General features: G+C 41.0%; 1 long non-coding RNA gene across 1 annotated transcript; it reads left to right on the forward strand.

Annotated features, from left to right (window-relative positions):
- The first annotated feature begins 41793 nt into the window (after positions 1–41793).
- On the forward strand, positions 41794–111480 carry LOC138752678 (uncharacterized). The gene is made up of 3 exons (XR_011350834.1): positions 41794–41887; positions 109209–109350; positions 111108–111480. It is a non-coding gene; the product is annotated as an uncharacterized lncRNA (long non-coding RNA).
- The last annotated feature ends 32699 nt before the right edge of the window (positions 111481–144179 follow it).

Raw genomic sequence — 144179 nt, forward strand, 5'->3', positions numbered from 1 at the left:
AAGGAGCAGAATGTTGAATCCATCTAAGTTTTTTGATGACATTAAATTGAGGGGAAAACAAAATCGAACAGGGACATGGAGAGTTTGCAGAGAGATATAGATAGGTTAAATGAGTAGGTGAATGGAGTACAAAGTTGGTTTTTGCAAGGGAATATACTTTGGAAGGAAAAATAGTAGGTCAGATTATTATTTAAATAGAGACAGATTTCAATGTGCTGCTATGCAGAAAGATTTGGGAGTACTTGTGCATGAATCACAAAAGATTGGTTTGCAGATTCAACAGATACTGTAATATACTTGTGTAATAGTGGATCCCATGTATTAGTCGATCCCTCTATTATTCGCCCAATCACGTGTTTTCAGTATGATCCGTGTAAATGTTGATCCCTATTTTTGACCCAGACCACAAACCCATCCAAGCTTTCAAGGCTCCGACCACAAACCCTCTCACAGCCACCTGCACCTCCAAGCTACCAACATCCAGACCACTGCCCATTTGATCTCCTAATGGCCTGACTGCCATCCATATGAACTCCTGACGTGATGACTGTGGATCCTTGCCCCAGCCTCCTGCCCATCCGAGCTCCTAAAGCCTCGACCACAGACACTCACCCTGGCCCTCCTGGTGAACCTCCTGTGCAGCACCCTGAAAGTTAGTACATCCTTTCTCAAGTAAGATGACCAGAACTGCACCCATACGCCATGTGCAGTTTTGACATCTCGACTGCAGACACTCACTCCAGCTGCCCTCCCACCAGAGCTCCCAATGCCCTGCTCCACAGACTCCTAGGCCCTGGCTTCCCACTAATCCAAGCTCCTGATGCCTGGAACAAGGACTTACCACCCAGTCCCAGCCATGTGAGCTCCCAACATCTTGAACTACGCAGGTACTTAACACAATGACGCATGTAAAAGATGATTCCTCCCAAATATGGCCCGAAAATTGGTCCAGAAACCTGATTATTATTTGAGTACACAGGAAAATAAAGAAAGCAGATAAAATGCTATTTGAATTTAAGGGCAGGAAGCTCCTGCTGCCACTGTACAGAGTACTGATGAAACTGCACATGAACTATGGTGCAGTTCTGCTCATCTTACTTGAGAAAGGATGGACTGACTTTGGGGGTGTTGCAGAGGAGGGCCTCCAAGTTGAGGGGTGGGCTTATGGGGAGAGATCAAATTGCCTGGGTCAATACTCACTGGAATTGAAAAGAATGAGAGAGGATCTGATAGAAACATATAAAATTATGAAAGGAATAGATAAGGTAGAGGAAAGAAAGTTGATACCACCAATAGGTGAGACCAGAACAAGGGAACATAGCTCCATATTCAGAGGAATAACTGTTTTCCCCCCCAGAGAATAAGGAATCTGTGTAATTCTCGACCCAAGGAAGCAGATGATGTTGCTTCATTAAATATATTTAATTAATAGTTCGATTAATTTTTGCAAAGTGGTGGAATTAAAGGTTATAGATAAAAGGAGCTGAGTCAACACCTAGATCAGCCAATAGTGAAGCAGGTTCAACAAGCCAGACAGTCTACTCCTATCTCTTATGTTCCTATAGTACCTGATAAGTTTTATCATGGTAATGGTGTTGCCTGTTATTATTGCTTTTATCCATTGATAAATTTCCACCTGTACAATGAGAACTGGACTTACTTTGAATCATAGATTTTCATTCTGATTTCCCAGGACTATTTAAAGAAATTCAGTAATGAACTCCTATACACACTGGAAATGGAAATAAAAACAGAAAATTCTGGCATTTCCTGTAGGGTAGGTGCCTTGGGTAAACTTATACCTCTCATTTTGTTCGTTTTAGATTGGTTACAGTGTTTGAGCTACCGAAAGAAAATTGACACACACGCCGAGAGCAGTTCAGTTTATACAAATGTTTATTACAAATTCAAAAGCTGATTTCAAACTACAATATCCAAGCCCTTCCCAACTATACTTATCAATGCTTGGACTGGTCCCAACTGCCGAAGCGAGGCAACGACTGCGCACTTGTAGTAGGTTGTCAGGGCGCCGGTAGCAGCTTCTCCACCTCCCCCGACCGGGACATTGGCTGGACTCTAGAAGTTCTTCTTCTTGCTGAGAGATGTTGCCACCTCTCGGAGAGTCTCAAATTTCAGCAGTGGGACCATGGCTTATATTACCCAAAAACTTCTTACCCAAGCACCTATTTCCAGCACAGCAAGAAAGATAAGTGATAGCATGCTAGGCTTCTATCGAATAACATAATTTTCAGCTTATCACTTTGAATACAATGGTTTATTTTGCATCAAGGCTAGGCCTCTGACAGTCTGTGACCAAAACAAGCAGGAAAATTAAATGTTCTTGGTACACAGATGTCCTTTCATCAGATAACAGCATCACTGGCCCCTCGGTGGAATTTAGCTTATATCTGCTGATTCTAAAAAAAACAAGCAGGTTCTCAGCCTTGGAGAAGCAAAGGCTGCAAAACTAAAAAACACGGTTAGAATCTTCCATTACAGTGGGCAACATCAATGGAGAGTGAAATGGAGCCAATATTTTAGTTCAATTACCTTCCTTTAGAATTAAAGGAAGTTATAAATAAAGGAAATCTTAAATTGTAGAGAAAGGTGAGAGGGAAGGAACAAATGGGAAGGTCTGTGATAGGATGGAGATCAGGAGAGATAGAATGACACAAGTGACGCTTGTAGTGGAAAGAAGGTGATTAAAATTCAAAAATAACAAAAAGAAGCATAAAATGTTTCTAGTAGTGAGAGAGTCCAGGACCAAAAGGCTAAGCCACAGAATAAAATGGAGTCATGATAAAATGGAGATGAGGAGAGATCTCTTCACCCAGTGGGTGGTGAATCTGTGGAATTTGTTACCACTGATGGATGTGGAGGCCAAGTCATTGGATATATTTAAAGCAGAGGATAATAGATTCTTGATTCATAAGGGTATTAAAGGTGATGGGGACAATTCAGGAAATGGGATGGGAGGAAAAATACATCAGCCAAGACCTGACAGGCAACACAAACTCAATGGGCTGAATGGCCAAATTCTGCTCTTATTTCTTATGGCCTTGACTCTTGGATGTCTGAGGGAGAGTGTAGGAGCAATGTAAATTGGAGGAGGTTAATGTAATCTGAAATTATCAGGAGAGAGCAAATAAACCATAGAACATTACAGCACAGAAATTCGTCCTTTGACACTTCTAGTCCATGCTGAATTACTATTCTACTAATCCAACTAACCTGCATCCCAACCATAGCCCTCCATACCCCTCCCATCCATACACAAATTCATCTTAAAAGTTAAAATTGATCCCACATTCACCACTTCAGCTGGCAGCTCGTTCCATACTTCCACCATTCTCTGTGCGAAGAAGTTCACGCCAAACCTTTCCTCTTTTTCTGTTAACTCATGTCCTCTGGTTTGTATTTCATCTACCCTCAGTGTAATAAGCCTACCTGCATTTACTCTGCCTATATCCCTCATAATTTTAAATACCTCCATCAAATCTCCCCTCATTGTCAAATCCAGTTGACTACCTTCCATGAATACCTTGCATCTGAACCTCTCTGACTAAACTCTCATATAGGACCTTGTCTAAGGTTATAGATAAAAGGAGCTGAGTCAACACCTAGATCAGCCAATAGTGAAGCAGGTTCAACAAGCCAGACAGTCTACTCCTATCTCTTATAGAGATACAAGTCCTATAGTACCTGATAAGTTGATGTTGAAAACTTCCTCAGCCTTTTCTTCATCGACTTTCCTAATAACCTCCTTGAAAAACACTATAATATTGGTTAAAAACACTGTACCTCGCACAAAGCCATTTTGACGATTCTTGATCAGTCCCTGGCTATACAAAAACTTGTATTCCCAATCCCTAAGAATACCTTCCAGTAACATACCTACTACTGACAATATGGTTTCTGGTCTATAATTTTCAGTGTTACTTTTGGAGCTATTTTTAAACAACAGAAAATAAGTTACACTCCAGTCCTCCAGCACCTTACCCGTAACTAAGAACACTATCCTACCTCAAGGTCCGATGAAATATCTTGTCAGGTCCTGGGGATTTAGCCCCATTATTTGCTTTAAGACAGCAAACACCTCCTCCCCATCTCTTTTGGCTCTATATATAGCCGACAACACCAAAATTCAAGGGGATAAATTTTGCCCAAGGCTATCCTTTTGTTCTTAATATACCTGTAGAATCCATGAAGATTTTTCACATTGCCAAAACAACCTGTTTTGTTAAGATTTTTCTCGCATTATCATACTCAAGTACCTCATTTTCTCTGTATTGCCTATAGCTGCTATATACCTTTCTCTTTTTCAAAACCAGATCTCCAATATTCCTTGAAAACCAAGTTTCCCTATGTCTGTTAACTTTGCCTTTAATCCTGACAGGAATATGCAAACTCTGTACTCTCAAAATTTCACCTTTGAAGGTCTTCCGCTTACCTCGCTCATCCTTTCCATAAAACAACTTATCCCAATCCACGCATTCATGATCCTTTCTCAGTTCCTCAAAATTAGCCTTTCTCCAATTTAGAATTCCAACCTAAGGACCAGACCTCTCCTTCTCCATAATTAACTTGAAACTAATGGCATTATGATTACTGGATCCAAAATGTTTCCCTTCATATATTTCTGACAATTGTCCTGTCTCCTTCCCCAATAGGAGACCAATATGTCCTGTCAAGTTTCCCTCCTGTGTGATTACCTACTCTGCCCTAATGTGTTTCACCTGTGTCTGATTACCCACCTGTATCTTGTTATCCTTCACTTCCCCCACATATAAGCTATGTGCGCACTTCCCTCTTTACATTTGTCTTAGCCCTTTGTTGCAAATGGTCCAATCTTCTTCCCTAGTGTTAGCCTACTTGTGAGTATATTTTGACTGTTGTTTGACTCTACCTTGTCCTACTGATTTGTTTGCCATTGCTGATTGACCACCTGTGTACTGAACCTATGATTCCGAGTAAAGATTCTGATAATTACCTGACTGAACTGTCTCTGAGTTGTGCATTTGGGTCTATTCTCTTTGAGCCTAATTATTTGACAAAGATTGCATTCTCTTTAGTTGTTTCCATTATACACTGATTTAGAAAATAAGTGATATATGACAAACTCCAAGCCATCCAACTTTTTTTGCAGAATGGCAGTCCCAGTCAATATATGGAAAGTTTAAAATCTCCCACTACTGCAACTATGTGTTCCTGCAGCTGTCTGTTATTTCTCTACAGTTTTGCTCCTCCAATTCTTGCTGACTATTGGATGGTCCATTGTGGTTATTCCTTTCCTGTTCAACCCATCTTGGCCTCAGTAGATGAGCCCTCTGTTCTGTCCTGCCTGAGCAAAGCTGTGATATTTTTTCCTGACTAACAATGCCACTCCTCCCTATTACATCCCTCCTGCTCTAATGTGCCTGAAGCAACAGAAGCCAGGAAAGTTGAGTTGCCAGTCCTGTCCATCCTGCAACAAGCTTCATTAATGGCCACAATGTCAATTCCATGTGACAATAGGACATAAAACACTATAGCACCGAAAAGGCCATTCAGCCCTTGATGTTGTGCTGACCCATATATTTTTTGAAAGAAAAAGTACTAACATCCCCCATAACCCTCTATTTTTCTTTCATACATGTACTTGTCTTTAAAATTCCCTTAATGTTTCAGCCCCAACTACCATCCCTGGCAAGGCATTCCAGGCACCTACAACTCTGTGCATATATTTTTTTTAAACTTAACCCTGATGTCTCCCCTTCACTTTGTACATATGTCTGCTGGTATGTGCTATTCCTGCCCTGGGAAACAAGTGCTACTGTCCATCCTATCTCTGCCTCATAATCAAGTGGACCTCTGCTAACATTGCCTCAGAAAGCTTATTTTCCAATTTGGGTAACATCCTGGTAAATCACCTCTGCACCCGCCCCATAGCTTCCACATCCATCCTATAATGGGGTGACCAGAAATGAATATATTACTCTAATTGTGGTTTCACTATAGAGTTGCAACATGATCTCCCTGCTCTTGAACTCAACCTCACTATTAATGAAGCCCACATCTCATAGACCTTAACTATCCTATTAACTTTGGAAACAGACTGAGGTTACCAGAAGGAAGTAACTTTGAATATGTGATTACAGAAACCGTGATAATAAAAAGATTTATAACAAACATGTACATCAAGCTGCAAGAGAAAGAAAATGATGAAATAAGCTATAAACCCAAACAAAAGTGGGAAAAAGATTTAAACATAAAGATAAAAAATGAAACATGGGAAAAGTTATGTTCTGAAACTATGAAGAATATAATAAACACAAGGTTACACATGATACTGTATAATTGGTTACACAGGTTATATATCACACCCCAAAAGTTAAAGAAAAATGGGATCCAATAGTATCAGATAGATGTTTTCGCTGTAAGAAGGAAATGGGAACAACAGTACATCCAATTTGGGCATGTGAGAAAGTTTTGGGAAGACCTAAATCAGCGATTTAAATAAAATACAAAAAACAACATACCAAAAAAGTTCAGAGATCATTCTTCTAAGTAATATAAGAAATAAAGAATTAGGCCTCAAACTGGATAAAGCACAAAAAAGATTTATTATGATAGCCTTAGCTGTAGCAAAAAAATATATAATGTCAACTTGGAAATCAGAAGAGAGCCTGAGAGTACAGCAATGGTACATAGAAATGAATAAATGTATTCCATTGGAAAAAATAACATATAATTTAAAAAATAAAGTCACATTATTTGAACAAATTTGGGAGCCGTACATGGAATATAACAGAAAGTGCTTGCCTCAGACCTCCACCCCCTAAAATGATAAGAAGACAAAATGACTTGACCCAGTGTGCAAAAGTAGATGACATTTTTTCTTGTTTATTTTCATTGTGTGATGACATTGTTTAGTGGTTTTATTGTATATGTTGAATGTTTAATGGGTTTGGAGTGGGGAGGGAAAAAGGGGAAAAAATGTCACTGTGTATTTTTAAGAGGGAAATGTTTGTATGTATTTTGATTGATATGGTTCACAGTGTGAAAAATAAATAAATAAATAGAAACTTTCCTATCAACTTGTACTGTGACCTTGAGGGTTGTAAAGATTTGGACCCAGAGGTCCCTCTGTTCATCCACACCCTTAACTGACCATTAACCCTGCGCTTAGACTTCTGGTTTGTCCTTCTAAAATGCTTCAACTCACACTTATCAGGATTGAACTCCATCTGGCCCTTTTCTGTCAAACTCTGCATCGTATCTATAGCCTCTTGTCACCTTCAACAACTTGCAGCACAATCGTCAACTCATCTAACTTTTGTATTGTCCACAAACTTACTGACCCATCCTTCTTCATCCAGGTCATTTATAAAAATCGCAGAGAAGGGGTCCTAGAACAGATCCTTCCAACTCTCCGTTAGTCACTGACTTCCACGTAGAATACTTTCTTTCCATTACTACTATCTTCTTTCTACCTGCAAGTCAATTTTTTAAATTCACGCAGCCAAGGTTCCACCGATCCCATGCCTCATGAGTTTCTGAACATGTCTCCATTGGCGAAACTTGTCAAATGCCTTACTAAAATCTATAGAGATCACATCTACCACCCTACTCATCAATTTATTATGTTACCTTCTCAAAAAATTCAATCAGGCTCGTGAGACATGACATTCCCTGAACAGTCATGCTGATTATCTTTAAATAGACCCTATTTCTCCAAAAGCTCATAGATCCTATCCCTGAGAATCCTCTCCAATAGTTTACACACCCCTGACATAAGACTCACTGGTCTATAATTCCCTGGATCATCTCTATTACCTTTTTTAAACAAGGGGACTACATTTGCCATTCTCCAATCCTCTGGCATCTCCCCTGTGGCCAAAGAGGGCTCAAAGATCATATCCACTGCCCCAGCTATCTCTTCCCTTCCCACAACAACCTGGGGTATATCTCATCTGGCCTGGGAACTTATCAATCTTGATATTTTTAAGAATATCCAGTACTTCCTCTTCCTTAAGCTCCACATTGTCCAGCACCCAAGCCTCTTCTATTCTGACCTCACCCTAATCTATGTCTTTTTCTCTTGTGAATGCTAAAACAAAGTATTCATTTTGGACCTGCTCCTCTGCCTCTCGGCACATGTTGCCTCCTTAATCTTTTAGTGGTCTCACCTTCATTCTCGTCATCCTTCTGTTCTTCACTTATGCATAGAACACCTTGGGGTTCTGCTTAATTCTACATGTTAATTACTTCTTATGCCCCCTTGAGCTCTTCCAAGTCCTTTCTTGGGCTCCTTCCTGGCTAACATACATTTCTCATGATCCCTTCCTGTTTCCTGCTTCTTATAATCTAATATATGTTTATTTCTTCACCTGTTTTGTCAACTGTGGTTCCCATTTAATGCCCTCTTTTTTCTGTCTCAATGAACCTAGCACAAGTGGTCCCTAAACTTCCTGCACATTAGTTGTGTGCTTTCACCCTTGAATAATTGTTTCCAATTTACTCTCACAAGTTCCTGCCTCATCCCATTTTAATTTGCCCTTCCTCAATTAAGCACTTTCCCATTTTGTCTACTTTTATCCCTTTCCTTAGCTGTGCTCTAAGCACATCTGCTTTTCCTACAATACTACTTGCATTAGAGAAAATTTCCATCATGTACAGCCCTTTGACTTCTGGCATTACATGCAATCTTCACTTTATCTTTTTCCCATCCACTCCCCTATCTACTCTGGCATTCTGGTTCCCATCCCCCTGCAAATCTGTGGACATGAGACAGCACCAAAGTAGTTGTCAATGTAGTGGAGGAAGAAATGAGAAGCTTTGCCTGTGGTTTTTAGCATGGATTACTCAGTATAGCCAACAAAAGATGGGCATCACTGAAGCCTATGCAAGTATTCACAGTTACCCCTTTATCTTGGAAAAACTGGAATGAATCAAAGGAGTTGTTGAGGGTGAAAACAAGGCCAGAGAAGAATGGTGATGGAGGAGGACTTGTTGGGTCGATTGTTGAGGAAAAAACAAAGGGTTTTGAGGCCTTCAGAATGGGGGATATAGGTATGTAGAAATTTTATGTCTTTGGTGAAGATGAGTCAAGTGAGTTCGTGGAACTGAAAGTTGTTGAAGCAATGAAGGGTGTGTAAGGAATCGAGGAAGTAGGTGAGGAGATACAGGACTGGAGAGACAAAACAGTTGAAGAAATCAGATGCCAGTTCAGTGAGGCAATTAGATTTGTGAATCTTGGGTAGGAAGAAGAATTGGGCAGTGGGGCTTGAATGTTGTGGAAAGGAGATGATTGAAAGTTATGAGATCAGAGATAATGCATGAGACAGTGTTTTGATGGGGTCCTGTTCAAGGGGTAAGTAAAAAGTGTATGAGGGCTGTTATCTGGCTTTGGAATGGTAGAGATCAGTGTGCCATCTCACTAAATATTACTGTTCAGTAAATAGTTTCATCATGGAGGGTTTGTATGAGCAAGCTACCTTTGTCAGAAGAATTGATAGGCTTCACTTCCACCAAGCAAAGCATGCAACCCCCACCCATACAGTGTTGCTGCAGTATGTCCCACCTGGAAATGCAGCTACATGAGCTTTCTCTCTCAAAGGTAGAGAGACCAGGTGAGAGACATGGGTGCATGGTATCTCTGCAATTGGCTAGTTCACTTCTAATTTGCCTACTGTTCTGACCTGGAGATCGATTGCCATTCCTTCAATGACTTTGGATCTAAAGTCTGAACACCTTCCCCAGCAGCACTGAATGGATACCTTCACCAGGCTGAGATGTATTAGCACTCCATTCTCAAGGACAATTAGGGATAGCTAATCAATTCTAGCCTTGTCAGTGATGTCTAGATCCAGTAAATGAATTAAGTAAACATTTCCATCATGTTTTCCTTGCTTGTTCATCAGATTGATTTCCAAAGGGATATGTCATGAACTTGTGCCTTGAAGCATATCTTCACAAAGAGTATACATAAAACTCCCGAGTCAGTAAATTTCACAAGGACTTTCAAAAACTGCTGGAGAACCTTTTATTTGTGTACATATTCCAGGCCTGCACTTTGAACTGTGTGCCAGCAGTGAATATTCAGTAAATAGTCATGATTCTCTTTGTGTCCATAAATTTATCTTTTCTGTTTTAGCTATTCTTAATTCTTCGTAGCTACAGCTCTGAGGTGCAGAAGTTCATTACATTGTAATCCTTTGCTAAAACAAATTTCTCCTCATTAAAAATCTTGGTGCTGACCCCTTATCCTAAAAATATGGCCCAAAATTTTCAATTCAGCCACCAGAGTAAACAGCTTTGTGCTGCATGATTGCTTGACACCTCTTGCTTTCAGCTTCTTGTACCTTGGCAATGAATGCAAAAAGGCTCTTTCTCTCTCTCTTCTATTACCTTTTTTTCAGAAGATGCAGGAGATCCTAAGTTGTACGATTTAAAGTGGATGAAATTATAATTCCTGTACCTGCTGAAATGTTATTTCCATTGCCTGAGCAAAATCAAATGTGAAAGGAAACTGAAATAACTGACCATCGGGCTTTGTGCAGATCTAGTGGACAGTGCCTCAAGATTCAAGGGAGTGGATTTAAGACTGATTCGAGGAGAAATTGCTTCTCCCAGAGAGTGGAATTCTCTGCTCAGTGAAGCATTTGCAGCTGCATCATTAAATGACACAATTAGATTTTTTTTTGTATAATAGGGGAATTGTGAGTGATGTGGAACAGGCAGGTAAGGACAGCTGAGTCTAGAGCCAGATCAGCCATGATCTTATTGAAAGGCAGAGCTTATTCTTGCTTCTATTTTGTATGATGGTCTTGTGTGTAATGATCTCTTTGCAAGGCAGAACAATGTTACTGACACTGGATAAAGAAGCTCTAGCTTGGGTCTATAGTGAAGTTCTACAAGTTGTTCTATGGTTGGAACTTTCTTATTTTCCTTCAAAATTCAAAGTTCCATATTCCATTCAAGATTCTTGAGCCAGGGTTCAGAGATGGGCTTTCATGTCATTTGCATGTGATTATGTTCTGAGGTACAAAGGTACTGCCAGTTGGTACATCCCCACTGAGACAATGTTACTGGGTGAGATATTGTCACTGTTGGAAGAGATGGATGGTTCTCCAGTACAATTCAGCTGCATATCTCAATGACAGAATGTGATATCATCTGCTCACAGGTATATAAATGTACAAGATTGTAGGTTAATTGGTGAATTTTGTCGGCACAGGCTTGTGGGCTGAAAGGGCCTGTATCGTGCTATATATCCAAAATTTTAGAAAATTTGAATGACATACTATTACTAGACTGCAGATGACACAAGGTAAGCATCCAGAGCAAATACAATAAAAATATCAGTGAGCCAATCAGCCTCTACAGAGGAAAGTGAATCAATGCATCAGGACAATGCAGAATCTCAATCTGAAAGATCAACTACCTCATTTACTCGAGAAATGTTGCTTCAGCAGCTGAGTTCTTCTAGTAGTTTTTTTTTTTCTCCTGATTCTAGCATTTGCAGTTGTGATAGTACAGATCTATTACCAATGTATATAGTGTATATAGTTACTGTATCTAGACTGTACTTACAGCGATTGGCTGAGAGCTAAGCCACGCCTACTGTCTGGGCCTTAAAGGGTTGTGTCCCTAGCCAGGTCGGATCATTCCGGACTGGTCAGCCACCTGTGAAGAGCTCCTGTCTTTTGCTAATAAAAGCCTTGGTTTGGATCAACAAGTCTTTGGTTCTTTCGACGAGCTCTACAGCAGTATCTTATGTTTCCAAGTTAAGCGTGCATAATGGTGGTGTCCTTTGACGATCAAAAATTCACTACAGGGAGCAGCAACAATCCTGAAGCCATTGTATGAATGGCATTTTGCTATCTTTTCAGCTGAACAGGACATTGCAGTTTTGTGTGCAGGTCTGGTTGGCTGGCCATAGGAAGGATAAGAGTTGGAGTTTTACAGAATGTTGCTGAGACTGGAGGGATTGAGTTCTCAAGAGCATAGAAGGCTAAGGGGTGGCCTTATAGAAGTTTACAAAATCATGAGGGGCAAAGATAAAGTGAATATACGGATTCTTTTCTTAGGTGTAGATGATTTCAGAACTAGAGGGCATAGGTTTAAGGTGAGGAAGGGAGGGTGGAGGAGAAGATTTAAGTGAGAGCTAAGGGACAATATTTTTGCGCAGTGGGTGGTCTGCCTCTGGAATGACCTGCCAAAGGAAACTATAGAGAGGAGCACTATTTTAATGTTTAAAAAACCTAGGGAGAGATGTATGGATAGTATGGGTTTGGAAGGATATTGACCTAGTGCAGGGAAATTCTTAGAATGCCAACTTGGTTGGCATGGACAAGTTAGGCCAGAGGTCCTGTTCTGTGCTGTGTGACTGAATTAGACCCAAATCCTCATGGTTTGATGGAAAGAGCAGTTCGGAGTCTGAAGGATGGACTGAATAACATGACAGAAGGTTATACTGACCCAAGTGTATTCCTATACCAGTGTATTCCTATTCCTATACCAGAAGGCAACACATTCAACTAAAGGACAGACGTTTGACATTTGCTTTCACTATTCAGCAAATATTTCAGAATGCAGTTGCATTTGTTGAAGCCAGCATTTCATGCCACTGTGATTAAATTTAGTTAATCAGAAGGAACATGTAATCAATGCTCCTTCAAACCACACTGAAGCCGATAGTCCTTCATGTGGACATCTCACAGAATATATAGATATTGCAGCACAAATTTCATCAGTTGCTTGGATTGTTTGTGGCTTATCTGGATGATAGCCATCTTTTGGAATGTCAAGGCAAAATGAGACATTGGATATTCCAGTCAACATCTTAACTGACTGAGGATGCGTGGCTCCCAGGTTTCTCTTCTTCTGTTGAATCCATCATAGCTTATGATGTCACAGCTCATAATCAGAGAGCAGTAACTATTACCTATAATCCAGTGTAAACTGCGTTGCATTATTCTCAATGAGTGGGAACTGGCAAAGCAGAATAAATTTATGGATAAGCAATTTAAGCATTTATGCTCATATAGCACAAACTAATCCGAATTTAGTGAAAATGATTAACAGGTAAGGATAGCCCACATGGGTTTTTTATAGGTGTCTTGAAAGTTTTACCTTTCATATGTTCTTTGACCTTTAACTATAATTTGTATAATATTTGTATAAGGGAAGGAAAGCTGTGATAACCTTTGAACCTTGGGACCTTTGAATGCTGTTTTATTGAGATTGAATAATTTATTTTTTGAAAATTCATCATCCAGTGCATGGAAATTCACGCACTAATAACAACTTTGACTATTATATAGCTTACACAACTTCATGATGATCAAGGACTGCGCAGTTTGGATCAATTGCATGGTGTTAATGATGATCCTATTTCCTAGAAATTGATTCATGATCAGTGGTGGTAAATGAAATGTATTGCAGTCACATTTTTTATAATGCTATTTCTATTGAATGCAATTGCAAAAACATTATGAACTGGAGTTAGACCCCATAGGTACTGCACATTTAGTGCAATTAACAACAAATTCATTTCTAATCCATTGCATGTTATCACACATATTCAGTCTACCATGGGAATGCTCAAAGCAAACTACATGTTACATTTCATCCTGGAATCTAGCTGCCCTGTGAAACTGGATAGGCCAATCTCCAGGCTCTTGCTATGATACAGAATTTGATGAATTCCTCGCTTTTAGACAGTAATTTAACAAATGCATATTTGCAGTGCAGCCTTGCTGATGCTAAAGGAGTTCAGTTCACTGCGAAAATAATAGTCCTGTAAAAGTTAAGTCATGCAGCAGTGCTTATAAATGGTCATGAGTGCAGGTCTTTGTGAAGTTGTACAATTCTGATACTCTTCACAAAGCTTTAGATGGAATCTGCAATGCTTGCATATTCTGTGAAGCTGAAGGTTCAGACAGCTGTATCCTTTCTCGCTTTGCTCATCTCTTCTTTCTCCTCCTCCTCCTCCTTCTTCAATGTAGCAACATATGAACTAAAAGTTCACAAAAAATGCTGAAACAGCAACGCCTAGAACTGAGAAGCTCTCAGGCTATGATTTTTAGATTGTAATTACAGTGAAACAAATGGTAAAATCACAACGTGAAATTAATAGCAGCTTTAGAATTTCCATGCATGCTTTGTTTATGATGTCTATCCCAAATTTGCTGTTGTGATTCAGTACACCTTTACAATCCATGCTGTTTTCAAATGAACTCATAGGATTCCAGTTGAACTGATACAAGTTTCAACTAATTACAAGCTACCCTAAAAATCATGTTATTTGTACTGAGGTCTGCTTGTTTTTGATGGCATACCAAGTTGTAATTAATACTTAGCATACAGCTCCAGGTTCTAAGAAAAAAATAATTGGATACATGATTTGTAATTATTGTAGATGAATATTTCAAAATAAAGAGAATTTTGTATGATTTATTTTTGATAATTTTGCTTCTACATGTGCTAATGTTTATTCCAGCATTCTGTTCAAGAGCTAAAGGCTATCTCTGTAAACCTTTGCATGTGCATAATCTTTGAAAAGTTTAAGAATTATGCTTTTAAACCAACTTTTCTGTCCATGAGAATTCTTTCATGTATTTGACTGCTTGACCAATTTGATCACATGATTGTGGGACACCAGAGAACCACATTCATTTAACATCTGACAGCAGAAGGAATCACAAAGAATAAACATCCCTTCACAGAGACTACTAGATGTTTATAGGGACTTTCCAAGTTCAGTGACATGTGAATTTGCTTCACTGTTGACTTTAAAGTCTGCCTTGCCACTGGATAAAGAGGGCAGAAAGCCCTCACAAGCAGTAACTATAAGAGATTACAATCAATATGATCCTTCCATTGTCCAAAAGGATTTTTTCTGGTTTAGTGATTTTTAATTTAGAAATTTCCACTCTCACACAATCGTATCTGCCAATACACATTGATCCCCAGTTCAGGACTGAGGCATTGCTGATTATCATATATTAAAACAAATAGACCAGAAGCTCAACCTGAGATGTCCAAATACATCACTTGGTGATCATTTATATGGCTAAGAAGCTTTTGTCTGGGCTTGTTACCCAAAATAAAGAAATATGCAGATTGTTCCCACAAATATAATTGAAAGCTACATTGAAATTTGGAACCATCGCCTGAAACTGAAAACCAGGAAATATACTACTTGGTTAAGTCAGTGGACAGGGAGAAAGTAGCAGGTTAAAACAAATCATTAGTTTTGCTCATTTTAAATCATTTTGTGCATTTGTTTTCTTGATCTGTCTAATACTTTATATTGTTATGATATAGGATTGAGTAGCCATTAAAAACATTTATTTTATCTGATTGCTTTGCTGCCTCAATCCATTTTGGGATCAGTCTGCTGCACAGTAATTGGTCATGTTATATGCATTGTTCTAATCAGGTTACCCCATCTCTTCTACTTGATGCCTTTCTTTGTCTTCTATAGTAATTTCATTGATTCCACACCACATATACAGTTCCTCTATCACTGCATGGAAAGTTTTAATTTATTCTGGAGATTGGATCAAGATGCCCTGCCAATAACATTTTTTCCCCTGTTATGATTTAATACCACTTTATGTTGGGAAACATTTATCCAAATTTTCAAGCTCATGTGTTACGAGCCCAAAGGACCCCAAACCCAGCAGCAATAGACATTCACCATGACAAGTAGTTACTTAAACATAAGTTATTTTTATTTATCTTTAACAATGAAAACAGAATCAAAATTTAACTTATCACTATTAACTTAACCTCCTTTCTAATTCTAAGCGCACGAGTAAGTAATGTATGTGTAAATTTAAGAAAAGTTCTTTGGTTCACAGTTTAAACTCACTTCTCATTCTTCCAAGTTCACTGGTTGCAGGCAATTTTTAAACTGTGCACAGAATTTAACATTTGTTAGTTCACCAGGCTTTGGTTCTCGAAAGGTAGATGTTTACCACTCAGGAAGGTTCTTGTAGATTTGCTGAGAGAGATGTGTTGTTCCAGGATTTCCACAACTGAGGTACCACCATTAGTCAACTCAATGTCTAGCTGATGAAACTTGCCCCATCAGGTTCTCCAAATGATAACCTCTTTCTTTCAGGCAATCACAGAGGTCTTTTCTGTTCCCCTTATTTCAAGAGAAACATCAGACAGATAGCCCTTCCAGCCATCTGCCAATCTGGAGCTTCTGTTTCCATTCCAACAAACTTCTCTTGCTTTTTTTCAGCTGTGTGTGTCTCTCTCTCCATCTGAGATTCCAATTCCTAGCCACATGTCCTTCTCTCTCTCTCTCTCTCTCTCTCTCTCTCTCTCTCACACACACACTTGTAAAACCCCTTCCTTCTCCTGCAAACAACAGGAGTCAGTCTTAGAGTCCAACTGTTGTTTTAGGTAAACAAACCTCTCAATGACTTCTGAGTGAGCACTTTGCAGAGATGTCAAAAGCCTTGCAAAAAAAATCCAACACTGACAACCTGACTCTTCCAAAATAGTCTATTCATTTCATGACATCATTTCAATTAGCACCTACTTGTGAAATGTGAATAGCATTCTCCATAGTTTCTGTAAAGTCACAGAATATGAATTCTTCAGTATTTCAAATAAGATCTGTTTGAAAGTTTGTGTATGTATGTAACCTACTCTAATTTATCTCCCAAAAACATCTCCAAATATTCCATCACACATGAACTATCCCATTGTGATATGTCACACAATACAAATTATAATCCAAGCAATTGCACGTCTTTTGTTGCATGTACCTGGAATAAGGGTTTTGTAGTGATATGACCACCAGCCTACTGCAGGGGCGACCTTTGTACCTGCAGAAAGACCACCTCAGAGGCTGACTCCATCTGACCAGTTGTAATTCAACCGACTGGATATAAGCCAGAGCCGGCCCCTCCTGAGCCAGTCACTCATGGAACCACCAGCACTGAAACTGGGGTACAAGATTTTAAATAGACTAAAGCCTGTAGTACAGACTTTTCTGTGTTTTGTGTCTACTTGCTGCACCACAGCACACCACAGCTTTAAACATGCATGATCTACCCTTTCTCTTTTAATTTTATTTTGTTTTAAAGTATTTTGTTTTATATCTGTATTTTAAACTTGGTTTTCAGCTAAGTCCTCTCTTCCTTAATTCTTGAGACTGTTTCTGCCTGAAATAAGAACAGAAGTGCTGAGAACATTCAAAAGATTGGGACCATTTATGGATAGAAAAACAGTGTTAACCTTTCTGATCAATGCCCTTGCATTAAGTCATTAACCTAGACCATTCTCTCTCCACAGATGCTGCCTGAACAGTTGAACTCTTCCAGTATTTTCCTTTTGTATTAGTTTTCCAGTATCAGCAATCACTTGGTCTCTGATAAATGTTTCAACTTGTCAGTGGTTTTCACTTTGAGCTGTTCTTTCGTTCGCCCGCCTTGCCATTAAAAGTGAACATAACACACCACTTCACAGCAGTGTTACATTAGTGGAAAAGTTAAATACTATCAGTTCATTCTCTAATTTATGTTCAGATTTGTCAGTCCCTTGTAGAATAGAATTCACACATTTTGCAACAATGATAAGTTGCAAAATTTCATTTACTTTTCAGTCAACAGAGGGAGTTAACAACCTCAGTCCTATTATGACTAAACTGTGCTATATTTTAAAATATTCTGGATCACTTCCTTGATATAAGCAATGCAGGGTTAAAAATAGGAAGCAGAACTTCAAAACTTGAACTTGCTCTTTATTAAATTCAAATAGTTGCTAATCAGGCACAAATCTGTCAGTATTGAATTAAATGGCTTCATGCTTAATGGCCATCTAAAATATCATTTTTTAATCAGCTCCATTATGCAGGAACATGATTCTGTGGATAAATCTGGACCTAACCCTTAACTAAAATATCAAGATACAATACCAGGTTTGCTCTAGTTCAGAAATACTTTACTGTTCCAGATGGCACAGATTCCATATCTCATGGTTGCCATTTGAAATAGGCAAAGCAAGTTTGTGCAGCTGTGCAACAAAATGGCCACAGTCAACAAAAGGTATTGCCTTGCCACAAACCATGCTCCAGACCGACTGAGAGCTTCTGCCAAATCCAGCAGAGTCCAAGGGTGAAGCAGGAAATCAGATGTACGCACCTATGATCAAGCTGTCTTTTCCCTATGGATCTGTCAGCTGGTTATTGCTATCAGAATGTACCTTGTACTGTCTGGATAATAAATAATGATCTTGGTTGATGTCCCAGTCATGATGCTGGGAATTGACATTCACACAGTCATCAGTTTCCATTTTAAACTCTTCCAAAACTTAGAAAAATTTTACTACCCATGTATTTTTTATGATCATGGCCTTAGCCATTTCAGTAACATTAACAGCAATTTGCTTTTCTCACCACACATATTTGATATCCAGAGAATCTCCTACATCTCTCCAACAGATTTTTGCTCCTGTAAGATTTACACTCCTCTGCTTCATTCCAGTTCCAGTTCTGTTGTGCTTCTAGCACTTTGTCAATTGCCCAATATTTTCTCCCTCCAGATCAGATACACTGTAAAACTACTTGTTGATTTACTTTGCTTTGCTTTGTCTCATTTGAGTTGTATTATCTGAATTGTTGGGATCTGAACCTAATCTTTCAGTTTTGCTTTACTTTTAACCTTCACTGCAATATGATGGCAAATCAATTTACCCTGCAAAGGATCACAGAGATAGAGTTTACTATTGAACAGAGCGCTGTAATAAAACCACCCACTGATCTGGTAGCTATTTGTTCCTTTGTTTCTGCAAACATCAGAGCCCAGCTGGGAGTGGTGAAGGTAGAGAGAGCATAGGGAAGATGTGAAAGTTAACATGGTATATCTGTCAGAGACTATTTAATTCAGCCACCTTTTATTATTTCCCTATCAGGTTTAGCATCCAATCGGATATGTGAAGTGGTCCCACATGCCAATATCCCTTTTCTGGAAAGGTGAAAGGCTTTCATCCTGGTTCTTGGAGAATTGCATATGGGATCCATATGGGCAAAGTCTTTGTTCATTTTCAGTGCTAACTCTATGGTTGACCCCACCAACTCGCCTCCAGAAACAGAAGAAAGGAGCCTGGAACTTGCGTGAGGAAATACGGATGGAGGATGCAGAATATTCTGTGGGAGCTTTGCTCCTAATTCTGTGCTGAAAACATGAATACAACAGTATCTTCAATGATCAATAGATAGTGGTAAGTATTATGCTGCCCTCTATAGTCTGTTGCATTTTCATGGGTCCTCTCACCTATATACCTGGCAAGTTCACTCTTCTCTCTGCTTTTTCACACATCTGTCTGCAACACTCATGATATATTTTCACGGCTGCCTCTGTTAAACAACCTCATCAAGTGGATTCCATCCATTGGAAGAACATTGCTGTATTGGTCTGATCTTTTCCTTGTGTGAACTGCATGACTCCATAGGGAGGGAATGATCTAGAAGCAGCTGCTTGCAATTTTGCAGAGCTGACAGTTGCAGTGGAGGAGATGCTGGCCTTCAAATTTGGGGAAATGGAGAGGTTCCTATTAGCCTACATGTTAAGTGTGTAGGTAAAATCTACAGGCTAAAATTGGAAGCTTTATTGAGACAATCAAGAAAGGGTGCAGATGCAATGATGTAGTGTTATACATAAAGGTGGTAGAGAAACTCCACAGGTCACGTAGTATTCTTTATGGTATAATTACAAAAATGCATAGTCAAAATTTCAGGCCTGAGTCTTTCAACATGAGCAAAAAACAGGGATATGGGTGGGAGGGAGGGCATGAAGAAAAAAGTTTTTGGTTATTTATTTTTAATATTATTTCTAACTAATTATGGTATAACATTTTAAAATGATGATCTTTTGTTACCCACCCACTTTCCAAAGAAATATTTTCTCTGTATTTGCTCGCTTAGCTTATTTGTTTTAATTCATCTCATCTTCCTGTAACGGTGCCCAGTGTCTCTATAATGGGAATATTTACAATGACTGGATGGCCACTACACTAAAGGAAGGTTGTGGAAGCTTTGGAGAGTGCAAAGCTGATTAACCAGGATGATACCTTGAATGGAGTTATTCACTAAAAGATGTGGTTGGACAAACTTGGGTTGTTTTCTCTGAAGCAACTGAAATTAAGGAGTAACCAGATAGAAGTAGATAAAAACTATGAGCGGCACAGACAGTGTAGGTAGTCCGGATATAAATTTCAAAATACGAGAGGGCATAGAAGGGGGGGTCGTAAAAAAGAAAAATCGTGACGCATAATTTTTGTTCTAGAGTGGTAGGTGCTTGGAATGAACTGCAAGAGGAGGTGATTGAAAGCGGAATGATTGCAACAGATAAGAGGCATTTAGATGGACACATGAACAGTCAAGGAATAGAGGGATATGGGCCTTGTGCAGGCAAATGGGATTAATTCCTGTTCTGTTCTCCATTCTATATTATCTACTTAAGAGTATATATTGACAAAAGTGAAAGTCTTGAAGTCAGTAAATATGGAGATTTGAATTTGATCAAGAGAAAGGGACAAATGTGGAGATGGGATGGTTAATAAATGAATCTGCATCTTATTAATCAGAGTTCAGCATAAACTTTACAAATTCTGGGGAATGGACCATTCTAGAGGGCACATGAATGTCCACACCTTTCTAGAAGTAAAAGGATACAATGAATGTGTCCAATGAATATATTAGGATTGAATATGTAAATTCTACCCTTCAGATAATTGTCTGGAATGCATAGCTGTCATTTGCCAAGTTCCAATGGTAAATGAAGTGTCATCCTTTGATCTAACAGTGCACAAAGACTCATAAGTATGGTGTCTCCTCAGTTCGTCCAGTCTGACTCACCATTGAATGCTCACACCTTTACCTTTACCAATCATAATCTGAAATGTTATTATCCTTGCTGTTATCTTTTGATACATTGTATTACTAAATGTGGGATTATTGGGGAGAAAATTTCATGCCAGGAGATTACTGCAGATATCTCAGAAACTGAAGTGAATGAGTTGATTTCTACATTTATGATGCATCTGTAGCTATTGAAAGAAGGAAATTGGGCATTTTGAATTTGATTTTTGCAGAGAGATATCCCTGTTACTTCTGTCATCCTGGCATCTGCTGATGTGGATTACTCCATTGTCAGGGGCAGAGATCAGGGTGACAGCTGCTGCTCAGGCATAATGTTATTACATCTCCCAAAATCTCACACTGACTGAAATCAGGAAAGGAGGACACCTGTGGAGGCGAGCTCAGGGTCACATTTGGAAAGGAGGGTACAATTGAATAGAGTGGGCCAGACTTTCCAGGCTGGTGATGATCTGCAGCTCTGCCATTTTGTAATGCAGTGCCTCCTCATCTTGGCAGTTGGAGGGACAACAAGTCAAGCTTTCCAGATACCAACTTCATTGCTCCACTAATTGAATTTCATTTGATACTTCCTTATGAATTCATTCCCACCCAGTCCTTGCCAAACCATCACCATTGAATGTATTTGTGCTGATCATTGCAGAAGTGTGAGAAATAATATTGTTGAATGATCAACTCAGGGTTAGTGTTTGTCGTCTGAAAACTGTACAAACAGAGAATGGCAGTACTGGATGCCATTTTGAAAAATCCAGCAAGGTTATCTGGTTAATTCAATGAGCATCTTGGATTTTAACCCAGAGTCAGTTTCTGAACAGGGAGGCTGTTCTGGAGACTGGATTTTTAAGCCTTTTTCAGTGATTTCCTCCACAAAAGAATTCTGACTGAGAAACCAAAGGCCTGAAGTCCAGTGGCAAGAATCAAGGCCTTCAATCCAGTTCTGTCTCAGCAGGGGAGTTAACGTGGCAGGAGGTTCTGATCTGGTTGAGTTGTGGTGATGAGTGTCTGATCTTAAGGGATACTAAATCCATTGGAACTGATGATTGAACCAGGAGAGAAGGCAAGGCTATAGTAAAGGAGCAAACATGATTAATGAAGGAGCAAAATACTCAATGGATGGAGTAGGGTGGCTGAGCATATCTGATAGCATTCAGAAAGATGTGTCAGTGATGGGGAGGGTACACTGTGGATGATAGTAGATGGATTACAGAATAGTTCACTGCATTGGATGGAAATTTGCCTGCTTCCTCTGCGCACAAGCTGTGGATTCATGCATTCTCAGCTTTACTTTGAGTTACCATTAAAATGATTGAAAATGAAAGCTGCACTCCCAAATGACAAAGCTATAATTTGAAGATCATACCTTTTGTTCAGGATTGTCTCACCTGTTTAAATAGTTTCTGCCCCATATATTTCAATCTGATGCAATATGCTCTTTATTTATGCTTTACCATTGTTTTGAGATGAACAAGGGGGTGATGATAAGATAGCAAATGAGTTTAGGGAAACCTTCGACAGGCACTTTGAAGGATTGTGATTATGGCCTGGAGGTTCCATAGAAGTGACTTTTTCAGTCTTTTTATAAAGATGTCCATTGGAATTATTGTCATTGATTTCTGGCGGGAGGGAAATTACCACGATAGATGATTTCCCATCTTAAGTTAATGGTTAAATCTATTTTTGGTGATCAATTCAGAAAGGGACCCCAGCATATCATGAAGCAAAGGATATCTGAGTAGATTCTGTCAACTATTGTGTATCAGCCAACCAGATTTATCCTCATTTAGTTCTGATGGGATGTCACAATAATTGCATTTCACACACCTCTGCTCTCTGAGAAATTACAGTTCACATGCTGCACTCAGGATAGTTTATAACATTATATTTCTTCTAGTGTTGTATTAAAGGGCAGAACACCAATAAAGAATAAAAGTGAGTTTTTGTTAAAATTAAAATTAAAGGTGCAATACAAGCAACACTGTTAGGTTTATAAGGAAATTTCAAAATCTACACTGACCTTTATTTGAATTGCTTTCATTATTTCCAGAGTATGTGGCCTTGGATGATCTCATTGGTCTTTATTCCCAATCCTAATTGTCTCTTTTCCTTACAGTGTTCCAGTATTTGCATGAAATCATTATCTTTGCATAAGCATTGGTTATTGTAAATAGCTGCAACTGAAATTCAGACTCTGTCTGCATTAGAAATTAAATGAAGTTGCATGTTGAAAAAGGATTGTGTTTGCATAAGGTGTGAGACACCCAGCTGCATGATACTATCATTTAACCTTTAGAAGCTGAATTTGAATCCAGATATCAGGAATTTACCCAGAGATGCATCCTGGGCAATTTCAGTCTTGCGCAACAAGGAGAGGATTCCCCTTGTACTCATTTACCACCCCACCAGCCTCTGCACTGAACATATCCTCTGCCATTTCTGCCACCCACTACGTGATCCCACCACCAGAAAACTTCCTTCTCCACCTTCTGCAGAGACCACTCCCTTATCCGCTCCTCCTTCCTCACCAATCACCTCCTTGGCACCTCCCCCTGTGACCACAGGAAGTGCCACATTGCACCTATACTTCCTCCCTTACCATCATCCAGGACCCCAAGCAGCAGTCCTTCCAAGTGAAACAAAACTTCACTACAACGCTCATACATTGTTCCAGTTGTGGTGGTCTCTACAGCAGAGAGACTGATCGCAGACTGGCGATTACTTTGTTCAGGTCCTTGGCTCTGTCTGCTGCAATAGCAGAGATGTCCCAGTGGCAATCTATTTCAATTCCCCCCCCCCCCCCCACCTCATTGCCATACCAACATGCCAGTCCATGGTTGCATCCTTTGTAAGATTGAGACCATCCACAAATGGACAAACAACACCACATCTAATATCTGGGCACCACCCAAATGAATGACATTAACATCTGCTTCTCTGGTTTCCATTAGCCCCCCCCCCACCCCGCACTTTTGTTTCAATCTCTCCAATCCTCAAGGAAAAAAGCCTATCCACATCAACACTATCTATCCTCCTCATAATCTTAAAATCTTCTATCAAATCCCCCCTCAACCTTCTACGCTCCAAGAAATAAAGACCTAATCTGCTCAGTGTTGCTTTGTAATCTAGATCCTGAAACCCAGGTAACATTTTCATAAATCTTCTTTGCACTCTCTACTTTGTTGATATCCTTTCTATGATTCAGTGACCCAGAACTGCACACAGTACTCCAAATTTGGCCACACCAATGCCTTGATCAGTCTCAACATCACTTCCCAACTTCTGTTTTTTATGTTTTGATTTTTAAAGGCCAGCATACTAAAAGCCTTCTTCACCACCCTATCCACATGAGATTCTACCGTCAGTAAACGGTGAACCATTATTCCTAGATCTTTCTGTTCCTCTGCATTCTTCAATGCCCTCCTGTTTACTACATATGTTCTGTATTGATTATTTCTTCCAAAATGAAGCATTTCATACTTCTCAGTATTAAACTCCATCTGCCATCTTTCAGCCCAATCTTCTAAGCAATCCAAATTGTTCTGCAATCTTTGAAAACCTTCTTCATTATCCACAATTCCACCTATTTTGGTATCATCCACATATTTACTAATCCAATTTACCACTTTATCATCTAGATCATTAAAGTAAATGACAAACAACAAGGAATCCAATACAGATCCCTCAGGCTCACCGGCCTTCAGCCTGACAGTTATCCACTACGACTCTCTGGGATATCCCTTCCAGCCAATTTGATTATCTCAAAGTTAATACTTAGCACCTGAACCTTCCTCGCTAACCTTCTATGAAGAACCTTATCGAAGGCCTTGCTGAACTCCATATAGACAACATCACTGCTTTCCCCTCATCAACATTCCTGGTCAACTCTTCAAAAAATTCAGCAAGATTGGTCAAACATGACCTTCCACAGACAAATCCGTGTTGAGTGTTCCTGATCAGGCCCTGTCTCTCCAGAAACTTTATATATTATCTCAAAGAATGCTTTCCATTAACTTACCTTCCACAGACATCATACTTGCAGGCCTATAATTGCTAGGCTTGCTCCTCGAACCCTTTGTTTAAAACGGAACCACATTAGCGATATGTCAATCCTCTGGCACTATACCCATCCCTAAATAACATTTGAAAAATCACTGTCAGAGCCACTGCTATTTCCTCACTAACTTCTCTCAAGGTCTCGGGATAATCCTATTGGGACCTGGAGACTTGTCCACCTTTACATGCTTTAAAATCTCCAGTAATTCCTCTTTCTTAATCACTAGATTTTCCATAATTACCCTCTTTGCTTCCTTTACCCCGCACAATTCAATAACCTTCTTCTTAGTGAATACCGAAAGAAAGAGCTTGTTCAAAATCTCCTCCATCTCATTTGGCTCCATGCACAGTTGTCCGCTCTGATTCTGTAGTGGAAGAATTTTATCCCTCACTCTCCTTTTGCTATTAACATATTTATAGAAACTTGGATTTATTTTCAACCTGTTTGATAAAGCCACCTCGTACCTTCCTTAACTTTGTCTACCATAAGGAAAACAGGGAGTCACCACTTTGTCGAGCACCCTCAGAAATGAGGCCCTAGTGAGGAAACAAACTCACGACCCTTGGTTTACAAGACCAGTGCAGCCTAACCAATGTTTTATGTAGCTACAACATCCTTATTCTTGTATTGAATTCCCAGCTATTGAAGGCAAGCAAGCCGTATAGCTTTTTCACCACCACGTATATCTACTTGTGTGGCCACTTTTGAGGATCTATGGATCTGAACCCCCCAGATCCCTCTGCACCTCAATGCATTTAAGAGTCCTGTCATTTACAGTACTGTCCCATTTTACATTTGACCTGCCAAAGTGCAGCCCCTCACACTTGTTCAGATTAACCACCATCTGCAATTTCTCTGCACAAATCTGTAAATGATCTATATCCTTTTGTCTACTTAATTATCTCTCTGCTCTGTCCAAATTTGCACCAATCTTAGTGTCATCCACAAATTTATCGACCTATCCACTAATATTTTCATCAAGGTCATTTATATAAATCTCAAGAAACAGAGGACCCAACATCAAACCATGTGGATCACAACTGGTCGCAGGTGTCCAGCCAGAATAAAATCCTTCCACATTATTCTGTCTTTCTTGGGCCAACCAGTTCTGAATCCAAACTACCAATTCACCGTGGATTCCATGCATCTTTATCTTTTGGATCAGCCTACGATGTCAAATACCTTACTAATGTCTATATAGTCAAATTCACTGCCCTACTTCAACCATCTGAGCCATTCCTCAAAAAATTCAATCAAATTGACAATGAATATTGATTTTTGCAATGACACAAACTATGATTTTGTTTAACTCCTTATGTTCTTTGTATTTATTTCTCTACTGTATAAAGCAATGCAGTGCAAATATTATGTCAGTTTTTCTGAACATCTTGCCAAATTTTGGCCCAATAGAAAACACACAGAACCAGATCTTCAAATCAAACCCTGCAAGACACTAAAGTTTGTAGGCATTTACTTCAGGTTGATCAACAGATATTCTAAATGGTTAACAGATAGGAACATTAGAAGATGAGAGAAATTAAGAGTTCCCATTAAATAAAACATTAGAAACTGATGGCCAGAAGCAAAAGGGTTTTAAAAAATACTAATGGAAATTTAATCAAGGGGATTCAAAAGGAAAAAAAAAATGGAAAGTTTTGCCTTGTGCTCTAAACCTATGCCAAGGCCTCATTTAGAGTACAGTCTTCACTTTTAGGCACAGTGGCCCATGAACAATATATTTGCCATGGAGAAATGGGATGCAAACTCACTAGGGTAATAAGGTTCATTGGTTGTCTATGATTTCCCTTTTGTGTGGTGATTTAAGCACAAAGAATTCCTCCATTTCTTTGTCCATTGTGTCCTCTCTCTTGATAGCCCTGATTTGCAGCATTTTGCTAAATGGTTCTTCTCACAATAAATGCAGAACTTTCCATAGGCAGGACACATCTTTGAACTATGTCTACCTCTGCACCTGCTGCATTTGCTGTTTGAGCTACCCCTTTGCTTGGCTGTAGCTTTGGGATACTCCTGGTGCTCTGCTTCTGTCTTCACTGCTTGAACTGTTGTCTATCCTGTGCAGCTCTTGAGCTTGTGCTTGTGTGGTATCTGCTGCTCTACGCATATTCGCAGCCATTTTCCAGAGTCAAATCTTTTTCAAGCAACAGCCTTTCTCTAAGCCAATCATCTGGGATTCTGCAAACTATTCTATATCTAATGAGTGAGTTTTTCAAATCTCCAAATTCACAGAACTTACTAAGTGTGTGAAGCTCAGCTTAGTATAGGTTGAAGCTCCTACCTTGTTTCTGGTCACAGGAGAAAAACTTGAATCTCTCAAATGTGACAATTTTACTTGGAACAAAATACTCCTCAAATTCTATCAGAGTCCAATGTGAAAGGTGTCTTATCAATTTGAAAACTGTCATAGATGTTCAAGCCATCTTCAGCCATCATGTGTTTAAAAAATATATAGAAACCTTCAATTTTTCATCGGTCTCTCCAGCTCCTGCAGCCTCTAAATAAATGTTGAATTGCTGTTTGAAGTGTTTTCAATTATCAGTTAGATTGCTGGTAAACTGCATTGGTGTGGGAGGACTTAACTTATCCATGATTGGAACTATTGTCTTTTCTTACTTACTCACACACTTCTGACACCATGTTAAGTTTGTTCCTTGAAGAAGAACAACCCTGTGTGGTTTTAACACTTAAACAATTTTATTTTTTGGGCTGCTTAAACCAACAATGCATTAGACTTCTGTTGTGGTCTCCATTTTGTTCCTGTGCACACTATGCGCATTGCCTACTGAGAAATGTAATTATTTATTATACATGCATAATTACATAGATATGATTGCAAACATTGGAGCGCAGCCTCTCCTAAACTATCCAAGTCTCTCTGCAGTATCTTTGTTTCCTTGTGGAGCTTGTGGAAACACCTCATTTTAAAGACAGGTTGTGAGTTCTTAATTCAGCCTGGTCAAAACCCTTGTGGTCCATACAAGAGGAGATGGCTGGCTGCATAATGCTTCACTTGAAATAAGGGAAACAAAAAGGAACTCTGTGGTGACCTGAAAGAAAGAGCTTATCATCTGGAGAACCCTGAGGGGGCAAGTTTCTTCAGTAAGACACTGAGGTGGCTCATTAAAAGGAATCAGTTTTGTGGGTGTCCAATGAACAAAAAATCTCTCTGAAAACCGACAAGAACCTTCATGAGTGGTAACCATTTATTTTTCAAGCACCAAAGCCTGGTGAATGTCATAAATGTTAAATTCTGTGCAAAGTATAAGAACTGCCTGCAAACAGTGAACTTGGAGGAGTGGAGAAGTGAGATTGGACTGTGAATTAAATAAACTGAATTTACACACACATACACTTATTATTAAAAAGGGGTTAAGTAAGTTAATAGTAATAAGTTAAAGTTTGATCCTGTTTCATAATTAAAGTTAACTTTTGTTTAAGTAACCATTTGTCTTGGTGAATATCTATTTCTGCTGGGTTTTGCAGTCCTCTGGGCTTGTAACTGTATCATCTGCGAACTTTGCCACAAAGCCCTTTATTCTGTAATCCAAATAATTAACAGAAAACATAAAAAAAGAAGTGGCCCCAACACTGACCTATGCAGAACACCACTGATAACCAGTAGCCAATCAGATTAGGATCCCTTTTGAAACACTGTTTTTTTGCCTATCAGCCAATGCTCTAACCATGCTAGTGTCTTTCCTCTAATTCCATAGGCTCTCTTCTAAAGCAGCCTCATTTGCAGCACCTTGTCAAAAACCTTTTGAAAATCCAAATATACAACATCCACTGCATCTCCTTTGTCCAGCCTGCATGTAGTTTTCTCAAAAAAAATTGCAGTGGATTTGTTAGGCAAGATCTTCCCTAGGGAAGTCTTTGGCCTGTCTTGGCAAGCATCCTTGACAATTGACTACTTCCCAAGCACTGATGTTAGACTAATAGGGCTATAATTTCTGCTGCCACTCTCCATTTTTAAATTGTGAATTGACCTGAAAACAAAATGGTTGTACTGGAGCTGCAGTATCTGCTGCGTTTCCACTGGTGTGGACATGGGGAAAGCAAGGTGGGGAGGTGTAGCGCTGCTCTGAAGGGTTCAACCATTTAGTCCTAATGCCAGTGTCTCTGTAGAGTCTTTAAATGTTCTGTTAAGGAACAACATTTTTAAAGAAAAATCCTGTGAGGGGTTACAGACCAAAATGGTGGCATCTGATCGCAGCCTCAAGGGGTTGCAGATTCCAGGGGAGCAGTGGACCAGAAACAGGAAGAACTTAACTATTCAGAAGGTGAAGCAAAGGGATGGTAACCACTGCAGTAGACCAGAGAGGAGCTCCATGGCTGCTGGAGACAGTCAAAAGACCTACACATGCTGGCTCATGGGAGCCAGAATTCAGGACAGTGCTGAGGGCAAGAAGAGCTCCTGTAGGGCCTCTGGTGCTGAAGGCTTCCTGATTGTGTTAGAGGTTTGGATCTGGAGCAAGGATTGTTGATGGATTGAACAGGAGTCTGTGCAGCTGCAGAGGCTGAGGGAGTGTTGGAGGTGAATCGTGGAATTACAATGTTGTGGCTATTACTGATATGCCATAGGCAAGGACAAGACAAGTGTTGTATACTACTAGGCTTTTATTAACAGACAATAACCACTACTAAACTGGCCAGTGGGAAAACATCTCCATCTGTTATACCAGTAGGATGGTATATTTCTATAGCCATAGCCAATAGCAAACAATCAGTATAATACGTTTCCCCCCCTCCCCAATTACATCATCATTCACCCACCACAAAAATTGACCAATTTTTATAAAATACAATAATGGCAAAAGCAAAAAAAGTTATGGATGATTAAGGGAATTAATGAGAACACGGAGCAGAGAGGGGAGAAAAAAGGCTGCAAGCATGAGATAATACAGGGTCACTGTAATTATGGTTAAGATTAGAAATGGTCATAACAGAGCCTCTGAGGAAGCTTTGAGATTCGTTTTGATCTTCATGAGGGCACAGATGGAGGAGTCTTACCTCTAACCAAAGGACGTCCGTCGCCAGCTGTGGAAGGGAGTGGAGAGTGCGAGGAAACATTCCCATGAAGGGGGTATTGTTCCTCGATTACTTCTCAAGATGGGGAAGGTAGAGAAGGAGTCCAGTCAGTGGAAGGGCTAGCAGGCTGTAGACCAGGTGAGGCTAGATCCCTAAGGGAAACACAGTGTTCTTTTTTCCATCATGAAAAATAACATGAGCATATTGTGGATTAGCATGAAGCAGTTGAACATGCTTTACAAGCGGGTGAGCTTTGCTGGGTCTAACATACTTTCTTAATAAAACTTCTCTGGGCATAGATAGCCAAGTCGGCAAAGTCGATCCAGTTTTTGATTTTCTAGTGAAAACAATAAGACACTGGTGAGGGGTCTTATTGGTGGCAGTACAAGTAGTGTAGAGATAGTTTAAAGCTTCTGGCAGCACATCTTGCCAGCGGCTGGTGTGGAGACCTTTTGATTTTAGCACAAGAGTGATAGCTTTCCAGATTGTACCATTACTGCACTCCACTTGACCATTACATAGGAACATAGGAAGTAGAAACAGGAGTAGACCAAAGATGGCCCATCGAGCCTGCTCCGCCATTCAATACGATCATGGCTGATCTAATTTATGACCTAACTCCACCTACCTGCCTTCTCCCCATATCCCCTAATTCCTCTATCATGTATTATAACTTGGTCATGGGTTATAACTTGTAGTATGACTGGTAGCTATTCCCCTATCAAGAAGGTATTGCCTAAGTTCAGAACTCATGAAAGCTGACCCTCTGTCACTATGAATGAAGTTAGGATAACCTAAAATACTAAAAATCATATCAACACATTTAATAACAGAACTGGAAGAGACGTCAGCACATGGTATAGCAAAAGGAAAATGAGAGAATTCATCTGTGAAGTTTAGGAAGTAGGAATTCTTATTATTTGAGGGTAATGATCCTTTAAAAATTCACATTGAGGCATTCAAAAGGTCTAGACGCCATAATCAATGTGAAAGCGGAAGGGCCTCTTACATATACTTGTTGGTCAGATTCTTTTTTTTAACTTTTAATAATTTTTTCACATTATGAACCATATCAATCAAAATACATACATACATTTCCCTCTTATATATACACTGGCATTTTCTCCCCTTTTCCCCATCCCCCCACCCTCCCTCCCTCCTTCCCACCCCCTGAAATGTTGAACGTTTAATGGAACATAAATTTCTTTGGCTTGGCTTCGCGGACGAAGATTTATGGAGGGGGTAAATGTCCACGTCAGCTGCAGGCTCGTTTGTGGCTGACAAGTCCGATGTGGGACAGGCAGACATGGTTGCAGGGGAAAATTGGTTGGTTGGGGTTGGGTGTTGGGTTTTTCCTCCTTTGTCTTTTGTCAGTGAGGTGGGCTCTGCGGTCTTCTTCAGAGGAGGTTGCGGCCCGCCGAAATTATGAGGCGCCAAGATGCACGGTTTGAGGTGATATCAGCCCACTGGCGGTGGTCAATGTGGCAGGCACCAAGAGATTTCTTTAGGCAGTCCTTGTACCTTTTCTTTGGTGCACCTCTGTCACGGTGGCCAGTGGAGAGCTCGCCATATAACACGATCTTGGGAAGGCGATGGTCCTCCATTCTGGAGACGTGACCCACTCAGCGCAGCTGGATCTTCAGCAGCGTGGACTCGATGCTGTCGACCTCTGCCATCTCGAGTACTTCGACGTTAGGGATGAAAGTGCTCCAATGAATGTTGAGGATGGAGCGGAGACAACGCTGGTGGAAGCGTTCTAGGAGCCGTAGGTGGTGCCGGTAGAGGACCCATGATTCGGAGCCGAACAGGAGTGTGGGTATGACAACAGCTCTGTATACGCTTATCTTTGTGAGGTTTTTCAGTTGGTTGTTTTTCCAGACTCTTTTGTGTAGTCTTCCAATGGTGCTATTTGCCTTGGCGAGTCTGTTGTCTATCTCATTGTCGATCCTTGCATCTGATGAAATGGTGCAGCCGAGATAGGTAAACTGGTTGACCGTTTTGAGTTTTGTGTGCCGGACGGAGATGTGGGGGAGCTGGTAGTCATGGTGGGGAGCTGGCTGATGGAGGACATATACAATACAATAAAACCATTAAACAATGTCATCACACAATGAAAATAAACAAGAAAAAATGTCATCTACTTTTACACACTGGGTGAAGTCATTTTGTCTTCTTATCATTTTAGGGGGTGGAGGTCCGAGGCAAGCCCTCTCTGTTATGTTCCATGTATGGTTCCCAAATTTGTTCAAATAATGTGACTTTATTTTTTTAATTATATGTTATTTTTTCCAATGGAATACATTTATTAATTTCTATGTACTATTGCTGTACTCTCAGGCTCTCTTTTGATTTCCAAGTTGACATTATACATTTTTTTGCTACAGCTAAGACTATCATAATAAATCTTTTTTTGCGCTTCATCCAGTTTGAGGCCTCGTTCTTTACTTCTTATATTACTTAGAAGAAAGATCTCTGGATTTTTTGATATGTTGCTTTTTGTGATTTTATTTAATACCTGATTTCGATCTTCCCAAAACTTTTTCACTTTCTCATATGCCCAAATTGCATGTTCCCATTTCCTTCTTACAGCAAAAACATCTGTCTGATAATGTTGGATCCCATTTTTTTTAACTTTTGGGGCGTGACATATAGCCTGTGTAACCAATTATATTGTATCATGCATAACCTCGTGTTTATTATATTTTTCATAGTTCAAGAGCATAACTTTTCCCATATTTCATTTTTTATCTTTATGTTTAAATTTTTTTCCCACTTTTGTTTGGGTTTATAACTTATTTCATCAATTTCCTTCTCTTGCAGTTTGATGTACATGTTTGTTATATATCTTTTTATTATCGTTGTTTCTGTAATCACATATTCAAAGCTGCTTCCTTCTGGTAATCTCAGTCTGCTTCCCAATTTGTCCTTTAAGTAGGTTTTCAGTTGGTGGTATGCAAACATTGTACCATGAGTTATTCCATATTTGTACTTAATTTGTTCAAATGTTAATAAATTATTTCCCAAAATTATTTCCCAATTGTGGTAGGAGACTCCATAGTTAAGAGGACGGATAGGGGATTCTGCGGACGCAGCAAGGAGAACCGGATGGTGGTTTGCCTCCCTGGTGCCAGGGTCCGAGATGTTGCTGCTCGTGTAGGGAGAGGAGAGGAGAGGAGAGGAGAGGAGAGGAGAGGAGAGGAGAGGAGAGGAGAAGGACAGAAAAGAAAAGAGTCCGGGGCAGGTAAGAAAACTTTTTTAAAAGTCTCTTACCAGGGTCTGCGGGGAGGAGTCGGCGTCGGAGGCGGCCATTGGTCGAGCCAGCGTACAGGAGAGTGTGACGGGAAGGTAAGGTCTTTTTAAAGACTCTTACTGGGGACAGAGCTTAGCAGTAGGGAGAGGAGAGGAGAGGAGAGGAGAAGGACAGAAAAGAAAAGAGTCCGGGGCAGGTAAGAAAACTTTTTTAAAAGTCTCTTACCAGGGTCTGCGGGGAGGAGTCGGCGTCGGAGGCGGCCATTGGTCGAGCCAGCGTACAGGAGAGTGTGAAGGGGTTAATTGGTAAAAGGCCAATGAATAAGAGGGACAGCGAGCGGCCCAGCGAGTGAGTGGCCCAGTGAAGGAGTGGGACTTCCAGGCTTTGGCTCATCAGGCTTCGGCGAAAGCAGGCGGAGAGAAAGCTAAGATAGTCTTCATTACTTCTTCATTGGGGTAAGGGATGAGTGTTAAGGCTGTGTGTTGTCGGGAGTGCCGGATGTGGGAGGTCCTGGAGTCTTCCAGACTCCCGGGTGTCCATATCTGCACTAGGTGTGTCGAGCTGCAGATTGTCAGGGACCGTGTTAGGGAACTAGAACTGCAGCTTGATGACCTCAGGTGGTTAGGGAAACAGAGGTAGTCATAGACAGGAGTTACAGCCAGGTGGTCACGCCAGGGCCACGGGAGGATGAAAGGTGGGTAACTGTTAGGAGAGGGACAAAAGAACGTAAGGTGCCAGAGACGAGCCCTGTGAATGTAACCCTCAGCAATAAGTACGCCTCTTTGAGCACTGTTGAGGGGGACATCAAGGTTGGGGGGAGTGACAGTGGCTGTGCCTCCGGCACGAGGTCGGCCCCTGTAGCTCAGAAAGGGAGGGAAAGGAAGAGGAGGGCAATTGTGGTAGGAGACTCCATAGTTAAGAGGACGGATAGGGGATTCTGCGGACGCAGCAAGGAGAACCGGATGGTGGTTTACCTCCCTGGTGCCAGGGTCCGAGATGTTGCTGCTCGTGTCCCAGATATCCTAAAGTGGGAGGGACAGGAGCCAGAGGTCGTGGTGCATGTAGGTACCAATGACATAGGGAGAATTAGAGAAGAGGTCCTAAAAAGTGAGTACAGGCAGTTAGGTAGGGAGTTAAAAAGAAGGACCGCAAAGGGGGTAATCTCTGGATTACTCCCTGTGCCACGTGACAGTGTGAATAGAAATAGAATGAGGTGGAGGATTAACACGTGGCTGAAGGGGTGGAGTAAGGGGCAGGGTTTTAAGTTTCTGGATAACTGGGACCTTTTTTGGGGGAGATGTGACCTGTACAGTAAGGACGGGTTACACTTAAATCCCAGGGGGACCAGAATCCTGGCAGAGGTATTTGCTAGGGCTACTCAGGATCCTTTAAACTAGAATGGTTGGGGGGAGGGAACAAAATAGTACAGAGCAGTAAGGAGAAGGTTAGAATGCAAACAATGAAAGTTTGTAGTAAGTATTTGAATATGGATGGGCAGGTGATAGAGAAGGGAAATGCTCTGGAAGAAGATGAAGGGCAATTGTCAGGAAAAGTAAATAATGTTGTTCTTAAAGATGAGGGAAAACAGGGATTAAAAAATGGGAAATCCCTGAAATTCATATATTTTAATGCCAAGAGTATTGTAAAAAAGGTGGATGAGCTGAAGGTGTGGATTGATACTTGGAAGTATGATGTGGTAGCGATTAGTGAGACATGGTTGCAGGAGGGATGTGATTGGCAACTGAATATCCCAGGGTTTCGTTGTTTTAGGTGTGATAGAGTCGGAGGGGCAAGAGGAGGTGGGGTTGCATTGCTTGTCAGGGAAAATATTACAGCGGTGCCTAGGAAGGATAGATTAGAGGGCACATCCACGGAGGCTATTTGGGTGGAACTGAGGAGTAGGAAAGGAGAGGTTACACTTGTAGGGGTGTATTATAGACCACCCGGAGGGGACCGAGACCTAGAGGAGCAAATCTGTAGGGAGATAGTAGATATTTGTGATAAGCACAGGGTTGTAATTATGGGAGATTTTAATTTTCCACATATTGATTGGGAAACACATTCTGTGAAAGGAATGGATGGGTTAGAGTTTGTGAAATGTGTGCAAGATAGTTTTTTACAACAATATGTAGAGGTGCCGACCAGAGAAGGAGCAGTGTTAGATCTACTGTTGGCAAATGGGATGGGTCAAGTGACGGAGGTTAGTGTTGGCGAGCACTTCGGGTCCAGTGATCATAATGCCATCAGCTTCAATGTCATTATGGAAAGAGAGAAATCAGGGCCAAGGATTGAGGTTTTTGATTGGGGAAAAGCTAGATTTGAGGAGATGCGAAAGGACTTGCAGGGTGTGCATTGGGACAATTTGTTTTATGGGCAGGATGTAGTAGAGAGATGGAAGTCTTTTAAAGATCAGATTTTGAGAGTGCAAAAGCTTTATGTTCCTGTTAGGTTAAAAGGTTTGAGAGAGCCGTGGTTTTCAAGGAATATTGGAAACTTGGTTCGAAGAAAAAGGGAGGCGTACATTAGATATAAGAAGCATGGAGTTAAGGAGATGTTTGAAAGATACATTGAATGTAAGAGGAATCAAGAGAGGAATTAGGAAAGCTAAAAGAAGGTACGAGAAAACTATGGCAAGCAGGGTGAAAACTAATCCAAAAGAGTTCTACAAATATGTTAATGGTAAGAGGAAAGCTAGAGACAAAATTGGTCCCTTAGAAAATCAGAGTGGAAAACTGTGTGTGGAACCTAGAGAAATGGGGGAGATATTGAACAGTTTCTTTTCTTCAGTATTCACTAAGGAGAAGGATATTGGGAGATGTGGGATAAAAAAAGCAAATTGGGTAAATATGGGGAATATAGAGATTACAAAAGGTGTAGTTTTAAGGCTTTTGAAGAATATTAAGTTGGATAAGTCTCCGGGACCAGACGGGATCTTCCCCAGGACATTGAGAGAAGTGAAGGAGGAAATAGCAGAGGTTCTGGCGGTAATTTTTCGAATGTCATTAGATATGGGGATAGTGCCGGAGGATTGGCGCATTGCGCATGTGGTTCCGTTATTTAAAAAGGGTTCAAGGAGGAAGCCTGGCAACTATCGGCCTGTAAGTTTGACGTCTGTGGTAGGTAAATTAATGGAGAAAATTCTTAGAGATAGTACTTATAAACATCTGGATAGACAGGGTCTGATCAGGAGCACTCAACATGGATTTGTGGGAGGAAGGTCATGTTTGACCAATCTGATTGAATTTTTTGAAGAGGTGACTAGGAATGTGGATGAGGGTAGTGCAGTGGATGTTGTCTATATGGACTTCAGTAAGGCCTTCGATAAGGTACCACATGGAAGGTTGGTTAGGAAGGTGCAGTCTTTGGGTATAAATTTTGAGATAGTCAAATGGATTGAACATTGGCTGAAGGGGAGAGGCCAGAGAGTGGTAGTGGATAATTGTCTGTCAGGTTGGAGGCCGGTGACCAGTGGTGTGCCTCAAGGATCTGTATTGGGCCCATTGTTGTTCGTTATATACATTAATGATCTAGATGATGGGGTGGTGAATTGGATTAGTAAATATGCAGACGATACTAAGATAGGTGGAATAGTGGATAATGAAGAAGGTTTTCAAGGAGTGCAGAGGGATTTGGGCTGCTTAGAAAAGTGGGCTGAAAAATGGCAGATGGAATTTAATGCTGATAAGTGTGAGGTGCTTCATTTTGGTAAGAAGAATCAGAATAGGACATATGTGGTAAATGGGAGAGCATTGAGGAATACAGAAGAGCAGAAAGATTTAGGAGTGACGGTACATCGTTCCCTGAAGGTAGAAACTCACGTGAATAGGGTGGTGAAGAAGGCTTTTAGTATGCTGGCCTTTATCAATCATTGCATGGAATATAGGAGTTGGGAGGTGATGTTGAGATTGTATAAGATGTTGGTGCGGCCTAATTTGGAGTTCTGTGTGCAGTTCTGGTCGCCTAATTATAGGAAGGATATAAACAGAGTGGACAGAGTGCAGAGAAGGTTTACCAGAATGTTGCCTGGGTTTAAGCATCTGGAGTATGGGGAGAGATTGGACAGATTGGGTCTTTATTCTTTGGAGCGTAGAAGGTTGAGAGGGGATTTGATAGAAGTATTTAAGATTATGAAAGGGATAGACAGAATGGATGTGGATAGACTATTTCCGTTAAGAGGAGGAAAGTTTAAAACAAGAGGACATGAGTTAAGAATTAAGGGGCAGAGGTTTAGAGGTAACATGAGGGGGAACTTCTTTACTCAGAGAGTGGTAGCTGTGTGGAATGATCTTCCGGGAGAAATAGTGGCAGCGGAGTCAATTGTATTATTTAAGAAAAGGTTGGACAGGTATATGGATGAGAGGAAGATGGAGGGTTATGGGCATTGTGCAGGGAGGTGGGATTAGAAAGGGGTGTTTGGTTCGGTGCGGACTAGAAGGGCCTAATGGCCTGTTTCCGTGCTGTAATTGTTATGTTATGTTATGTTAAAAAACAATTTTCTATTCTTTTAATTCATTTTCTCCCCCATTCTCTAAAGGAAAGGTTATCTATTGTGAGAGGGATTAGATGCTTTTGTGTCAATATTAATTTTGCTAGTTGGTAAATTGTTTTTTTTTTCCTTTCTACGTGAATCTTCTTCCATATGTTGAGTAAATGGTGTAATACTGGTTAGCTTTTATATCGTACCAGCTTTTCATCCCACTTATGAAGTATATGTTCTGGTACCTTCTCCCCTTCTTTACCTAGCTCTATCTTGGTCCAATCTGGTTTTTCCATTGTTTGATAAAAATCTGATAGATATCTTAATTGTGCTGCTTTATAATAATTTTTAAAGTTTGGTAACTGCAAACCACCTTGATTGTACCATTCTGTTAATTTATCTAGTGCTATCCTCGGTTTCCCCCCTTTCCATAAGAATTTCCTTATTATTCGCTTTAGTTCAATGAAGAATTTCTCCGTTAAGGTAATTGGTAACAATCGAAATAGGTATTGTATCATTGGGAAGACATTCATTTTAATGCAATTTACCCTCCCTATCAATGTTAGTGGCAATTCTTTCCAATGTTCTAAGTCATCCTGTAATTTCTTCATTAATGGCTGATAATTTAATTTGTATAGGTGGCCTAAATTATTATCTAATCTAATACCGAGGTATCAAATTGCTTGTGTTTGCCATTTAAATGGTGATTCTTTTTTAAACTCTGTGTAATCCACATTATTCATTGGCATTGCTTCACTTTTATTTGCATTGATCTTGTACCCCAATATTTCTCCATATTCCTTCAATTTCTTATGTAGTTCTTTTATTGATATTTCTGGTTCTGTTAAGTATACTTTGATGTCATCTGCAAATAAACTGATTTTATACTCCTTCCCCTTTATTTTTATCCCTTTTCTTTTCTTTTCTTTTCTTATCAGTTCTGCCAATGGTTCTATTGCTAAAGTGAACAGTGAGGGAGATAGTAGACATCCTTGCCTAGTTGACCTACTTAATTTAAATTGGTTCGATACATATCCATTTACTGTCACCCTCGCCAATGGTCCCTTATATAATGCTTTAATCCAATTAATATATTTCTCTGGTAGGTTGAACTTCTGTAGTACTTTGAATAAATAATTCCATTCTACCCTGTCAAAGACTTTTTCTGCATCTAAAGCAACAGCCACTGTTGGTATCTTATTTCTTTGTACTGCATGGATTAAGTTAATGAACTTACAGATATTGTCCGTTGTTCATCTTTTCTTAATAAATCCAGCTTGATCTTGTTTTAATATTTTTGGTACACAGTCAGCCAATCTGTTTGCTAATAATTTTGCTATTCTCTTAAAATCTGAATTAAGTAGAGATATTGGTCTATATGATGCTGGTGTTAGTGGATCTTTCCCCATCTTTGGTATTACTATAATTATTGCTGTTTTACATGAATCTGGCAAGTTTTGTGTTTCTTCTATCTGGTTCATTACTTCCAGGAGAGGAGGAATTAATAACTCTTTAAATGTTTTATAGAATTCTATTGGGAGTCCATCCTCTCCAGGTGTTTTATTGTTTGGCAGCTTTTTTTAATATATCCTGTATTTCCTCTATTTCAAATGGTTTTATCAATTTGTTTTGCTCCTCTTCTTGCAATTTCGGTAGTTCAATTTCAGATTTAAAAAAACTCATCTATTTTGTCTTCTTTCCCTTTATTTTCCATTCGGTATAATTGTTCATAGAATTCCTTAAAGTTTTCATTAATCTCTGTTGGGTTATATGTAATTTGTTTGTCCTTTTTCCTTGATGCCAATACAGTTCTTTTAGCTTGTTCTGTTTTAAGTTGCCAGGCTAATATTTTGTGTGTTTTTTCTCCTAGCTTGTAATACTTCTGCTTTATTTTCATTATGTTCTTCTCCACCTTATATGTTTGTAATATTTTATATTTTATTCTTTTATCTGCCAATTCTCTTATTTTTGTTGTATCTTCCCTTCTTCCTAGTTCTTTTTCTGTACTTACTATTTCCCTTTCCAACTGTTCTATTTCCTGATTGTAGTCATTTTTCATCTTAGTTACATAAATTATTATCTGCCCTCTAATTAAGGCTTTAATTGCATCCTATAATATAAATTTGTCTTTCACTGATTCCATATTTATTTCAAAATACATTTTAATTTGGCATTCAATAAATTCTCTAAATTCCTGTCTTTTAAGTAGCATGGAGTTTAATCTCCATCTATATGTTCTTAGTGGGATGTCCTCCAGTTCTATTGCTAATAACAGGGGTGAATGATCAGATAGCAATCTAGCTTTATATTCAGTTTTTCTAACTCTCCCTTGGATATGGGCTGATAACAGGAACATGTCAATCCTTGAGTATGTTTTATTCCTACTCGAATGATATGAGTATTCCTTCTCCCTTGGGTGCCCTTAACCCCAAGTGTTCCCCCCCCCTCTCTGAGTTGCTCCTTGTTCCTTGCCAGGCAACCACAACTCCCCTCTCCATTCGGATTGCGAACCTGCTCGCAAGCATCAATTGATTTCGCAGTGAATGTTATTCTCTCCCACCCAACCCCGTCCAGAAAATACTTTTATCTTCACATTTAACAAAGTTCACCCTCTTTTCTTTTCTTTTTTCCCTCCTTTTTTCCCCTCTCCCTTACTTCCCTTTTCTTTCCCTTCTTTAGTTCTTACTTATACATTATTTTTACATCTTTATACGTAATTTGTTGTTGTACTTCGTTCTTGTTACATCTCTTCATCTCTCCTTCTGTCCTGCAGGTGTTCTGCAAATTCTCGTGCTTTCTCCGGATCCGAGAACAGTCTGTTTTGCTCCCCCAGGATAAATATTTTAGGCACAGATGGATATCTTAACATAAATTTATAGCTTTTTTTTCATAGGATCGATTTTGCTGTGTTAAACTCCTTCCTCTTTTTTTTTAATTTTTAAAATTTTTCACACTATGAACCATACTGATCAAAATACACACAAACATTTCCCTCTTGAATATACACAGTGTAATTTTCTCCCATTTTCCACCCCCTCCCTTCCCTCTTCTTTAGGAGTTCAAAACTTATGCATGGGTGAAAAATATTTTTTGACCCTTGTATTCCAATGGTTTTTTGTCTTCTCTAATTTTATTCCTTGCCCTATCCAATATATTTTCTTTTGTCGTGTATCTCAGAAATTCTACTAAAACGGATCTTGGTTTTTGTTGTGACTGTGGTTTCGGGGTTAGTGTTCTGTGTGCCCTTTCTATTTCTATTCCTTCCTGTATTTCTGGCATTCCCAGGACTTTTGGGATCCATTCTTTTATAAATTCTTTCATAATTTTGCCTTCTTCATCTTCCTTTTGGCCAACTATCTTTATATTGTTTTGCCTACTATAGTTTTCCATTATATCCATCTTCTGAGCTAACAACTCTTGTGACTCTTTAACCTTTTTGTCACTTTCTTCCAATTTTCATCTTAAGTCATTCACTTAAATTTCTACAGCCATTTCTCGTTCTTCCACATTTTCTAATCTTTTCCCTATTTCTGTCATGACCAGCTCTATTCTACTCACTTTTTCTTCTGTACTTTTCATTTTTCTTTTCATTTCACTAAATTCTAATGTCAACCATTTTTTTTAATCCTTTCATTTGTTCTTGATTTTTTTAAAAAATCTATACACCGTCCATCTATTTTACCTTCTATTCCTATGTGCAGAGCTTGGTCTTCTTCTTCTTCTTCTTCTGTGTCTGCACCTGTGTTTGTGTCTTCTACTTCTCTTCCTTTTATCTGTGTCTCTTCTGACTTTGTTGAGCTACTTGCCTCAGTTTGTTGAGTGTTTTTTGGCACAGCTTCTTGTTGTTGGTCCTCTTCTTCTGGGCTAGTTATCTGTTGGGCTTCCTGTTGCTGCTTTTCTTTCTTATCACTCCCTTTCCTGTTGATTTCCGCTTCTTACAGCTGAGAGCCCTGCTGTCGGGCATCTCTCAGCTGGTTGCACTGTGTAAGTTCACTCCACAGCTGGGCCCCCCTCCCGTCAGTGTTTTCCTTTTCCTTGGTGTTGGCATTGCGCATTACGCACTTCTGTTTGGCTCAGAGAGCCATTTTTGCAGTCAGGAGGTCACGGCTCTGCGGGGTCGCCACTAACCTTGGGGAGCAGGCTCCTCTCTCCATGGTGGCTCCCTGCCTCTTCATGTAGGTAAGGCCTTCTCCTTTCTCTTCTGGCGTCTTTTCTTCTTTTTTCCCATTGTTTTTTGTCTTTTCCTTCTTGAGTGCCATTTTCTTTCTTTTCTCCACACCTTTATCTTTTATTTGTTGTGTTTTGTGTTTCTTGAACTTTGTGTTTTCTTCACTTTATTTCTTCTTTTCTGGAGAGGGCTGGTATTCTCCTACCGGCCACTACATATTATGATCACTGTTCATCAGGGTTCCCTTACCTTCTGCTCCCTTATCCACTCTAATACATTACACAATCCCCAATCCAGAACTGCCATTTCCCTGGTCAGCTCAGCAACAAGGTGTTCTGAGAAGCCATCCTGAAAGCATTTGATAAATTCTTTCTCTTGGGATCCAGCACCAACCTGGTTTTCCAAATTAACCTGCATATTGAAATCTCCAGGACCATTGTAACATTGCCATTTTTGCACGCCTTCTCTATCTCCCTTTGTAGTTTGTTTGTAGTTTGCACACCACATCCTGGCTACTGTTTGGAGGCATCTTTACAACTCCCATCAGGGTCTTTTTACCCTTACTGTTTTTTTTCATCTACCCAAGGGAAGTTGCAGTTTACCTTTTTATATCTCTCCCTCCAGTTCTCCCTGGAAAATAGACTCGAAACATTCATATTTTTCATGCTCTCATGATTTTATAAATCTCTCTAAGGTCATGCTTCAGGCTCCCATGTTCTCAGAAATGAAGACCCAGCCAATCCAAATCCTCTGACCCAGCCAATCGAAGTCCTCTGATCCAGCCAATCCAAGTCTTCTGAATAACTTAAGCCTTATATTACTAGCAACATCCTGGTGAATTCCCTTTTCCTGCCTTCTTATAGCTGGGCAACAAGAACTGCTTTCAGTACTGAAGTCCAATTTCATGTTTATTGTCATCTGATGGTACATTTACAAACTGACAAAATAAGTTATCTCCAAGCTATCGTGCATACACACACACACGCATGTACACACACACACACACACACACACACAAACAATACACTCTACACACAAACAACATAGTTACATCGCAATTGTGTCATCTGCAAACTTGATGATTCTTTTGAAGATGAACCTGGCAATACAGTCATGAGTTAGCACTGTGAATGGCAGTGGACTGAGAATGCAGCCCTAAGGTGTACCAGTGCTCAGTGTGATGAGGCTTGAGGGTTTGCTGCCAGCCCAGACTGTGATCTTTCAGTTAAGAAGTCCAGGCCTCCAGCTGCAGAGAGGAGTACTGAGTCCCAGTGAGGACCATTTATCTACCAGTCTCTTGAGTATCATTGTGTTAAATGCTGATCTGAAGTTGATGAACAACAGGCTGACATATCAGATATGATTCTCTAGTGGGTCAGGGAAGAGTGAAGGGTTAGGACTATTGCATCATCTGTCAATCAGTTTGGCCAATAAGCAAACTGGAATTAGTCCATTGTCACTGGAAGATGTGTTTTGATGTGCTCCATTACCAGTCTCTATCAGCATTTCATGATTGTGGAGGTCAGTATCACTTAGACAGTCATTTAGTCCAGCTACCATTTCTCTCAGGGCACTGGTATGATGGTGACTGCCTTGAATCCTGCAGGAATAATATTCTGCTGGAGTGAGATGTTGAAGATGACTGTTAGGACCTCCATCAGCTGATCCACACAATCCCTCAGCACCTTGCCAGGTAAGTTATCAGGTCCTGCTGCTTTGTGTGAGTTCACCCTAGATAGGATGTGCCTCAAATCACCTCCGGCTATGCAGAGTGCCTGCTCCAAGTGTGGACTCACTGATCCCATGTACTGCTATATCATGAGGTCCCAACTTTTGTACTCAGTACCACAAGCAATGAAGGTCAGCCTGCTCTACCACTTCTTCTCTGATCTGTCAACTAAAGCAGCCCCTTTCATGGAGTTATGTAGTTGTACACCTAGGACCCTCTGTTCTACAGACCTCTCCAGGGTCCTGCTATTTACAGACCTCTCCAGGGTCCTGCTATTTACTGTGCAATTCCTACTCTGGAACCCTTAAGTTCCATTTGCTACTCCTTGGCCCATCTCCATATCAAATGTGCTTGCAGTTGCAGGGGCACTCCAAGATTGCATATTTTATCCTTCCCCCTACACCAATGTTCATAAACAAATTAAGCTCCAGTTCAATCTGCAAGTTCACCATTGTTGTTGACTGAATAACTAGAAATGATAAATCAGTGCACAGGATAGAAATGAGGAATCTGAATGAGTGGTGCAAGGACAACAATAAAGAGCAAGTAGCTTATTGTTGACTTAAGGAAGGGAAGGTCAAGTGACCACAAACCTATCTGCATGATGGGATGGAGGTGGGGAAGATGTTCATGTTCCTCAGAGACCATATTTCAGAAAATGTACTGGAAACAGCACATTGAGGAAACCATGAAGAAGGCACATCAGCACTTATATTTTGTAAGTCGAATGAGCTTTATCATGTCATTGAATGCTCTATCAAACTTCTCCAGGAGCACTGTGGGAAGTATACTGACAGGTTGCATCATAGACTGGTTTGGTAGTTCAAGTGCCCAGGAACGCAGAAGGCTGCAGAAAGTATCAAACATAGCAAGGTCCATCACAGGCTCCAACCTCCCATCCACTGAATACATTATGTGAGGCGCTACCTCATAAAGGCAGGCAACATCTTAAAAGACCCCATCACTGTGATATCAACCTCTTTTCAATGATACCTTCAGGCAGAAAGCACAGAAGCTCCTGGTTCAAGAAATAGTTTGTTTCCAATGTTAATCAGACTCTTGAACCTTCCCTTGTTACACTAATCAAGGACTCCTCCAACACCATAAAAATACTGACTGCATTATTGTTAAGTGACCTTTTTTTTTGCACTAGGATAACTGTGAATATATATGTCCTATCTCTTTAATTTAATGTATTCTATTGTAGCTGTATTTTTTTTAAATGGTATCTGTCCAGTTGCAGCAAGTAAGAATTTGTTCATTACCATAAACTCATGACCATCATTCTCCTTCCTTGGCTCAATACTTTTCTCCTTTCCATCCACAAAGTGGTGCTTTAGTACATGCTTGCTCAGTTAATTTATGATAAGACAAGGATTTTGAGGAGAAACTGAACATTATTTTTATATCCTATGATTTTGTTATATTGTGGAATGTTTCAGTATAAATACTCTTATCGATCCAATGTTTCTAAACAGATTTACGGAATGCAAAGTTACAATGTCAATCAATGGAAATGTATGCTGTGGAGTTGCTTTATTTTCATGTTTATAAAGCTTTAACCATTCTTGCCGGAACACTAATAATTTGAGTCTATTGAACTAAATTAAAATGTTGTATGAATCAGACTCAAGGTTTGAAAATATAACTTTTTGTAAGGTCCATTAGTGTCCAAGTGCAAAAGGCTTTACTTTAGACCTGTCTTATAGAAATCTGTTAAAATCATTTGAGAGAAAAAGCTGCAGTGTTCTGTTCTGCCTGAACAGCAGCTATCTGAGCAAGTGACAAAATCAACCACCTGGCTGGCTCATCTCATCATTAATTTTAACTACTTGACAGAGAGGGGAAGCCAATTTGATTTAACGAGTGAAGGCAACAAGAGGAATCTGGTTTCAGTCGCTAAGTCATTTGTTTTAACCTTCAAGTGGGAATGACAGGAGTAGGAATGCTCCTGCATCACACCAGTGCCTCCCCCCTCCCTAGCCCTATAACCAAAAACCCTCTTCTCACAGAATCTTAGTCAGAATCAACTGCTCGCATTCACTTATGCACTGAAATCCAGAATTTAAATCGACCTGGCTGAATTCAGGTAAACTAGTTATTCAAAACCTTCCATCACCACTTCAAATTAAAATACTGTCTAACTCTGACAACTTGTCCACGTTTTTCTCACAAATGGTTTCTGATCGATTCTCTCTGAGACAGGGTGATATAGACAAGTCCAAATCAGGTTAAAAATTTCTTAAGTTGTGCCAATCCTGTCAGAATTTTAACACATAAGAATGTTCTAACTGTGTCTTTGGCTAACCACAGTTCTGAAGGGAAAAGGCAAGGCAGTGCAGGACTGAAATCCTGTGGGTATTCACAGACTTTGCGGGGTCTTGAGAGTGAAACATGAACACACCTTGTGCTAATGTCATGTGCCATTTTACTGCTGTATCCTTACCCTGGGTTATTGATGGAAGATTTTCTGACGTTGCCTGTGGAATACGATACTGTCAGTAATTCCAGGTCAGACAGGTTACTACAGGAGTGGCAATAATTTAGTTCCCCTTCAAAGCCTATATTTGGTGGAATGCTACTTGACTATACAGCAAGCAACAGAATGCTCCACTTCCCTACAACATACAAGGAGCTAAAGGCAGCAAAGAAGCTGAAGAAATTCAATCAGATTGTGCAACATTTAAATTTGAAAAGAAGCTACATTGATAAAGTATGTTTCCTGGCTGTTGTATGCCCATCTTTGTGGATGATGCAGCATTTTTGAAGTATACTCATTTTGTTATAATGTATCAAGTGAAATAGAATTATGACTTAATTAGCATAATTTGTGGTATTTAGTTTGTATGTGTCTAATGTAAATCCCATCAGCACTAAAACCTCTTCCTTACTTTTTTTTTATTGACTATATTCCCAGTACACATTTACTGAGCATCAGAATTTAAAAAATGTCCACACTAGAGGCAATAAATGATACATTGTCAACCTTGCTGTATTCTCCTTGGGTTTCGGTGTGACGGAAAGGAATGTTTTCGCCATCACTGGGGCTTTTCAAAATGCAGGTTCCCAGGGCCAATCCAAAGTCATCACCCAACATCATTGGATGAGCATTAATCAGCAAGCCAAACACAGGAGATGCACTAGATTCCGTACCATTTTTGACCATCTAATTGAGACTTAGTGTTTTGTGCAGCTCAAGTTATAGTTTACAAGTTCTGGAAATGAGATTTATCCCACAGATATTATGTTTAGCAATCCTGCATTTAGCCATTGGTGGATGGTCTCAGTGGGTCAAACAGTATTGGTGGGAGGAACAGGAATTGTTGGCATTTTGGGTCAAGGCCTTGCATCAGGTCTTAGAGTGGAGAAGGAAAACAGCCAGTGAAAAGAGAAGAGGTTGAGGAGTGAGACAGGGACTAGTAGGTGAACTAAGGATGATGGGCAGAGGAAGAGGTAGACTTGGGAGAAGACAAGGGCAAGTGGGTGGAAACAGGCAAGGGGAAAAGAAATCCGTTGGAGCCAGATTTCTATCTATTTAATTCTTTCTCTCTCTCTTTCGCTCTCTCTCTCTCTCTCTCTCTCTTCCCCCCCCCCACCAAATTCACAGCACAAAAAGGTAAATTAGCCTTTTTAAAATCTTAAGCAGTGCCTTTTGTGCATAAAACCCCTTTTATTGTCTCCAGTATCAGCTTCCCATCCTCCCAAAAGGTACCATCTTTTTTTGTTTCCACCTATCACCCACCTGCCTCTGTTGCTCTCCACCACTCCTTCCCATCCCCTACCTGGCTCCATCTGCCTATGATCTGACACCCCTGCTCAATACACCCATTACCTGCTGACCCTTTTCTCACCTCTCCTCTCAACTATATACCATCATCACTCTTTTCTAAAGAAACATCAACAATTCCTATTATTCCCTCCATGAATATTTTTAAATGGAGTTCCTCCAGCAGTTTGTTTTTTGCTCTAGATTCTAACATCTGATATCCCTTTCATCTCCCTTGTTATAAACCTCATCATTTTTTGTTCAAACCAAAATTCTGAGTAGTCTGAATTTCAAAATTATTCCCTTTGACAGCCATCAAGTTTTATTACAGTATATTCTTATTTTTGTGTGATTACTTTAATTCAAGATTTGATTCCTTTTTATTGTCATCTAATAGTACAAAACAGTTAATATTACACAAAATTACCCTCTGCCTGCTGTAAGAAAGACTGAGTTACCATTAGTGTTGCCTTGTGACACTTAAAATAAGAGAGAAAGAGAAGCAAAAGAGAGTCCCTACAGAGACAAAGTGCCTATGCATTCACCTCCAGTGTTCCTTCAGCCTCTCCAGCCTCACAGACTCCTTTATGATCCATCGGCAACCCAGACTGCAGTTCCAAACCTCCAATATGATCAGGAAGCCTTTAGCAACCAAGGCCATTCGGGAGCTCTCAGCACTTTCTCAAATCCCAGTTCCGATACCTGGTTCCCATGAGCTAGTCTCCAACACCCCACAGACTGTGCGGTTCCCTCTACTGTAAAATGTTCACAGCTGTTGAGGGTTCCACAGCTGTTGAGGGTTCCACAGCTGTTGAGGGTTCCACAGCTGTTGAGCCCCTTGCTGGTCTGCAGCTGCGAGCACCTTAACTGAAGGGTCATCTTCTCTGCTTCTCCTTTTCAACTGGGTGGGTGGGGGGGAAGGATGCTCTCCCCATTTCTGGTGCCCTGTGCCAGTCTACTGCTCCCCAAGAGTCAACAACTCCTTGTGGTGCAGCCACATCTTGGGCCCAGTGCTCTGGTGTTGCATGATTTTACTTACAAACATTATTGACTCCTTTAACAGGCCATTTAAAGCCTGTGTGGAGCCAGGGGCATTAGGACCTGCAGTTGAATCCTTCAGAGCACTCCTGTATCTCTACTCTTCCTGGTCAACATCAGTGGCAGCTCTTCCATAACAGCAGTTCTGGTTGCGCCACCACTTTTTTTTTAGTTTTTAATTATCCTGGAATTCATTTGGATTTAACCATATAACCATATAACAATTATAGCACGGAAACAGGTCAATTTGGCCCTTCTAGTCCACACTGATCCAAGTAACCTCCTCTAATCCCACTTACCAGTACTCTGCCCGTATCCCTCCACCCCCTCCCATCCATATACATATCCAACTCTTTCTTAAATGACAAAATTGACCTTGCCTCCACCATCTTTCCCGGAAGCCCATTCCACACAATAACCACTCTCTGAGTAAAGAAGTTCCCCCTCATGTTACTCCTAAACCTTTGCCTGTAAACTCTCAACCCATGACCTCTTGTATCCATCTCTTCTACTCTCAATGTGAAAAGCCTTTCCACAGCAACTCTATCTATCCCTCTCATTATCTTAAACACCTCTATCAAATCCCCTCTCAGTCATCTAAGTTCTAAGGAATAAAGACCTAATTTGCTCAATCTTTCCTTGTATTCCAGTGCTGAAACCCAGGCAACATTTTTGTAAATCTTCTCTGCACTCTATCTTGTTAATATCCTTCCTATAAATCGACTGTACACAGTAGTCTAAATTTGGCCTCACCAATGCCTTGTACAGTTTCATCATTACTTCCCAACTTCTATATTCTATGCACTGATTTATATGGGCAAGCATACTAAAGGCCTTCTTCACCACCCTACCAACATGTGCTCCTTCCTTCAGGGAACAATGCACCATTATTCCTAGATCTTTCTGCTCCACTGCATTCTTCAATGCCCTTCCATTTACCACATATGTCTTGCTTTGATTATTCTTTCCAAAATGTAGCACCTCACACTTATCAGTATTAAGCACTATCTGCCATTTTTCTGCCCACTCCTCTAAGTAGTTTAAATCCCAATGCAATCTTTGAAAACCTTCTTCATCATCCACAATTCCCCTTATTTTAGTATCATCTACATATTTACTAATCCAATTTGCTGCCCCATCCTTCAGATCATTAATATATATGACAAACAGCAATGATCCCAATACCAAACCCTGAGGTACACCGCTTGCCACTGGCCTCCATCCTAACAAACAATTATCTACTTCTACTCTCTGGCACCTTCCTTCCAGCCACTGTAGAATCCATTTGACTATCTTCAAATTAATACCCAAGGACTTAGCCTTCCTAACTAACCTCCCATCGAAGGCCTTACTGAAGTCCATATAGACAACATCTACTGCTCTACCCTCATCAACATTCCTAGTCACCTCTTCAAAAAATTCAACAAGATTGGTCAAACATGACCTTCTAAGCACAAATCATTGTTGAGTGACTCTGATCAGACCCTGTCCTTCTATATACTTATATGTACTATCTCTAAGAATGCTTTCCATCAATTTACCTACCACAGACATCAAACTTACAGGCCGATAATTGCTATGCCTGCTCCTCGAACCCTTTTTAAACAAAGGAACCACATGCGCAACACGCCAATCCTCCGGCGCTATACCCATCTCTAATGACATTTGCAAAATCACTGCCAGAGCCTCTGCTTTTTCTTCTCAAGGTCCTGAGCAAAATCCTGTCAGGACCTGGAGACTTATCCACCTTTATATGTTTCAAAAGCTCCAGTACTACCTCTTTCTTAATCACTGTAGTCTCCATATATACCCCCTTTGCTTTCTTTACCCTGCACAGTTCAATATCCTTCTCCTCAGTAAATACTGAGGAAAAGAAATTGTCCAAGACCTCCCCCATCTCTTTTGGCTCCACACACATTTGTCCTTTCTGATTCTCTATTTGACCAATTTTATCTCTGACTTTCCTTTTGCTATTTACATATTTGTTAAAACTCTTTGGATTTTTTTCACCCTGCTTGCTATAACCACGTCATACCTTCTTTTAGCTTTTCTAATTTCTTAAGATTCTTTTTACATTCAATATAGTACCCAAACATCTTTTTTTCTCCTGTTTCTTATATTTATAGTACTCTCTCTTTTTTTGAACCAAGTTTCCAATATCCCTTGAGAACCATGGCTCTCTCAAACTTTTGACCTGACCTTTCAACCTAACAGGTTTATAAAAATTTTGTACTCTTAAAACCTCTCCTTTAAAAGACCCTCCATTTCTTTATTACATCCTTCCCAGAAAACAAATTGTCCCAATCCACCCCTTGTAAATCCTTTCGTATCTCCTCAAACTTAACTTTTCCCCCACTCAAAAACCTCAACTCTGGGCCCAGACCTATCCTTTTCCATAATTACCTTGAAGCTAATGGTACTATGACCATGGACCCGAAGTGCTCCCCCTACACATACCTCTGTCACCTGACCCATCTCATTCCCCAACAGTAAATCCAACACAGCTCCGTCTCTAGCTGGCACCTCCACGTATTGATGTAAAAAGCTATTCTGCACACATTTTACAAACTCCAACCCATCCAGCCCTTTCACAGAATGGGGTTCCCAATCAATATTTGGAAAATTAAACTCCCACAATCACTACCCTGTGCTTATTACAAATATTTGCTATCTCCCTACTAATTTGTTCCTCTAATTAGCATTCCCCATTTGGTGGTCTATAATACACCCCTATAATTGTTACTTCCCCTTTCCCATTCCTCAATTCCACCCAAATAGCCTCCCTGGATGAGCCTTCTATTCTATCTCACCTAAGCATCGCTGTAATATTTTCTCTAACAAGTAGTGCAACCCCACCCCATCTAGCCCCCCACCCCCTGGTTCTATCACACCTAAAGCAACTAAATCCAGGAATATTTAGTTGCCAGTCACATCCCACCTGTAACCATGTTTCACTAATCACTACCACATCATACTTCCAAGTGTCAATCCATACCTTCAGCTCATCCACCTTCCTTACAATGCTCCAAGCATTAAAATATATGCATTTTAGAGATTTCCCACCTTTTACTTCCTGTAGGCCCCTATCTTTACCAACAGCTCTCTTATGATCTTTTGTAATCGACCTCTGTCCACCTTCGTATAGAGCATCCCCCTTTTCTATCACCTGCCTTTCCCCCCCTCAAACACTGTCTACAAGCTTTCTCTGATTGCACTCTAACCTTCTCCTTTCTGTTCTCCTTCATTTGGTTCCCTCCCCCCAGCCATTCTAGTTTAAAGTCTCCTGAGTAACCCTACCAAACGTCCCCACCAGAATCCTGGTCCCCCTGGGGTTAAAATGCAACCCGTCCTTTTTGTACATATCACACCTACCCCAAAAATGGTCCCAGTGATCTACAAACTTGAATCGCTGCCCTTTGCTCCACTCCTTCAGCCTCCATCTCATTCTATTCCTGCTCTCACAGTCTCGTGGTACAGGCAATAATCCCAAGATTACTCCCTTTGTGGTCCTTTTTAACTCTCTACCTAACTCCCTGTACTCACTTTTTAGGACTTCTTCTCTATTCCTCCCTATGTCGTTGGTACCTACATGTACCACAATTTCTGTCTCATCTTCCTCCCCCTTTAGGATGTCCTGGACTCGAGCAGCAACATCCCAGACCCTGGCACCAGAGAGGCAAACCACCATCCGGTTCTCCTTGCTCTGTCCACAGAATCCCCTGTCTGTACTCCTGACTATCGAATCCCATATGACTATTGCCCTCCTCTTCCTTTCCCTACCCTTTTTGAGGCTCAGAGGCCAACCCAGTGCCAGAGGCACAGCCACTGACACTTTCCCCAGCTGGGCTGTTACCCCCAACAGTACCCAAAGAGGATGTGTTGTTGAGGGCCACAGTCATAGGGGTCCTCTTTACCACCTTACTATTCCTCTTCCCTCTCCTAACCGTGACCTACCTGTCCTCCTCCCATGGGCCTGGCATGACCACCTGGCTGTAACTCCTATCTATGATGACCTCATTCTCCCTGACCAGAGCGAGGTCATCGAGCTGCAGCTCTAGTTTCCTAACACGGTTTCTGAGGAGCTACAGCTCAGATTTGTACTTCATTTTTATTTTGCTGTAAATCAGACAAAGCTGAAAATACTCAGCAGGCTCAGACAGCAATTGAGGGACAAATGTCAATGACTTTTCACTGGAATTTTAATCGTAACTGAGTCCTTCCAATCCTGGCCTTCACAAGAGTTGACTTCACAATTTATAGGATGGATGACCAGGATTTGTTAAACATAACTTTATTTAACTTTTCATTGTAACTTTGCAAAGGCCATCAATATCATTATTAAAAATGACGAGAGACGCAAGAAATTGCAGATGCTGGAAACTAAATTAAAAGAAACAAACAGCTGAAGGAACTCTGCATTAGGTTGTATCTGTGGAAGCAAAGGGATGGGTAAGGTCATCCTTCTGCATCACCTATCCTTCAACACTTTTTTTTAACCTGCTCTCTACCTTGCTTAAAACAACAAGACCTAGGAACATTGAGCTGACAATCCTGTCCCTCTCCTAGCCACGTCACTATAATGTCTGCAACATCATAATTCCAAGTACTCATCCAGATTCCAAGTTCACCTGCCTTACTCATAATACTACTTCTATTTAAATAATCGCACTTCAGTCTCACTGTCACCTTTCACCGTCCCTTCACTTCAAGCTTGCTTGTCTGAACATGTGCCATGCCCTCAACTTCACCTCTTGCTTCTCTGCTGTACAGGTTCCCAACCCTTGCCACTCTAGTTTAAACGCTTCCCAGTAGCACTAGCGAACCTCTCCACAAGCATATTGGGCCTCGTTTGGTTCAAGTGTAACCTGTCTCTCTTATGCAGGTCCCATCTTCCCAGTAAGAGAGACCAATAATCCAAAGGGGTTTTATGCACAAAAGCCATGTTATTCCCTATTCACATGACAAACAAAAAGGCAAATTTAACTTGTAAGCAGAGAATGGAAAAGGCAGATTTTGTAGTCCTTTTATGCAGAGGAGGTTCCCGAGCCGGCTTCCGAAGGGGAAGGAGGCATGGTGTGTAGTGCAGTAGCTGGGAAGTGAAAGCGCCCTATACACAACAATGGTGACTGAGGAGCAGGTATGAGCGCTAGTGGAGATCTGTTTGAGCAGTCTTAGAACTCTGGCAGATCTTCTGCACACCGTAATCTCCTTTATCGCAGGTGGGTACTTTAAAATATACGCTCTTTGGTCGTGGACTGACTGACATCACTATGTCATCAGCCCTCCCCTTTTGGAGACGCTTTCAGCAGCATTCATTTTACCCATGAGGTAGAGTGACTTCACTCCACCTCTGACACTACCACCCTTGGCGGAGAGAACCCAGATTGCATTGGACCTGCCAATCTACCTTTGGACATTTTATGCAGGTAAGTGGAGCATTTTAAAGGCAGAGGAAACCTGTCTTTACAATTTGCTAAATTTCAATATAAAAGGGCCTCAAATATCTGTATACCTGCCTGTGGCACCAGCTCCTTATTCTTGCTCCTTATTCAAGGCCTACCTTGAAGGATCCAGGAAATGTCCAGAAGGTACTGTCCAGGGGAGGTAAGTCTGGTGCTGGGGAGACCTTGGACAGAGCTCGATAATGGCCACCCACCTGAGGTGAATAAGTGAATCTCCACATGCACAAGGAATTGCGCATGCACAGAACACAAAAAAAGGAGGCAACGATTTAAAAAGTTTGAGTTTTCCAGCTCCAGCAGACAAGAAGAAGAAAGGAAAGAGCAAGAAACACATTTTGAGCATGGAACTATGATGAAGAAGGAAAAAGTCAAAGAATTCTCTATTTCTACAGTTTAAATGAAAAATATAATTGGACACTTTTCAACAGTCTATGGTGGAATTAACAGATGAATTTAAAAAAGAATGGAGAGAAAATTGAAAGAATGAGCAGCAGGTGGATAAGATTTGAAGTCGATGAAAAAATTAAAGTGAACAAGTTTGAGATTCAAAATACTAAAGAACAGATGCAGAAGGTACAAGCTGAAGCAGCTGCAACAAAAGATAAATTAATGCAGATGATAGACATTTTGGAAAATTTTAGTAGAAGAAGTAACATCAAGATTGTTGGCTTAAAAGAAGGTGATGAAGGCCAAGACATGAAAAAGTTCCTACAATGTTGGAATCATTGGGAGCAGCTGAATTTCAAGGATACCTGGAGATTGAGAGAGCACATTGTGCATTGAGACCAAAGCCAGAGCCTCATTAAAGGTCTTATCCGATACCATTAAATTTCTTCATTATGAAGTATGGGAGCATACTTTGGACTGACAGCAAAGTAGGCAAAAGATTTATAATGGGAATAAGATTTTTTTCTATCGTGAAACAAGTTTTTTGTTTAAAAAAAGAGAAAAGAATTTAATCCAGTTAAAAATGTCCGATGGAAGAAAAGCTATGCCTTTGACTTGATGTATCCAGCTGTTTTGAAAGTTTTTGTTCCAGAGGGGAATAACAGATTTTTTACAGAACTGATTGAGGCAAGGGTGTATGCTGATTCATTGTCTGAAAAAGAACGACAGATGGTACTTGACACTTGAATGGATTGTCTGACAGAAAGAGTTGAGCTGTAACTGAACAAAATTCAAGAGAATTTAAAAATGGTGAGGAGAGTTTAGTTTAGCCTATAAGTGATATACATATATTTAAAAGATCTATTTAAAATAGTATGCATAATATTAATGCAACATAGGATTGTTTGGTATTTCGAGTGAGTTAGTCGGGAATATGGAGCTAACTGCTGCGAAGTCATGTGCACTTGTGCGGTTCTGATCACATTCCAGACAAATCAGGGCTTTAGAGAAGTAATAACATCATGCACCTCTTCGGGACGGGAAATTCTATCCTTAATCTTTCTTTCTGTCTTTATTCATTTTTATTTTATGCTTGAATTAACTATGAGTACTGTGATTGTGTTATTAATATTGTGGAGTGAGAGGAGTGTGACAATGGATGGACGCAAGATTTAATAATGGCAGAAAAATTGAATTTTATCGGTATTAATATAAATGGAATACAGAACCCAATAAAATGGAAGGAATTACTAAATTATATGAAAAAAGCCAAAGTAGATATAGCTTTTTTTTGCAAAAGGCTCATTTGACTGAGATGAAGCATGAGATGTTGAGAAGAGATTGGGTTGGATGGGCCTTGGCATCTTCTTTCAACTCTAAAACTAGAGGGGTAGCTATATTAATACATAAAACTTTACCAATTAAACTATTGGATACCACTGTAGATAAAGCGGGAAGATATGTGATGATTAAATGTCAATTTTATTGGATGTTAGTGAATGGGCCCCAGAGGACCCCAAAACCCAAAACCCAGCAGCAATAGATATTCACCACGACAAGTAGTTACTTAAATAAAAGTTGTTTTTATTTATCTTTAAACATGAAAACTGAATCAAACTTTTACTTATCACTATTAACTTAACTACCCAACTTAACCCCCTTCTAATTCTAAGTGCACGTGTATGAAATGTGTGTGTAAATTTAAGAAAAGTTCTTTGGTTCACAGTTCAATCTCACTTCTCATTCTTCCAAGTTCACTGGTTGTAGGCAATTCTTATACTGTTCACAAAATTTAACATGCATAAAGTTCACCAGGCTTTGGTGCTCAAAAGTAAAATGTTTTCTGCTCAGGAAGGTAGGTTTGCAGAGAGAGATGTGTTGTTTCAGGAATTCCACAACTGAGGTACCACCATTCGTCACCTCCATGTTTTGCTGATGAAATTTGCCCCATCAGGGTTCTCCAGATGATAACCTTTCTTTCAGGCTACCACAGAGGACCTTTCTGTTCCCCTTATTTCAAGAGAAACATCAGACAGATAGCACTTCCAGCCATCTGCCACTCTGGAGCTTCTGTTCCAGTTCCAACAAGCTTCTCTTGGCTGACACTGTATAACCTCTCCCTCTCTCTCTCTGAGCTTCCAACTACCAGCCATATCTCTTTTTCTCTCTCACTTGCAACAATCCCGTCCTTCTCCAGCAAACAATAGGAGTTAGTCTTCTGCTCCCATCTGTTGATTTAGGTAAACAAACCTCTTAATGACCTCTGAGCGAGGTCAAAAGCCTTGCAAAAAATGTTCCAAACAGACAACCTGACTCCAGTTGTTCTTCAAAGACAATAGTTTATTCATTTCATGACATCATTTCAATTAGCACCTACTTGTGAAATGAGTATAGCATTCTCCATAGTTTCTGTAAACTCACTGAATATGAATTAGTCGGTATTTAAAATAAGATCAGTTTTAAAGTGTGTGTATGTAACCTGCTCTAATTTTACCAATTTGTCTCCCAAAAACATCTCCAAATATTCCATCACACCTCCCCCATTTAAAGGAATTTAAACTCTTGAGATAAAATTCAGTAATAACTAAACTGTCTTTAAAATCACTAAAGATATAACAATTAATTCTCTCTCTCTCTAAAACATGTTACAATAAAATAATGTTGAGAGCATTTTTATACATGATCAATTTTAACATCTTGACAATCTGCCATAACATTATTTGAACCTCTGATATGAATAATCTGCAGATTATATTTTTTTCAAATATCAAACTCCAGTTTAACAATCTTCTGTTTTTGTTAATTTTATTCAAAAACACCAGAGGATTGTAGTCAGTAAATATTACGATTGCTTCCTAAGTGGTACTGAGATATACATCAAAATTTTGCAGAGTAAACACAGTAGATAATGGTTCTTTTTCAATAGTGGAATAGTACTTTTGATGAACATTAATTTTTTTTGAAAAGTAGGCATCTGGATGGTCAACGTTTTAATGATTTTGCAATAAAACTGAATCTGCTGCTCCCTCACTCACGTCCACTGCTACAGAAAAAGGTTTATCAAAATCAGGAGATTTTAACACCAGATAATGGCATAGCATATCCTTTAAATTTTACAAATCTGTCTGTCACTCTTTAGTCCACACAAATTTCTCCCCTTTCTTCAAAAGATTGGTTAAAGGACGAGCAACCTCGGCAAAATTTCTGCAAAACTTCCTATAATATCCTGCCATTCCTAAAAGCCTTTTCACTGCTTCCTTGCCATTGGAAATAGGAAACTCAGAAATTGCATTCACCTTTGCTTGAATAGGTAACCAACTACATGACCCAAGTACATTACAGTGGCATTTGCAAATTCACTCTTTGCTAAGTTTGCTTTGGACATGATTCAGAAGATTGATGAACCAATGGAGTGGGTGAATTCACTCATTGTTGTGGACAAAAAGAATGGAAAGCTTAGAATTTGCCTGGATCCAAGAGATCGAAATAGAGCAATAAAGAGAGAACACTTGAATCTTCGAACATGTGAAGAAATCATGTCACAGTTTGCAAATGCAAAGCTTTTCAGCAAGGTAGATGCATCTTCAGGATTTTGGCAGTTGAAATTGGTTGAAGCATATTCAAATTTGTGCACATTCAATGGTCCATTTGGAAGATACATTCAATAGTCCATTTGGTAGATAGAGATTCCTAAGGTTATCATTTGGAATTGTCTCAGCTCCTGAGGTGTATCATAAAATTGTCCATATGGTCCATGAGTACATGGATGGAGTTGACACCTCAATGGATGACATCACAGTATGGGGAACCATGAGAATGGAGCATGATGAGAGACTAAGGAAAGTGCTAGAAGCAACAAGGAAAGCCAACCTGAAACTGAATAGAGATAAATGCCAGCTTGGGGTGACAGAACTAACATTTTTCAGAGATATTAATGGCAGAGAGAGCATCAGACCAGATCCCAGAAAGGAGTCCGCCTTTGGGAACATGCCAAGGCCACAATGCAAACAGGACGTACAGAGGTTTAATGGAATGGTCAACTATATGGGTAAATTCATATCCAACCTTTCAGAAAAGATGGCTTAATTGAGAAGACTAACAGAAAAGAATGTTGAATTGAAGTGGAATCATGAACATGAAAAGACATGGAGTGAAATAAAGAAACTGCTCACAGAGGAATCAGTTTTGAGGTTTTACGACCTAGCGAGACCCAGGTTTTACGACCTAGCGAGACCCATCAAAATATCATCAGATGCATCACATAGTGGGCTCGGTGCAGTTCTTCTGCAAAAATATGATGACTGGCAACCTGTTGCATATGTATCATGCTCAATGACTGACGTGGAGACGCGATATGCTCAAATTGAAAAGGAGCTGCTCAGATTCACATACACCTCTGAAAGATTTCATCAGTTTGTGTCAGGACAAGCAATCAGTGTAGAAACTGTCCATAAGCCCTTGATTGCATTGGTCCAAAAGCCATTAAATGAATGTCTACATAGAATACAAAGAATGATGATTAGGGTGCAAGCTATCACTGAATGTGACATACACTCCAAGTAAGCCAATATACACAGCAGACACATTGTCCAGAGCTGTTGACACAAGAGAGCCGGCAAACACCAAAAATGGATGAAGACGTGAATGCCTTCGTGGAGATGATCACAAGTGCACTGCCCATATCAGATGCAAAAATGAAGCTCGTAAAGTCAGAGACAAACAAAGATGAAACACTGAGACAATGGAGAAAAAAAAACATCTTGGATGGATGGGAGATGTAATGATATATGGTTGTATTTTGCCACTAGCAAGGTCTTACAGATAGAGTTCCTTTTTGATTATACTTGGCTGCTGCAGGGGCTGACACAGAGCAAGAGCCTGCAGTATGAAAGATCTGTAATATAGGCTTGCAGCCTCATGGCATGCCTCATGGAGTGTTTACATTAACTTTAAAGTAAAGACCCTTTTTCTTCATCCATGTCTTGTCAAAGAACTCGCACATTGGAATATAAGCTGAAACAAACCTAGCAGAAATGTTATGAATTAGGTGATAGAAACCATAAAGTTTTAATGTGGCAATTAAAAGCTAAGCTAGTATCAAGAATAATAATAGCAACAAAGAGGGAAACTGGTCAAGTCACTTATAAGATGCAAGAAATAAAATGATAATTTTAGGAATTTCTATAAAAAAATTACACCAGTCTGAGTCTCTAAAGGATGAAAAATAATAGAGGAATATTTATCACAAGTTACATTGCTTAAGTTAAATATTGATGAAAAATTGGAATTATCAAACTCTTTTACATATGTAGAAGCTTATGAGACTCTGATATCTTTACCAAATAATAAGGGTCTGGGAGAAGATGATTTCCCTCTGGAGTTTTACAAAGAATTTAAGGAATTATTAATTCCTGTATTAATGAGACTTTTGGATGAAATGAGAGAAACCTATGACTTAACAGAATCTTTTAAAACAGCACTAATAACACTTATTCCAAAACAATAAGAATCCTTTACAACCATTTCATTATTAAATACAGATTATAATGTTGTATCCAATTCATTATCTAATAGATTAACCAAGCATTTACCTAAATTAATAAATATGGACCAGACTGGTTTTATTAAATATTGATCAGTAGATAATATAGCTAAATTTGAGTTTATTAAATGTAGCATAGAAAGGAAAGATACCTGTGGTAACAGTGGCATTGGACACAGAAAAAGCATTTGATAGGTTAGAGTGGGAGTTTTGATTTAACGTGTTAGGTGTTTTTGGTATTCCAAATGCTTTTATAAATGGGATAGGTGCTTTGTTTAATCAACCAGAAGCTAAAGTGGTTTCTTATAGGCAAATATCTAAACATTTATATTAGAAAGATCATCAAGATAAGGATGTCCATTTATCACCATTTTTATTTGATTTGGCTATCGAAGCTTTGGTGGAGGTAATATAAGGGATAATGAGTTTAAAGATTTTGAGATGGGTGAAAAAGACATAAAATTAGTTTATTTGAAGATGATGTTATATGTAACAAAACCTGAATTATCATTTGAATAAAATAAATGTACGATTAATAGAATATGGTTGGGTATCAGGTTACATAGTAAATGTAGAAAGAGTGAAGCAATGTCTATGAATGATGGGGATTATACACAATGTAAACAAATGACAAAATTTAAGTGGCAAAAATAAATAGTTAAATACTTAAGAATAATAATTGGCCGGAATCTAAATAATTTATTTAAATTTAATTATTACCATTATTAAAAATGATTGAGAAGGATTTAAAAAATGGAAAGATTTACCAATATCTTTAAGAGAGAGGGTAAATTGTATCAAGATGAATATTTTTCCTAGATTACAATATTTATTTAAATCATTATCCATTCGAGTCCTGGAGAAGTTTCTCCAAGAATTAAATAAAAATGTGTGAAAATTTCTTTGGCGTGTTAAAATGCCAAGAATAGCCATGGAAAGACTGACTGAAGAAGGAGGACTAAGATTACCTAATTATAAAAATTATTATAAAGCAGCACAATTAAGATTTCTAACCTCCTGTTATTAAACTGGAGAAAAAACAGCATGGGAACAGATGGAAATGAACAAAATGGGAGAGACTAACCCAGAGTATTTTTTGTACAAATAATTTTTGAATTTTTGAAAAGAAAAATGTAAGTACCAATTTTAAGGTATGGAATGGAATTCATATGGAAAGAGGAGGTAAGAATTATCAAATATCTTAAATGTTGTTTACGCAGAATCAATTTATTCCTTTTACTTTAAATAACTTTTTATGATATTTGGCACAGTGAAGGTATATTGAGGATAAAAGATTGTTTCTTGGGTTCTTTTTTTGACTTTTGAACAATTGAAAGAGAAATATACCAAATAATACAATTTTTTTCATATTATCAGCTTAAATCATATGTAAAAAAGAAAATGGGTACAAATTTAAGACTTCTGGAACAGTGTCAATTTGAATATTTAATTACAGATACATTTATTGAGAAATTTATTATAAATAGGTATTTACAATTCCAAGACACTATGAAGAAAAAGGAATTATATAAATCAAAACAAAGATGGGGAAAGATTTATATATACAAATTCAAGACAAGGTATGGTCAAAACTGTGCCAAGAGTGCTACAAATACAATTAATGTTAGATAATAAATGGTTCAATACAATTATTTGCACCAATATAAATTACATGGATGAGCTTCAAATTGTTCTGATAAATGTTTTACATGTAATAAAGAAAGAGGGACTTTAGTACACTCAGTTTGGTCTTGTATGAAAGTGGAAAAATTTTGTAAAGATTTGAATATATTGTTGGGACAAATTATGAAGATACAAATACCAAAAGACCCAAGATTTTTGCATGGCAATATATGAAACATATTGAATCAAAGTTGGATAAATATCAAAAGACATTTTTGAGTGTAGCCATAGTGGTAGCAAGGAAATGTGTGGTAATAACATGGAAATCGGATAATGTTATAAGATTGGGCAGACTGAAATACAAAATTGTATACCTTTGGAAAAGAATACTTATAGTTTAAGGAATCAATTTGGGAATTTTTATATGATCTGGCAACTGCAAATAGATTTCATTAGTGAACCTCCATCAGCATTGTCCACATTTCCTGTTCCTTTCAATTGATATTTAGAAGATATTTAGAAGAAAAGAAAAAAAATTGTGTGTATCATTTTGTATCAATCTTTATTGTATTAGATGAATGATTAATTATTTGGATTTGATGCAAATTAAAAAAAATAGAATTGTCCAAAAAAATCAATGTGAAGGCTGCAGCTAAAGAAACTCTATGCTTTTAAGGTTTCTTGTCTTGTATCTGTCTCAATGATTTCTGTCCTACCTCATGAAAATGCCAGACTTCAAATTTCCTAGGTACCTGAAACCAAAAATCAGAAAAATGCCCTCATTCCAGTTGTCAAAGTTTGCCAAGGACAGTCTTGGTTCTAATCTTCAGGTGTCTCATTAAACTGCACAGTTGACATAGAAAGTCTTTTTGTGAAATCTGAACTGCTTTTTTTCAAACCTTCAAGATTTTGTGCTGAAATCTCTGCTGTGGGATCTAAACTGATATTCTTCCTCTGCTGAGGTGAGACGGTTGTTTGAACTGAGCAACAGCTGATCTTATTAAATGAAAGCTTTCAGTTCGATAAAAACCACATCCCACTACTTCCATAAAGATTCTATTTTCTTTACGATTGAATTCCCTATTCTCACTCTATTCAAGATCAACACATTGTATGGAATTACATGGAATATTTGGCAAATAGAAGAAAAATAGTATCCTGTACATACAACATTGGAGCAGTTTCCCATCCATAATAATGTTAATCTATCAGATATATACCATAAGCTTCCATTTCCTTTGTGTACTCATGTTTTTACTCAATCTCTCAGGAAAAATGGCATCTTACTGTAATGCTCTCTGAAGGCAAATTTGACTACTCAAAGTGACTTTTTCTTTCCATACAAAGCTAAATAATTGGCTTTTGAATCTCCTTTTGCTAATGCTGCCAAACACAATGGGTGCTTTGCTGTATCTTCAAGAAGTTTTCCAAAATAATGTGTGAAGGATCTTTCATGTCTGAATTTTTGAACCATCATTACTTTTCCTTTGATATGACCTACTTTTAAATATGGTTAAATATGGATTTTAATATGAACACTGCTGGTGTTGATTCAACATGTGATGAAATGGAATCATTCTTGGCAGAAAGGGTTGAGAATTTCAATACAAAAAGCAATTGATATAAACTGGAACACCTTAATTTTGCTTGTCACCTTTTACAGTGTTTGAACTAAAACATGTGGTTTTGATTATTACATTATACATATGGAAATTCAGGATTGTTTTTCAGTCTCTAATGTTTTAAGAACATGATGAAAGAGGTGACACTTCAGGTTTACTTTGATTAGGTGTAGGCACACTGACATTTATCCATGCTGTCTGTATGTTAGCACAGGTGCACCCACCTGGGAATTTATGGCATTACCTGCTGTTACAGATTATATAGCAGCCATTAAATTATTATGTTCTGCTGTCTCCTCCAATGTGACCCGCACAGAAAATGGAGTTTTAAAAAAAAACAATTGCTGAATTGCCATACTGAACTTTTATGCCTCCAGCAACTTCAAGTTATCTCAAGGGACATTTACAACAGCAGTTGATCTTCAATGCACAGATGGATGGGGCACTGAAACTTTGCACACCAGGGAAAAGACCTTCATCATGATTCTAATATAAAACTAGCAGCAGGATGTTCTCACACTGACCAGCCTGTCCCTAAAGAATAAAATAAAGTAAATATGTTAATCTTCCATTGGGTCCATGTGCAGTTGGTTCACTGAAATTGGCATCGCTGTTGTTGAGTGCTATTTCTTAAAGATCTTTCCCAACTGAAGGAAACACCAGCAATATTTAATCATCAGAATTATTAATAATCACCAGATCCTTGAATAGATAATGAGCAATTCCTATTTTCATGACAAATAATTTGAGGATATTCAAAATCCCCAATCTGAGCAGCAATAATGAAAGGTCATCAAATTTAAACATTCTCTCTATTTCTCTTTGTGTAGATGCTACCTGGGCCTGCCAGCATTTCCAGCATTTTGGAGATGCACGAGAGAACTAAAGATGAATTGTGACCGAGATGTTGTCCGTTATTTTTCCCTCACTTATGCTGCTCAACCCTCCAGCAGATTGGTTTTTATTCCCTTCGCTTTTACTGCTTTACTATCATTTACTATCATCACCCTGTACAAAAACAAAGGCGAGAAATCAGACTGCTCAAACTACAGGGGAATCACGCTGCTCTCCATTGCAGGCAAAATCTTCGCTAGGATTCTCCTAAATAGAATAATATCTAGTGTCGCCGAAAATGTTCTCCCAGAATCACAGTGCGGCTTTCGCGCAAACATAGGAACTACTGACATGGTCTTTGCCCTCAGACAGCTCCAAGAAAAGTGCAGAGAACAAAACAAAGAACTCTACATCACCTTTGTTGACCTCACCAAAGCCTTCGACATCGTGAGCAGGAAAAGGCTTTGGCAAATACGAGAGTGCCTCGGATGCCACCCAAAGTTCCTCAACATGGTTATCCAACTGCACGAAAACCAACAAGGTCGGGTCAGATACAGCAATGAGCTCTCTGAACCCTTCTTCATTAACAATGGTGTGAAGCAAGGCTGTGTTCTCGCACCAACCCTCTTTTCAATCTTCTTCAGCATGATGCTGAAACAAGCCATGAAAGACCTCAACAATGAAGACGCTGTTTACATCCGGTACCGCACGGATGGCAGTCTCTTCAATCTGAGGCGCCTGCAAGCTCACACCAAGACACAAGAGCAACTTGTCCGTGAACTACTCTTTGCAGCCGATGCTGCTTTAGTTGTCCATTCAGAGCCAGCTCTTCAGTGCTTGACGTCCTGTTTTGCGGAAACTGCCAAAATGTTTGGCCTGGAAGTCAGCCTGAAGAAAACTGAGGTCCTCCATCAGCCAGCTCCCCACCATGACTACCAGCCCCCCCACATCTCCATCAGGCACACAAAACTCAAAACGGTCAACCAATTTACCTATCTCGGCTGCACCATTTCATCGGATGCAAGGATCGACAACGAGATAGACAACAGACTTGCCAAGGCAAAATGTGCCTTTGGAAGACTACACAAAAGAGTCTGGAAAAACAACCAACTGAAAAACCTCACAAAGATAAGCGTATGCAGAGCCGTTGTCATACCCACACTCCTGTTCAGCTCCGAATCATGGGTCCTCTACCGGCATCACCTACGGCTTCTAGAACGCTTCCACCAGCGTTGTCTCCGCTCCATCCTCAACATTCATTGGAGCGACTTCATCCCTAACATCGAAGTACTCGAGATGGCAGAGGCCGACAGCATCGAATCCACGCTGCTGAAGATCCAACTGTGCTCGGTAGGTCACGTCTCCAGAATGGAGGTCCATCGCCTTCCCAAGATCGTGTTATATGGCGAGCTCTCCACTGGCCACCATGACAGAGGTGCACCAAAGAAGAGGTACAAGGACTGCCTAAAGAAATCTCTTGGTGCCTGCCACATTAACCACCGCCAGTGGGCTGATATCGCCTCAAACCGTGCATCTTGGCGCCTCACAGTTCGGCAGGCAGCAACCTCCTTTGAAGAAGACTGCAGAGCCCACCTCACTGACAAAAGACAAAGGAGGAAAAACCCAACACCCAACCCCAACCAACCAATTTTCCCCTGCAACCGCTGCAACCATGTCTGCCTGTCCCGCATCGGACTTGTCAGCCACAAACGAGCCTGCAGCTGACGTGGACATTACCCCTCCATAAATCTTCATCCGCGAAGCCAAGCCAAAGAAGAAGATTTAATATATTTTCCAGATAATTTAAGAATCTTGAGAAAAGGAGATTGCGCAATATTACAATTCATTTGGGTCCAATGTGTGTGGCCAAAATCTTTTTCTAATCCTGTCCCTTGAAGAACTGAGAAATTTACAAAACACACGGCAAGGATTCATTAACAAACTAAGTTTATGTTTCTCCTCAACCTTATTTATGACATGTTTATCCAAACAAACCCTTGTCCATATCAGTTAATATCAGCCAAGAGGGGATCTGCACCATTCCTCTTGATTTTTACATGTAATATAGGTCGGCACAAAGCCAAATTAATAAGATGACTTAAGGCTTATCAGTTTTAGAATTCCCATATAAATAAAAGCATATCTAATATATCAGTCTCAGAAGAATTAAAATATGACAAAACAAATTTTCCCATCATCAAATTTCAAAATCATGGGTCTAAGTTCTTCATTCACTTCTGTAATTCCTTGTGAAAAACACACAATGTTTCATTGCAAGTAAGAACATAAGATATTTGTCTGAGCTTTTTTAAATGATAATAAGCTTATTGTCATACACATTGTACAATGTACATATGTCTGAAATACTAAATGCTGCTGAACAGGAGCTTAAAAAGAACATCTATGGTAGTAAACTAACTGAATTAAGTTAAAAGACAATAAATACACAATATACATAAATATCACAGTAATCCTTTTACAAAAAAGTGTCATGCAATAGTGCAGGTAGTCCATGATTAGTATACCAAGGGGAGATTTGGAAGCTGTTGGGGGAAAAAAAAAGTGTTATTGAACTGAGAGATGCTGGGTTTCAGGCTTCTGACCAAAGGGAGCAGTGAGAAGAGGTTTCTGGGTTCCTTTATGATGCTGGTTGACTGAGGCAGCACCTCACAAGAATATCTGTAATGAGTGGTTGGTCAGAGCCTGTGACCTGCAGCCTTCTGCAAACCTTGGCACTTGCATTGCCAAACTAGTCTGTGATGCAAGATATCGCATAGGATGGTGCCTTAGCCGATCAGAGACGGGAGGTCTCGGACAAGCAGGCCAGTGATGGCAGTCTTGAAGGTCCTCATCAGCTTCCTCGTACTGGACAAGCTGTTCGAAGTCAAGGTCGGGCGTCAGCATGCAGATGGCCAGTCGCGAGAGTGCATCGGCAACCACATTGTCCTTCCCTGTCTTGTGCCGAATGTCGGTGGTAAACTCCGACACGAAGGAGAGGTGATGCTGCTGGTGGACCGACCAGGGATCCTTTGCCATTGCGAGCGCTTGGGTGAGGTGGTTTGTGGTCGGTTAAGATGGTAAAAGTCCTCCCCTCCAAAAAATAGTGGAAATGCTGCACCGCCAGGTACATTCCCAGTAATTCGCGGTCGAAGGCACTATACTTGCATTCCGGCAGGTGGAGCAGGTGGCTGAAGAATGCCAGCGGCTTCCAATGCCCATTCACCTGCTGTTCCAGGATGGCATTGATGGCTGTGGCAGAGGCATCGACAGAGAGTGCCATATGCAGGTCGGTGTGTGGGTGGGAGAGCATGGCGGCCTTCGTGAAGGCGTGCTGATCGTGGCCATCTGCGGTTGCTCCGAGCGGGAGGCATCGAGGCAAACAGCCTGGAAGGTATGGGCATCCACCAGGCGCCTACCTCGAATGTCCACCAGAAGCCCATGTGCGAGGAGGAGGAAGTCTGAACCCAGGATGGCAGTCAGCAGGGACGAGACGGTGAACCTCCAAGCGAAATTCTGTTGGGCGATCTGGAAGTGGACTGTCTTGTCTCCATACATCTGAATTGCCATTGCGTTGGCCGCATGGAGGGGAAGTTCATGAGGTCGGTTCCTAGATTCGATGCCCAGGCCTGAAGCAGATTCTGTGGCCTTGGTTATGCTCTTGGGGGCCCCTGAAGGGGCCGGGTGCTCTACTGCAGTGCTAGGGGCGGGCTTGGCATGGTTAAGCCCATGCCTTGTGACCTGCTGGACCACTGAGCCTTCTGAGAATCGTGCGAGCCATAGCTCTTGGGCCTTCTAGGTGACCTTTCTCAGGTCAGTGAAGCTCTCCTGAACCAGCAGCAGGCAGATGTTCCCGGGCATATGATCGAGGAAGATGCGCTCGAAGAATGGGCAGTTGGTGTGCTCACCCATGAGCACGAGCATCTCGTCCATCAGTTCCATCGGGGACCTTTCCCCAGGGCATCGAGGTGCAGCACCCAAGCGGCACGCTGGTGTCTGGATAGTCTGATGGACCCAGTAAGCACTCACTTGATGGTCTCGTACTTGTCCTCGGCGGTTGGGTGCTGAACAAGGTGCAGCACGCATCTGGCGGTGGCCTGGTCCAGGGCAGCAGCCACATGGTAGAATATGGTCATGTCGGAAAAAATCTGGCGGAGGTGAAACTGGGCCTCCGCGTGGCCGAACCAGGTCTCCAGCTCCTGAACCCAGAATTCAGCCAGTTTCACGGCTATAGCGCTGATCCCAGGCTCGCTCATGATGGGTTCAAAGATGTTTGAACCAGTCGGGGTCACCAATTGTAGCGGCGGCTACACTGCTCCTGCAATAACACACGCAACCAGACGGGTTGAGCTCAGTGAGCAGACTGGTTTATTGCAGGCTGCAGGGCTGCACTTATATTCCAACTCCAGACCTGGCTGAGAACCGCGCTAGAGGGCACTGACTTCACCCAGGCATCACGTGGTCCTCGAGCGCGGGTTTCTGAGCCCTGAGCTGAAAGGAAGGGAAACCCCTGATGGCACCATTTTGGCCAGCTACCCCGCCGCGTGGCTTACAAGCGGGGCCGGATCGCCTGCCTTTTGGTGAGCCACCACAAAACCATATTTTTGCCTCAAATTTGAACTAATGCAACTTTTCCCAAAGGCACATGGAAGAAATGGGTGCTAATAACTAAAATTTGTAAAATCTGTTTTTATTTAATTTAAATTATATTTTAATTTCTTTTTACCTGTGTTCGTAACAGTTGCCTCAATGCTAACAAAACAAACTTGCGTCTTGAGACCTGATGTCAGCAGGGCAGACGTCAGCACAGATGTCAGGCCTCAACATGTAATTTTCAATCAATGAGACTCAGATTTATTTGGCACGAGGCTGGCCACATTTTTAAAATTTAAATTGCTTCCCGCCCCCCACTCTCACTTGCTCGCTTATCCTCCCTCATGCTCATTCGCTCGCTCTCTCCACTCTCACTCACTCCCTAAGAGGGGAGCAATGGAGGTGGCCTGGGCTGTGGTGGGGAATGAGGTAAGGTGGAAGCAGCCTGGGCCACAGCGAGGAGTGAGGTGCGGCGGAAGCAGCCTGGGCCACGGCAGGGAGCGAAGGGCAGTGGGATTAGCCAGGCCTGTGGCAGAAGCAAAGGGCACCAGGAGTAGCCTGGGTCTGTGGTGGGGCAGGGTTAAGGGGGGCCTTACTAAAGCTCAGCCTTGTGCCCGAGTGGAAGTTAATTCACTACTGGTGAGTTTATTTACTTTTTTATATTCTTGTTTATGCTTTATATTTATTTATATCTATGCTTGTCTGGTGTTATGTCCTTGGTTATACTATCAGAGGTCTTAATAAACACTCAGAGAAGTTTGTAAGTTTAGAGCACAAACCTTTACTCACATCTCAGGCTGCTGGTCATGTATGAATACACTGTCGCACTGAACATGCTCACCACTCAAGTGTGATGCGGCTCTTACAGTCTTGCAGTGTTCATGCTCCAGCATAAAATAGTCCCAACTTTCCACTCTATATAACATCCCTCCTTCTTTAAAAAAAATGTATAAAAACATTAAAAGATTTATTAAGATTTAAATTTCTTAAAAATAAATTATTACTGCTTCTTTACCTGCACTTTCCATTGAGAATTATATATTCTAATTATTTCTCTGAATTCATGCGATGTGAATTGGGACCCATTGTCACATATCACTTGTTCGGGTATCCACTGTTCTGTGAAGAGCGCATGTGCTGCAGTAGTGATGGTTTATGCTTTCAGGTGTTACAAGATCAAACCTGCAGCCACAAAGGTGGCATATCACACAGGGGTAAAGATGAACAATTACTTTATTAACAAAAATTTCATCTTCAAACTTTAATTCAAAATCCCCTTTTTATTACAAAGCCCACTGGTTACTATGCAAATCTCTATAACAGTGTAAAACTAATAAATACCCCAGCCTAAATATAACATACGTAATTAAAGTCTAAGTTATATTTCCAACCAGCCCACAGAAAAACTTAGACGCAAAACAAACATAAAACACACAAGATCCACAAAACTTTGATCTCAACTAAAGCAAAGATCATAAACAAAGTTCAGTTTAAACTGAAGCCAAAAGATCTTTGAGAGAGAGAGAGAGCACAAAATTCAAAGTTGTCGTCTTATGTTGCTTGCAGAGAGAGGAACCACTGGCTTAGTCCGGATCCTTCTGGCAGCCTTCGGAATGTTCATCCTTTTTGAAATCCCAACATTCTAAACTGTCCTCCAGACAATTACTCATTCTCTGGGCTTTCTTCCACTCCACAGCACACCCAGTGGTGGTTTATCGTCCAAGTCCAGTTTTTTTTTTTCATTTTCTACACATGCTCAGTCTGTCTCCCACTCTCTCAGAAGTCCACCTTCACCTTGGTTCTCTAAGACAAACTGTCACTTTTTAACATAAAACCACACAACGCATAGGCCAATACACAACACAGAACTCTGTAACACAGGTCCTTCACTTTCCTGATGAAGGGGAATTTAAAGTAGTAGCAGGACACAATCAGATACCATTCTTGGTTTTCTGTGAACAGGTCTGCTCCCACTGTGTGCCATGGCCAGGCGGGTATTTCCGTGGGTATCATCTCTTCTTTTTGTTGTGTATTTCTGTGTTTCTGGCATGCCAGACATGTAGCCACCATGTTTTCTATGTCCTTGTACATGTCTGTCCTGTAAACTGCTGATTTTGCATTTGCATTTCTCCATTCCCATGTGGCCTTAGTGTATTTTCTGGAGAATTTCTTTATTCACTGTGTCTGGCATTATCAACCGAGATCCTGCCAGCAGTACACCATTCTCCAAGGATATATCATCCCTAATAGACTGATACTGATGTATTGTAGCTGTACCTGTTTTTACCTTTTCTGGCCATCCCTGTATCACCTGTTGGGAGAAGCAGCTGCAGCTCTTCATCCTTTGTGGTTTCTTCTTTAATCAGGTTTAGTTTGTTATTGGTGACCCTGATGATGGGATGTATCTTGATTTCCATGTCTTTCATTTAGGGAAAAGACATGACAAAGCATCAGCAAGCACGATTTCCTTCCCTGCCCTATACTTAAAGGTAAAGTCGTAACATTGGAGCCGGAGGAATAGCCTCTATAATCTGGCTGGTGCCTTGCTTAGGTTATTTTTCTGGATGTGTTCCAGTGGGAGATGATCACTCTCTACCACGAACTGTCTCCCATAGAGGAATTTGTGGAATTTTTTGCATCCATATACGACTACCAACAGCTATCTTTCAATATTGGCATATCGGGTCTCTGTTGTTGTCAGGGCTTTTGAGGCCTTTGCCTTTCTGCACCAATGCTGCCACGAGGACTCTGATGGAAGAATCTAATTATATTGTGACAGGTTTTTTTCTGTCATAGTAGCTCAGTTCTACTTCTCTGCAAACCACTTCCTTAAGCTTGTCAAAATCTCGCTGATGTGATGGTGACCACTGAAACTCCGCATCCTCTTTCAGCAACTCTCTGAGGTTGGCTGTGTGGGATGACATGTGTGGGGTGAAGGAACTCATATTGGACTGAGGAAGCTTCTTAGTTCCTTTATGTCCTTTGGGTGGTCCATTTCAGCAATGGCTGTTACCTTCTCTGGGCTTGGCCTGACCCCTTCAGGTGTGTTCACCATTCTGAAGAATTGGCACTCCTCCACCTTAATGATGCATTTGTCTGCATTGTGCTTGATGCTGGCCCCTCTTGTTCTCTCCATGGCATCAGGTTGGTGGAGATCGTGGGTTTTTCCCATCTCTGCCAAAAATCTGGATGTCATCTGCGATACCAACAGTGCCCTTGCATCCATGTAGGTCTCATCTATCTTTTATTGGAAGATGTCTTGGCTCACCTTTGGGCTAAAAGGTAGGCGCAGGAACTTGTACTGGCTGAATGTTGTTAGCAATATCAATTCTTCATCCAGCTTCACATTCCAGAACCCATTCTTGGCATCTAGCTTACTGAACATTTTGGATCCCGCTAGATCAGAAGTGATCTCTTTCAGCATTGGTAATGGATAGTGCCCTCTTTTGATTGCTTGGTTTAGGTCTTTGGGGTCCAGACATATTCTTAGGAGGCCATTCGGTTTTTTTTTACTACTATAGAATTTACCCAGTTAGTTGGCTCTTCTACTTTTGCTATTACTCGTTTTTCTTCCAGCTCCTGCTTTAGCTTTTGTTTCAGCTCTATTGGCACTTTCCATGGAGCCTGGATTATTGGTTTGTATTTTGGGTCTATAGTAATGTGGTATTCAAAGTTCCCAAAGCACCCGACTGTGTTATCAAAGCATTCAGGGTACATGTCCATGAGCTAGACCTTATTTGTGATCGGAGCCCGTTGCTCAAGTGGGGTGTCACTATTGATCCTCTTGGCCATTTTCTTCTCCCTGATCTCATTGTTTACAGAGATTAGCTGTAATTTTTGACAACTATTCAGGCCTAGGATTGCTGGTCTGTCAGTGTCAACCTCAAAGAATGTGCATATAATGCTCTTTCCTTTATGTTTGCCTTTTATTTAGACTTTTCCTAGTTGTCTAATCTCGGGGCCACCATAGGCTTCTAGTGTGCCTTCCTTTGGGTATCCATTCTTTATGTACTTGGGGAACATCTGACGGCACGTTCTAAGTGGGAGGATGTTGCTTTGTGATCCAGTATCCAAATTTATTTTCAAGTTGAATGTTGTTGGTTTTTCTCCCTTCCCTTTCTTGGACATATCATGAAGGAGTATTATTTTGATGCTGAGCATCAGTGAGTCAGAGTCACTGCCTGTGATGTGGTGCACTTCCCTTCTGTATTCTTGGTTTTTTTCTCTTTTCATGTCAGACCTACACATCTTTTCCCAATAATTGCCAGGTCTGGCACTTCGAACCATACGTGGGGCATTTCTTGCAGTCAGCGAAGGGGTGTGTTCTGCCGCACCTCCTGGATTTCTCAGATGTCTGCAACTTTCTCTGCATGCGCTTTATGGCATCGACCCTTCTATCTCTGTGCTGCATGTTGGCTTGCACGGATTGGGACTGCATTTGCTTCCTAGTGGCATTGAAGACCCTAGCTGTGCCTACGGCATCTGCTAGTTTCAAGCTGTCTTTTCCTATGAGAGCTCTCTGCACTTCAGGATGAGCGCTTGGTCAACTATTCTCTCCTCTATTTCTTTGAACTTGCATTTTGCTGCCATGTTCTTTAGCCTTGTGAGGTAATTATCTACTGACTCATCAGGCTCTTGTTTTAATCCCTGGAACTTGTATCGCTTTATTCTATGGTTGGATTTTGGTACCAGATGAGAGGAAATTTTTTCTAATATTCTTTCTGGGTTATTTTCTTCCTCTTCAGCCAGCTCCCAGCTATTAAACAGGTCTAGTCCTTGCTCCCCCGCCTAAAGAAGGATGTAACTAACCTTTTCCTCTGGTGTGGGTCCCTTTTTTTTTAAATTTTTTATTTTTCACACCATAAATCACATTAGCCATGATATACACTTTTTCTTTTTCACACATATACATTGACTTTTTCTCCCCCCCCCCTCCTCCCAAGCCACCCCCCACCCCCCCCCCTCATCCATTTTAGGTATACAATCTAGGTTGCATTAAACCCGTCAGACAATGTTGTCATTCAACAAAAATACACCAGAAATTCTACTGAGTCCATTCTTTTCTTTCCTTCTCCTTCCATCAACTTAGGTAATGTTTGTCCCCGGTAGGTTTTCGCTATTGTATTTAATGTAAGGCTCCCATATTTGTTCGAATATTTCAATATTATTTCTTAAACTATATGTTATTTTTTCTAATGGAATACATTTATTCATTTCTATATACCATTGTTGTATTTTCAAATTATCTTCCAATTTCCAGGTTGACATAATACATTTTTTTGCTACGGCCAGGGCTATCTTAACAAATCTTTTTTGTGCATCCTCCAAATCAATTCCAAATTCTTTGTTTTTTATGTTACTTAGGAGAAAGATCTCTGGATTCTTTGGTATATTGTTTTCTGTTATTTTATTTAATATCTGATTGAGATCTTCCCAAAATTTTTCTACTCGAGGAAACTTTTGAATGCCAGGTTGCACTTCTGCTTGAACTTTTTAAAAGCCTCTATGATGTTGTCAGCTTCCCCATCCATGACTGGGTGTAACTGCGGCCATCTTCTTCTCCAGCTCTGGTCATCAAGTAATGCTGCTTTTTCCCTTTGTTCCTTCTCTTGGTGTTTATTTTGGTTTATAGGGATTTTTTTTCCATATATCATGTGGGTTTCTGTCAATCCAACCTCTGCCACCATGTTATGTCCTCAGTTGTACCATTAGAAGTCTTAATAAACACTCCGAAAAGCTTGTAAGTTTAGAGCACAAACCTTTACTCACATCTCAGGCTGCTGGTCATGTATGAATACAATGTCACACGGAGCATGTGAAGTGACAGTTTCCAGCACTCATGGATGTTTCCTTTTTGGTTTCTAGCATTTCACTGGACCACATGGCACTTCTCAGTGTTTTGGCTAGAGTGACTGCCCGGTTGTAGGTGAAGGGCTCCGTCTCCAGCAGCCTCTGTCAGATGTAACTGGAATCAATCCCGTTGACAAAAGCGTCCAGCTTCAAGGCATTGCGGTGTTATTGCACATTGACTGCCCTGACTTCACATTAATTTGCAAGTGAGTTGAGAGCCAGTGCATAGGCAGCATCACTTTCCCCGGGTTTCTGGCATCTAGTCAGCAACTGGCGTCGAGCAAGCATCACATTCCGTGGCACTTCATAGTAAGCAGTCAGACGTTCCCGGGCTATAACCAGAGTGGCAGCTCCTTGCGTTACAGTGAAAGGGACCTCTCCCAGCAGAGAGTTCAGGTGGCCCCACTGTATCGCCTCATCGACCACGTTGTTTTGAGCCATGTAGTAATCGAAACAAGCAATCCAATGGTTGAAAATTTCTCTGGCCCTTGGGGCAGACTGGTCGATTATCAGTCACTCTGGCTTGAGGGCTGCATCCATTTCTGCTAATATAATTGAAGTGCCAGTTGATGTAGTAGACAAAGACGATGTGGTCAAACAATAATCATGGCTTTTATTAGCAGAAACTCATGGTACAATAATGAAAGACAATAGATGCATATACAGTTATATCCAAGGGGAGTGTCCTTAACAGTAGAGATAATGCACAGCCAATATTAGTACAGCAAGGCTCGCCAGAGGTGGGAGACAGACAGCTTGGCAGACATTCACTACCGCATGCTCACCACTCAGCGTGATGTGGCTCTTACAATGTGTCTCACGAACATGCTCACCACTCAAATGTGATGCAGCTCTTACAGTCTTGCAGTGTTCATGCTCCAACATAAAATAGTCCCAAGTTTCCACTGTATATAACATCTGAGAAGCCCTGAAGTAATGTAACTTTTACTTATACATTTTCAGATTTAATTTCTTTGTATTGATAGCTGCTTTAGCGGTTTCAATTTCAAATATTTTGTGTAACCTGGTAAGGTATACCCTCGTCATATCCCCTCCCAATAGTGATGTTTGTGTGGAAGTTGAAGCTTCCTATGCCAAGACCTCTGCTATCATACCTTCAGTCAGAATTCCCTCTTGACATCTTTTGTATCAATGCAGGCCTTGTTGAACATAACATCATCTTCTATTGACATTCTTGCCCTTTTAATTCTGGAATTCATCTTTTACACATCGAGTGATCCCATCAATCGTGATTTCAGTGCTGTAGAATCCTATTGCCAATACTCAGTGTAAATACTGAGTGTAATGGTATGGATTGTATATGTTAATTGGCTCAGGCTGGCCCACCCCCTGATGACACTCTCATCTGGACTCCTCCCCTGGGACCCAAGCCATAAAGATTGGCCCACTTTTCCCTTCCTGACACTTCCCTAGTTTGGATCCGGGCCAGCTCAAGTCTTTTGTGAAATAAAGCCTATCGTTCCCCTCAAGTCTTTGTCTTTGCAATTATTGGGGCAACTGATAGTGTTCAACACTGAGGAACCTCAGTGAGTTCAAGCTTTAACACTGGATACCTTGTGGAATCTAGTAATGTGAAAAATTGTAGATGAGTTGATCCAAAGGTGACAGAAAATTCAAGACTTTTACATTTGGCTTTGTTTATTCGAACAGTGCAGTGATTATCAATCAGGCCCAGGCCATTTTTTTCATGTAAAGTGCAATTCCTCAAATGGTTGCGTTCTCAGCCCTTGTGCTGTCCTCTCACTCTTCAGCCCTTTCCACCCTGCATTATTTTTTAAAATCTCTGGACATAAAAAGAGATTTTCCATAAGTTGTTCTAATTAGGTTTTGCTTCTATCTGTTCACTGTATTAGAGCCAAAAGTAAAACAATATTGATAACTTGAATATGAACAAAAAAATGCTGGAAATTTACACAAGATCTGATGGTACTGAGAGACATTTCCGATCAATGGCCTGTCAGGAAAACAAAACATTTGATTGACCTGTATACACAGGTTCCTATGCTTCTTTGTGGCTCACTGTTTCAAACTTCCCCCCCACCCCCAAAATAAAATGTGAATCTATTTTGGTCAGGTTCACTAATACAGAAATCTATCTGCCATAGATTTGCCTTCTTATTTAATCTATCAATGTCTCGAGGACTTGCGATACTTATCAATCTTGATGACATCAACAAACTTGGATATGTGCCTCTGTATCATTTAAGTCAATAGCGAATACAGCTTAAGCTCCAGCACAGATTCTTTTGGGACAGCAGTTCTTCTTTCTTCCAATCTTAGTACATTATCACTGCTTTCTGTCTTCCACTATCAATACCAATATCCTGATTTGGTCAATAATTTGCCTTTAAATCTATGAACATTAAATTGAGCTGAGAGTATCTTATGCCATACTGTAAATTCATATAAACTAAATTCAAAGATATTTCCCCACAAGTATGGTCATATTTTAGAACATAAAATATATTCAGTAGATATGCGCTACCTTTTGCAGATCCACGATATTGTTTCCTAACTTTCTTCCAATTTATTCATTTGTTTTAAGAATCCCGGTCAGCATTTATTGTTCATCCTCTTTGCCTTTTTGAAGATGTGCTGAATTATTTAACCATAACAGTTATAAAATTCTGTGGCGAGGAGGTACAAGTATTTTCTTAACCTTGATTGAAAGCAATTAAACTTTTTAAAGGCTGCCAGATAAGATTTAAATTTCTAAAAGCATTTTGATCAGCTAAAAATAAATATTTATTTTTCTTAAATTTTATTAAAAATCACCTTGCAGGCTTATTAATTTATTCTTTTCAATGTTTACAGCTGTTTGGAAGTGCAAATGCTTTCAATAAGCTTTTAAAATTATTTGTTGTTTGTACATCTTTTAAGTGACATAAGAAGTTTTTAAATGTAATTGATTATTTGTAAATGAGTTCAAAATATTTTTAAAATTGCAGAGTATTTTTAAGAGATTTAAGAGTTCAGCAGTTCTATTGAAGTCTTGGGTCATGACAGTGGGCCATCAGACGTTGGTGTGCATCACGAACAATAGTTAACATATTAAACAAAATCCATTTAGACTGAAAACAAGATCTATTTAAAAAGCAAAGAGAACAGGATTTATGACAGAAACTATAGCAACTCCTCCCAATAAATATCAGGTTAATTCTCCAAATAAATTCAATGAGGGGGGGGTCATTACAGACAAATTATGTGAATAAAGTAAAATCCTCCTCTTCTTTCAAACTGGTCAATCTATTTCTCATTGTCAAGCTCATTGAAATAGTAAAGAAGGCATATGGATAACATGAATAACTACAAAAAGAAGTCTATCTCAAAGCATGCTACATCTGATCCAACACCTTTGAGCTCCAGGCACACTTGTAATATTGGAAGTGCTATTAAAACACTCCAAGGCTGAAGGATGAGCAGAACATTGTTGATTCCCACAAGTATTACAAATGACTGAACAGAATAGTGAAATAAAAGCAGACATATTGATCCCTTGCAGTCTTCAGCAAAATATGTGATTTGTTTGTTGCGTGAGTTCTTGAGATTTGAAAAAGTATACAAGATTGCAAAAGATCTAACTAATTAAATTGCTCAGAATTGGCATAACTTTCACCAGGGGCACCATCAGAGAGATATGCTGAGAATGTTTATGTATTTCAGGTATTCTCATACAAACGTGGAAATCTAGTAGATGGAGAAATTAGTTATTTGATTCCAGGTTTATAACTGAGGTCTGATACTGGACCTCAGCAAAGATCAAAATGGGAGAAGACAGAAATTAGGCTTGCTGAAGAATCCTGTGCTGAGGCTTTTTTCCTTTGGTTTGAATGAAGGAAAATGGTGGCGAGCACTTATACATTCTATCTAATATGAAAAAGACTAAGTTGTATGCTTAAAGCAAAAAATGCTCCACTTAATCTTTCTAGAGGTACCTTACAAATTTATAATGCATTCTTATGATAGTTTTTCAGGACTTTCTGCATGTTCAGGTGCATCTCAAATGTTTTTTTCTGAGGGTTTTTTATGTCTGAGTCTCAAAATATGGTTTTGGGTATTTCGGACAGTGGTGAGTAGAAAATTCTTCTACAAAGTCCAGTAAATCTTTGGAATCTTCCACCCAAGTGAGGTTATTTATTGAGTCCATTCAAGACCAGCTTAGTCTCTATCAGGGATGGTCAAACATTTTTGGTTGTGGGCGACACACAGAACAATATAAAGAAAGGAGTCAAAGGCCAAAGGATATGAAGCTCAGCAGTTTTCAACCATCATCTAAAATGACAGAATGAGAAGAAGACGAAATGAACTGACCCAGTGTGTAAAAGTAGATGACACAATTTTCTTGTTTATTTTCATTGTGTGATGACATTGTTAAATGGGTTTAATGTATCGTATATGTTGAACGTTTAGTGGGTGGGGAGGGGGGTAGGAAGGAGGGAGGGGGGGAAAAGGGGAGAAAATAACACTGTGTATATTCGAGGGAAATGTTTATGTGTATTTTGGTCAATATGGTTCATAGTGTGAAAAATAAATAAATAATTTTAAAAACCAGCATCAGCCCCTTTGACAGGCCATTTAAAGCCTGTACAGAGTTGACTGTAGTCAGAGTGGGCTGATGGACCCCGCTACAGAGTGCTGAGACTTCGCTCCCCACTCTCCATGGGTCCAAACCAACAGCAGGGCTTCCATTACAGCAGCTCCAGTAGTGCCACCATTTTTTTTCATCTGCAGGAAAGATGATGTGAAAATTGCACGTAACATTAGAAGTCAGTGGACTGTACCTGGTAGAAATGTTTCAGGTGCATCTAATTCAATCCAAATAGTATTCTGGGAAAAGCAGTTAAGCTTAGAACATGGATTGTCACATTGGATTATGACATTGTGCCCATTAGAGAAATTTAGTTGCAGGAGGCACAGGATTGGCAGCTCAATATTCTAGGCTTCTGTTGCTTCAGATGCAATAGAACGGAGGAGATGAAAGGGGAAGGAGTGGCATTGCTTGTCAGGGAAAATATCAGATGACAGAAGTATGTGTTGGGGAACATTTTGGGTCCAGTAATCTTAATTCCATTAGTTTCAAGTTAGTATTGGAGAAAGATAGGTCTGGGCCTTGGGTTGAGATTCTAAATTGGAGGAAGGCCAAATATGAGGAAATGAGAAAGGATCTAGAATATCTGGATTGGGATAAGTTGTTTTCAGGCAAAGGTAAAATTTTGAGAGTACAGTGTTTGTATGTTCCTGTCAGGCTTAAAGGCAAAGTTAACAGGCACAGGAAACCTTGGTTTTCGAAGGATATTTGGGATCTGGTTTGGAAGAAGAGGTGTATAGCAGGTCTAGGCAACACAGAGCAAATGAGCCACTTGAGGAGTATAAAATGCAAAAAAACCCTCAAGAAAGAAATCTGGAAGGCTAAAAGAAGACATGAAATTGTTTTGGCAGACAATGTAAAGGAAAGTCCTAAGGGTTTTTACAGGTATATTAAGAGTTAAAGGATAGTAAGGGACAAAATTAGTCCCCTTGAAGATCAGAGTGCTCATCTATATATAGAGCTGATGAGATGGAGGAGATCTTTAATGGGTATTTTTGCATCAGGAAAATGGCACAGATTCAAGGGTAGTAAAGAAAACCAACAGTGAGGTCATGAAACCTATACAGATTAAAGAGGAGGAGATTGATGTCTTAAAACAAATGAAGGTGGATAAATCCCCAGGGCCAAACAAGATATTCCCTTTGATCTTGAGGGAGGATAGTGTGGAAATTGCAGAGGCTCTGGCAGAAATATTTAGAATATCCTTTGCCAGGGGTGTGGCGCTGGAGGATTGCAGGGTAGGTCATGTTTACAAAAGACGCCAAAAGTAAACTTGGAAATTATAGGCTGGTGAGCCTGACGTCAATACTGTAGTAGGTAAATTATTGGAAGGTGTTCAAAGAGATCAGATATACATGTATTTGGATAGCCAGGGACTGATTAGGGATAGTCAACATAGCTTTGTGCATACTTAACCAATCTTATAGAGTTTTTCAAGGGGGTTACCAAGAAACTTGATAAAGGAAAGGGTATGGGTGTTGTCTACATGAGAAATCTCTTGGTGCCTGTCACATTGACCACCGCCAGTGGGCTGATATCGCCTCAAACCATGCATCTTGGCGCCTCACAGTTTGGCGGGCAGCAACCTCCTTTGAAGAAGACCGCAGAGCCCACCTCACTGACAAAAGGCAAAGGAGGAAAAACCCAACACCCAAACCCAAACCCCCTGCAGCCGCTGCAACCGTGTCTGCCTGTCCCGCATCGGACTTGTCAGCCACAAACGAGCCTGCAGCTGACGTGGACTTTTACCCCCTCCATAAATCTTCGTCCGCGAAGCCAAGCCAAAGAAAGAAACATGGATTTTAGTAAGGTCTTTGACGAGGTCCCACATGGAAGGTTAGTAGCAAACGTTAGTCAAAATGGTTCAGATGCTCAGTATTCATGTGAAATATTGAACTAGATTTGACAATGGTTGGATGGGAAAAGCCAGAAGGTAGTGGTGGATGATTGCTTCTCAGACTGGAGGCCTGTGATCCCCAGAGATCGGTGCTGTTGTTGTTTGTCATCTATATCAATAATTTGGATGATAGTGTGGTAAATTTGATTAGCAAGTTTGCAGATAACATTAAGATTGGAGATGTTATGGACAGCGAGTAAAGTTTTCAAAGCTGGCAGGGGAATCTGGACCCGTTGGAAAAATGGGCTGAAAAATGGCAGTTGGAATTTAATTCCAACAAATGTGAGGTGTTATATTTTGGAAGGACAAACCAAGAAAGGACATGCACAATAAATACACTGAGTAATGTAGTAAAACAAAGAGATATTGGAATATAGATACATAATTCCATGAAAGTGGCATCGCAGGTTGTAAAGAGAGCTTTTGGCATATTGGTCTTCATAAATCAACATATGGAGTATAGAATTTAGGATGTTATGGTAAAGTTGTATAAGACATTGGTGAGGGAAATCTTGGAGTATTGTGTGCAGTTTTGGTCATCAGACTACAGGAAAAATATTAATAAGATGGAAAGAATGCAAAGATTTACTAGGATGTTGCCCAGGTGTCAGGAATTGTGTTACAGGGAGAGATTAAATAGGTTAGTACTTTATTCCTTGGAGCATAGAAGAATGAGGGGAGATTTGATAAAGGCATTTAAAATTATGAGGGGGATAGACAGAGTACATGTAGGTAGGCTTTTTCCACTGAGAGTAGGTGAGTTACAAAGTAGGGGATATGGGTTAAGGATGAAATGGACAAAGTTTATTGGAAAAATAAACTTTGTACAGAGAATGGGAGTATGGAATGAGCTGCTAGCTGAAGTGGTGAATGCAGGCTCAATTTTAACATTTAAGAAGAATTTGGACAGGTACATGGATGGGAAAGTATGGAGAGCTGTGAACTGGGTACAGGTCAGTGGGATTATACAGATAAAAGCTTAGGCATAGACTTGAAGGGTCAAAGGGAACTGTTTCTGTGCTGCATGTTCTATGGTTCTATTGTTCTAATGGGCCATTTAATAATGGGCAGTGGGCCACAGTTGGCCCGGGATCTGTGGTGTGGCCACCTCTGGTTTCTGTAATGGGGTTAGTTTGGTCAGCATGGATAAGTTGGGCTGAAAGGTAATTTTCTGGGCTGTAAAACTCTTAGATACCTTAACTATGACAGAAGGGTGGCTATGATTTAATTCAATGGTGGGGAAGGCTTGAAGGTCAAATGGACTGATCCCACTTCTATTTCTTATTCTTGAGTGTCTGAGGTAACTCACAGAAATATACTTGAAGAGAAACAAGGTGTCAAGATAAGTGGAAAAGAAATAAAGTGAGGAGAGTTTTGATGTGAAGAAGTTTATGTGGACCATTCAATCAAGTGAATTCTATGAATAATCCTGTAATGTAAAGTTTGTGCACGATAAAAATACAACAGGTCGCAGCAAATGGCCTGTGTTTGTACTGTAAATTCTACATAAACCACAACCAGTTTTGTGCCCTTGCTTCTGTCAGGTGCAATATTTCCATCCAAGAATCCACAAAATAATGGGCCAACAACAGCAGACCAAATCCAAACAGTATATGCCCACATTAAACCCATTATTCATTAGTTTAAAGTTCGGCAATAATAAAAATTTAATTGAAATCTGAAATGCAAAATGAAAAATCCTGGTTATTTTGCATTACACGTGAACTTTAAATTGGATATTTTCCCTATTCACAGGGAAGGTTTATATAAATATTAGCTCGCCGTTTTCTCTTTCTTTACAGGCTGCTTGTAATAAATAAATTCGTAGAGTCATACCGTGCAGAATCAGGCCCTTTTTCCCCACATGTCAATTGCTGACCATCGAGTACCCATCTATAATAACCCTATCTATGGCATTCAAGTGCTCATTTACATACTTTGTCAGTATTGTGTGAGTAGCTGGCTTCACTCTCTTTCCAGGTAATGCATTCTGGATTACAACCATTCCCTGGGTTTAAAAAAAATCCTCAGATCCCTTCAAACCCTCCAAGTCCAAAACTTAAATTTACGCACTATAGTTTTTGATGTCTCCAAAGTGAAGAAAAGTTTCCCAACTATCCATCTATCTCTGCCCCTCGTTACTTTGCATGCCTCAACCAGGCCACCCTTCAGATGCCACACTATTGCAGCTGTAGCCTAACCAATTTTTATACTAAAATCTCTTATACTCTATGCCCAAACTAATGAGGCTAATATCCTGCATGACCTCATCGAAGGATTTGAACATAAAGGTCCCTCTGTTCCTCAGTACCCACCAGAGCCTTGCCATTCATGTTATATCTCCTATTTTTATTAGACCTCCTAAAATGCATCACCCCATAATTATCAGAATAAAATTACTTTGCCAAACTTGCTAGTCATTCAATATCAACACCAATGTCCATGTCATTGACAAACTTATTATCAATTATCAACATTGCAAAAATAACAGCCTGATTTAGTGTTCTCATGGAGAACTTTACAGAGGGGAAATTTAGATTTAGAAATTTAGATCTTATAACAATATAATTGAATCAATTTACTGTGAACATCAAAATTTCAAATATATTTCTTCCCGCTGGGTATGCATATGTAAAAAAAAAATTACTGCTCAAAGGTATTATATCTGACTACAACCCATTGTACTTTTACACTTCATATAGATGAAATTGCAAGGTTATTTGACCTGAATAAGTATTCATGAGTGTCTCCTAATTCGTGACCTTGTATATAGTTAGTGACAGCAATTTTTAGTGTAAACAACTTCCCATTCCCCAATGTGCTTCAGACTATACTTACGGGTAATCTTCTCCCTTGTGGCTCTCTTCATGCCCTTACCATTTATCTTGGTGATAAAAATCTTCATGTCTGTGGCTATTTTCAGCTTGGCAACACAATACTCAGGAGGCTGAGATGCCTGTTTCATGGAGGCAAAGGTGACCTCCTAACTGCTCAGAACTTCCCTGCCAAGCAGGTCAGGCATTACTTTTATTGTCCATAACAGCAAGAGAAATGAGACAAGGAGATAAAATTTCCCATTTGGGTGCTCATGTGAAACTGGTTTCAAGTTGCTTGAAATTAGTTCCACCAAAACTAATCGCAGAGCCACGATTGTAAAATCCTCCATGAACCGACACAATCAATCAGTGCAATAGAATACAAGCTTTTTTTGACATTAAGCAGTACTTAGGAGAGCTTTTGGTCCACTTCTATTAAAATAACAGAAAATGCTTCTTTCATAATACATTTCAGTATCCTTCTCTTATAATCTGATTTTAATTAAAAAAATAAAACATTTTTAAAAAAAATGACTAAGAAATAAATGGCCAGAAGAAGGCCATTCAGCCCACTTTGTTGGTAGCTAAAATGCTATTTAGGCTAACACCTTTCCCCAGTTTCCAGTCCCTGTTCAAATTAATTATAATACTTAAAATATTTATTCAAGGGTTATTGTTTTAATTATTTGGGTTCTGGGGGCATAGCAAGATGGCGTAGAGGGCAAACGTGCAAACCCACCCTTCCTCAGCCAGTTTTTTAAGCACCCGTCTTTAAAGTTTATCTAAGTGATTAAAAGTTTTATCTTTATTTTTGGGAACATTAGTGGGTCATAATGGCGACTAATGTTAAAAAAAACAAAAGCTCAATTACAGAAGAAAATACCTTTTAAAAGTGCTGAAGAATTGAGGCCTACCTGTTCAGCTGAAGCCACAGAATTGTTGTTTGGAACCTCCAAAGCACAGAGAACTCCTGCCAGGCCGAGTATTACACCGGCGCCGACCTTGTCTCCACAAGATGGCACCGGCATGTTGACGAGCACAGCCAGAGTTGATTCGCAGTTTTGCGATGTGGGACACAGGGGCAACCCGGCTGAGAGAAGAGCCCTTGAGCCCGGGCTGCCATTGGGTGGGCCGGGGATATGCAGAATGGCGTCGGAAGCTGCCTCTGTGCAGTCCCTGGCCTTGCTGGGCATGTGCTTCAAGGGTCCGTGAGTTACTGGACCGCATGTGGGGGGGCCCGAGCAGCGGCGTCCTGTCGTGGTCGGGATACCGCCATCAGGTGTGCAGACCTGCAGCCTCACTGGGAAGGGCCTGACAACGTTAGAAGAAGAGGAAGACTTACCTTTAATGAGCAGCTCACGGGAACAATTGGAGGTGGAGTCTAGAGAAAGTAGGCCTCAAAATGTGGAACTCGAATCTGGAATGGAGTCTGCACAGTCTTGGAAGGGATTGCCTATCAGATGGACAATATGTCTAAACAAATGACTCAAGGATTTTTTGATGTGTCAACTAAAATATCTAATATGTCTGAAGATATATCTACAGTTAAGAGGGATGTCAGTAAATATATTAAATCAGTGGATACAGTGCAAGAAATTTTTTTTAAAAATGAAACAGCTTTTTCTGAATGTAATATTCAAGTTGAACGTAATAAGGAAAAAATAGAGAAAGTGGAAGATTTGCTTGTGGATTGGGAAATCCAGAAGAAAGACAATAAAAAAAATCGATTCTTTGGAAAATCAAAGTAGGAGAAACAATGTGAAAATTGTGGGTCTTCCAGAAGACATTGAAAGTTGGATTCCCAAGGTGTTGAGTAAAGAATTTTTTTCGGAAGGTTTAGTATTGGAGAGAGCACATAGAGCATTACGAAAGAAACCGTTACCGGGACAACCACCACGAGTAGTCTTAGTTCAGTGCCTGAACTATCAAGACAGAGAAATGATATTACGGTGGGCGGGACAGAAGGGACGACAAAGTCAATCTCCATTGATGACTCACAATAACAGAGTATTTTTTTCTGCAGATTTGAGTCAAGAAATTATGAGGCGACAACGGGAATTTAATTCGGCTAAAGAAGTACTGTGGTGGAAGGGTTATAAATTTGCTTTTCGATATCCTACTGTGTTAAAAGTCTTTTATGGTAACTGTCATGGAGAAGAGAGCCTGTTCTCCAAGGTTGGTGACAACCCCGCAGAGTTGCGACCTCCCGACCGCTGGACTGCAGAAATGGCTCTTTGAGCCAAACAAAAGTGCGCAGTGCGCTAACTAAGGAGAAGGAGAACACCAATGGGAGGGGACTCAGCTGAGGAGCAGGCAAACACAATGTGACCAGCTGAGGGATGCCTGACACCAGGGCTCTCAGCTGGAAGAAGAGGAAAGCGACAGGAATGGGAGTGAAAGGAAAAAAGAGCAGCACAGGAGACTCAACAGATGAGTGACCCAGAAGAAGAGGACCAACAGCAAGAAGTCAAGCAAGAAGAAGCCCAGCAAAGTGAGACAAGCAACTCATCAGGAAAGTCAGAAGAGACACAGATACAAGGAAGAGAAGAAGAAGAGACAAACACAGGTGCAGACACAGAAGAAGAGGAAGAAGAAGACCAAGATCTGCACAGAGAAATAGAAGGTAAAACAGATGGAAAGAATATAGATTTTAAAAATTTCAAGAACAAATGAGAGCATTAAAAGAATGGTTGACATTAGAATTTAGTGAAATGAAAAGAAAAATGAAAAGTACAGAAGAAAAAGTGAATATAATAGAGCTGGCCATGACAGAAATAGGGAAAAGATTAGAAAATGTGGAAGAATGAGAAACGGCTATAGAAATGGAAGTGAAAATTGGAAGAAAATGACAAAAAAAATTAGAGTCACAAGAGTTGTTAGCTCAGAAAATTGATATGTTGGAAAATTTTAGTAGGCAAAACAATATAAAAATAGTGGGCCTAAAGGAAGATGAAGAAGGCACAGATATGAAGGAATTTATAAAAGAATGGATCCCAAAGGTCCTTGGAGTGACTGAAATACAGGAAGGAATGGAAATAGAAAGGGCACACAGAACACTAGCTCCAAAACCACAGGCACATCAAAAACCAAGATTCGTTTTAGTAAAATTTTTCAGATATACAACAAGAGAAAATATACTGGAGCAGGCAAGGAATAAAATTTGAGAAGACAATAAACCATTGGAATACAAGGGTAAAAAAATATTTTTTTACCAGACCTAAGTTTTGAACACTTAAAGAAGAGGAAGGAGTTTAATACAGCAAAATCGATCCTATGGAAAAAAAGGTTATAAATTTATGTTAAGACATCCAGCTGTGCTTAAAATATTTATCCCTGGGAAGCAAAACAGACTGTTCTTGGATCCGGAGGAAGCACAAGAATCTTCAGAATGCCTGCAGAACAGAAGGAGAGATGAAGAGTTGTAACAAGAATGAAGAACGGTGATAAAATACATATAAAGATGTAAAAATAATGTATATGAAAGAACGAAAGAAGGGAAAGAGAAGGGAAGAAAGGAAGTAAGGGGGAAAAAAGAGGGTGAGCTTTGTTATATGTGTTTTTAAAAAGTCTTTTCGGGGGGGGGGTTGGGTGAGAGAGAATAACCATCACTGTGAAATCAGTTGACGCTTGCTAGTGGGTTCACAATCCAAATGAAGAGTGGAGTTGTTGTTGCCCAGCAAGGGATAGGGGGAAACTCAGAGGGGGGGGGGGTATGCATTTGGGGTGAAGGGAATATTAGATGTGGGAGTTGTTGAAGTATTTTATGTTTGAAATGTGTTGTCATACATTGAGTTTAAAAAGGGAAAATTGAGAGATGAAAATGGGGAAAAGGGAGATGGTGGTGGTGAAGAAGCAGAAATGAGGTGTAAACAAGGTATGAGATGGCCATGTTGAATTATATGACTATAAATATTAATGGAATACATTACAAAATTAAACAGAAGAGGCTATTAAATTTACTGAAAAAAGAAAAAATATACATAGTATTTGTGCAGGAAACGCATCTAACTGAAGTGTAACATAATAAATTATGGGTAGGGCACATAGTGGCAGCATCATATAATTCAAAAGCTAGAGGTGTAGCTATATTAATTAATAAAAATGTACCAATCAAAATAGAGGAGGAAATAATAGATCCGGCAGGGAGGTATGTAATGATAAAGTGTCAGATATATTCAGAATTTTGGAATTTGCTCAATATATATGTGCCTAATGAGGAGGATCAAAAGTTTATGCAAGATATTTTTTTGAAGATTGTAGATACACAAGGGAATATATTGATAGGAGGGGATTTTAACCTTAATTTGGATCTAATGTTGGATAAATCTGGACAAAAGACTAGCAAAAAGAATAAAGTGGCCAAATTTATGGTTAAATCAATGCAGGAAATGAAACTTATGGATATATGGAGGAGGAAGCACCCAAGAGAGAAGGAATACTCATATTATTCGAGTAGGCATAAAACATACTCAAGGATTGATATGTTTTTGTTGTCAGCCCATATTCAAGGGAGAGTTAGAAAAACTGAATATAAAGCTAGATTGCTATCTGATCATTCACCCCTGTTATTAGCAATAGAACTGGAGGACATCCCACCAAGAACATATAGATGGAGATTAAACTCCATGCTACTTAAAAGGCATGAATTTGAGAGTTTATTGAATGCCAAATTAAAATGTACTTTGAAATAAATATGGAATCAGTGAAAGACAAATTTATATTATGGGATGCAATGAAAGCCTTCATTAGAGGACAGATAATAAGTTATGTAACTAAGATGAAAAAGGAACACAATCGGGAAATAGGACAGTTGGAAAGGGAGATAGTAAGTACAGAAGAGGAACTAGCAACAAGGGATGATATAACAAAAAGAGAATTGGCAGACAAAAAAAATGAAACATTACAAACGTACAAGGTGGAGAAGAACATAATGAAAATAAAGCAAAAGTATTATGAACTAGGAGAAAAACCACACAAAATATTAGCCTGGCACTTAAAACAGAACAAGCTAAAAGAACTGTATTGGCATCAAGGAAAAAGGACAAACAAATTACATACAATGGAGATTAATGAGAACTTTAAGGAATTTTATGAACAATTATACCAAACTGAGAATGAGGGGAAAGAATATAAAATAGAAGAATTTTTAGCTAAACTTAAACTGCCGAAATTGCAAGAGGAACAAAACAAACTGATAAAACCATTTAAAATAGAGGAAGTACAGGATATATTAAAAAAACTGCCGAAAAATAAAATGCCTGGAAAGGATGGATTCCCAATAGAATTCTATAAAACATTTAAAGAGTTATTAATTCCTCCTCTCCTAGAAGTAATGAACCAGATAGAAGAAACACAAAACTTGCCAGATTCATGTAAGACAGCAATAATTACAGTAATATCAAAGATGGGGAAGGATCCACTGACACCAGCATCATATAGACCAATATCTCTACTTAATTCAGATTATAAGATAATAGCAAAATTATTAGCAAACAGATTGGCTGATTGTGTACCAAAAATAGTAAAACAAGATCAAACTGGGTTTATTAAGAAAAGACAAACAGCGGATAATGTCTGTAAATTTATAAATTAAGTAGGTCAATGAGGCAGGTATCTCCATTATCTCCCTCACTGTTCACTTTAGCAATATAACCATTGGCAGAACTGATAAGAACAGAAAATAAAACAAAAGGGATAAAAATAAAGGAGAAGGAGTATAAAATCCATTTATTTTCAGATGACATCATGGTATACATATCAGGACCAGAAATATCAATAAAAGAACTTCATAAGAAATTGAAGGAATATGGAGAAATATCGGAGTACAAGATCCACGCAAATAAAAGTGAAGTGATTCCAATGAGTAATGCGGATTATACAGAATTTTTTAAAAATGACCATTTAAATGGCAAACACAAGCAATCCGATACCTAGGTATTAGGTTAGATAATAACTTAAGCCACTTGTACAAATTAAATTATCAGCCACTAATAAAGAAATTGCAGGAAGACTTAGAACATTGGAAAGAATTACCGCTAACGTTGATAGGGAGGGTAAATTGCATTAAAATGAATGTCTTCCCAAGGATACAATATTTATTTCAATCGTTACCAATTCCCTTAAGAGATAATTTTTTTTAATGAACTGAAGAGAATAATAAGGATAGCGTTAAATAAATTAACAGAGAGTTACAACCAAGGTGATTTGCAGTTACCAAACTTTAAAAATTATTATAGAGCAGCACAATTAAGGTATTTATCAGATTTTTATCAGACAAGGGAAAAACCAGATTGGACTAAGATAGAGCTAGATAAAATAGGGGAGAAGGTATACTTCATAGGGAGAACATTTACTTCATAAGTGGAAATGATAAGCTTGTACAATATAAAAGCTCACCAATATTGCATCATTTACTCAATATATGGAAGAAGATTCAATTAGAAAGGGAAAAAAAACAAATTATCAAATACCAAAATTATTATTGATGCAAAATCGATCCCTTTTACAATAGATAACCTTTCCTTTAGAGAATTGGAGAGAAAAGGAATTAAAAGAATAGAAAATTGTTTCTTGGGAAATAATTTATTAATATTTGAACAAATTAAGTACAAATATGGAATAACTCATGGTACAATGTTTGCATACCATCAACTGAAAGCCTACTTAAAGGGCAAATTGGAAAACAGACTGAGATTACCAGAAGGAAGCACCTTTGAATAAGTGATTACAGACACAATGATAATTAAAAGATTTATAATGAACATACACATCAAGCTGCAAGAAAAGGAAAATTATGAAATAAGCTATAAACTCAAAAAAAGTGGGAAAAAGATTTAAACATAAAGATAAAAAATGAAACATGGGAAAAGTTATGTTCTGGAACTATGAAGAATATAATAAACACAAGGTTACGCATGATACAATATAATTGGTTACACAGGTTATATATCACGCCGCAAAGTTTAAAAAAATGGGATCCAACATTATCAGATAGATGTTTTTGCTGTAAGAAGGAAATGGGAACAACAGTATATGCAATGTGAGAAAGTGAAAAAGTTTTGGGAAGATCTCAATCAGGTATTAAATAAAATCACAAAAAGCAACATACCAAAAAATCCAGAGATCTTTCTTCTAAGTAATATAAGAAGTAAAGAATTAGGCCTCAAACTGGATGAAGCACAAAAAAGATTTATTATGATAGCCTTAGCAGTAGCAAAAAAAAATGTGTAATGTCAACTTGGAAATCAGAAGAGAGCCTGAGAACACAGCAATAGTACATGGAATGAATAAATGTATTATTCCATTGGAAAAAATAACATATAATTTAAAAAATAAAGTCACTTTATTTGAACAAATTTGGGGACCGTACATGGAACATAACAGAGAGGGCTTGCCTCGGACCTCTACCCCCTGATCGGTTTTGAGGGGATGATGGTGTTAAATGCCGAACTGTAGCGATAAAAAGCATCTTGATGTATGTATGTATCTTTGCTGTCCAGGTGTTCCAGGGATATGTGTAGAGCAGTCATTTTCAAACTGCCCCACGAAACTCACATTCCACCTTAAGAAATCTCTATGCCATAACTGCTCTGTCATTAGTGAGAGATTTCTTAAAGTGGTATGTGAGTGGGAAGGGAAGGTTGAGAATCACTAATCTGGACCCAAATGTTACTGAAATATTTTGCTTGAGAAAAATTGTCATTGGCCCATTTCCTTCAGAGTTATGAAACTGTCCACATAACAAGTCAGTTAGGTACAATTAAAATAGTTGTTTTCAAACTTTTTCTTTCCACTCACATACCACCTTAAGTAATCCCTTTCTAGTCACAGAAGACTTATGGCATAGAGATTGCTTAAGGTGAAATGTGAGTTTAGGGGGCAGTTTGAAAACCACTGAAGTGCTACTGGTCGATAGTCATTAAGGCAGGTTACTACACTCTTCATGGGCACTAGGATGATTGATGCCTGTTTGAAACAGGTGGTACCACTTCCTGCTCGAGTGAGATATTGAAGATATCTGTGAATACATTGTTAAGTTGGTCATCACAGATCTTTAATACTCTGCCAAGTACTCCATCTGGGTCTGATGCTTTCCTTGGATTCACTCTCCTGAAGGCAACACGTACATCATCCTCAGATCCGGACAGGACACGATCATCAGGAGACATGGAGGTGTGGAGGGGTGGTTCTTTGCTGTTACTGTCATCAAATCAGGCATAGAAGACATTGAGTTCCTCTGGAAGAAAAGCTACTTTACCCGGATTTGGTTTTGTAACAGATTATGGCATTCAGGCCTTGCCACAGCTGTCAGGTGTCCCTTGTTGTTTCCATTTTCATCCAGAATTTCCACTTCACCTGGGAGATAACATTCCATAAGTCATACCTGCTCTGCTGTACTGATCTGGATCTCTGAAACTAAGTGTCTGTGATCTGGCTCTCAGCAGGTTCTGGATTTCATTGTTCATCCAAGGTTTCTGGTTGGGGAAAACCCTGAATGATTTGGTGGGGACACATTCATCCACACCTGCTTTGATAAAGTGTGTGACACCTCCAGTGCACTCATTCAGATTCTCAGCAGGGTCCCTGCTGACTCAAGGAAGTCCTGTAACCATTCTTCAGCCTCCTGTGACCACTTGCTAGCTGTGCTGACCTCCTGAGCCTCTCTTTTTAGGTTTCGTCTGTCTGAAGGGTGAAGAAACACAGCCAGGTGATCAGACTTACTAAAGTGTGGTCTCAGGAAAGAACAGTAGGCTCTCCTTATTTTGGTGTAGCAGAGATCAAGTGTGCAGAGACCTCTGGTACATCAGGTTACATGCTAGTGGTAGTTAGGTAAGGTTTTCTTGACCCAGGCTTGGCTAAAGAAACCGACTAAGATTTATAGTGCATCATGCTGGGCTATCTCTTGTTTACTGACCACATCCTGCAGCTTCACAAGTGCCTGTTTGTAATCGGCATTAAGAGGGATATAAACTCCAGTGAGAATCATGGATGAGAACTCTCAGGGTAGATAGAGGGATTTGCATTTAATTGAGATTTGCTCTAAGGCAGTGGAGCAGGAGGTTGACATAACCCCAATATCCATGCACCACACAGTATTAACAGAAAAGCACACACCGCCTCATCTCCCTTTTCCAGAATCTGAGTTCCGAATCAGTCTATGTATAGTGAGACAGCCTGGTTGGCTAGCAATGTCTGGTGTGTTCTCTAATAGCCAGTTCTGAGTCCAGAAAACAGCCTGAGATTTGTCTTGCTTGTCTCTGGTAGAGTAGCCTTGCCCTCAGGTTATCGATTTTATTCTCCAGTGATATTTGCCAGAAATATGGACAGTAGGGGAAGTCTCAGACCCCTTCACTTCAGCTTTGTTTGAATCCCAGCCTCCTCCACATTTCCAACCTCTACCTTAGTGGTGGCCTGTCCTTTTAAGGCCTCTACCTTGCAGCTGTTCTGTTTTTGAAGATTGTTAATTGGGAGATTTGAAGATTGTTAACTGTGTTTAGCAGCTGTTCACTCACACAAAAAAAAACCCACATGCAGCTAATTGTAAGGGAAGCAGCAGGGAGGGTGAGTATTTGAAAGGTTTTTGTGACATTGGTTCTGGAGCCTGCAGAAAGTCGCCTTTGGTCACTTTCGCCATTTTTATTTTGTAAGGTGTTTATATAAATGTTTGTACTGTGATGCTGCCACAAAACAATGAATTTCATGACATATTCCTGACAATTAATTCTGATTCTGATATCCTCTGTATTTACTTTCACCACTTTTCCTGATGGCTCCGACCACTCTCTGTGTAAAAGAGTGCCTTGTAAATCTTTTAACTTCCTCTCTCTTCCATTAAAGCTCTGCTGCCCAGTGTTAGACTTTTCCACCTTGAGGAAAAGACTGTATACCTGACCATAATTTCACACATATCTGAAGATTGCCCCTCAAGTGTTCATTTAGAGGAAACCATCTAAGCTTGTCCAACCTCTCCCTATATCTGACTCGAATCCAGGCAACATCCTGATGAATCTATTTTGCAACCTTTCCAAAGCTTCCTCATCCTTCTGTAATACAGCAGTTAGAACTGGTCAAAATACTCAAATGTGAACTCACCAAATTTCTATACAACTGCATATTCCTGCTTTTTATTCTCATTGCCCTGACTGATTAAGGCATGCATGCCACACTTCTTCTTTACCTCCTTCTCTATTTGCATTACCACTTTCAGGATGCTGTGAACTTGCACCACAAGATCAATGCTCTTAAGGATCCTGTCATTCACTATGTACAGTACTCCCTCTGTAATATTTGGGACAATGACACACAAAAGAAAAAATATGACTTTGTCCCTAACATTATAAAGGACACTGTATCTCCATGTTGCATTTACTCTTCCAAAATACATCATCTCACCCTTGTCCTGATTAAATTCCATCTGCCATTTCTCCACCGATATCTCTAATTTCAAATTTATTTTCATCTGATTGTACTACAATCCAATGAAAGCATTCTGGTCCTCGGTGCAAAAAACATGCAAACACACATCCAGACATACAGACATGCAGTACGTGTATGCATATTCTTTGGCTTGGCTTCGCGGACGAAGATTTATGGAGGGGGTAAAAAGTCCACGTCAGCTGCAGGCTCGTTTGTGGCTGACAAGTCTGATGCGGGACAGGCAGACACGGTTGCAGCGGTTGCAGGGGAAAATTGGTTGGTTGGGGTTGGGTGTTGGGTATTTCCTCCTTTGCCTTTTGTCAGTGAGGTGGGCTCTGCGGTCTTCTTCAAAGGAGGTTGCTGCCCGCCAAACTGTGAGGCGCCAAGATGCACGGTTTGAGGCGTTATCAGCCCACTGGCGGTGGTCAATGTGGCAGGCACCAAGAGATTTCTTTAGGCAGTCCTTGTACCTTTTCTTTGGTGCACCTCTGTCACGGTGGCCAGTGGAGAGCTCGCCATATAACACGATCTTGGGAAGGTGATGGTCCTCCATTCTGGAGACGTGACCCATCCAGCGCAGCTGGTTCTTCAGCAGCGTGGACTCGATGCTGTCGACCTCTGCCATCTCGAGTACTTCGACGTTAGGGATGTAAGCGCTCCAATGGATGTTGAGGATGGAGCGGAGACAACGCTGGTGGAAGCGTTCTAGGAGCCGTAGGTGGTGCCGGTAGAGGACCCATGATTCGGAGCCGAACAGGAGTGTGGGTATGACAACGGCTCTGTATACGCTTATCTTTGTGAGGTTTTTCAGTTGGTTGTATTTCCAGACTCTTTTGTGTAGTCTTCCAAAGGCGCTATTTGCCTTGGCGAGTCTGTTGTCTATCTCATTGTCGATCCTTGCATCTGATGAAATGGTGCAGCCGAGATAGGTAAACTGGTTGACCGTTTTGAGTTTTGTGTGCCCGATGGAGATGTGGGGGGGCTGGTAGTCATGGTGGGGAGCTGGCTGATGGAGGACCTCAGTTTTCTTCAGGCTGACTTCCAGGCCAAACATTTTGGCAGTTTCCGCAAAGCAGGACGTCAAGCGCTGAAGAGCTGGCTCTGAATGGGCAACTAAAGCGGCATCGTCTGCAAAGAGTAGTTCATGGACAAGTTTCTCTTGTGTCTTGGTGTGAGCTTGCAGGCGCCTCAGATTGAAGAGACTGCCATCCGTGCGGTACCGGATGTAAACAGCATCTTCATTGTTGGGGTCTTTCATGGCTTGGTTCAGCATCATGCTGAAGAAGATTGAAAAGAGGGTTGGTGCGAGAACACAGCCTTGCTTCACGCCATTGTTAATGGAGAAGGGTTCAGAGAGCTCATTGCTGTATCTGACCCGACCTTGTTGGTTTTCGTGCAGTTGGATAATCATGTTGAGGAACTTTGGGGGACATCCGATGCGCTCTAGTATTTGCCAAAGCCCTTTCCTGCTCACGGTGTCGAAGGCTTTGGTGAGGTCAACAAAGGTGATGTAGACATCCAGACATACAGACATGCAGTACGTGTATGCATATTAAAAAATAAATAAATACTGTCGTAGATTCTCGGAGGGTTTGTTTGAGCAATTTGTTCAGTGGTTCAGCAGTCTCACTGTCTGTGGAAAGAAGCCGTTTCTCAGCCTGGTGTTTCTAGCTCTGATACTCCTATATCTCTTTCCTGATGGGAATAGCTGAAAAATGCTGTGTGTGGGGTGGTGGGGGTCCTCAACAATTTTGCAAGCCCTCTTCAAACAATGATCCCGGTAGATCACATCGATTTGGTGGGAGGGAGACCACAGTGATCTACTCTGCAGCTCCTGTTCCTGCGGAGTGACCTCCGAACCAATGCTCAACAGCAACTGTACCGCACTGTGATGCAGCAATCCAGGATGGTCTCGATAGAGCTCCTGTAGAAAGTTGGAAGGATGGTGGGCAGTAGCCTTACCCGGTCAGTCTTCTCCATAAGTGCAGTTACTGTCGTGCCTTCTTATCAACTGAGGAGATGTGTGTCTATGATAGATTACTTCTTAAGTGGACTCTGAGGAACTTGGTGCTTTAAACTCTCTCCATTACCAAACTATTAATGTGAGTGGAGAGAGTTGATCTCATCCTGATGTATCCTTTGATGTCTCTCTATCCTGTCGAGAACTTCACCAATCTTTGTGTCATCTAACCACCCCTCCACATTTTCTATATTTATCACAAACAACAGAGTCTCAGAACCCATCTCCATAATCTCCACAACTGGCCATAGACTTCCAGCTAGATTTCAGGGGTCTCCAAATTTTTAAGAACATTGACACTTTTATGGAATACTTGATCCTTCATCGATCCCCAGGCATGGAATCCTGCCACTGGATGGGGGCAGGGAGAATGGTGGTCGCACTTGATGGTGGGGGACAGGTGGGGGGGGGGCGGATGCTACGAAAGGTATAAAGAACTTTTACATCTTTCTTCTATGCTCAGTCCATTTTCCCATTCACTCTCAACTTATTCAAAGGCTGAAGCCAAATACAACATGGTTTGTGAGAGGTTGGCCACCACTGCCATAGCCACTAGTTTCCATTAATCTATCTGCCCCTGCTTTCCACTGCAAAAGTTCAATTGATGTGTGTAGCTCCCCCCACCCTGGTCGTTAGCAACCCCGCCCCCCATGCATATTTTGACCCCCCTGGCATTTATTGACCCCTTGGATAGTCCCATTAACCCCCAGAGGTTGATATTGACAACTTTGGAGACCCCTGAGCTAGAATAATGCTCCTCCACCACTACCCTCACTTTAATATCCAAACAGACTTTTATTTAATTTTTTTTCCACATGCAGCATAATGAATCCAGTGAGGTTAAAGGCAGTGGGAAATAGATACACACTGCAGTCCATGACTCTAGCTCAAATGTACTCAGATTCCTGAACCTTAATGTCCTGGTTCCAACACTGGCTCTGGTCTCACAGGCAGATCCAAGCTCTGGCTGCATTCAAGACCCTCGGCTCCAGTTGGACACCCTACTCTGGACACTGAGCTGACACTCCAGACAGCAGATCATCAGGATCTCTGAACAATGAGATGCCAGGTTATTGGAGTTTGTCACCTTATTTTGATCTGAGGGAATATTAGAAAACAAAAACAAGCCTAAATAACTTGTTTCTGAATTGATCTTATTTGAAATTTCATGTGGAATTCAATTCAACAACTTCTTTCAAAGCACAAACATTTCCAGCAAATTATAACATTATCATTTATCATCAAGCTTTCATACAAAAATGGTGAAAAGATCCCAGAGGCACAGGCCAAAAGTTAAAATACCTTTATTTGAAAATAAAGAAAATAACTGAGCGTTGTTTTTAGCAGTCATCCTTTATTCCTATCCCTGCATTTTAATCTCCACTTTCTTTGAATATAACTTCAGAGAACCACTGCACCATTTCTCCAGAAGATGCTGACAATATTATTTAAATAATCCTGACCAAAGAACTTCAGCCTTGACAAGAGGTTTTTCATAAAGAAAGATAGTGCACACATGGTTGATGTTTTATTAACGTACAAACACTTGTATTAGGAGTGGGAGTAGGTCACTTGCCTCCTTGAACCCAATCTTCTGCTCAATAAGTTCATCGATGACCTGATTGCAACTCGATTCTGAATTCCCACCTATACCCAATAGCCTTGCTTTACTTTATCAAGAATCTGTCTCCCTCTGCCTGAATAAATTGACAGTTTCTGCTTCCACTGCCCTTTGAGAAAAAGTTTGCCATTGATTTAGTATTGACTTCATTGTCACATGGACCAAGAAACAGTGAAAATCTTAGCTTTGCGTGTGCGCTATTTTGAAACTAAACATTCACAAAGGACAGAGTTAAAGCAACCTAACAAGATGAATCATGGCAGTGGTCACAGTGGGATTCCAGCATCTTTACATAGGAGGTAGACAGATTCATTCACCGCTGCTTTCCTCCATTACAGGAACAGCTCCGTCATCATAAGGTGGGGAAGAATCAGGCACAAGCAGTCACTCTGTGCTATTAGTCATAGTCCTGGTAAAAGCAGATATAAAATCCTAAGAGTGAAACAAAATCATTCATCAATGTCTTAATGGGTAACCTGTTATTTTCCTCTCATCCTGCCTTCTCCCAGTGAGGGAAATAACTTCTCCACATCCACTCAGTCAAGACCCTTCAGAATACTATGTACTTCAGTTAAATTTCATCTCACTCTGCTAAATCCAGAAGTTACAAATCTAGTGAACTCTCTCCAATATATTATCAGGAAAAAAATAGTCATTTATTGGAACTCTGCGAGTTGGGCAGCAGGGTGGGGAGTGAGGGGGAAAGAATTGTTAATGTTTTGGGTCAAGACTCTGCATAAGGACTGAGAGTTAAAAGAAGAGATATCTAATATCAGGAGGAGGATGGGAGGGGTAAATCAGAGACCAGTAGGGGATGAGTGAGAGAAGGAGCGGTGAAGGATTTGCTAATCCTCCCACTGGCCCCTGTGTCACCCCTCCCATCCTATAACACACTCCATGATAAGTCTTAATAAAGGGTCTTTATTAGTGTCATGATCATACAGGATAGAACCAACCTTTCAGCCCGCCATTTCCATGCTGGCTAAGTAGGAATTTTGGGCTAGTCCCATTTGCCTGCTTTTGATCCATATCCTTCTTAGCCCTTCCTATCCATAAATCAGTCCAAATACCTCAGGCAGGTTATTCCAAAAATGGAGCACCCTTTGAGTGACAAAGTTGTCTCAGGTCCTATTTAAATCTTTCCCCTCTCACCTTAAACATCTGTTCTCTAGTTGCAGTGTTATCCACCCAGGGAAATAAACTGTGGACATTCAGTTTAACCAAACCCCTCTGTGATAGTACAGATCTATTACCAATGTATATAGTGCATATAGTTACAGTATTTAGACTGTGCTTACAGCGATTGGCTGAGAGCTAAGCCACGCCTACTATCTGGGCCTTAAAGGGTTGTGTCCCTAGCCAGGTCGAATCATTCCGGACTGGTCGGCCACCTGTGAAGAACTCCTGTCTTTTGCTAATTAAAGCCTTGGTTTGGATCAACAAGTCTTTGATTCTTTCGACGAGCTCTACAATTTTATTAGCAAAAAGAAAAAAAGAATTTTTTTTTTAAAGGGATGGAGCGTTTGACTCGGCCAGAAAAACTTGATATCGACCCACAGTCAGCTACAGCCTTCTGGCTGCTGAACTTTGAAAACTTCCTGAGATTCATTTGGGTGGAGGAGGATAACCAGCATCTAACAGCATTGCTGTCTATGGTGTCCTTGAGAGTCTACGAGAACATTCAGGATGAGACCACTTACACCGCAGTCATAAAGGTTCTGAAAGAATTGTATGATCAACCAGTGAACAGAGTTCATGCCCGGCTCGTGCTTGCGTCGAGGAAGCAACAGCCCGGCGAGTCCAGCAGGGCATATTTACAAGTATTAAAGGCATTGGGCAAGGACTGTAACTGTGTTGACAAAACTGCTGCCGAGATCACTAGCGACCTCGTCCGGGATGCCTATGTGGCCAGGCTCTGATCAAACTAAGTGAGGCTGCGCTTGCTCGAGCAAGGGGTAGAAAAACTAGAGGACGTGGCCCGGATTGCGATCACAATGGAGGATGCAGCCTTAAAGTCCAATGAGTTCTCTAGGGACTGGACCCCACGTTCTGATGTGAATAGAGTGCCCTTCTATCCTACCACCCCCCGAGATACTGACCGCCTGTCGGCTGCTGCTACACTGCCCCCTGCAAACCCAAAATGTTATTTCTGTGGGAGGGACAAGCACAGCAGGTCCCAGTGCCCAGCAAGAAAAGCCAGGTGCCAGAAGTGCCTTAAAAACGGCCACTTTGCTGCAGTCTGTAGGTCTAAAATGGCCGCCGGCAAACACAGTGCCTCGTGTGAAGCCCAACCGCCACTATCCCATTCAAACTCTTCTTCCCCAGAGCTCTTGTCCAAAGAGAGCGAGGGCTCCCCTGCACGGCAACGCCTGACATCATGGAGACGCTGAAGCCGGAAGGGGCAGCCCACCCTCGCAACCATGATGTTAGCCTGCCTCTCGCCCCCATGCGGAACACTCGACCCGGCCTCGGTCCTGACTGTGGCAACCGTTGCTGCTGCCGCCGCCACAGCCACCCTCGGGGCCGACGCTACTGCAGCTGCTGCCCGCTCCCCGTCTGCCGCTGCCTATGCCACCGCTGATGCAGCCACCATGACCGACTGGGGACCCACCGCGGCCAATGCTACCGCTGCTGCTGCCCACTCCACTGCTGCCGCCGCCTAAGCCGCCGCCAGTGCGGCCACCACGACCGACTGGGGACCCAACCGCGAGCAACTACAAACCCCACTACTTACCTTTCATCCACTGACGCCGCCACAACAGCACTTCCGGGAGGTCCTCCAACCTCCTCCTCCAGCGCTGACTATGTCTATGACGTCATCCCGTTGCGTGACGTCATCCCATTGTGTGATGTCATCACGCGGAACTCCCCTGTCAACTGGATCAGTGGCTCCTTCTATAACACTAAACCAGCAATGCTCTCATCCCCTCACTAAAGCAATGGAACTGATTAAAGTGCATGGACACTACACCAATTGCTTATTTGACTCTGGGTCAACTGACAGTTTTATTCGGCCAGATCTGGCCCTCCGTTGTGGACTTGACATTATCCCCACTAACCAAAGGATCTCATTAGCGACGAGGTCGCACTCAACTGGGATAAAGGGGTATTGCATCGCCACGCTGGAAGTACAGGGCGTAATGGTCACCCATTTCAAATTATTCATCCTTCCCCAATTGTGCACCCCAGTATTGCTGGGATTAGACTTTCAGTGTCAGTTCCGAACGGTGTCCCTACACTTTGGGGGACCCCACGCCCCCCTCTTGGTCTGCCATCGCTCCACCCCCGAAGCACCCGAGCAACCTACCCCCGTGCCCCGGGGCCAATCCTGCAGCCTTTCTACACTCCGGATTGCCCCGCCAGCACTCTTCGCAAATCTCACCCTTGGCTGGAAGCCTGTGGCCACCAAAAGTCAGCAATATAGTTACGAAAACAGGCAATTCATAAGGAATGAGGTGCATAGATTGCTGGATGAGTGCATCATCAAACCCAGTTCAAGTCCTGGAGAGCCCAGGTGGTGGTTGTCAAGAACGGGGAAAAGCTGCGGATGGTGGTCAACTATAGCCAGACCATTAACCGCTTCATGCTCCTGGATGCGTACCCCCTGCCACGCATCACGGATGTGGTGAACCAGATCGCCCAATACCGCATATTCTCCACCATTGACCTACGTTCGGCCTACCACCAGCTCCCGATCCGCTGTGAGGACCGACATTCACGGCCTTCGAAGCGAATGGGCGGCTGTATCAATTTCTCAGGGTACCATTCGGGGTCACGAATGGTGTCGCGTTCTTCCAGCAGGAAATGGACCGGATGGTGGACCAGAACGGGCTAACCGCTACCTTCCCGTATCTGGACAATATCTCCATCTGCGGCCATTACACGCAGGACCACGATGCCAACCTAGACAAATTTCTTCAAACTGCCCGTCGGCTGTACCTGACTTACAATTTGGACAAGTGTGTCTTCCGGACCACATGACTCGCGATTCTAGGTTGCGTGGTGGAGAACGGGTTAGTCATGCCAGATCCTGACCGCATGCATCCCCTAATGGACTTACCCCCCTCCACCTCCCCCCCCCCCCATACCCAGAAAGTGCTTAAACGCTGCCTGGGCCTTTTCTCATATTACGCACAATGGGTTCCACACTACGCTGACAAGGTGCGTCCTCTTATCAAGACCACCTCCTTTCCCCTCTTGACCGAAGCCAGAGCGGCTTTCGATCGAATCAAATCCGACATCGCCGCTGCAACGCTGCACGCGATCGATGAGTCTGACCCGTTTCAAGTCGAGAGCGATGCATCCGACTTCGCCCTGGCAGCCACCTTGAACCAGGCCGGTTGGCCTGTAGCATTCTTCTCCAGGACCCTCCAGGGTCCAGAGAGTAGACACTCATCGATCAAGAAGGAGGCCCAGGCCATAGTTGAAGCGGTGCGTCATTGGAGACATTACCTCTCTGGGAGGCGCTTTACACTGTTGCCTGATCAACGCGCGGTCTCCTTCATGTTCAGCAAAACCCAGCGTGGTAAGATAAAAAACGACAAAATCGCCAGATGGAGAATCAAACTCTCCACCTTTAACTATGACATCCTGTACCGGCCTGGTAAACTCAACGACCCGCCTGACGCGCTCTCCAGGGGGATGTGCGCCAGCATACAGATGGACAGACTGCAGAAACTCCATGAGGCGCTCTGTCATCCAGGGGTCACTAGGTTTGCCCACTTTGTGAAGGCGCGCAACCTACCCTACACAGTCGAGGAGACCCGCTCCATGACCCTAGCCTGTTCGGTGTGCGCTGAATGCAAGCCCCACTTTATCAAATAACTCCAACATTATCAAAGCCACCCACCCCTTCGAGTGTCTTAGCGTAGACTTTAAGGGGCCCCTACCGTCGACCAACCGTAATAACTACATCCTTACAGCCATCGACGAGTACTCCCGCTTCCCGTTCGCTGTGCCCTGCCCAGGCACCACTGCCACCTCAGTGATACAGGCCCTTCACAGTATTTTCGCCATTTTCGGGTACCCCAATTCCATCCACAGTGATAGGGAGTCCTCATTCATGAGCACAGAGCTGCAACAGTACCTTCTGGAGTGTGGTATCGCTTCAAGCAGGACCACCAGCTATAACCCACGCGGTAATGGCCAGGTCGAGAGGGAGAATGCCACCATATGGAGAGTGGTTACACTGGCTCTCCAGTCTAAAGGTCCCCCACCTCTCACTGGCAGGAGGTTCTCACTAGTGCCTTACACTCCATGTACCGCAACAAATGCCACCCCCCACGAAAGGATGTTCTTTTTCCCGAGGAAATCCGAATCAGGAACCATTGTACCGGCATGGCTCACCATCCCTGGCCCCGTCCTTTTGCGATGCCACGTCCGGCACTCAAAGAACGACCCCTTGGTCGACCGAATGACTCTACTCCACGCGAACCCGCATTACGTCTACGTTGAGTTCCCAGACGGGCGGGAGGACATTGTTTCGGTGCGGTACCTAGCTCAGGACGCGGAAGACCCAGCAAACCCCCCAACCCAACCTTCCCCAACCCAACCTTCCCCAACTCTTTATTCCCCAGGCTCCATGCCGCAACAGAAGGACCAACAGCACCCCAACGACCCGGGCCACCCTGCTGACAACACGACTGGGGAATTGAGCAAAGGAGCGGTCGCACCCGACAAGCCTGCTGGCGACACCACTCCAGCGACCCCAATCCCAGCACCACGGCGGTCACACCGGATGGTCAGATCCCCTGACCACTACAGTCCTTAACCTACCCCTTCCTTTCATTGTCTCCCTCATTTTTTTTTTCCAGGGTCAGTTGTCCAAGAAGGGATGAATGTGATAGTACAGATCTATCACCAATGTACATAGTGTATATAGTTACTGTACCTAGACTGTGCTTACAGTGATTGGCTGAGAGCTAAGCCACGCCTACTGTCTGGGCCTTAAAGGGTTGTGTCCCTAGCCAGGTCGGATCATTCCGGACTGGTCGGCCACCTGTGAAGAGCTCCTGTCTTTTGCTAATAAAAGCCTTGGTTTGAATCAACAAGTCTTTGATTCTTTTGACGAGCTCTACACCCTCATCCATCTATGCTCTGGAGAATAAAGACCCAACCTATCTAACCGTTCTTTATAACACAAGCCCTCCAGTCCTAGCAAGATCCTGGCAAAACCCCTCTATACCCATTCCAACATATTGGATGAACAGAACTCCATGTAGAGCTCCAAGTATGGTGTCATCGATGATTTGTATCATGAGGTCACAGCTCTTGTACCTAATGAATGCCAGCATGCCAAATGCCTTCTCAACCACGCAGTTCACCTGAGTTGCCATTTTCAGTGATCTTTCCACCTATACCCCTTGACCTCTCTGATCTACAACAACTACAGGGCCCTACAATTTACTGTGTAAATTCTACCCAGGTTTGATTTATCAAAGTATACTCGCCATAGATAAATTCTATTTGCCACCCTTTGGCCTACCCATCCAAATTTATCTAGATCCGAAGTTAGATATCCTCCCTCATGGTCCTTTACACCACCAATTTTGGTGTCATCCACAAAATTACCTATCACATTTACCATATTGGCATCCAAATCATTAATATAAATTTCAAACAACAGCACTGACCTCTGCGGCAGACCACTGGTGCAGGCCTCCGATCTGCATAACACCATCCACTACCGCTCTCTGTCTTCTACCAGCAAGCTAGTTTTGAATTCAATTGACCAATTCACCTTGGATCCTTTCTAGAGGAGCCTGTCATGTACTGACAATAACCACACCAGCAGTGCGAGTATAAGACAGCTTTAATAAACTAATATGTACACTAAGAGGTCTTGTCTCTCTGCAAGACAAACCTGGAAGGCTAGACTGTAGCTCTGGACTGCTTTATATACAAGGTCACCGGGATGACCCCTGGTGACCTAGTGGTGTAATTACATACCACCACATGTCACGCAGGACCTTATCATAGATCAGGAGTGAGCAACTTACAGCCCACGGGCAAGATCCTGTCCACGATCCAAATTTATCAGGCTCATCAATTAGCTACACATTTGTTTAACCCCATCAACAGTGGCAGCTTGCGCAAAAGCGGTTGGTTTGGCTACTGTAGTGGAGAGCATTGAGGGGCAATCGAGTGTGGGTTCAGCTCGGAGGTCACGGGCGCTGACGTCATTGGGATGGCGGGGTGAGATCGGCCTGGTGGCACCAGCAGGCAAACGAGTGAAGCTGGGTCCGGATCCCACAGGTCAGTGGGCCATGACCAGTCAGTGCCACAGGAAATCATTCCAGGATGAGGAGATTAACTCAACCACAGGACAGGGAGGAACTTCAAGGAAAGGAGGGAAGCAGGTGGAGAGAATAGGCATGGGCTTGGGTGGAGGTTGGTCAAATGTGACCTAATGTTGACACCATTTGCATCATCATAGGTTTTGGAAGGAATACAGTTGATCTTGTTACTTGAACTTTTTCTGTGGATTGTTTTCTGATAAATTATCATCAGTTATGTTCATACATTGTGCATTATGTACTTCAAGCAGGAACAATCGAAAAATTAAATTGCATAATATCTGTGTTTCAGTATTTATTTCATTTATAGTAGCATCAGTGCAGCCGGCCTTACAACCAGTGACACGCCATCCAGCCCACGCATGGTAAAAGGTTGCCTGCCCCTGTCATAGACCTTGCTAAGTCCACATATGCAGCATTCACTGCACTGTCATCATCAATCTTCTTGGTCATCTCTTCAAAAAGCACTATCAGATTTGTTGGACACAATCTCCCAGACATGTTGATTGCCCGCGATCAGTCCCTATCTATCCAAATGCTGGTAGATCTTGTTCCTCTGAATCTCTTCCAGAAAATGTCTTGCTCCACTCATTAGGCTCTCTGTCCTGTAGTTCCCTGGCTTAGCCTTGCTGCCCTTTTGAAATAATGACATAGCATTAGCCACTCTTGTCACATCCTGATCTCCCATCAGGATTTACTGCCCTCCATTCTGTCCAGACAAATCCCAAACTCACTATCCAACTTGCAGACAAGGGTGGTGCTGTTTTAGTCTGGCACAAAAAAAAACCTCTACCTTGCCAAGACCAGACAACAACTTTCAGACACTTACAATTAGAACAGGACCCTGCCAAAAATCATCCCTTATACCACCACTGACCACATCATTTCCAGTAATCTTCCAGTTCCTTCACCTAATATTAGCCAACCTCCTGTTTTCTGACACTTCATCTGAGGCCAAAGATGATGTAAATATCCCTGTAAGGGTCACCTCAATTTATTCTCTAGCTTCCCACAAGCTCATGGATGTACTTGGTCAGGCTTGGGAATTTGTTCATCTTCATGTTCTCCAAGGCATGTAACATTGCCCCCCTGTCTAGTCCTGGAGAACTCAACTCATTTACTTCAATTCTTTGGCTTCAATTAACTCCACCAAAGTAAAGTAAAAATATTTTTTTTTAAATTCCTACTTATTTTGTCTGCCTCCATATAAAGACAACCATGTTGATCCTTAATAGAACCAATCTTCTCACTAGTCATCTTTTTACTCTTAATTTTAAATTACTAATTTAGACATGGAGCACAGCAGCAGGCCCTTCCAATTTATGGGCCTGGGGCCCAAAAATAGACTAATTAACCAATAAACCCCATACATTTTTGAAGGGTGAAAGGAAACTGGAGTATCCGGAAGACACAGGAAAAATATACAAACTCCTTACAGACAGGGGATTCAAACCCAGATAGCTCACACTGTAATAGTGCTGTGCTAACCATACTGCCCATGATATAACTGGATTATTTGGGGATTTTTCATTAGTCTGCCCACCAGATTAAATTCATGTTCCATTTTAACCCTTCTGATTTCTCTCTGCAATGTGCCCAACACTTATTGTTAGAGGAATTCATGTGTTTGGACTCCTTAAATCTGGTTTATGCCTCCTTCTTTCACCTGACAAGAACCTCTATGGCCAGGGTTCCCTAAACTAACCAGCTGTGCCCTTCACCTGAAACAAGAACGTGCTGTCCTTGAATTATTTCCCTCTCACTTTTAAAAAATCTCCCACTTTCCAGCAGTCCCATTACCTGTGAGCATCTTCTCGCAATCAATCTTTACAAGTTTCTGCTCAATGCCTCCACAATTGGCCTGGATTTTAATTTGTTAACCAGTCCTTTCATTCTCCAAAACGATTTTAAAACCAATTGACTCTGTGGTGGTATGCCACCGCCCTACTGCAGGGGACAACCTCTGTACCTGCAGAAGTATAAGGGGACAGGACAACACCTGGCTAGCTTTCAATCAGTTGACCTGAATGGATCAAGCCCCACCTGGTCGGGTGTCAATCACCCTCCGGGATAAAAGCCTGCGCCAGCCTCCCAAGGCCTCACTCAGAGTTGCTGCAGCCACAGCCAGCCTGGCTCTGTAGAAGTCTTTGTGGATTAAAGCCTGTTGTACAGTCTTTACCTTGTGTGTGTCTGATTCTGGCTAACAGTTCACCACAGACTCACACTTTAGTCAATTGCCCAATCTATTTCCAAAGAGGAGGCCTAGTATTGTAGCATCTCTAACAGGACCTGTATTTTTATCATTATGATATGAAGTATGTTGTTTGACATGCTGTGTTTCTCCAGCATTGTGTTTTTACTTCATTCACGGCTTCTGCAGATTTTTGTGTTTTACTCCCACAATATATTGATTAAGGAAGCTTTCTTAGACACACTTAACAAATTCCACCCTATCTTGGTCCTTGACACTAAGGATGATCCCGTCAGTATTACATGAGTTAAAATCTCCCAGTAAACTCCCAGTATTCTTACATCTATATGCAATTATTTTTTTCCCCACTGATGCGACTTGACCCGCTGAATTTCTCCAGATTCCAGTACCTTCAGTCTCTTCAGTCTTCAATAAGTTGACAGCCTTCCTTAAATCAAATAGTAGTTCAGATACCAGGAGTACATTTTAGATATTTATCCCTAACCTTTGCATATCAGCCTCTTAAGACCTGTAATAATTTTCTTCCCTAAAAGTCGTTACACATATAAATATTGTAAGATCCCAGTGTGTGAGCTAATCCACTGCACAATCGAGAATAATACTATTCTTTCTATATTTCTGCTTTTCTCATTTTTTGTAATTTTTCATATAACTATATTTTATATCTATTACACTATTATAATTTTTTATAGTCGTTGGGGTAAAAGGGGGGAGGAGAGGGGGTAATCATTGTAATTTTGATTTTAATGAAGTACTGTTTATTTAAAATGTATAATTACATGGTTAAAAATTTAAAATAAAAAATAAAAATATAGTAGTTCAGATGTGATTGCTCCAATATCTTATTTCACTGAAACATAACCTTCCAGCTTTTGTCCTCCGAACAAGTTTGAATCACCAAGGAAGATGAAGGATTGTGCTTCTTTGGCCGGGATGCTTTTTGGCTCTCTCCACTTGGCTGCAAGTTTTGGGAAGAAGGGGAGGTGACAGGTGTAAAGAGTAGTTATGGTGTGCTGAGGGATTGTTGTGTTTCGTGGTGACAGAGAGAACTTAGATGCACCAGGCACTGAATCATCGAGAGCAGATACCTTACCATGCTCATCCTTTTTTTAATATATGTTTTTGTCCTTGTAAGCAAAACAGGTCTTGCCCAGTTTCATTTCCATGAGCTGTGTACCCTGATATAGATTTGCTGGATAAATGTAATCAGATCTGAGATAAAGCTTCAAGGAGTGTTTAAAAAAATAGCTGTTTATAAAAGTTTAAAATGACCTCTTAAATCTGCTGCTTCCTCCTACCACAGCAGATTCCACAGCAAAATGGTTGCCGCCAATATCACAAAGGTCTCCTTCAAAAGGTCTTATAAACTCACATCAGAGAATGAAGGGGAGGGCAGACACTCCATTAAGTACTTAATTAAGTGAAGTACACATCAGTTTTAAGTGGACCATTGTTGTCCTGATGCTCCCTGCTAATTATGCCAAATCTCAAAGTGGTATGATTTTGATTGCCCACTTCAAGTTTCTGCAATGATTAGCTCATAACAAAAACATTCTGAACTCAAGTATTGTGCTATAATTTCTATGTGATTCTTCCTGTGTATCTACAGTTAACCCCATTTAGTAATAAGGTGCATGCACATTTGCTGAAAACACTGAGTACTGTTAAAACAAATATAGACTATATCTTCAGACATCGGGTCCTCAATGAAATTTGACTTGTTCCGTTATTTTTATTTCAATCAGTTAGAACAGCTGTAAATAAGCCATGTGAAGACAGGAGCTGTTCAGTAATAACAGACATCTTGGAGAATCTCACTCTCTAGGAAACATTGGAGAAACTCAGGAAAATCTCTCTCAACTCAAAATACTTTCAGTTTCAAGGATTGCATAGTTTAGTTCAATACTTTGAGTGCTGACAAATGATTCCACCGAATTACATATTTAAAATGAGAGTTTATTGTAACTGACAAGACTCCTCTGAATGTTCAAATATTTTTGCAGCAATGAATAATTCATGTGGATGGTCTAAAAGGACAAAAACCCCATACACTTGAAATCAGCGTGGTGAAGGCTGAATCTCAGGATACATAAATACCTGTGACTAATGATTGCTTAGCAGAAGATCTTCAATGTCTGGTTTGATGTAAGTTGATTAACTTAGTTTCATCACCTGTACAGTTAGCCAATGAATACCAGAATTTTTCATGGATATGTCAATTTGCAAACCATATCCCTTAAGCACTCTCCTTTTAGGAGCCGGTTTTCAACTCTCTTCACACATTATTCATGCAATTGTACTTTTCATTTCAAAACTGATCACGGCATATAGTTACATTTTTAGAAGTTCATGAAGACTTGCTCTCATTTGTGTTAAAGGTTACTATATCTTAAACATTGTGCTTTGAAGATGGCTGGGATTTTTTTCCCCCTGGGCTCCTAGAATAATGGAATTTGTAGATTTAGAAACAGAGTCATTGGAAAGGACATTGGATTTCAATGAAAGCAGAATACTGGGACATTCAAACATTTTAAGCACAAATAAAGGTGACTGGGTTTAGAACAATCTAGGCAGGAAGAAAAATTTCGACACAAGGGAATATCCTTGTTGGGAAATGCAATCTGATTAATGACTTGTCTTGCTCTGATAATTGGGATTATTCACCTGAAATAGCCGGGTGATATTTCTCAGAGGATTCCAAATTGAGTTTATCTTCTCCAGAACAACAAAAAAAGCAACCAAATCCCATCAGTCTTCTTCATGAATAGAGTCATGGGAGGCCCATATGTGGTCAGATATGAAATAAAAATAGAAGGTTATGAGGTAGGAAGGGTTTGGTATTGCTTTGGTAGGAACATATAACTTGGCACAACATCGAGGGTTGAAGGGCCTGTTCTCTGCTGTAATGTTCTTATAGTAGGATCAAAAAAAACATAAGACAGGGTAGGACAAACCACAGTTGGCAACCCACATGCGGCCCTTTGACATATAATGTGCGACTCGTGGAAATATATGGCTGATACAGGACTCGTACAAGCCAACGTTCACAGTGATGGTTTTAGTGGTCATCCTTGCGATCATTTCACTGGGTGAGAACCCTGTAACCAGCAAGCTAACACAGTAGCTCAATAAGCTTGTTCACCACAACCTTCTCAACAAAATCAAGGATGGTTTAAGTGCAGTTTTGTCACTGATATTTACCGTGTGTATATCAATATATCTTCCTTAGTAACGTTAAATTCCGTTTTGGTAACCTGCCTACCTGAAATTAACTGCCATGGTATAATGACAACTTAACTTTTATACAGTGACTAGGTTACTTCTAAAAAGTGTTGTTACCTTTATATCATGAGTAAGCATTAAAAATATGCAAGACAAAATTATGTTTTTCCACCAGGATGGGACAGGGCAAGGTGTCATTGTAAACCAAACAGGGCTTGGTACATGCTATTACAGTCATCCAAAAAAAAAAAATTCACTGCTATGGCAATTATACGCGTGTTCAGAACATGAAATAACAAATAGAAAGCAGTCAAATGCAAAACTGTGTTTATGCAGTTTAATAAATTACCTTGGTTATAAACTGCAGCAATAATGACATAAAGGTTCATCTGTTTACAATAATATACAACAATATCAAAATAAACCCATTTGGCAGTGGTGGGACCAATCCAAAAATAAATGTAAAATACAACATTCCATTTCAAATTAACATTCAAGTAGGATTAGAAATGAGATGTGTAGCAATAGAACAAATGAATCATTGTTCATTCTAGATTTGTCAGTGATACAAAATAATATTGCTCATGTTTACTCAAAGGAAGGACTTGTGTGGAGCGACATATATTTCTTTATGCAGTATTTATATAAAATGTTTGTTACAAAATGTTCATGTCTTGCAGCTCTCAAGCATCTGAAATTTGTCGTATATGGCTCTTATATTAAGCAAGTTTGGCCACCCCTGATACAAGATTAAGCCTCTTAATATGCAGATTAATTGTCAAAGAAAGCTGGAAGGACACTCAGCATTGTCAAGCACTATCCATGGAGAGAAATGGGAAATCAAAGGTTTGGGTCGGGCACCCTTTATTTGAGACTGTTGAAATGTATATTGTGCGCCAGGATACAGGTGTTCCCAGAACTCCTGAATCAACCCAATCCTAGGATGAAGGCTCAAAACCAATTTGAAGATGGTGCCAACCATGGAGAGGATTCAAATCCAAGGAAGGATATACCCTATCATAGTGTAACAAGAACAGAGGTGGTCTATTCAGAATCAGAACAAGTCATGAAAATTGTTGTGTTTCAGCAGGCCTCACAGTGCGAACATGTATAAACCACCTTACAACAATAAATAAAAATAGTGCAGATAAAGTCAAAGTAAGGCAGCGTCTTTCATTCATTGATTATTCAGGAATCTGATGGCAGCGGAGAAGAAACTGGCCTTGTGCCACTGAGTGCTAGTCTTCAGGCTCCTGTACCTTTTTCCAGATGGTGGCAGAGTGGTGGGGAGGGAAGGCTACTTTCTTAACACATCATCTCTTGTAGATGTCCTTGATGGAGTGAAGTCTTGTTCCTGTGATGTCGCAGGCTGAGTTAACAACCCTCTGGAGCTTTGCTTGAGCAGTGGCATCTCTGTACCAGACAGTGATGCAACCAGCCAGGATGCTCTCCAAGGTTCACCTGTAGAGGCTTTCAAGAGTCTTCAGTGACATACCAAATCTCCTCAAACACCTCACAAAGTATAGCCACTGGAAAGCCTTCTCACGATTCTATTTTCATGGAGGCAGCAGGTCAAAACATCGGAGATATTGACATCCAGGATTTTGAAGTTCTTGACCCTCTCCGCTGCTGAGCCCTTACTGAGGACTGGATTGTGTTCTCCTGACTTCCTCCTGAAGTCCACAATCATCTTCTTGGTTTTTCTAATGTTGACTACAAAATTATTGCCATGACACCATTCAACGAGCTGATCTCCCTGCTCTATGTTTCCTCATTATCGTTTTTGATTTTCCAAGTAACTGTGGTGTCATCAGCAAATTTGCAGAGACCATTGGAATTGTGCCTAGCCACAAAGTCATGGGGGTATAGTGAGTAGAGCAGTGGACTGAGCATGCATCCTTGTGGTGTGTCTGTGCTGATAGTCAGTGATAAGGAGATGTTTCCAATTTGTATGGAATGTGGACTTCCAATGAAGAAGTCAGGGACCCAGTTGCAAAGAGCAGTGCAGAGGCCCAGGGTTTGGAGCTTCTTGACCAGCACTCAAGGAATTGTGGTGTTGAAGGCTGAGCTGTCGTCTATGAAGAGCAGTTGTATATACAGTATGAGTTGCTGTTTTCGAGGTGATCCAAAGCTGTTTGGATACCCAGCGATATTGCGGTTATGGAATGCCTTGGTAGGTGATCTTCATGGTGGTGTAGCAGTGGTTGAGTATGTTGGCTCTTCTGGTCTCTCATGTGATGTGTTGGTGGTAGTTCATTAGAGTTTTCTTCAGGTTGAACTGATTGCAGTCACCTCAATGATTGAGATGGAATCAAGCTGTACTGTCTTGTGGCTGTTTGACGCAGTTCTCAGTCCCTCCAGTACCAGCCCAACATTAGCCTGGGACAGAATGTATACTGCAACCAGGATGATGGAGAGGTAGAATGCGCGGCAATCAATTGCCAGATGTTCCAGATTGGGCGATATAACCATAACATTTGTGCACCACAATGAATTGGTAATGACACAAGTGCCTGTCTTTCCCTGACACTGGTGTCCGGTTGGCGTGGTGGAGGGTGTAGCCCACGAGCTGTAGCGCCATGTCTGGAATACCTCTGTTTAACCATGATTCTGAAAGGCACATTACACGACACTCCCTGATGTCTCTCTGATGTGGCAATCTGGTTCGGAATTTGAATTTGTTCTCCAAGAATAGATTCCCTGCAACATCAGGAAGATACAAGGAATGTTTAAATTGTAGCTATTGCTTTGAAGAGACCCAAAGGAACCTAGTGATCAGTTGTGAGAATGGTCATCATTTCATACTTGTAAATATGTTCATTTATTTTTAATGATTTTTTTTTACTTTTATTGTTCAAAGAAGGAAGCAGTGTAATGTTAGTCATAAAAATGTATTTTTATTTCCAAGATGCTACTTCTTTAAGACCCATAAATATGTGTGCAGAAATCTCCTGAACAAAGCACTTGATGTGTCATAAACAAAAGTGCTGGAGAAACTCAGCAGACCACGCAGCAGCTATAGGAAATAAAGAGTAACTAGCATCTCAAACCTGAGGCCTTCATCAAGGTCTGAATAAATAACAGGCAGGCACTTTATGTGTCAAATTTCTACCAGTAACAGTCTCTTCCACAAATGAGCAAAGCAAAAAATTCTTGACAGAAATTTGACCCAGTACTTCAAACAATTCTCACCTTTTCTCTTATCATATCCAATTAACACCTTTTGGCTGTTGGTTTAGACTCCACCCCCTGTCATTCTTTAATCTTTATTCAGATGCCTTCCTGTTTTTTTGCTTAGACTGTACCTTGAAGAGGTGCCGTACCTTGAGATCCTCCAATATTTCTGTGTGACCAAAAACGTGTGAGACCGGTTGAGTTCCTCTAGCATTTCTGTGTGCTTTCACTTCAAACACTCACAAAGGGACCTCACTCAAATCCTCCTGTTCTTAAAGCCATTTCATTTTCATTTATAAAACCTTCAGTATAATATGTATTTACCATCCCAGGTGCAAGAGTTAATAGATTTTGGAATGCCTCATTATGTTTGGCATTCATTTATCCTGTGGAGTCTGCTTTCTTGATATAGTCACACATGGAATGCCTTCATTCATGACAGCTGAAGTACAGAAATGGTTCATTTCATTCATTTCACCACAGTAATTTGTGAGAAACTAATCAGAGTCGATGAACATTTTACACAAATATTTTATACGCTGTCACATCTTTTAGAAGTAATTTGAATCATATTAGACTGTTGATAACAAAGCCCATATCAAATATGATTCATGACATTGGGGAAGTGGACCAATTTACTCTCTGGATTAGAATCCATAACTCGATTTCATAAAATCTGCCTTTTATAATTGGTTCATTTGGTTAATTTGGTATTTTTTAATCAGGGATACAAAACATGTACTCTTGCGTCAACTCAATTTGAGTATGCATTCTGTCATTTAAATCCCTGAAAAGGGGCTTCATTTCAGTTTAACCATGCTGTAAATAAGTGATTGTAGAAGGTAACTATTTTGTGAATAATACTTGTGTATGTGAGCTCTGAGATGATGGTGGGATCGGATAATGTAGTGGTGATAAGAGAACGGACAACTGGTGGTGGGTTGAGCTGTGGCAATTTAGCCTACATGATGTGGAATAGGCTGAGTGGGACAATTTTCTGCCTCTTAATTTCATGTGTTGCTTTTGGTTGGGGGGGGGGGGAAGGGCATTTCAAATGTAGTTCCAGAGGTGAGGCAGGTACTCTTACAATAGACAATAAGTGTCTTGACAGGCATTTGTATTGTCAAGATATAGAAGGCCAGGAACCAAGTGCTGGTAATTGGGAACCATATTGATAGGCACTTGATTGTCAGCATGGACTTGAGGTTCTGTTTCTGCTCCGCATGATGCTGTAAGATTCATCATTGCCTGAGGGGGGAAAGCAACAAGAACATGATTGATTTTTGAACATTATTTAAGTTTTCTTGCTTGAAAATTTTGTTTCTCAAAACTATGATTCATCAACTTCTAATTATCAAATGCACACTTGCTGTATCCCATTCTTATTGTTCAGCAATGATTATAAAAAAAATAGAAAATAATTTATTTTCTTTAGACAAAGAAAGCTCCAGAATTGCTTTTACAAAACAGATATGATTTGAATTAGACTGGAGCAACTTCCCAAGTAAATGCTGGTCACTGACAAAGCTCTCACAAATGATTTTTTAAAAATCACGCCATTCAATTCCAAATATTTTAAATGTTTTAATTGGAAACCACATCGGTAATATTCATATTAAAAATGGCATCTCTCCAATAAAATTATAATTATATGTAATTTGTAAATATTGTAAGAGAAGTCATTAAAAAAATTACAATAATCATAATTTCAAGATGTAAAATAATGTAAGTATAATATTGTCAAGTCAATCCTTCAAAAGCTCATCTCAACCAGCTGTGGTTAGACATCTCAGCATGTTCCTGTGTGGTTGTTTTTTGAAGGATTTAAATCAGAGAAATGGAAGGTTGCTGATATTGCATTAGACAAGTGCAGTCGTTTGCGGTGCACAAAAGTGCTGCAGAAACACAGCAGGTCACACAGCACCCAAAGAAAATAAAAGCCAATTGGCATTTTGGATCTGAGCCCACCTTGAGTACTGCTGAAAATCAGATAGACACTTGAATAAGAAGGTGGGGGGAGGAGGAAAGGAGAATGGGAAGGAACATGGGCTAACGGATAATTGTTGGATTTCAGCGGGAGGGTGGAAGAGAAAGCAGCTGAGAATTGATGGGGAAAGGTTGGAAGCTAAGAAGGATTACTCTGTGATATGAGAGGCAAGGGAAAAATTTGGGGAGCTGGAGAGAAGGAGACAAAGGGGTAGAGAAAGAGACTGGGGAGAGGAGGTTAACAGAAATTGGAGGTCGATATTGATTTTTTTTTAGTAACGTACCTGTTCTGCTGTAGCAAATAAGAATTTTGAGACATTTGTGCATGTACAATGTATATGACAATAAGCTCATTAACATTATTAAATCAAAAGTTCCTTATTGACTTCTAATTCTAATAAATAATATTAGTAAATGGTACTACAATAGATTTAGTTTTACAACATTGTATACGTTGTTCTTAAAGTTACACATGACATTTACTGTAATATTGTGAGGACTCTATAGCTTTATATGTATCAAGGGATTTTTCATGCACAATTGAGGAATTGACAGGTAACATTCAAATGATAGAACAGATGTAGAGTTGTTTTTCCTTTGTTTACGACAAGCACCCATGATTAGAAATCTTTGGTGACATACACATTGAAAATTCTTGGTTTTTAGCATCTTGGCTGACCTGTTTCTCGCTCACATTTTGCAGTTTCTGGTTAGAAAAGGCATGTTTTTTTGTGGTCAGTGGTGGGAAACTGGTGATGTCTGAATCCCAGAGGTAATTAAAGATGATACCTGTGTATCATTATGGTCTCATTTTGTTTCGTTCTTTTGGAATAAACACTGTTTCTGCTTATCAATTTTTTTTTCCACAATTCATTTAACTTCTTTCAAATTTTTGTTTCAGATTTCATCATACAAAAGATCTATGCAGTGTTGATCATCGTCAGTGAAATATTTCCCAATGTTCTTTCATCTTGCCCTTCACAATCTGAACTTGCATCTCTGGTGTAGCTCGAAATATTGTTCTGGGTTTAAATTCTCGATTCTGTTATGTGTCTTGAATAACTCAGTAAGACTTTTTTCTTAGATAACCCTGAGCAAACTGATCAAGTTGTATCACACATCTCATCCCTCTTACACGAGGGATCAACCCTGCTCTGCTCCACTGCATTGCTGCTAGATATTTCCTTGTGATGCTGTGGTAGGAGTTTTCTAAGCTGTGGTTCAGCTTTACCACGGCACCCTAGAGGTTCATTTGATAATTTTGAATGCTAATTTAACATTTAGTTTCTTCTGATTTCACCTAGGTTATGCATGTTGAGTTAGTTACAAGGACCCAAAGGTGCAGGTGTTCCTATTGAATTTATTGCAAGGACCCTAAAATGCAGATGGCTGTATTGAATTTGTTATTCTGATCAAAAATATATTTAAAAACTGAGTTTCATCCAAGATGGGTGCCATCTATAAATTTAACTTCTTTGCATTCAGATAATGCTATTAACTCAAAACTGAATTCAACAGGCAAGCATCCTTGTTTGTTCTTATCACCTGTAACATTCCTTGTTCCCCACCCCCCCCCCCCCCACACACAGATGTTGTCTGATCTGCTGAGTATTTCCATCAATGTCTCACAACTGATGAAGGCTACATCTCACAGTGTGTTCTCATTTCTTTTTTCTCTCCAACAGCCAACACTGAAAGCAATTTCATTATATGGATAGTCTTTGTATCCATTTATTTGATATTCTTTGTCCCTCTCTGCAAGTTAAAGCATACTTGTTTTCTCATTTTTCCAATTCTGACAAAGGATCATCGACTGAAAGCATTGACTCTGTTTCTCTCCATGTATATTCTCCCTAACCTGCAGCATTTTCTGTTATTTCCTGCCTATCTTGCTCACCATGAATAGCAGTATTGGATGAGGGAGAATCCATCCACCATTTAAAAATGAGCACAATCTGCTAGACCAACTCAGTGGGTCAAGCAGCATCAGTGGGAGAAAGCTTTTGAGCTGGTATTGAGACCAAGAAAATGGAGAAGAGACTGCCCTCTCTTGTAATTTTCCCCAGCTTCAGCTCAAAACACCAACTAGTGTTTTTCTCCCACGGATGCTGCTTCAGATTCCAACATCTGCAGTCTCCAGTGTGCCTACAACTTCAGCAGTGCAGTGATGCTGCCTCACCGTTCCAGAGATCTGGTTTAGTCCCAACCTTCACTGAGGTCTGTGTGACATTTGCATGTTCCTCCTCGATGGTGTGGGTTTTCTCTGGTGCTCAAGTCCTCTTCCACATTTCAGGTTGATTAGTTAATATGACAAGGTAAATTGCCCCTTGTATATTTAGCTCATTTCATCTGGAGTGAATTGACGGGAGTATGAGTGTGAGACCTGATATTTGACTGACTTATTTTAAAAAGAATCCCTCCTGGTACATTATCAAAACTCATTTGAAAAGCTGGTAGATTGCATTTTATGGTTCACACATTTAATTGCATTTTTGAAGATGTGACCAAGAAGGTAGAGGCATTTGATAAAGTTTCACACTTAAGGCTGCTCTGGGATGTTAGATTGCATGAGATCCAAAGAGAGATAGCAGAGTAGATAGAAATTTGGCTTCATGGAAGAAAGCAAAGGGTGATGGTGGAAAGTTGTTTTTCAGACTGGAAGCCTATGACTTGTGATGTGCCACAGGGTTTGGTGCTGGGCTCATTGATTTAGATGAAAACACACATGGCATGATTAGCAAGTTTGTAGATCACACTGAAGTGTCTGGTTTTGTAGATGGTGAAGATAGTTGCCAAAAATTGCAGCAGGATCTTGATCAGTTGGACAAGTGGGAAGATGGAATTTAATAAAGGGAAATGCTAGGTGTCATGTTTTGGGAAGACTACCATGAGTAGAACCTACACAGTGAATGGTGGGGATCTGGAGAGGGTGGTAGAGCATAGGGATCCAGGAGTACCGGTACATAGTACACTGAAAGTAGTGGTCTCAGGTAGATAGGATGATCAAAATAGGTTTTGACACATTGGCCTTCATCAGTCTGAATATTAAGATTAGAAGTTGGGAAGACATGTTGCCGTTGTATAAGGGGTTGGGATATTGTGTTCAGTTTTGGTCACCATGCTATAAAAATATTTTGTCAAGCCAGAGGGGGTACAGATAAGATTTATGATGATGTTGCCAGAATTCAGGGGTCTGAGCTATAGAGACTGGTTGAGTAGACTTGGGCTTTAATCCACGGAGTACAGGAGAATGAGAGGTGATCTCGTAGATGTATACAAAATCATGAAAGGTAGAGATTGGGTAAATGCAGAGAGCCTTTTGCCCAGAGTAGGGGAACCAGTAATTAGCAGGCATAGGTTTAAGGTGATTGTGGAGAAATTTAAGAGGAACCTGTGGGATAACCTTTTTTTAACACAGAGCGTGGCAGATTTATGCAATGGACTGCTAAGGGGGTGATTGAGAGAGGAAATATGCAAAGTTTAATAAAAAAATTGAATGGATTAATAAAGAGGACATTTAAGAGGTATAGGAGCCAAAAACTGCCAATTGCTCTTCTGTTTGAAGAAGATATGTTGAGAGGAGATGGAATACTATTGGAGAGGGTAGAGGGGAGATTTATGAAGGCCTTGTCTGGGACTAAGCATTTTAGTTCAGTCTGTTCTGATTAAGTCTATTTTTTCCTGGTGGAGGAGGTTAATAGGAGACATAAATAATGTACAATTTATTTCAAATTGATATGGAAGACAACTGGAACCTCAACCCATGTCAGGGGAGGGAATAAAACTGGAGAACATAATTAGGTGGAAGGGGTAAGAGGCTTATTCCATGTGAGGTGAACCTGGAATACACTGCCTGAGAGAATGGTGGATGCAGAGTCTTTTCCAGAATTTAAGTAGTAGATGAGAACATTAATTCCATAGACATAGGACCTTGTGTGAGAAAATCGGATTCATGTCAATTGATTCCCATGCAGTATTTTATAAATGATTAATTGGACACAGTGACAGAATGCCCTCTTGTTTCTATTTCTTATATTTTTGTATTTTTATAGTGATCCATTCAAGACTTAAACCTCTCATCTGTCTAATCCCTGAATGCCCAGTCATTTATCCATCATGATTAGTTCAGGGCAGATAGAACCGGTTTGCATTATTGTATCATTCAGTGGATGCAGACTGAATGTGCAAAAAAAACTGTGCACAGTGTGTGATAGTACAGATCTATCACCAATGTACATAGTGTATATAGTTACTGTATCTAGACTGTACTTACAGCGATTGGCTGAGAGCTAAGCCACACCTATTGTCTGGGCCTTAAAGGGTTGTGTCCCTAGCCAGGTCGGATCATTCCGGACTGGTCGGCCACCTGTGAAGAGCTCCTGTCTTTTGCTAATAAAAGCCTTGGTTTGGATCAACAAGTCTTTGGTTCTTTCGACGAGCTCTACACAGTGTAAACATGTAAACAAACAAGGGACTGTAAACTTACAACTAACATAAATAAACTGTGCAATGCAAACGAAAATCAATAAACTGCACAAGAGTCCTTAAATGAGTCTCTGATTGAGTTTGTTGTTGAGGAGTCTGATGGAGGAGTGGTAGTAGCTGTCCGTGAACCTTGTGCTATGAGTCTTGTGGTACCTATACCTCTTTCCTGATGATGGCAGAGAGAACAAAGCATGTGCTGAGTGGTGAGGGTCTTTGATGATCGCTGCTGCTTTCCGACAGCAACATTCTCTGTAGATGTGCTCAATAGTGAGGAGGCTGAGTCCATGACCATTTGGAGGACTTTATGCTCAGGGGTGTTGGTGTCCCCGTACCAGACCTTGATGCAGTCAGTCATCATGCTTTCCACCACACATCTGAAGAAATTTGCCAGTGTTTCTGGTGTCATACCAAACTTCTGCAAACTCGTGAATTTGAGAATGACAATGGAGAAAGAGCAAGAGCAAGGGAATAGAACTAATTATGTTGCTCCATAGAGAATGATAATGTTTAAAAGCCATTCTGTGCCATAAAAATTCTTCCTTATTCATTCAAGGGATGTGAGTTTTGCAGGCTGTGCCAGTGTTTAACTGCTATCCCTAATTACCCTTGAGAAGGAGCGTCATGAACCCTGCATAACCTACAATGCTGTTAAGGAAGGAGTTCCTGAATTATGACCCAGTGACATTGAAGGAATGGTGGTATATTACCAGGTTAGGATGATGTGTGGTTTAGAGGGCATCTTGCAAGATGGTGCTCCCATGCTTTTGCTGCCCTTAGCTTCATATTATTAAAGATCCTAATTTGAAAGGTGTTGTCTGAGGAGTATTGATGACTTGCTGATCTTGTGGATGATTCAATCTGTTGCAGTTGTGCATCAGTTATGGAGTGAGTGAATGGTGCCTATCAAGTAATCTGCTGTGTCCTGCATGCTGTCCAACTTCTTGAGTGTTGTTGAAGCCGGGTTCATCCATGCATCACATTCCTGATGAGCCTGATAGATGGTGTACATGTTTGAGGAGTTAGGAGATATTTTAAATCCTAGCTTCTGACATGCACTTCTGCACATGGCTATGCCAGTTCATTTCTGTAATTCTCAGTCTTATCTTATGGACAGGAGAGTCAAGGTTGTCAGCAATTTAACATTCAGAGGTTAGGGAAAATAATCGGGGATCTGTGTGTTGGATGGGTCGACTAGCCTAGACAACATCCTGGGGAGTCTTCTTTGTACTCCTTTCAATTTATTGATGTCTTTGCTCTAGCTTGGCTCCCAGAATCACACACATGCACTCTAATTGTGGTATCACCAATGCCTTGGACAGTTGAATCATGAGGTCCCAAATTATGTACTCCATATCCCACCCAATGGAGCTTCAATATTGGGTAAATGATTCAGAGAACTTAATTGGAAGGAAGAGTTTATAAATTGCCTGGCTTTTTTCACTTATTCTAATCACAATCACAGGCTGAATATGCCTCAGATGTGGGATTAGTTACGATGGCATGCACACATATTGGAGGAGGTTTCCAATTCCAGTTTGAAAACAAAATTCATGAAGCTAAGATTGTTCAAATGACATCTAATTTAAGTCCATTCAAATAATTCATTTGCATTTGTCCAAGCAATGAGCTCTTGTTGCTCAAAATTAATTAAAACTGATTTCTGCACTTTGTCAAACCTCAAGCAAAAAGTTGAGCACATCTGCATAATTTGGAAATCCAACGAAGATTAAAATTTCCTTCCTCACATTCAAGCAATAAATGTTCCATTTAAACCAATTAAAAATTATACGTAATTACACTCTAAAATTGAATTTCACAGTTTTTTTTATTAATTCTCTGAGAATTTTTCATGATTTTTCCATTTTAACTCTGCTTTGTATGTTGATCAATTCATTTCTCCTTCTGACAAAATCATATAAATTCCGGATAAATGTTTATGTGAAACTTCACAAAAATTAAAGTGCTAGTTTTAGCTGCATCACAGGAGTCCACTTATGCTATACATCAAAAGCAGTATGTACTAGACAAAGCTAAGTAACGATGGTTCAAAATCATTCCCTCCTGCCACATCAAGTCATGAAATGTAGACAATTAAACAGCTACAAGGAGAAAGAGGCTTAGCTTCTCAGAACTGGCTGTATATCTGGTTAAGCTGTTCCACTACAATTACAGCACTGACATCTATCAAGAGTTATGAAGAATTCCCCAATGTATGCATTGTTCACAAAATAACCATACAAAGCCAATCTGGCTAATTCGTACCCAATAATTCTACTCTCAATTACCAGTCACCACACAATAGGAAGGAGGTAATTGCACTAGAAAGAGTACAGAGGAGATTCCTCAGGATGTTGCATGGATTGGAGTGCTTGAGCTACGGGGAGAGACAGGATAAACTGGACTAGTTTTCACTGGAGCAAAGGAGTCTAAGAAGTAGGCGGTTTCGAGTATATAAGATTATGAGAGCCATAAATAGAGTGAATAATCAAAATTATTTTGGTTATGGTTGGAGAAGCAAAAACAAGAGGGCTTAGATTTAAGGTGAAAAGAAGGAACTTTAAGAGGGACCTGAGAGCTGTTTCTTTTTATACCCAGGGAATGGTTGTGTCTGAAATGCACTACCAAAGAAGGTGGAGGAATCAGAAACAATAAATGTGCTTTAGAGGCATTCAGGAAGACATCTGACTAAACAAGCCTTAGAAGGGTATGGTGCTAATGCACATAAATGTAATCAGTGTGAAGATCAGCATGGAAATGATGGAATAAAGAGCCCATTTCTGTGCTGCATAACTCTATGACTCAAAGTAATACAAGGTGTGTAGTGATCTTAGATTAACTGATGGCTGGCTCCTTCCCCAGGTTCCGCCCCCATCTACCCATATAAAACCCAGGTTACCTGAATAAACCCATAGCACTACTGAAGACCCTTGTTAGACCCTACCCTATGTTATAAGCTAATAAAAATGTATGTTCTCCCCTCAGTCATGAGAGTCTTTATTCGCGCCTCAATTTCATTAGCTTAATAACAAAAAGATGGAGGCACTGTTCAAGCCGATTATGCTCCTAATCAACCTTCTGTCCCCAGATGCTGCCAAGGAGTTTGCTTACTGGCTGGACTGCTTTCAGTCTTACCTGAACACGACATGATGACTCGCTCTACATTGGCAGCAGCCTGGAGAGACCATCGACGACTATCTGCTTGACCTGTGGACTCTTGCCAAGAAGTCCAGGTATGAAACGGCAACTGGCCATGTTTGTAAAGAAGAGCAGATCCCGGACACCCTAGTCATAGGGGCCTGCTCGAGGTAAGTGAGGCAGTGACTACTTGAGTCAGGTAAGAAAGATTTGACCAGCCACATTGAACTGGCCAAGTCACTTGAATAAGCCCAGCTCGAGACTGATGACCTTGAAGCCAATGATAATGCCCATTAACCCTTCTCAGGACCAACAGTCCCCACTGCCCCAGCCTTAACGGGAGCTGCCTCTAAAGCTAGAGAGCACTCCCGCACTAGGGAGTCCTTCTTCTGTGGTAGAAGCCAGCATCCTCATGCTCGACGGCCAGCTGCAGTAAGAGGGGACACTGGGCGAGGGTCTGCTGTGTGAAGGGAACTCCTGGAAAATCCACAGCCTGCACAACTTCTGACTCCAGGCCAAGCCATCACCATCTGCCTCGCCAGAGCCTAACTGCTGCTCTACTCACTGAAGGAGGGTGGCAGTGGGAAAACATTCCAAAAGGCCTTGGTTGCCATCTTGCCACGATTCAAATTCAAATTTAGTGCCATCATTGTCAGAGGAGGAAGAAGGGCGGCCATCTTGCCGTGTCACGAGGTTGACACCATCTTGCCTGCTGGTACATCAGGAAGGAAGGGGCTGCTCAAATGAGGAAGACTACGGAGTCTCCAGGGTTCTAGCCTCGATGGTTCTGGACCAAGACAGACCACATCAACTCAACAACTCTATAGTGACTGTCAAGGTAAACGGACACCCAACTAGATGCTTAATTGACACTAGCTCTACAGAAAGTTACATAGACTCTCAGTCTGTTCGAGAATACATACTTAAATGGTATCCTTCCAATTGCCATATATTTCATTCACACTCTACTCGGATCCAAGAACATTGTACTGTACATTTGTCTTTTGAAGGGGGGGGTGGATTTTGTAACCTTCAGTTGTATGTGCTTAATGATTTGTGTGTTCTGGTACTGTTAGATCCTGGCTTGTGTCACCTTAAAGGCATGACCTTGGAGTATTCTGGTCCCCTCCCTCCCATAACAACTTGAAACCGAGAGCCATTAAAATCGGAACCCACATGCAGCCTCTCCACACTTAATATCAACCCCCCACCACTCTTCCCAAACCTGTCTCTAGTTTGCAAGCCGAATGCTACAAAGAGCAGGTGGTGCAGTGTTGCTGATCGGGAGTTCATAAAATCAGAGATTCAACACTTGCTCAATGAGAAAATTATTGAGCCTGCATTAGCCCATGGAGAGAGCAAGTGGTGGTAGTAAAAGTGGAAATTAAGTCCAGGCTAGTAATTGACTATAGCCAAACAATTAATTGTTTCACACTCCTTGGCACATACCCCCTTCCTCGAATTTCAGACATGGTGAATGATATTGTGCAGTATCGGGTCTATTTGACCATCAACCTGAAGGCTGCCTATCACCAGCTGCCAATCCATTCCAAGGATCGTCCCTATACTGCTTTTGAGGCAAACAGCCATCTCTATCAATTCCAGAGGGTCCCTTTCAGTATTACTGTGACAGAATATGTTACATTTTATAATGTATATAGATATATTTTAAAGGAGATAAATTGTGGAAGGTTTTTTTTAGAGTAGGTCACATACAAATACTTCAAAACAGATTTCATTTAAAATACCAGAGCTCTGCTCAAGCCAGACAGTCCAGGCTCTGGGTACCTTTGCAAAAACTTTGAAGGATGCCTGTAAGGACTTCACAAGTAGGTGTTAATTGGGCATATTGTGGAGTAATGGGTTATTGTTTTGGAAAGCAACAGATGAATGAACTTGGAAGCTGCAGTCTGTCTGAGTGCAGTTGGCTGTTCTAAGAGGATCATGTGGTTTTCTGAGAGAGAGAGAGAGAGAGAGAGAGAGAGAATTCAGTTCTACAGTTCAGCAGCAGCAGCTGGGACTGGAACAGGACAAGCTGGCCAGCTTGTGAAAAAACCTCATTTTAAAGGGTTGTGAGTTCTTAGTTCAGCCTGGTCAAAGCCCTTGTCGTCCATACAAGAGGAGATGGTTGGCTACATAATGTTTCACTTGAAATAAGGGAAACAAAAAAGAACTCTGTGGTGAGCTGAAAGAAAGGGGTTATCATCTGGAAAACCCTGATGAGGCAAGTTTCTTCAGCAAGACATTGAAGTGACTGATCTGAAGGAATCAGTTGTTGGTGTCCAACGAGCAACAAATCTCTCTCTCTGAAAACTGACAAGCACCTTCCTGAGTGGTAACCATTTACCTTTCAAGTATCAAAGCCTGGTGAAATTCATAAATGTTAAATTCTGTTCACAGTATAAGAATTGCCTGCAACCAGTGAACTTGGAGGAGTGAGAAGTGAGATTGGACTGTGAACCAAAGAACGGGCAGCAACCTCCTTTGAAGAAGACCGCAGAGCCCACCTCACTGACAAAAGGCAAAGGAGGAAAAACCCAACACCCAACCCCAACCAACCAATTTTCCCCTGCAACCACTGCAACCGTGTCTGCCTGTCCCGCATCGGACTTGTCAGCCACAAATGAGCCTGCAGCTGACGTGGACATTTACCCCCTCCATAAATCTTCGTCCGCGAAGCCAAGCCAAAGAAGAAGAAGTTAGGTTAAGTTAATAATAGTAAGTTAAAGTTTGACCCTGTTTTGATGTTTAAAGATAATTAAAAGCAACTTTTGATTAAGTAACCATTTATCTTGGTGAATTTCCATTGCTCCTGGATTTTGGGGTCCTCTGGGCTCATAACAGGTTACATAGAATGCTTATATTCAGAATCATCACTTATTTAATTACTGAAAGCTAAAGATTTAGAAATGTTATTTTGTGATTACACTCCTATCATTGAGTTATAAGGATTTAAAATGATCTTGCAGTGAACATTCTCCAATTGTTGATGGATAAGTTTTTGAGTAGTTTTACTGTGAACTTTCCATTAGTCTTTTAATGAAGGATAGGATTTAAAATGTCAATGATTTTATTCTATGGTCGATGGACAGAAGTTTGGAATGTTTGTATTGTGGGAGAAATTGGATATTTTAGCTTCAAATTTGAATGGCTCGCAGTAACAAGCCATGCATTCTGAGATTCTCTCCATTTATGCCTAAGGCTGCAAGTGTACATAATGTATCAGCATTGGAGATTTCAAAAAGACTTAATTTTTATGGGCTCATTTCTTTTCAAACTTTGGGAGCCAATTTGTCGTTGAATTTCTATTGCTGCTGGGTTTTGGGTCCTCTGAGCTCATAACATTACCAATGGGATTTCTATCTTCCAGAGGCAGATGGACAGAATGGTGGACGAGTATAGGCTGAAGGCTACCTTTCCTTACCTCATTATCTTTAGCCATACCTTGGAGGATCATAATGCCAACCTTCAGAGCTCTCTCCTCGCAGTAAAAGCCCTGAACCTCACTTACAACTCCAGTAAGCATGTGTTCAGGACTAAACGACTGGCTATCCTTGGCTACATGATAGAGAATTATATTTTTAGCCGCACTTCTACCGCCCCACAAAGGCACACCAGATAAAGTCATCCCGGCCCTTTGAATGGCTTAGTGTCGATTATAAGGGACCTCTCCCCTCCACGAATGGGAACACATTATTTCTCCCCATCATTGATAAGTCCCACTTCCCGTTCGCTATTTTTAGCATCCAATAGGATGCAGCCCTTCTCATATTATGCCCAGTGGGTCCCTCAATACGCCAATAAGGTTCATCCCCTTTTAAAATCCACTACTTTTCCCCTCTTGGCTGAAACCCAAATGGCTTTTACCTATGTCTGAAGCCACACTGTGAAAGCCACCATGCATACAGTGGACGAGAATGTACCTTTCCAGGTGGAAAGTGATGATTTGGATGTGGCTCTGGCCATTATCCTTAACAAGGCGGGCAGACCAGTGGTATTTTTCTCCCTGACCCTGCAAGGCCATGAGCTCTAGAATCCCTCTGTGGAGAAAGAGGCTCAAGCCATTGTGGAGGCCATCAGTCACTGGAGGCACTACCTGGCTTGAAGGAAATTTGCGATCCTCACTGACCAGCGGTCTGTCACATTTATGTTCTATAATGTCAAGAATGGCAAAATCAAAAATGACAAAATTGCTAGATGGAGGATCAAGCTCTCCACCTACAATTATGACATTGCCTATCGGATAGGTGCCCTTAACGAGCCTCCAGATGCCTTATCCAGAGGAAGCTGTGCCTCAGCACACACTGGCCATCTGTGGTCTCTACATAATGAGCTCTACCATCCAGGGGTTACCTGCATGGCTCACTTTGTCAAGGCGCACAATCTGCCCTACTCCATGGAAGACGTCAGGGAAATGATCAGGTCTTGCCAGGTCTGCACAGAGTGCAAGCCGCACTTCTACCGCCCCACAAAGGCACACCAGATAAAGTCATCCCGGCCCTTTGAATGGCTTAGTGTCGATTATAAGGGACCTCTCCCCTCCACGAATGGGAACACATTATTTCTCCCCATCATTGATAAGTCCCACTTCCCGTTCGCTATCCCATGTCCAGATACCTCCACTTTCTCGGTTGTCAAGGCCCGAGATTCTATTTTCGCCCTGTTCAGGTATCCTGGCTATATCCATAGTAATCAGGGCTCATCATTTATGAGCAAGGAGTTACGTCAGTACCTGCTGGCAAGGGGCATCATATACAGCAGGACTACTAGTTACAGCCCCCAGGGGAACAGGGGCTGGAAAGCCATCAAATTAGCCCTCAAGTTAAGAGGACTTCCAGACTCATGCTAACAGGATGTCCTACCCATGACGCTTCACTCCATTCAGTCACTTCCCTGTACAGTGACCAGTGCAACTCCTCATGAGCTTTTCCTCAATTTTGAATGGAGATCGGCATCAGGAACCAACTCCCAACCTGGCTCACCACACCAGGTCTGGTCCTCCTAAAAAAGCACATGAGGAGAAGCAAAACCAACACCCTGGTGGAGAGGATAATCCCACATGCCAATGTGGAGTACCTGGATGGCAGGTACTCTAACAAGGACCTGGCACCCACTGGAACAGAAAGTCCATTGCCTCAGGTGACCCAAGAGTTCCAGAAATCTTTCTCACCACCTATAATCAGGCCTCAGGAGATTTGGTTCAGGAGGAAGATTGTCTTCATCCACAGGCCCTAATTCTTCAGGAAGGGGTGAATGCAGTGAACTGAGATTCACTGGTGATGGGTTGTGCAGATGGCTGGATCCTCCCCCAGGCTCTGCCCCCATCTACCCATATACAACCCAGGTTTCCCACCTCAACCCAGAGACTTACTGAAGACCCTTGTAAGACCCTACCCTTTGTTCTCCCTCCACTTGTGAGAGCTTTTATTTGCACTGTAAGGTGGCACTGACACTGCCCTCAAGTGGCACTTACTCATCAATAATCTGCTCACCAGTGCCAGGTTTCATCATAACATTGATCCAACATGGATTAAAGAGCTGAGTTCTTAAGGTCAGGTGAAAGAAACTACCCTTGAGAGTAGTTAAATGGGACCATTTAACTAAGTGTGGTATTAAGGCACCCTGATAAAACTAAAATCAATGTGCATCAAAGGTAAACATTTCAATAGTTGAAATCATCAAGGAATCCTTCCAGCTTCTTATTATTTGCTCAAAATTCCAGAATGTGCAGATTTTTTGTTTCAGATGGTCGCAAGTGATTGGAAGTCAATTATCCCAGTCTCAGAATCTCACTGCAAGAGTTTCCCATGGCAGCTTTCTAGGCCCTTTCATTTTCAGCCAATTCATCAATCACTTTTCTGCCATCATCAGGTCAGAATTGGGAATGTTAGCTGATGAGTGCAAAGGCTTCAGTAGTATTTGGAGCTAGCTCTTCAGCAGAATGAACAGTCCACAACTACATGCAGCAAGATTCTTTGGACTCTTGTTGTGATGACCATAAATGACTTGGATGTAGTGGGAGGCCAGTGGGTAAGTGAAGTTTACAGTTTGCAAATATTGGTGGAGTTCTGAGCAGTTTATTGAGATATACCTCAGGATACAGAGTGGGCAGGGAATTTAATCTGCACGAGTGTGATGAGTTGTTCATTGGGAGGTCAAACATAAGGGAAGGAAATTTAATCATGAAATATCTGTCAATTTTTAATCATCACTGAATGCTGCAGATCATTTGGTGAAAATCACATTGCTATTTGAGGAAGTCATTGCATTTCCTACTAAACATTACTGACTACACTGCATTGGAAATATAGTCCTTTGGAACATCCTTGCCGAGCTTTGAAAGATGTATATGAATCGAGGTTTTGTTTTTAAAATGTTTTCCATAAAAAGTGTTTTGCTTCGTCACATAATCTTCATGTCATGATGTCTTGAGACAATAATCCAAAAATGTAAGCAATAAACTCTATTGATTCTGAACAACTGCACAATCATACAAATGTCTTGCACCTATATTTCATTTGCCTGCTGCAAAAACAATGCTCATTGTAACTTTAATTAAACATCCCAGCTCCTTCCATCATTATTCTTCTTTGTTGGTATTTACTGCTCTGTGAACATTGTAATATGGGACATACAGAAAAATGTCATGTATATTTCAATAACCATTAAAAAACCATCTGTGTCTCCATGAGACACAGAGTGATGATAAAGCTCTGCTTGATATTATGGTTGAGACAAGTAATTTCACATACTGAGTATACAATAAATGACAAATAAAAGTGTATGGTACAAATTATTTTATATTATATTTCTTTAGGGTTTGACCAATTTGGGAATGTTGATTTGCTCAGTATTGCAAGGAAAGCCACAGACCTTCTTCATGACTGCATCTAAGTAATAAATAAATGATTGGGATTTTTTTATGGAATGTGTAGTTATGTTAACCTGCATGGTGAGCATACTCCTCAACTTCATGTGTGATGAGTGTTAATAATGCCTACCCAGTAGGGAAAAAAAATCTTGGGGTTCTATGTGATGTCATGTATGAACTCTGATAATAAATCTGAATCTAATATTTTATTTGGAGCATTGTAAGGGAACCTGGGACATGCTATTTGGAAATATCCAGGTCAAAACAGTTTTGCCATCAAAGCACCAGATGGGAAGTCTGCCAATGGATCACTTACTGTATATTAATCCAATATATCCTATGGTAACACTCCACCAATTCACCTGACACCACATGATTTCCATCCTGACTACTAGATCATATGATCTGTAGCCCCTTCAGCAAGTCATCAAACCCCTCTGTTGAAACCTTTGATTCAATATGTTCTTTGCCCATCTAGTGTGCATTTTTAATCCACATCACCCCTAATATGCTGCCAGTACTAAGAGTACTATCTCTCCACCCCATGAGTTCCCAATTGTTCACCTTGACCCTTTGAATACTATTGGTAAGTCCCAGTCTTCCATTCCATATGCCCTAATTTAAAAAGTACCAATTGGAATCTCCTACTGTTGGCCTCACCGTTACCACAAATGCCAAGCCCACCTTGTTTACAACATCCACCTCTAGCACCCGATGAGCCTCTTCCTGCAAACCTCACAAGCCCAATCTCTAAAGGAAACACAATTTTAGCTCCAAATATGAGCAACATTTGACCAGTTAAGTCTGAGATCTTATTCTTAGTGCACATGGAAAAAGGTTTCAGTGGTAGGTCAACAATCAAAATTATGCTGTTGTACAATTCTGATGGCTATGTTAGAATTTTGACAGCAAGATAGAGCAACCTTTCTTTTCATATCCTGGTCTACTATGTCAATACAATGGCCAAGAAAATAGAACCGTAGAACATTACTGTTCAGAACAGGCCCCTTTCACCCTTCTAATCCTTTAAACTAGAATGGTTGGGGGGAGGGAACAAAATAGTACAGAGCAGTAAGGAGAAGGTTAGAATGCAAACAAAGAAAGTTTGTTGTAAGTATTTGAACATGGATGGGCAGGTGATAGAGAAGGGAAATGCTCTGGAAGAAGATGAAGGGCAATTGGCAGGAAAAGTAAATAATGTTGTTATTAAAGATGAGGGAAAACAGGGATTAAAAATTGGGAAATCTCTGAAATTCATATATTTTAATGCCAGGAGTATTGTAAAAAAGGTGGATGAGCTGAAGGTGTGGATTGATACTTGGAAGTATGATGTGGTAGCGATTAGTGAGACATGGCTGCAGGAGGGAAGTGATTGGCAACTGAATATCCCTGGGTTTCGTTGTTTTAGGTGTGATAGAGTCGGAGGGGCAAGAGGAGGTGGGGTTGCATTGCTTGTCAGGGAAAATATTACAGCGGTGCCTAGGAAGGATAGATTAGAGGGCACATCCACGGAGGCTATTTGGGTGGAACTGAGGAGTAGGAAAGGAGAGGTTACACTTGTAGGGGTGTATTATAGACCACCTGGAGGGGACCGAGACCTAGAGGAGCAAATCTGCAGGGAGATAGTAGATATTTGTGATAAGCACAGGGTTGTAATTATGGGAGATTTTAATTTTCCACATATAGATTGGGAAACACATTCTGTGAAAGGAATGGATGGGTTAGAGTTTGTGAAATGTGTGCAAGATAGTTTTTTACAACAATATGTAGAGGTGCCGACCAGAGAAGGAGCAGTGTTAGATCTACTGTTGGCAAATGGGATGGGTCAAGTGATGGAGGTTAGTGTTGGCGAGCACTTCGGGTCCAGTGATCATAATGCCATCAGCTTCAATGTCATTATGGAAAGAGAGAAATCAGGGCCAAGGATTGAGGTTTTTGATTGGGGAAAAGCTAGATTTGAGGAGATGCGAAAGGACTTGCAGGGTGTGCATTGGGACAATTTGTTTTATGGGCAGGATGTAGTAGAGAGATGGAAGTCTTTTAAAGATCAGATTTTGAGAGTGCAAAAGCTTTATGTTCCTGTTAGGTTAAAAGGAGGGGCAAAAGGTTTGAGAGAGCCATGGTTTTCAAGGAATATTGGAAACTTGGTTCGAAGAAAAAGGGAGGCGTACATTAGATATAAGAAGCATGGAGTTAAGGAGATGTTTGAAAGATACATTGAATGTAAGAGGAATCTTAAGAGAGGAATTAGGAAAGCTAAAAGAAGGTACGAGAAAACTATGGCAAGCAGGGTGAAAACTAATCCAAAAGAGTTCTACAAATATGTTAATGGTAAGAGGAAAGCTAGAGACAAAATTGGTCCCTTAGAAAATCAGAGTGGAAAACTGTGTGTGGAACCTAGAGAAATGGGGGAGATATTGAACAGTTTCTTTTCTTCGGTATTCACTAAGGAGAAGGATATTGGGAGATGTGGGATAAAAAAAGCAAATTGGGTAAATATGGGGAATTTAGAGATTACAAAAGGTGTAGTTTTAAGGCTTTTGAAGAATATAAAGGTGGGTAAGTCTCCAGGACCAGACGGGATCTTCCCCAGGACATTGAGAGAAGTGAAGGAGGAAATAGCAGAGGCTCTGGCGGTAATTTTCCAAATGTCATTAGATATGGGGATAGTGCCGGAGGATTGGCGCATTGCGCATGTGGTTCCGTTATTTAAAAAGGGTTCAAGGAGGAAGCCTGGCAACTATCGGCCTGTAAGTTTGACGTCTGTGGTAGGTAAATTAATGGAGAAAATTCTTAGAGATAGTACTTATAAACATCTGGATAGACAGGGTCTGATCAGGAGCACTCAACATGGATTTGTGGGAGGAAGGTCATGTTTGACCAATCTGATTGAATTTTTTGAAGAGGTGACTAGGAATGTGGATGAGGGTAGCGCAGTGGATGTTGTCTATATGGACTTCAGTAAGGCCTTCGATAAGGTACCACATGCTAGGTTAGTTAGGAAGGTGCAGTCTTTAGGTATAAATTTTGAGATAGTCAAATGGATTGAACATTGGCTGAAAGGGAGAGGCCAGAGAGTGGTAGTGGATAATTGACTGTCAGGTTGGAGGCCGGTGACCAGTGGTGTGCCTCAAGGATCTGTATTGGGCCCATTGTTGTTTGCTATATACATTAATGATCTAGATGATGGGGTGGTGAATTGGATTAGTAAATATGCAGACGATACTAAGATAGGTGGAATAGTGGATAATGAAGAAGGTTTTCAAGGATTGCAGAGGGATTTGGGCTGCTTAGAAAAGTGGGCTGAAAAATGGCAGATGGAATTTAATGCTGATAAGTGTGAGGTGCTTCATTTTGGTAAGAAGAATCAGAATAGGACATATGTGGTAAATGGGAGAGCATTGAGGAATACAGAAGAGCAGAAAGATTTAGGAGTAATGGTACATCGTTCCCTGAAGGTAGAAACTCACGTGAATAGGGTGGTGAAGAAGGCTTTTAGTATGCTGGCCTTTATCAATCATTGCATGGAATATAGGAGTTGGGAGGTGATGTTGAGATTGTATAAGACGTTGGTGCAGCCTAATTTGGAGTTCTGTGTGCAGTTCTGGTCACCTAATTATAGGAAGGATATAAACAGAGTGGAGAGAGTGCAGAGAAGGTTTACCAGAATGTTACCTGGGTTTAAGCATCTAGAGTATAGGGAGAGATTGGACAGATTAGGTCTTTATTCTTTGGAGCGTAGAAGGTTGAGAGGGGATTTGATAGAAGTATTTAAGATTATGAAAGAGATAGACAGAGTGGATGTGGATAGACTATTTCCATTAAGAGGAGGAAAGATTAAAACAAGAGGACATGAGTTAAAAATTAAGGGGCAGAGGTTTAGAGGTAACATGAGGGGGAACTTCTTTACTCAGAGAGTGGTAGCTATGTGGAATGATCTTCCGGGAGAAATAGTGGCGGCGGAGTCAATTGTATTATTTAAGAAAAGGAGGGACAGGTATATGGATGAGAAGAAGATGGAGGGTTATGGGCATTGTGCAGGGAGGTGGGACTAGAAAGGGGTGTTTGGTTCGGTGCGGACTAGAAGGGCCTAATGGCCTGTTTCCGTGCTGTAATTGTTATGTTATTATATGTTATGTTAATCTAAGCTGACAACGGCTCTGTATACGCTTATCTTTGTGAGGTTTTTCAGTTGGTTGTTTTTCCAGACTCTTTTGTGTAGTCTTCCAAAGGCGCTATTTGCCTTGGCGAGTCTGTTGTCTATCTCATTGTCGATCCTTGCATCTGATGAAATGGTGCAGCCGAGATAGGTAAACTGGTTGACCGTTTTGAGTTTTGTGTGCCCGATGGAGATGTGGGGGGGCTGGTAGTCATGGTGGGGAGCTGGCTGATGGAGGACCTCAGATTTCTTCAGGCTGACTTCCAGGCCAAACATTTTGGCAGTTTCCGCAAAGCAGGACGTCAAGCGCTGAAGAGCTGGCTCTGAATGGGCAACTAAAGCGGCATCATCTGCAAAGAGTAGTTCACGGACAAGTTTCTCTTGTGTCTTGGTGTGAGCTTGCAGGCGCCTCAGATTGAAGAGACTGCCATCCGTGCGGTACCGGATGTAAACAGCGTCTTCATTGTTGGGGTCTTTCATGGCTTGGTTCAGCATCATGCTGAAGAAGATTGAAAAGAGGGTTGGTGCGAGAACACAGCCTTGCTTCACGCCATTGTTAATGGAGAAGGGTTCAGAGAGCTCATTGCTGTATCTGACCCGACCTTGTTGGTTTTCGTGCAGTTGGATAATCATGTTGAGGAACTTTGGGGGACATCCGATGCGCTCTAGTATTTGCCAAAGCCCTTTCCTGCTCACGGTGTCGAAGGCTTTGGTGAGGTCAACAAAGGTGATGTAGAGTCCTTTGTTTTGTTCTCTACACTTTTCTTGGAGCTGTCTGAGGGCAAAGACCATGTCAGTGGTTCCTCTGTTAGCGCGAAAGCCGCACTGTGATTCTGGGAGACACTCCTGTTCGGCTCCGAATCATGGGTCCTCTACCGGCACCACCTACGGCTCCTAGAACGCTTCCACCAGCGCTGTCTCCGCTCCATCCTCAACATCCATTGGAGCGCTCACACCCCTAACGTCGAGGTACTCGAGATGGCAGAGGTCGACAGCATCGAATCCACGCTGCTGAAGATCCAGCTGCGCTGGATGGGTCACGTCTCCAGAATGGAGGACCATCGCCTTCCCAAGATCGTATTATATGGCGAGCTCTCCACTGGCCACCGTGACAGAGGTGCACCAAAGAAAAGGTACAAGGACTGCCTAAAGAAATCTCTTGGTGCCTGCCACATTGACCACCGCCAGTGGGCTGATAACGCCTCAAACCGTGCATCTTGGCGCCTCACAGTTTGGCGGGCAGCAGCCTCCTTTGAAGAAGACCGCAGAGCCCACCTCACTGACAAAAGGCAAAGGAGGAAAAACCCAACACCCAACCCCAACCAACCAATTTTCCCTTGCAACCGCTGCAATCGTGTCTGCCTGTCCCGCATCGGACTGGTCAGCCACAAACGAGCCTGCAGCTGACGTGGACTTTTTACCCCCTCCATAAATCTTCGTCCGCGAAGCCAAGCCAAAGAAAGAAAGAAAAGAATCTAAGCTGAACCATTTTTTTTGCCTAGTCCCACTGACCTATATCCTGTCCATAGCTCTGCATACCTCTCCCATCCATGTACCTGTCCAAATTCTTTTTAAATGTTAAAATTGAGCCCATATTCACCACGTCAGCCGGCAGCTTGTTTCATCCTCCCTCTACTCTCTGTGAAGAAGTTCCCCTTAAATTTTTCCCCTTTCGCTTTTAACCCATGTCCTCTGGTTTGTATCTCACCTACCCTCAGTGAAAATAGCCTATCCACAGTTACTAAGTCTATCCCCCTCATTATTTTAAATACCACTATCAAGTCTCTCCTCAATCTTCTATGCTCCATGGAATAAAATCCTAACCTGTTTATTCCCTGGAGCCAGCACTGTGCCTCCATTTCCTCAGAAACCTGTGGAAATTGGACGGTTCACCTGCATCTCTTTACAACTTCTCCAGGTGCACCATTGAAAACTTCCTATCAGGGTACTTACAGATTGGCATGGGAACTGCTCCACTCAAAACTACAAGAAACTTCAAAGGGTTGTGAACATGACTCAGTCCATTGCATGTACCCCTTCCATCAACTCAATGTATCACTCCCATTACCTTGTAAAAGTAGCCAACATTTTAAAAGATTCATCCCATCCTGGCAAAACTCTCTTCAGCCCTCTCCCATCAGGGTGAGATCACGCACCACCAGATTCAAGGATTGTTTCTTTCCCACTGTTGTCAAACTCCTGAATGAATCCCACGTGCAAACTGTTCTCCCTTCTGCCATCTGGCAGGAGAATCTGAAGCACTTAGGCCCTTGTGCCCAGAATGGAAAACTACTTTATTCCTCAAGCCATCAGGCTCCTGAACTCCCAGTACAGATGTGCATAATGAGTTGTGGACTTTCAGTGTATGTGTCTTAATACCTTAATATTTTAATGTGTTAACTGCTTTCCTACCTTATATCTATGTAAATATGCTCCATGGTCCTGGAGAAATGCTATCTCATCCTACCATGTGAGCATAGTATGAACAATAAATAAAGTTTGACTTGACTTGAAATAGTGTCATTTTGTTGCCTTCACTCCATAACCAACTGATCTCTCTCCATAATTCTGTACTTTTGTACTGTTTTACTTGAATACACATGAGATGTTTACTGGTTTGCTCACAAAACAACTTGTATCATGCATTTTCAATGCATGTGACAATGAATTCAAATGAACAATCTATGCTTTTCTGCTCTGAAGATTGAGAATTTGCATATCTTGTATTCAAATCTAGCATTGAAGAATATGGGTTGTGATGAATTATGTTATATTTTATATTGTATATAGATATGTTTTAAAAGGAGATAAATTGTAGCAGGTATTTTTTTTTAGTGTAGGTCACATACAAACACTTCAAAACAGATCTCATTTAAAATGCCAGAGCTCTGCTCAAGCCAGACAGTTCAGGCTCCGAATGCATTTGCAAAAACTTTACATACACATTACATACACATGCACTTAGAAATAGAGGGGGGGTTAAGTTAGTAGAATAAGTTAGTTTGATCCTGTTTTGATGTTTAAAGATAATTAAAAGTAACTTTTGTTTAAGTAACCATTTATCTTGGTGAATTTCTATTGCTGCTGGATTTTGGGGTCCTCTGGGCTCATAACACGTTACATAGAATGTTTATATTCTGAATCGTCACTTATTTAATTATTGAAAGCTAAAATTTTAGAAATGTTATTTTGTGATTACACTCCTATCATTGAGTTATAAGGATTTAAAATTGCAGTGAACATTCTCCAATTGTTGATGGATAAGTTTTTGAGTAGTTTTACATTGTGAACTTTCCATTAGTCTTTTAATGAGGGATAAGGATTTAAAATGTCAATAATATGAATGATCTTTATTCTCTGGTCAATGAACAGAAGTTTGGAATATTTGTATTGTGGGAGACATTGGATATTCTAGCCTCAAATGTGAATGGGTTGCAGTAACAAGTCATGCATTCTGAGATTCTCTCCAGTATATTGGATAAATATTGGGAGGATTTTGGTAGAAATTAGAGTAGGTTACATACATACCCACGTTTTAAAACAGATCTTATTGAAAGACTAAAGAATTCATATTCAGTAATATTGCAGGATCTTTGGAGATTTTTATGGACATTTCACGAGTAGGTGCTAATTAAAATGATGTCATGAAATGAATAGACCATTGTTTGGAATTGGAGACAGGCTGGATGGTTGGATAACTACAAGGCTTCTGACCTTTCTACAAAGTGCTCACAGAAGAAGGGTCACTCCTGTGGTTTGCTGAAGCAGGTGGGGTTTTTTGCAAGTGAGAGAATCACATGGGCTTTCTGGCAGTCTCAGTTGGAGAGAGAGAGAGAGAGATAAGAGAAGATCAACAAGCTCTCTCAGTTAGGAACTCTGTAGTAGCCTGAAAGAAAGAGGTTACCATCTGGAAAACCCTGTTGGGGCAAGTTTCATCAGTGAGACATTGAGGTGACTATGGTGGTATCTCAGTTGTGGAAATCCTGGAACAACAAATCTCTCTCTGCAAACCCTGCAATAGCCTTCCTGAGCGGTAAACATTTACATTTCTAGCACCAAAGCCTGGTGAACTTCATACATTAAATTCTGTGCACAGTATAAGAATTACCTGCAACCAGAAAACTTGGAAGAAGAAGTGAGATTGAACTGTGAACCAAAGAACCAAAGAACTTTTCTTAAATTTACATACACATTACATACACGTGTGCTTAGAATTAGAAGGGGGTTAATTTGGGTTAGTTAAGTGGAGAGATAAGTTAAAGTTTGATTCTATTTTCATGTTTAAAGTTGATTAAAAACAACATTTGTTTCAGTAAAAACTTGCCTTGGTGAATGTCTATTGCTGGTGGGTTTTGGGGTCCTTTGGGCTCGTTACAACATTATATATCAGCATTAGACATTTCAAAAAGACTTAATTTTATTGGCTCCTTTCAAACTTTGGGAGCCAATTTCTGTCATAGACTCTGATGACCTGCTGGAGATAAATATGTCATTTGTTCTGTTCCTTTATCATTCTATCCCATAGATCAGGAACATTTGAGATATTCTTGATTCTGAAAATTTTAAGCAGGGGAAATACCTTTGGTGATGCAACCATTTTCCAATTTGCTCAGATGGCTAAACCGATGCACTTTTCTCTGGTCTGATAAGCATTGTCAAGTTGCATGTACAATATCTTTGAAGTACCTCTACATTATCTTCTAATACGAATAAAAGGAGCAAGTAGCCCAAATGGAAGCTGTAAAATCTTGAATCTTATTATGCATCAGTTGTCCACTGTTTTCCATTGTACATATAAGTGCTTAATATATGACCTTTGTTATTTTCAGGGCATTTTGGTAAGCTTGGATTGTTCTTGAAGTTCAGGTTTTCTGGTGAGAATATAAAGTCCCAGTTGACCTGGTAAGCTGAATTTTTATTGCTTCCACTTAATTCTCATTGGGCTTGATAATGAAATTTCATATCCAAAATATTGTTATTAATGAGAGCATATGCTCTTTAAAAAGATAACTCAGTCTTTACCATAAGTTATCTTTGGCTTGGCTTCGCGGACGAAGATTTATGGAGGGGGTAAAAAGTCCACGTCAGCTGCAGGCTCGTTTGTGGCTGACCAGTCCGATGCGGGACAGGCAGACACGATTGCAGCGGTTGCAAGGGAAAATTGGTTGGTTGGGGTTGGGTGTTGGGTTTTTCCTCCTTTGCCTTTTGTCAGTGAGGTGGGCTCTGCGGTCTTCTTCAAAGGAGGCTGCTGCCCGCCAAACTGTGAGGCGCCAAGATGCACGGTTTGAGGCGTTATCAGCCCACTGGCGGTGGTCAATGTGGCAGGCACCAAGAGATTTCTTTAGGCAGTCCTTGTACCTTTTCTTTGGTGCACCTCTGTCACGGTGGCCAGTGGAGAGCTCGCCATATAATACGATCTTGGGAAGGCGATGGTCCTCCATTCTGGAGACGTGACCCATCCAGCGCAGCTGGATCTTCAGCAGCGTGGACTCGATGCTGTCGACCTCTGCCATCTCGAGTACCTCGACGTTAGGGGTGTGAGCGCTCCAATGGATGTTGAGGATGGAGCGGAGACAACGCTGGTGGAAGCGTTCTAGGAGCCGTAGGTGGTGCCGGTAGAGGACCCATGATTCGGAGCCGAACAGGAGTGTGGGTATGACAACGGCTCTGTATACGCTTATCTTTGTGAGGTTTTTCAGTTGGTTGTTTTTCCAGACTCTTTTGTGTAGTCTTCCAAAGGCGCTATTTGCCTTGGCGAGTCTGTTGTCTATCTCATTGTCGATCCTTGCATCTGATGAAATGGTGCAGCCGAGATAGGTAAACTGGTTGACCGTTTTGAGTTTTGTGTGCCCGATGGAGATGTGGGGGGGCTGGTAGTCATGGTGGGGAGCTGGCTGATGGAGGACCTCAGTTTTCTTCAGGCTGACTTCCAGGCCAAACATTTTGGCAGTTTCCGCAAAGCAGGACGTCAAGCGCTGAAGAGCTGGCTCTGAATGGGCAACTAAAGCGGCATCATCTGCAAAGAGTAGTTCACGGACAAGTTTCTCTTGTGTCTTGGTGTGAGCTTGCAGGCGCCTCAGATTGAAGAGACTGCCATCCGTGCGGTACCGGATGTAAACAGCGTCTTCATTGTTGGGGTCTTTCATGGCTTGGTTCAGCATCATGCTGAAGAAGATTGAAAAGAGGGTTGGTGCGAGAACACAGCCTTGCTTCACGCCATTGTTAATGGAGAAGGGTTCAGAGAGCTCATTGCTGTATCTGACCCGACCTTGTTGGTTTTCGTGCAGTTGGATAATCATGTTGAGGAACTTTGGGGGACATCCGATGCGCTCTAGTATTTGCCAAAGCCCTTTCCTGCTCACGGTGTCGAAGGCTTTGGTGAGGTCAACAAAGGTGATGTAGAGTCCTTTGTTTTGTTCTCTGCACTTTTCTTGGAGCTGGTGCGAGAAAGTGACAAACAAGATGTGCTCCACACCAGGGTCATGCCTAGCGCGGAATGCCACACTGACCACCGGCTGGTTCGCTGCAAGCTCAACCTTCACTTCAAGCCAAAGCCCAGGAACAATAAAGCCCCCAGAAAGAGGTTCAATGTTGGAAAACTGCAGTCAGACGAAGCGAGAGGAAACTTCCAGGCAAACCTCAAAGCAAAGCTCGACGTTGCAACCCGCCTCACGGACCCGTCCCCTGAAACCCTCTGGGATCAGTTGAAGGCTACCATACTGCAATCCACTGAAGAGGTACTGGGCTTCTCCTCCAGGAAAAACAAGGACTGGTTTGACAAAAACAGCCAGGAAATCCAGGAGCTGCTGGCAAAGAAGCGAGCTGCCCACCAGGCTCACCTTACAAAGCCGTCCTGTCCAGAGAAGAAACAAGCCTTCCGTCGCGCATGCAGCCATCTTCAGCGCAAACTCCGGGAGATCCAAAATGAGTGGTGGACTAGCCTCGCCAAACGAACACAGCTCAGCGCGGACATTGGCGACTTCAGGGGTTTCTACGAGGCTCTAAAGGCTGTGTACGGCCCCTCACCCCAAGTCCAAAGCCCGCTGCGCAGCTCAGACGGCAAAGTCCTCCTCAGCGACAAGATCTCCATCCTCAACCGATGGTCAGAACACTTCCAATCTCTTTTCAGTACCAACCGCTCAGTCCAAGATTCCGCCCTGCTCCAGCTCCCTCAACAGCCCCTAAGGCTAGAGCTGGATGAGGTTCCCACCCTGGATGAGACATATAAGGCAATCGAACAACTGAAAAGTGGCAAAGCAGCAGGTATGGATGGAATCCCCCCAGAAGTCTGGAAGGCTGGCGGCAAAACTCTGCATGCCAAACTGCATGAGTTTTTCAAGCTTTGTTGGGACCAAGGTAAACTGCCTCAGGATCTTCGTGATGCCACCATCATCACCCTGTACAAAAACAAAGGCGAGAAATCAGACTGCTCAAACTACAGGGGAATCACGTTGCTCTCCATTGCAGGCAAAATCTTCGCTAGGATTCTACTAAATAGAATAATACCTAGTGTCGCTGAGAATATTCTCCCAGAATCACAGTGCGGCTTTCGCGCAAACAGAGGAACCACTCACCATAAGTTATGATCATTAATGATAAGCATAGCAGCATTGAGGTCCATAAAATTGCAAGGAACAAATACAAGATGAATACTGACCAGCTTTTTCCTAGAGTAGGAGAATATAAAATGAGAGACCTTTAACTATGAGGTGATAGGATTTGGAAAGCATGTGAGGGGACAACTCTTCATTCAGGCATATGGAGCGAGATGCCATACAAAGTGATTGAGGTAGTAAGTTATCTTCCTTTAAGAAACACATAGATAACTAGATGGATTGGAGGGGAATGGGCCTCATGAAGTCAAGTGGGACTAAAGCAGGAGGGCACATTGTTTGGTGTGGACAAAGATGGGCCTAAGGACTTATTTCTGTGGTGTAAGACTCTATGATTCCAATATTCAATCATTAGTAAATAATTCTGCAGTTTCATTGTTGTGGGACAAACATTTTGAAGGTTGAGTTTGGGATCATTTTAAATATTTGGAATATTTATTATGTAAATACCCTCTTAATCTGTTATTGAGTGATAAAATTTTGAATGCTTCGGCTGTGAACATACTGTAATTCAACTGGCTTGGATAATTTATTCTATCAAAAAGGAATAATGGTTTCAGAGATTTTCTTTATTGTTATTCTCTTTTCTGTTGTTGGGGAATGACAATTTAATGTAAATATTACAAATATTTCAACTGATTTTTATTTAAAATATGATAAAGCAAAATAATCTGTTGTGATTAAACAGCAATTTTGGTTTATGTAATAGTCACATTTTTAACAAAATCATTCACATGCATATTATGTAAAAAAAAGAGAGGTCATACTCAATGTATTGTGCCTGAAATGAATTTACTCCTGGATTAATATAAATTTCTCTGGCCAATCATCAAAATCATGTTGCTTTTCTGCTGCATTTATATAGTGTCTGACATATTAGCATAAAGAAAGGAAAATAGACCAGGGTTCTTGAAGACTTCTTTCTAATTCCCAGTTACAATGATAATGGCGAACAATATGCATCAGTCTCGAGATTAAGCAACCAACCTTTTCTAAAATCACAGCAACAGACACAAAATAAATCAGCAATTAACCCATGCGGATAAACCCCTGCTCTAATCCCTTGAACTCACAAATGTTTAAACAAGCTCGGCTCCAACGCAATATCAAGTTGTCACCTTTATTTATCGTTCATAGTATGCTCGCATGGTAAAGATAGCATTTCTCCAGGACCATGGAACATATTTACATAAATATAAGTTAGAATAGAAGTTAAACACAATAAAATATTAAAATATTAAGGTGTATACCGTGAAAGTCCATGGTACCCTATCCACAAGTGTTCTGGGAATTCAGGAGCCTGATGGCTTGGGAAAAAAACTGTTGCCCAATCTGGATGTAAGGGCCTGAGTGCTATGGTACCTCCTACCAAATGGCAGAAAGATAAACAGTTTATATGAGGGGTGTGTGGAGTCCTTCACAATGTTTATTGCTTTTCTCCTGCATCGAGTGTTGTAGATGTCCTTCATGGTAGGAAGAGAGCCCCCAATGATCTTTTCCACTGACTTCACCTTCCGCTGCAGGGTCCAAGGTGGCACAGCTTCCAAATCAGGCAGTGATGCAGTTGCACAGGATGGACTCAATACATCATTTGTAGAATGTAGTGAGGATAGAGAGTGGGAGATGAACCTTCCTCAGCCTTTGCAGGAAGTAGAGGTGCTGCTGGACTTTCTTGGCTATGGAGCTGGTGTTAATGGACCAGGTGAGACTCTCTACCAAGTACACTCCAAAGAACTTGATACTCTTGATGACCTCAATGATGGAGCCATCAATGGTCAGTGGAGCATGGACCCCCCCCCTCCCCCCACCCCGGGCCTTCCTGGTCGACAGCATCATTTGTTTTATTAACATTCAGATATAGTTGTTGGGTCTGCACTCTTTGGCTTGGCTTCGCGGATGAAGATTTATGGAGGGGGTAAAAGTCCACATCAGCTGCAGGCTCATTTGTGGCTGACAAGTCCGATGCGGGACAGGCAGACACGGTTGCAGCGGCTGCAGGGGAAATATGGTTGGTTGGGGTTGGGTGTTGTGTTTTTCCTCCTTTGCCTTTTGTCAGTGAGGTGGGCTCTGCGGTCTTCTTCAAAGGAGGTTGCTGCCCGCCAAACTGTGAGGCGCCAAGATGCACGGTTTGAGGCGATATCAGCCCACTGGCGGTGGTCAATGTGGCAGGCACCAAGAGATTTCTTTAGGCAGTCCTTGTACCTTTTCTTTGGTGCACCTCTGTCACGGTGGCCAGTGGAGAGCTCGCCATATAACACGATCTTGGGAAGGCGATGGTCCTCCATTCTGGAGATGTGACCCACCCAGCGCAGCTGGATCTTCAGCAGCG

The sequence above is a fragment of the Narcine bancroftii genome, chromosome 1 (assembly GCF_036971445.1).
Source record: "Narcine bancroftii isolate sNarBan1 chromosome 1, sNarBan1.hap1, whole genome shotgun sequence".
Lineage (NCBI taxonomy): Eukaryota > Metazoa > Chordata > Chondrichthyes > Torpediniformes > Narcinidae > Narcine > Narcine bancroftii.